At 34.9% G+C, this 144,179-nt stretch overlaps 1 protein-coding gene and 1 long non-coding RNA gene across 5 annotated transcripts; one reads left to right on the top strand and one right to left on the bottom strand.

The window, feature by feature from the left end:
* Positions 1 to 28,669: 28,669 nt before the first annotated feature.
* On the bottom strand, positions 28,670 to 100,541 carry LOC123647627 (platelet glycoprotein 4). 4 transcript variants are annotated; one of them, XM_045565234.1, is made up of 15 exons: positions 100,342 to 100,541; positions 57,736 to 57,829; positions 57,055 to 57,248; positions 46,967 to 47,127; positions 42,792 to 42,939; positions 42,175 to 42,354; positions 40,824 to 40,915; positions 38,830 to 38,876; positions 35,377 to 35,446; positions 34,238 to 34,425; positions 33,499 to 33,617; positions 32,815 to 32,888; positions 32,353 to 32,407; positions 31,653 to 31,817; positions 28,670 to 29,560 (listed from the first exon to the last, which is right to left on the bottom strand). In XM_045565234.1, exons 3-14 carry the CDS (start codon positions 57,172 to 57,174, stop codon positions 31,653 to 31,655), a joined length of 1,419 nt encoding a protein of 472 aa, XP_045421190.1. In that variant the 5' UTR covers positions 57,175 to 57,248; positions 57,736 to 57,829; positions 100,342 to 100,541; the 3' UTR covers positions 28,670 to 29,560. The 4 variants fall into 4 exon arrangements, with proteins under 4 accessions (XP_045421190.1, XP_045421191.1, XP_045421189.1 ...); XM_045565235.1 differs by lacking the exon at positions 100,342 to 100,541 and adding an exon at positions 80,013 to 80,083; XM_045565233.1 differs by lacking the exon at positions 100,342 to 100,541 and adding an exon at positions 64,737 to 65,054.
* LOC123647629 lies at positions 67,069 to 70,254 on the top strand. The gene is made up of 2 exons (XR_006738299.1): positions 67,069 to 67,153; positions 70,045 to 70,254. It is a non-coding gene; the product is annotated as an uncharacterized LOC123647629 (long non-coding RNA).
* Positions 100,542 to 144,179: the final 43,638 nt, after the last annotated feature.

The following is a 144,179-nucleotide window of genomic DNA, read 5'->3' as shown; positions in this document are numbered from 1 at the left end:
CTGAGTGAAAAGTGAGGACAGGTGAAAAGACCTGGGCGTCCCCAGAGCTGTCACACACAACCATTATACAGAGGATAAAGCTGAGACATATAAAAAAGTCACACATTTTTTTTAACAAAGCAGATTCACATAAGTGACCCAGAGATAGTTGTGTAGTGCAGAAAAGTTCACAAAAGACCAAAATATTATTATTTTTGGCTGTCACCATCAAAAACGTAAGAGCTTGAATTTCTGGGATTCCATTTCATGCCTGGCTGCCGTTCAATTGCACTGTCTAACTAGACCAGATTTTTTGGGTCAGTCTCATTTGGCTTTGCTCACTACACATGGCCTCAGTGTGAAGCAGGGCCAAAACGAAAGGAGAATATTCTTTGCCTCAGTCCACATTTTCAACTTGGTGAAACAATGAAGAGCTTCACCCTCAGGGATTACAATGATCACTTTCTCCAAATTTCTCAGCAGAAGTTGAGAATTATCTTGTCAGTATCACTGTCTGTTTTAACAAGTGCTGGGAGACAGCCAGCCACGAGTGTAGAGGATAGAAACGCCTTCTAACAAAATCATTTAAAAAACTCAAGTTTGTCCTTTGTTGTGCCTCTTCTTTGTGGAGAAGCTAGAGGGCCTGATAACAGAATGGATGTCCCTCTGGCCTAACCCAGCAATTATCTTACTGTCCAAGTCTCTTCTCCCCCTAGCTCCCTCTTGTGCCTGTCTGCTCAATTCCAGTGCTTCTCCAAAAGATTCTCATTCAGTAGGTCTGGGGTCGAGCTGGAAGTTCTGCATTTCTGACAAGCTCCTGGAACGTGGCCAGGCTGCTGTTCTGCAGGACACATTTCAGTTATCAGGCTCTATTTTACTTTATAATTGATGACTGAGAGGGGGAGGTAGATTTTTGGAGGAAGAGAATCTCTTTCTGCTTTTCTCCCTATCCTTCATAGTGAAACCAGTGTTTCTTTTCTCTTCAGTTGGGACAGTAATAGTCTTCAATTGGGGCAGCTGAGGCAGATTTTCAGAATATACACTTTACCTTTGTGTAAAAGTACCTGTCTTGTTTGAAGTAATATATGGGGAAGAGTTCTCCAAGAAATCTAATTTTGCATACTTTTTATAGCAATCACTCATTGAATTAAAATGACTTTTTGGTGTAGTTACTTAAAGAAAAACAAAGTAAAATAATTTTTTACCAAGACAACTTGAATTCAATTAGGATACGATTAAGCCAAGTGGTGAGCTGAACAGTCTCTCCAGAATGAGGAGGGAAAAAAGCCTTGATGTGTAGCATTTGCCCATTTCCATGGTGTAAATGTAGGACTACCATCAGGGCCAAGTTCAACCTACCCAACATGAGGTCTCTGAATAAAAAACTGGGAAAAGAGTCACACAATGGGTCTTTAGAACTGGCAGAAGGAACAACAAAAAGACTCATCACAAAGAGATAGTTGAAGCTACAAGGAAGGATAACATAACCCAAGAAAAATTACAAAGGAGAGAAAATGTTGAGTACCCTATCTTATAAAACTTTGTATCTATATTAAGTCTTCTATTTTTTTTAGTGGGTATAAGATTTTATTTGGTACATAAAGACAGTTTAAAAAAAAAAAAAAAGCAAATGCTGCCCAGGATAAGGCTTCTATTTCATTTATCTTTTTCTCCCACAGTTAATTTTGGATTTGTTCCCCAGATGTTAGATCAGAAGTCTGTTCTAAATGTCTTTGGTCCTTTATATGTGTAGTAAATAATATCTAAAAATAGGTGTTGAATTACAAATAGAGGGGGCATAAACATTGACTCCATTAAAACTACTGTTGAAAAAGGCAGCACAAATGTATCTTTTTAATGAAAAATAAGAGGACTGATAGAGTAAATATCTATGGTGATCATTTATAATTTTTTAAAAAGACAATATTTCATAACAAACATTCTGAGCAAATTCCTCTATTTCTAAAGTAACTTTGTCTAAAGTTGTGAAAGAGTTATAAATCAGCCTTTGAGATTTGGGTTGGAAGAAAGATGAACAGTAGAATCCTGAGAGAGGCAACAGGTAGTGAGTGTCTGCTTATAAAAGGAGATTAAATCTATCCAATGAAGAAGAGAACTGAGATCATGGAACTTCCCTGGGGCTTAAGAAGATAGTCATGTAAGGATTTCTCTTCGTATAATTGAAGTTTGTGGACAACTAAAGAACAGAGTGGCTGTGAAGGAGAAGTATTGAACAAAGTTGCATTTAATTATAACACTCTAAGGCACTCATCCCTGAAAACAGCACGAATAGGAAGCTGCTGGGTAAAACAATTTTAAAACTAAGGAACAAAGTTGTCTGTTAAACTCTTTTATTGAACTGTAGACCCGTCAATGGTCTGTCTGTTTCTAGGCTTCCTACCTGTACACTCACACACACTCTAAGGCTTCATGATGTTAAGTGGCTTCCCCAGGGTGTTGGGATTTGGGTGATTTAACACAAAGGATAACTGGAAGTGTAAAAGAGCGAGGCTATGCTCTATTAGATGGTAACCCTGATTGTTTTGTCATAACTTCCTGGCACCAACATAAGCAGGTGTTATTATTTTAGGATGATAAAGCACAGCTTTGAATGATCCGTGATCTCCCATATTCTATATCTTATGGGCCAGCACAGGAAACAAGTGGAAAAAGTAAGGTGCATGCTACTGCTTGGAAACAGGATTATTGGCTCTGCTATCATCACTGTGCTGTACTTGCAAACATATAGATTCGTGTATCTCACATCTGCTTCTCCAATAACAGTAACCCAGAGGTGTGGGCTTAGATCTTTCTTGAGATAAGCAAATAAAATATTTTCTTAACTAATGGGTGGATAGCAGCACCATCAGTTTTATCACTTTTGCAAATTCATCTTTGGACATCATATTCAGATTACCTTCAATTGTGCATTTAAGTATCAGATACCATCTAAATGTTAGAAGGAGAAAAATTAGACTGATCTTGGCAGTCTGGAAGAAAGATGTCAAAGGTCATCAACAAGTCTGACAAAACAGTGCTCATTAACAGTGTCTGTCAGCACCTCCATTTGGAAGTAATTTGGATATTTGCAGTGACCCGTCAGTTGTGATTGGCTGGGCAGTGACCTTGACCAGGGTGAAACCTGTTCAGCGTAGCTCAGACAATGCACTGTAGGTGGAATCCAGAATGACAGATGGCAGTGGGGTCGGCAAAGAGGAACTTGTCCATCACTGCTATTGAAGATGAAGCTACTCAACAGGATAATCCAACGGACACAGGAGTTGTGATTTGCATAAACCACTAGAGAATTGTTCAAGTTCCTTTATTTTTAAAGAAATATTATATAGTCTTATGATCTGAGTTCACAAGATTGATGAATACACAGAAGAAAAAGCATGGCTGTTGGACTTTAACAATAGACTGGACATTTCAAAACTTGTCTTTGACACAAAAGCCAAAGTCTGAAAAGCCATGTGGGCTGTGTCTGTAACATGAATAAATTCCTTATCAAAAACTAGTTCTTTTGATATTTTTCTTCATTCTTACAAACTGGGTGAGTTTCCTGGAGGTGTAATTACCTTATTCTTCTGGTAGATACATCACTTCCTTTTCTCTCGCTCACATACCACAGGTTAAATTTGAAATATAACTATGATCATAGAGTGTATTATACTTTATAAGTGGTATATTAATAAAACTATAAAAGCAATTATAAATTCTGTGAATAATTAACCTTTAATGAAACAGCCTGGATCTGTTTTTGCCGTTTCAGAAGCACCTTTTAAATTTAAAATAGGAATTAATAGGATATTGAATGACTTAGCACAGTGTTTTGATTGTGGGCTCTGAGTCTCAGTAGTTCAGAAAAAACATAAGACAAATTAATTGGCCAAGGACCTAATGGCAATGTGTGTAAGTGCTAGTGGTAATATGTGTTAAATGATGAATCAATAAGAAAATATGCACAACTTTCAATTACTCATGGAATGTTCAACAATCTTAGAATCTCTAAAAATGGGAGACCACTCCTCCTCATTGACTGCTCGAGCCCAGGAATTTCTCACAAATGTTCATCTTTGGCTTCCTTGAAACGTTTTTGGACCAAACAGGAGGGGAAAAGAAGAGGAAAGGAGAAGAGGGGAAAAAAAATTATAAACCAGCTAATCAGCTTCAATTAAAAGTGAATAAAAAATAAGCAAATTGATTTCAAATAATAAACTATTAAAAATAGAGAACTGATAGATGATGTAGCTAAATTGGTTTGCTGACTTGTGATTACACATTTCCCATATCTAGCATTAAGATATGCCTTAGATGTTTAGGACAAGGTAGGAGTCCTTAATAAGGACCCACCAAACTCTGCTTAGTAATTAGACATCATAATTCATCCCTATCTTACTTTAAAAAGGAGTCTTTCTGCAAAGCAAAATATTACCCTGCTTATCTAGACTCCAACATAGACACTTATGGATTAGTTACTAACTTAATTTTCTCATTTGGTCATTTCATCCATAACAAATAACATCATCCAAAAGGCTTCGAGGATAATGCATCATTTTCAGTGAAACACTTTGCCTAACTGAATCTGAGACACCTCCCATTTGGGTAGAGCAGCTTTTATAAAAATTGCCTCAGCCAGACTCATTCCAGCTATGTTTACACCACCTGTTTCAGTGTGCATATTGTCATGACCCACAGAGACTGCATTAAGTCATTAAGAGACTGACCACACTGTGTCATTTGCTGTAACTGAATCTGTGTATTCAATCAATAACCCAGTCAAAGTGCCCAGGGCTGCAGGATTAGGGCACAGCCTGCTGAGTCAAGGGGGGAGGTGCAAGTGGGCCAAGCATGGGGGTGGAGGGGGTTGTCCAAATGGGAGCATATTAATTTGGGACACCATGCTATAATTTTCAGTTCCATTTTAATTAGTCATAAAACATAGCATAAGCCACGTTAGCAAAACCATCCAAAACAAAGTCTTCTTTTCCTCAGCAAAGATTTAAAATAGATCTAAAGATGAAAGCAAATAGCCAGTTGAGCAGGAAAAGATACTGAACTTTCCAAGTCTTTCCAAACCATGGTTTATCTTCTAAAATTGAGCTGAATCCTGTGATTGCAGCAGGCTTTCTTATTTTCTGCAGACTAAAAGAAATAGCCATTTTTTGAAGTGCTAATATCCCTATAAACAAAATTTATTTTATGAGTTTTTATAGTTCCACTGGTGAAAGTCCTATGCAGCTGTTGTTTGCCGAATTGTCTTTTGTTGGGTTAAAAGTTCGTCCTACACATCCAGGGTATGGTCACAACTCAGGAATCAAATGACCACACCAGAGCTACATACTATGTGGATCATATAATTTGTTTTGGATCCGTTTCCTTCCAGATGCTAAAATCTGGTGTATTTATTAAGAGTTGGCTAAAGCCCTAATTTACTCTGGAGTTCAACAAAAAAGATTAATTAAATGGGACCCATCCCAACACATATGTCTTCTTGAAGCTGAAAATGATTTAAGGGCTTTAATGGCAGTTAGTGACCATTGGGTCGATTTGTACTCGTTCTAGGCAGTTAGCCTGCAGCCGTGTTTCCATCTTAGAAAAAAAACTTAAGGTGAATATTTCCCAGATGGCTTTTTCAGATAGAGGTGTCTTACAAAAGACGAAAAGAACACTTTAACAAAATCCAAAGAACAGCTCATGTTGAAGATGGTTTTTTAAGGGACAAATTCAGAGGCCTTTTCAAACTCTACAGGGGGCTTGAGGAATATGTTTGGAAAGTAAACATACAGTTGACTTGCCCAGCTGCCACCTGGCTTAGAGGGTGACCTTTCATAGAATTTCCACATTTTAAATCGAAAAGAAATCTTGGTGATCCTTGGGGTCAGACTGTCCTTTCCTATGCAGAAAAGAAAAATGGGACTAAGGTAAGTTAAGTGATGCACTCACATGAACCTGATTTCCATCCAAGCCTCCGTGTTCCCTCCCATTCCAGAGGGCGCCCTGGCCTCTGCAGCGCAGGTGCAACTCAGCAGAAAGTCTTTTATTGGGGACATTCTTACTTCTATGTTCATTTCTTCTCTCTCAGTTCTGCTTCTTTCTCTCTCTCTCTTTTTTTTTTCCTGCATTTACTGCTCTCCCACTTCTGCTGTCTCTTTTTAGAAGCATCTCCCAACTCTAGCTCTGAAGTTTAATTGTAGTGGCAAGGATAGCTTGCTGGGGCCTACTGAATAATTCCCTGCATGATCTCTGATTCCTCTTAAGTTCCATCTGAGAGTGTTTATTGTCTATAACATTTATCTGAAAAATGTGCTATTTGAGTTTTTATTCTATAGTTAATCTTATTTTTTATGTGTATAGAAAATACATCAGGCTATTTTGAATCCCTCATAGTACCTACTGTGGTGCCAGGCTACTTGAATATTTAAAGAGTTTGATTTCCAATCTCCATCTTTTAAATCAGTTTTAATTTATAAAATGTCTAATTGATCAAAGGGTTGCTTAATTTGGGAGGGGAAGAAAAATCACTTCTAAAATGTAGACTTACATACCTTGAATCAGGCAGGAATTTGAATGCCCCACTTCACACCAAGGTGAGCTAAATCAGGTATTTTAATAAGGCTTTTTAAAGTATTTATCTGACAACTTTAGGGAGATAAAACTTCTGAAGTGAGAAGTTGACACAAATCTTTCATTATTTGCTTCCACTGTACACAAACACATACACATACACTTGCACTCACACATTCCGTATCTGCAGTGCAAATGTGCAAAAGAAATAAGCCTATTTTCTGTTCTGTTCCATTGGTCTGTGTCCCTGCACTTATGCCAATACCAAGCAATTTTAATAATCACAGCTTTGTGTAGTATAGTTTGAAGTCTGGTAAATTAATACCTCCCATTTTGTTTTTGTTGCTTAAAATTGCTTTTCCTAAATGGGGTCTTCTCTGGTTCCACACAAAGCGTAGAATTATTCTTTCTATATCTGTGAAAAATGATGTTGGTAATTTAATAGGGATTGCATTGAATCTTTAGATAACTTTGGGCAGTATAGTCATTTTAACAATGTTGATTCTTCTGATCCACGAGCATGGTATGGTTTTCCACCTATTTACATGTTCTGCAATTTCCTTCCTCAGTGTTTCGTAGTTCTCCCTATAGAGGTCCTTTACCTCCTTAGTTAAATATATTCCTAGGTATTTTATTTTCTTTGTTGCTATTTTGAAGGGTATTGAGTCCTTAATTTGGTTCTCCGTTTGACTGTTATTGACATGTATGAATGCCTCTGATTTGTGTGTATTGATTTTGTATCCCGAGATTTTACTGAATTCATTGATCAATTCCAGGAGTCTCTTGGTTGAATCCTTGGGGTTTTCTAGATATAACATCATATCATCAGCAAAGAGTGAGAGTTTGATCTCTTCTGTCCCTATTTGGACTCCCTTGATTCTGCTCTCCTGCCTAAAAAAAAAAAAGAAAAAGAAAAAAGAAATAAGCCTATTTTAATAAAAGTTTATTAACTTAATCTCCAGTCTTAAGCGTCCAGAATTTGTGTGGTGCCACAAGAAAATAAGGGTTGGAAATACTATGTTAAAATCACAGAAATGTGTTGTAATCCTAATCATCAACCATAATGAAGTGTATAAGGAAATGAAAGTAACCCGGGACAGTGAAAGACCTTGTGAGAGAGCAGCAGGAAATATTCACTGTAAGACCCAGGTGGGGAAATGTGTCATGTGGAATCAAGTTTAACAGAAGGCCCAGTGGTCCAGATGAGACTGACGAGAGAGCAATGCAGAGGCCAGTGGGAAGGGGCACAGAGTACACTGGTGTGAGGCGCAATGGCTCATGCTGATGGACCGACTGAGAGACACAGAAAAGGAGCAGATTGAGCAGCCTTAATCCATCGCCACTGCTGACTACTGTGGGTCATGGGAATGTGAAAGGTCATTCAGTGGCAAACTGGGTGGCATCTTTCTACACAATCACAGAATTATTGGGAGTGAACTGTTAGAAAGTGGGTCCAAATATGGCAGGATAAATTAGATATTGATTTTGCTCTCACTCTTTTCTCTCCTCCTCCCAGGCTGTGGTGCTCTCTTGCCCCTGGGGAGTTTGGCATAGTTTGATTAAAAAGGAAATTGCTTTGGAAAAGTTGGCTCTGGGATTTAGTTTTCTAGTGTCTGAACTCTTTCAGGGGACCATTCTGTGGCATCAGAAGACAGTGATGGCTGGGAGGAAGGAAGAAGGAGGAAAAATTTTTAGAGGCTGGGAAGGGAAGGAGGTCTTCTGGCCCTAGAGCAGCAGGGAACCTTGCTGGCTTCTGAGGGGGTAGCAGAAACTAAGAAGGTGACAATGGAAGGGCTCTCAAACAGTGAAGGACTCTGGATGCACTGAGCACAGGATCAATAGAAGCACCTTATTTTGAGAGTCCCCCAGGCTTAGAAAATGAGGTTATCCACAGTGACCCTTACCTGAGTGGCACTCAGATTCTTGTGAAGTCACAATAAGAGTGACAACTGCAAGACTGGTGTCCTGAAAATTGTCCTTCTTAAATTATTTTTAAAATACCTTTGTATTACTGAACTATAGACAATTTTGTTGTTGTGATAACAAGTTATTTCGAAATTTTGGAATTTCACTCTTATGCCTTGGAGTCAACAGTTAATGAGTTTCTTACTCCATTTTTACTTCCTTGACTCTAGCCTGCTGTCCTAGGCAGATCTGCATTTGTGTGAATCATAGCACGCTATCACACTGAGTTGCCTGCAATATGAGGGAAAGAAAAATACCTGTAATTTAGACTTTAAATTTTCCAAATCAGGATTTCAACATGACAGGAACTGTTTCAGGTAGTTCTGCATCAGATGGTTCATGAACCAAAAAATATGAAGACAAACTGGAAAGTGTACTTTGAAAGGAAATACGTCTCTTGCTAATAAAAGATTGCAATCCTTTTAAAACATAGAATGGTCTACCCTGCGTTATCAAAGGAGAGTTAGAATTATTTGAAGATTAAAGGGGTAGAGGAAAATATTTGGAGTTAGTTTAAAATATCTCAAAATTCTTCCTTCGATTGATATAGAAACATAAATATGTTTTAATTAGCACATTAAAAAATCTCATAAAATATTCTTAGGACTCAAAGACTATTGGGGTGTGTGTCTATATACCTTTATTCAGTTATAATTCACATATCTTCCAATTCACCTATTTAGATGTACATTCAATAGATTTTAGATATTCAGAATTGTGCAACCATCACCATAATTTATTTTTATGACTCCGAAAAGAAACCCTGTACCAGGTAGTAGGCACATCTCATCCTTTTTCCCTCTCCTTCACCAAGCAGCTACTAATTGATGTGTTCTGTATGGATTTACTCATTTGGGATTTCAGATAAATAGAATTATACAATATGTAGTCATTTGTGATGGTTTCTTGAACTCAGCATAATGTTCTCAGTATTCATACATGTCATAGCCCACGAGTATTTCTTTTTTATTGTTTAACAATTTTTAATTATATGGACATATCACCTTTAGTTTATCCACTTCTCAGTTGATGGACATTTGAGTTATTTCTACTTTTTAATTATTATGAACACTTGATATATATTTCTTGAGCTTGAACTTCTTTACAGTGATCAAATAGTATTTTATTTTCACTATTTATGGTTCATTACAAGGTCATGTTGTTATATTAATTTCATTTCCTAAATATTAGAAAGTATGATTAAAATTTATATTTCTACTAATTGCATTTCATTCATTCTATTAGAAATATTTTAGAGAATAAACATACTAAAATTTTCTATACTGATTTGTATGTTATATGAGACATGTGGTATGTTTATATATGAATTCTATCAAAGTAAATTAATATTTAGTACACAGCTCACAATACACACATTTTTGCTTCAGTGAATTGTCTGGACAATGAGACCATCCTCAGTGATTGCTGAGTCTGCACTCTCAGTCATCATCTCTCATGTATTTCATGAGCATATACAGGCTTGGCACTGTAATAGGAGCTGGAGCTTATGTCAATATACAGAAAAGACCGAAGTGGCCATCATCTTTGAGATGTAGTAAGGAAGAAAACAATCTCTCTCCTTCCCTCCTACCTGCCTCTCCTTTCTGCTCCCTCTCTCTCTCTGTATATGTACACATATGCATAATTCTTATCTGTATATGAACTTTATATATAGCATATAAGTGGGAGATAAGTACAAGGAGAAGAAAAAAGCAGAAAAGGGGCCCTGAGGGTGGAAAGCAAATTTAAGAGGGTGATTAGGGATGACCTCATGGGAAAGTTCTTTTTAAGCATAAAAGTTGAATGGGGTGAAGGAGAAAGCCATGAAAATACATGGGAATGTAGATACTCCCCCAGGCAGAGGGAGCAGCAAACACAAAGACCAGGTAGTGACAGTGTGCCTGGCATGTGTGGGGATGGACAGGTTGATCAGGGAGCCTAGAACTGAGTGATGTATGAGAACAGGAAGAGAAGATAAAATCAGAGTTAAAGGTGGAAGGTAGACCAAGCACCCTGGGTCTTGAAAGAAATTACGAACATTGGCTTATGCTCTGAGGGCTTTAGACAGATGAGTAACAGGGAACAACATTTTAACAGGGACACTGACTGCCGGGTTGAGAATAGACTGGAGTTCAAGGTGGGGAGGGTGGCAATGATGGAAGCATCCTTTCCAGTTAAGAAAGATAGTGGTGGTTTTGACTACTGGCCCAGAATATTGAAGTAGCAAAGCAATGTTTGTTTTAGTTTATTTAAAGACAGGAAATACTTTAGCATACTCATATGCTCAGGTGTAAAAGTTAACCTTAGATAAGAAAAGATAATACTTCCTGCACTGATAGAGAAATGAGGAGACGTAGATGGCAGTAGGTGAAAATGAGCGTGCTGGTGGATAAAAAGCAATCTGTGAAACTGCTGATATGGCTGCCTGTTTGTGAATTAGGGGGTAAAGGTGGGGCTCCCTGAGTAGGCCATGGCAGGATGAGAGCTATCCCCCAGTTTCTCACCAGCGACCTTAACGAATGTGAGCAGAATATGCCAAGGTTCGACTTACCAGAAGCCCCTTCTACACTGCTTTAGACTCTGCTATACCCTCCAGTATTTGCAAAGTATTTCCCTAATCAGAGCTTGATAGTAGCATTGTAGTAGACAAGGTCATTATACGTATCTACATATATGTACTATCTGGCCTCCTTGCCACTCCTCAATCTACATGAATGATTCTGCTGCCATTCATTCTGGAGTTCAAGTGAAAAACTGTTTAGTAACCTATGAACACTTGGATTTTCAATGATCTGTTCTTGCCACTGTCAATTTATAGTCTTTCTATTAAAAACATGGTTTGTTTTCTCTACATGGAATATTCTAAGTTGCATTGGACACTGTGCCCAGTTGGAAGTTACATGGGTCTATATTTTTACCCCAGGTGCCCCTCCTATGAAGCCTGGTCACTTTAATCTTTGAGATGTTCTCCTACAGCCATTTAAATTCAACACATACTCAGGTACCTATGTTTCAGATCAATGTACACTATATTTGTATAAAGAAAAGATGCTAGGAGACCTTAATCTTCTGGGGGGGATTTTTAGGGGATTAGAAGCCATTGAAATCTCTATCATTCTTCTGCTTCATCCCATTCTGATTCCTTTAAAATGCGGAAAGCTTTAAAAGAAGTCACTCTTTCATTCTAAACTTAATAGGTGTTTATGCTTCAGTGTAAATTCAAGTTCAGGAGGTCCAATGCAGAGGCACTACTAGGAAATTGGAAATGGCATGTTACAAGAGACAAATCTCAGTAGATCCAATTCACCTCTTCAAAAATGAGGGTAAGCATGTCTTGATGATAATGTTAACAGTTAAGGAACTTAAGTTTCATTGTGAAAAATTACTAGCAAAAAACAGGGAAAGTTTCAACAATAGAACACATCTAACAGCCTGTGAGAGGCAGATAAGTGTTTTGGGTATTTTTTTACGTAGAGTTCATCAAAGACACTCACTTCGTATGAAATGGCCGGATCAACCTCTGATTAATCACTCAACCAACATTCCCAAATAATAAGACCTGGCTACAACCTTTGAGAAACATTCAACTTATTCTGCTAAGCAGCTACATAGCTGACAAGTCACATTCCATTGCCCCTCAAATATGGATAGCACACGTTGTCTTCAAGTGTTACCTGCTACGGTAGAGTTTTGAGTCATATTCTTTATAACCTCAAACAGCAGTAAGTAATTTGAATCTTAAACTAAACATTATTGTTGTGATATGGTTTGCAATATCTTTCCTAATAAAGGGAGAGTTGGGGCTGTTGCTGAGTCTCTGAAATAATGGAGTTTAAATAGTACCAGGAGAGAGGAATAAAGTTAACATAAAAAATCCTAGGAAGCCAACGAGAAGTGTGAAGGGACAAGTAGGGCACTGTCTGGCTTCTGTCACATAGATTTGAGAGGTAAGTGACTCCAGTAATGTGACTCTGAAGAAATTTCCCATTTCTCCCTCCTGAGAGTCAAGTGAGGCTTTAACTTACAGAGGGAACAAGAGTCCTTGTGTCAGGCAGTCATTGAACCAGCAGACTGTGTCACCTGGAGGAGGGAAATATGCAGATGTTCAAAGGAATCTGGACGCCAAATATTGACAGCAGCCAAAATCAGTGAAAGATGTTGATTGTTGGGGGTTGAAGGGACCAGGTGGGGTTACCAGAATGGAGTCTGGTGAAGGGAAGGGCCTTACTCATTTGAGGCTCCCAATCTCATCGTCTCAGACAAGAAAGGGGAGAAAAGCCTTTGAAATAATAACAGTAATGAACTCTTGTGTACTGTTTTATAGTTTACAAAGCAATTTTCCAAATAAACCCACATACCCTACAAATTAGTAGTGTGTTATCGATTACCTACATTTTCTGGTGGAGAAGATGAGATTCAGAGAATTTAAATAACTTACTCAAGATTGCTTCTTTATTTAGTGTCAAAACTATAACCAGGACTTAAAGGTTTTTTTAATGCTTACTTCACTATACCAAGTAATTCCCCCTTTGTATATGTAGTCATGTCATTAGTTCAATTTAAAAAAAAAGTATAGGGTGTGTATATACCCATCCCCTCCTCCCCACTCCCGTCTGCCCAAAACCCGATGAATGTTACTACTATATGTTATACACACCTAATGGGTGCGGTGCGCACTGTCTCCGGGATGGACACGCTTGAAGCTCTGACTCGGGTGGGGCAAGGGCAATATACGTAGCCTAAACATTTGTACCCCCATAATATGCTGAAAGAAAAAAGAAAAAAAAAGTATAAGAAATGTTTCATAGGAAACATATCTATATATTAAATCAGTGATAGGAGTTATGTTAATAAATCGAATAAATATGTGAAAGTCAGAGACTTAGTCTTTCAATATAGAAATAACTTGCTTCCATTTTTCCTCTTTTTATACTCTTGTATTTAACATTAGATGTCGTCTGCCATCTAGTGGAATTTTGACAAATCACACATAAAAAATCATGTCATTCCCTCCATTAGGTTGTACAAAGTCTTTATCTTCATCTTATTTTTTTTAAGCACTTTTATGTGCAGAATTTTTCTTATCTCAAAAAGTAGTGTTCTGTCATCCTGAATTTTGGTACAACCTAGTTCTTTTTTTTTTTTGAATCTCCATTTCTTCTTCCACAAAATAAATGAGGTAAGAGTCACTTTCAGCTATGGAATTGTGCGACTCTACTATATCTTTGCTTAGTGACAGTAAAAGTTGCTGATTTTTAATTGATATTCTCCCTCTATTCCTACTTATTTTCCCCTCTAAGTCCTACTTATTTTTGTTGTTGCTATATTTGCCTTTGGGGTCTTAGTCATAAATTCTTTGCTGAGGCCAATATCTAGAAGAGATTTTCTTATGTTTTCTTCTAAAATTTTTATGGTTTTGGGTATTATATTTAAGTCTTCAATCCATCGTGAGTTAATTTTTGTATATGACAAGAGATAGGGATCCTGTTTCATTCTTTGGCATGTGGCTATCCAATTTTCAGCACAAATTATTGAATAAGGCATCATTTCCCCAATATGTGTTTTGTATGGTTTGTCAAAAATCAGATGATTGTAGCTATACGGTTTTATTTCTGGGTTTTCTATTCTGTTCAATTGTTCTACATATTTACCTTTATACCAGTACCATACTACTTTGGTTACTATAGTCTTGTAGTATAATTTGAAGTCAGGTAATGTGATGCCTCCTAATTTGTTATTTCTGTTTAGGATTGCTTTGGACGTTCAGGCTCTTTTTTGGTTCCATATGAAGTTTAGGATTATTTTTCCTAGATCTGTGAAATATATTGATATTTTGATGGAAATTGCTTTGAATCTGTAAATCACTTTGGGCAGAATGTACATTTTAACAATGTTGATTCTTCTGATTCATGAGCATAAGATGTTTTCCTTTTATCTATGTCATCTATAATTTCTTCTGTCAGTGATTCTTCTATCACCTATAATTTCTTCTGTCAGTTCCAAATCTATAATTTCTTCTATCAGTTTCCTTTGTAGAGATCTTTTACCTCTTTGGTTAAGTACGTTTCTGGTTTTTTTCTTTGCATCTATTGTAAATGGTATTGAGTTCTTAATTTGGCTCTCAGCTTGACTGTTATTAGTATATAAATATGCTACTGATTTGTGTACATTGATATTTTAATCTGAGACTTTACTGAATTTATTTGTCAATTTGTCAGGAGTCTTTTGATGAAGTCTTTAGGATTTTCTAGATACAACATTGTATCTTCTGCAAACAGTAATAGTTTAACCTCTGTCCTGACTTGGATGTCCTCTATTTCTTTCTCTTGCCTGATTGTTCTGGGTAGGATTCCCAATACTATGTTCAACAGAAGTGGTGACAGTGGGCACCCTTGTCTTGTTCCAGTTCTTAGAGGAAATGCTTTCAACTTTCCCTGTTCAGGATGTGTTGGTTGTGGGTTTGTTATGTATGGCTTTTATGATTTTGATGTATGTTCCTTCTGTGCCTAGTTTGTTGAAGGTTTTCATCATGAAAGAGTGCTGGAGTTTATCAGATGCTTTTTCTGCATCTATTGAGATCATTTTTTGATCTTTGTTTTTACTTCTGTTTATGTGGTGAATAACATTTCCTGATTTGTGTATATTGTACCATTCTTGCATCCCTGGGATGAAACCTACTGGATCATGGAGGATTATCTTTTTGATGTGCTGTAGAATTCAGTTTGCTAGTATTTTGTGAGAATGTTTGCATTTGTGTTCTTGAAGGATATTGGTTTGTAGTTTTCCTTTTTTGTTGTGTCCTTTCCTGGCTTTGATATCTAGGTGATGCTGGCTTTGTAGAATATGTTGGGGAGACTTCTCTCCTTCTCAATATTATAGAAAAATTTCAGTAGAATAGGTGCCAGTTCATCTTTGTATGCCTGGTAGAATTAGGTTGTTAATTGGTCTGGTCTGCAGACTTTTTGTTAGGAGATTTTTTTATTACTATTTCAATCTCACTACTCATTATTTGTTCAGAATGTCTATTTCTTCCTGATTCAGGCTTGAGAGGTTGAGAATTTATCCATTTCTTCTGGGTTTTCCAGTTTGTGTGTGTATAGGTTGTCATAGTAGTCTCAGATGATATTTTATATTTCTGTAGTATCAGTTGTAATGTCTCCTTTTGCTCTTATGATTGAGCTTGTTTGAATCCTTTCTGTATTTCTGTTAACCTAGCTAGTCATCTTTTGATTTTGTTTATCTTGTCAAAGAACCAACTTTTTGTTTCATCTATCCTTTGCTATTTTTTGGTTTCCATTTCATTTAGTTCTGCTCTGAGCTTTGTTGTCTCTTTTCTTCTGCTAGTTTTAAGTTTAGTTCTCTTTCTAGCTCCTTGAAGTATGATTTTAGGGCATCAATTTGTGATATTTCTTTCTTTTTGATGAAAGCATTTAAGGCTAGGAAACTTCCCCTTATCACTGCTTTTGCTTGCTCAAATTTTGGAAGATTTCTGTATCCTTTATTACTCAATACAAAAAAATTTTTAATTTCCATCTTCATTATTAACCCAAGGATCATGCAGGTACAGATTATTTAGTTTTCATGTATTTGTATAGTTTGAGAGTTCTTGGAACTGAGTTCTAGTTTTATAACACTGTGGTCTGAGAAGATACATGGTATGATTTTGATTTTTCTAAGTTTGCTGAGACTTGTTTTGTAGCTTAACATATGATCTGTCTTGGAAACTGTCCCATGTGCTGACCAGAAATATGCATATTCTACAATTTTTTGGTAGAATTTTTTGCAAACATCTGTTAGGTTCATTTGTTTTAGAGTTCCATATAAGTCCAGTGTTTCGTTTTTGGTCATTTGCCTACATGATCTCTCTGCTTCTGTCAGTAGAGTGTTGAATTCCCTGACTATTATGATATCACTATTTGTTTTATTAGATGTAGTAGAATTTGTTTTATGAATCCTGGAGCTCCTATGTTAGGTGCATTTATATTTAGGATTTTTATATCTTCTTGTTGAATTGATCCCCTTATGATTAGGTAATGACCATCTTTGTCTTTTTCTATTCTTGTTAATGTAAAGTCAGTTTTATCTGATATGAGAATAGCTGCTCCTGGTCAAGTCTGGTTTCCATTTGCATGAAATATATTTTTACACCTGCTTACCTTGAGTCTATGAGAGTCTTTCCTGTTAATTGGGTTTCTTAGAGATAGTATATATTTGGGTTGTTTTTTTACCCATTCAGCCACTCTACATCTTTTAAGGGGGACATTAAGACCATTCACATTCAATGTTAGTATTGATATGTGAGATACTGTTCTGGTAATCATGTTGATTGTTACCTAGTTGTTTTGTGTTCTTCCTTGTGTTACTGTTTTAGAAGAGCTGTGAGTTTTAACTTCTGGGTGGTATCAATATTCTGAGTGTGGCCTGGGCATGGTGGCTCATGCCTGTAATCCTAGCACTCTGGGAAGCCAAGGTGGGTGGATCATTTGAGCTCAGGAGTTTGAGACCAGACTGAGCAAGAGCGAGACTCTGTCTCTACTAAAAACAACAGAAAGAAATTAGATGGACAACTAAAAACTATATAGAAAAAAATAGCTGGACGTGGTGGCACATGTCTATAGTTCCAGCTACTCGGGAGGCTGAGGCAGTAAGATTGCTAGAGCCCAGGAGTTTGAGGTTGCTGTGAACTAGGCTAATGCCATGGCACTCTAGCCCGGGCAAGAGAGTGAAAAAAAAAATAAAAAGTCTCAAAAAAATAAAAAATAAGAAAATATTCTGGGTGGTATTCTATGCTGGTCGGTATCAATAGTTGTGTTCCATGAATAGAGCACTTTTAAACATTTCTGGAAAGGGTAGGTCTGATGATGAGAATTTCTCCTAGAATATCCCTGTCTGGGAAAGTTTTATTTCTCTTTCATTTATGAAACTTAGTTGTGTAGGATACAAAATTTTGGGTAGCCATTATTCTGTTTTAGGAGACTAAAGATAGGACCTCATTCCTTTTCAGATTTTATGGTTTCTGTTGAGATGTCTGCTGTTATTCTGATGGGTTTTCCTTTGTAAGTTACTAGATGTTTTTGCCTCATGGCTTGTAGGAGTTCCTCCTTCATGTTAACTTTGGCTAGTCTGATGATTGCGTGCCTTAAGGATGCCCTGTTTACAATAAATCTTCCAGGTGTTCATTGAGTTTCTTGTATCTGTATGTCTAAAACTCTAGCAAGACCAAGGAAATTTTCCTCAGTTATTCCCTCAAATGGGTTTTTTAGGTGTTTTTCTTTTTCTTCCTTACCCTCAGGGATACCTATGATTCTTATGTTTGGCTGTTTTACATAATCCCACATTTCTCATAGACTTTGTTCATTTGCCTTCATTCTTTGTCCTTTACTTTTCAAGGGGTTAATTCATAGGATTTCTCTTCAGGCTCTGAAATATTTTCTGTTGCTTGGTCTAGTGTATTCTTAAAAGTTTCTACTGAGTTTTGTATTTCCCTAATGGAATTTTTCAAGTCCAGAACTTCTGTTTGTTTGTTTTTTAAAATATATCTATGTCATTAGTTAAATTTGAACTCATGTCCTAAGTTATTTTTCAGGTTTATTTGATTTGTTTTCCATTTTTGTTTGGATTTCATTGAGTTTCTTTACAATCCATATTTGGAATTCATTATCTGTCATTTCAATATTTCCATTTTGGTTGGGACCCATTGATAGAAAGCTGGTGTGATCACTTGTAGAGGGTCCTTTCATCCTGAGTTTGCATACTTCTGAAGTTCTTTCACTGATTTCTTCTCATCTGGGGCAGCTGTTGCCTTTTGGCTTTGGATTTTTCTTCTGTTTAGATGGGACTTTCCCCACCTCCATAAGAGTGTGGCTGTATGTTGGGTAAGGACCTTTGGCTTTGCTTGTGGATACTGTAAGAGAGGGGTCTAGATTCTGGATGGATACCTTGGTTAAAGATACCCTTAGTGTGGTGGATTTCTCAATTGCTAGTTATTTGTATGCTGTAGCAGTTGTGTACTATGTGTGTGGGCAAATGCCCTGCCTCTTGTCAACAAGAGGAGATACAGGTCTTTGAAATCTTTTCTTTAACCTCATAAAATATGTTTGGAAGTTTTCCCTCTAGCTCTGTTTTTGGAAGAGTTTAAGGAGCATTGGGTTCAATTATTCTTTGAATGTTTCATAGAATTGTGAATCCATCTGGTCTTTCTGGGCTTTATTGTTGCTTTTTTGGGGAGGCTTTTAATTACTTATTCATTCTCTGTGTTATTGGTCTGCTCAGGCTTTCTATTTCTTCCTAACTTGGTAGGTTATATTTTTTCTAGGTATTTATCAATTTTCTCTAGAATATCCAATTTCTTAGCATATAAAATCTCATATCAGTCCTTTATGATCTTTATTATTGCTGTTGTTTTTTCTTAGAGTATCTAAGCGTATGTCAGTTTTGTTTATTTAAAACTTTGTTTTATTGAATCTATGTGTTTTTGTTCCTATTTATTTTTATTCTTATTTTTATTTCTAAATTTTGTAAATTTGGGGTTTAATTTGTTCCTTTTCTAGTTCCTTGAGGTGTAATGTTAGAATATTTATTTGAGATCTTTGTTTTTGATGTAGATGTTTAGTACTATAAACTTCCCTCTCTATCTAAAACTGTTTTTGCCGCATCCCATAGGTTTTGGTATGTTGTCTTTCTATTGTTATTTGTCCCAAGATATTTTTAAATTTCCCTTTGGATTTTTCTTTCTTTTTCTTCCTTTCTTTTCTTTCTTTTTCTTAATTTCTATTATTTTTCTTTTCTTTCTTTCAAGGCAGGATCTGGCCTTGTCACCCAGTCTGGAATGCAGGGGCCTGAGCGTACCTCACTATAACCTTGAATTTTGGGCTTCAAGTGATCCTCCTGCCTCAGCCTCCTGAGTAGCTGGAACTACAGGTGTGCACCACCATGCCCAGCTAATTTAAAAAAAATTTTTTTGGAGAGATGGGGTCTCATTGTGTTGCCCAGGCTGGTCTCAAACTTCTGGCCTAAAGTTATCCTCCCACCTTTGCCTCCCAAAGTGCTGGGACAGGAATGAGTCAGCATGCCTGGCCTCCCTTTTGATTTCTCCTTTGACTCACTGATCAAAGAAGCATGTTGTTTAATTTCCACATATTTGAATTTCCCAATTTCTAATGTTATTGATTTCTAGTTCCATGCCATTGTGGTCTGGAAGGATAATAGATAAGATTTCAGTCTTATTACTAATAAATTTTGTCTTATAGACTTATGTGCTAACACATAGTGTATTTTAAAGAATGTTCCATGTGCACTGCAGAAAAATGTTTATTCTGATTCTGTTGAATGAAAAGTTCTGTATATATGTATGTTAGGTCCATTTGTTCAAAAGTGGGCTCAAGTCTAGTGTTCCCTTATTATTTTTCTGTCTTGTTGATTTATCCATTTAGTAAATATTGCTACAAGATATTTTAATTGCCAAATATTGGGATCTACAAGGTTTTAAAATTAGCACAGGTTTTACATAGAATGTTGGTGGCTTCAAAAACAACTTGAAAACCTTTCACTTTTGGGGGAATGATTTATTCAAATTATGATAAAACAAACTTTTTACCATAGTGTAACTTAAAATATTCATGGCATAATATGACAACAGTTTCACATCCCTCAAACTTGAGAGCCTAGGGGTTTACTCTGCGTAGTCACTTAGGAATCCAAACTTATGGCACTCACCACCTCTTCTATATTGTTGTTAGTTGTAGCATCAGTTGGCAAAGATGTGGAAGCTCTTCAATGCTTCTGAGATTTGTTGCCTGACACTTCCATTCACACAAAATTGGCCAAAATTTGTTGCATTATTCCTCCTAACTGTAGAGATCAGAAAGGAGCAAAGGGGCAGACAAAACATTTAGTGATCACTAGTCAGTCTGCCACAGCTAACAAAGCTCTTTCTTTTTATAAACAAAGTTTTCATGGCATTTAACTGATTTATAACACCTCTAAGTAATGATAGATTAATCAAAAATTATAAGATGGGGCATAAGGTTTGGTAAAGAATTAAGTATTTAATATAAAGGAAAATTGAATGATTAGTAATATATCTGATATGTAAGAGTGACAGAAGAGTTTCAGACAGTTATGGCAGGCAATTAAGGGACTGTTTGGCATTCTCCATACAAATGGGAGCTACATAGCCCAGGAATGTGTCATGTGGTACACAAATGTAAAACAGTGCACTTACCACCATGATCAGATGATAGAGGTAAACATGTCAGTGAAAGCCACAGAATAGGGGACACAATTAGCATTTCAAATATTGAGTATATGTACCCCTTACTGTCCTAGGTACTTTATAATCATGTATAGAATAAATATATGACTATCTTATGGTGATTAAAAAGAAAAGTTAGGAAATAAATTATGGGAAGCAAGCAAAATAGCAACAGCCAAGACTTTTTTTGAGGATGTATTCTGCATTCCTAAACAATTATTCTTAAATGAAAGCATTCCATGGTCATAAAACTTTGGTAAACATTGAACAGTAATTTTTCCTTTTATAGATTTATAGAACATTAAAGGCTCTGGGAAAACTTCTGAGAATAAATCAGTTTAATGTTATTTACTGAATTCACCAAACTTTGTATCACAGGCCTGGAAAGATAAAAACAAAACAAAACAAACAAAAAAAACACAACCTATAACAAACTATCCAGCCTGAAGTACTATTGAAAGTGGCAGTCATCCTTGGGCTTATTTTCCTACATGTCTTACTGGGTGTGCCAAGAGATGAAGGCCCTAACTGTTCCCTACCTGGGCCTTTTCTTAGGTATGTGTTTGTAGTAGGCTGGTACAATCTTAGTGTTACAGGAAACTTTCAGATTAACCAAGTCATTCAAGTAATTATCCATCATATCACAATCTACAAAGTTTAAGCAACTTCAGTTCTAGGGATCAGCGAACTGTGGACTATGTGCCAATTCCAGCCCATCTTGTGTATTTGTAAACACAGCCATAACCATTTATTTTTTATTGTCTGTGGCTGTTTTGGGGCTGCAGTGACAGAGTTGTGTAATTCCTGCAGAGCCCATATGGCCTACAAAGCCTAAAATATTTTAATCTGTTCCTTTACAGAAATTTTTCTGATTTCTGTTTTAGTAGCTGAAGCACATTTTCATCAATAACTAACTATTCAGCATATATAGAAAACTGAGTCAAATGTAGTCTTAATATTTACTATTGATATACATTGAACTTTGAGAGTTTTTTTGTAATATTTCTACACTTTGGCAATGAATTAAAATAGCTGACTATAAAAGTTTATCCCATTTAACATTTTCAATGATTACACCCTCAAGTCAATTTGCCCACTTTATAGTTACCTTTAGAGACCTTCCCTTCTCCTAAGGATCCCAAGATTTTTTCTTGCATTTCCCAAATGTAACTTGCTAACTCCTCATGGCTTTGTGTCCACACAGATCTTATGTTCATCTACATATCATTGTCAACCAATCCAAGTCTTTGTGAACCAAATGATTTTAGACAACTACTATCAGATGATTGCTAAAATATGCTTATTTGCATTATGGGCCTTATACCGCATATGATATTTATAATGTGTCAATTTAGCAAGCCTATTGAACACTTCGTACATATTTTTCATGTGCAGTTATCCAAAACAAACTTGTTTTTAATCCCCATATAAAAACCATAGTGTTGTATAGGAAGTTACTTTGATGCAACAGTATCCTCCAAGTATACTGCCAGGCATCCCAGAGATCGTGGAACAGGAAATCTCAGAGAACTACTCAAGATGTTCAAATAGCATAATTTATTAATCAACTTCCAATACATAGTGAGAAGCTAGGGCAAAGAGAAGGAGCAGCTTTACAAACCTAGGTCAGGGTAACAAGCAGGGTGAAAGTCCCACTATATCTATATCCTAAATTACATGATATTTGTATGCCCTATCTTTCTCTCTGTGTTGCATCAGCCTTCTCTTTTAATGGTGAGGTTATTAAGACCAGATTTGGGCTATGAGCAAGGGAGTTCAAACTATGGAAGGTGCCTGGTGTCAAAATTCACCCTTGCTATGTTGGAGAGACAGAGGGGCAAGCTCACCTGGCCACAGCTGTAGAGAACCTGTGACCTGCTGTAGAGCCACGTTTGTTTCCTGCATGTTGTCAGAAGGCGTACAAGTGGGATAGCTTTGTGGCCCCTATAAATGTAGTGTATTACACACATTTAGTCACTCATGTATACTTGATAATTCCATCCCTTCCTAATTTCAGCAAGTGCTCTACTTCACATCTAACATGTTATACTAACTCTTTCATTCCATACTTAGCTTCATCTGTCCTTATTATTTGTTTCCTTTATTAGCAGGGCTGAATGTTCTTAAATAATAAGGAAAACATAAATAATGCAGCAAAGTAACACATTCTAGCATGAGGTTACCTGAGGGGGAAATTTCTGGATCCAAATGACCATTGCTCCACTGATGCCCCTGTGCTGACTCATACTTCCCCTAAACAAGCTGAATGTATGCTTTTGGCAGGACTAATGTGGAAAGGCCCAAGGGAATGGATAAAGTGAAACTCCTAAATTAGTAGCAAGCATAGACAAAGTTTCACAAACTTATAGGACTGTTTGTAAATAATTATTCAGATATCTATGAGGAAATATGCAACATTAGCATACGTTATTTCAAACAGGTTCCAGAAAGGAGAAAGTTTGCATAGTCTGGCTCCCTAGTCTATATCCAAAGACAGAAATATTTAAGCCTTTCATGTAATGTGAATTTCTATTCTGAGATGATTCCAAAGAAGTCTCCAATAATTGAATTTTTAAATTCTTAGGAAGTGTGGAGTATGTGAATCTACCCACCACTTACTTCCCACCCTTCTCTGTTATGTAGACCCATCTTTCTACAAATGCTGTAGTCCTCAACTGTGTGGACTGAAGATGGTAATGGGGCTGAACAATAATTGTCAACATGGCACTTTGAACCTATATAGTTCCAAGTTCAACTTTCATCCACAGTAGCCTCATTCATTCATCTGATTGTGTAGTCATTCTCCATCATAGACAAACTGTTTGTATTATTCTTCTTCCTCTCCTCCTTTTCCCCTGCTCTCTACTCCACTATAGACATGCAGCAAGCAATTAATCTGACCCAGGTTTTTGCCCAGAGTAAAACTATGTTGCTATTATTATATTCATCATAATTATATAATATTTAAGAGTACTGGATACTGAAGAGTCCTTTTATTCTGATGGTTAATTTCCATCTCAGTTAAATTCTAGCAGATATCTCCAATTTTAGTATCTCTTACCTGTCCCTCACCTATTCCCTACTTTACATACAGTAAATGTGAATATTTGTCATGAATATTGTCAAGTACATCAAATAACAGATTTCTAACAAATCCAGGGTATATAAAGTTAGTACAACATTCCACTCTACCATATAGATTAGATTTATTACCATGTGAAAATATCATTGCTATTTACAAGGTCATGTCAGTATGCTTGTATAGTTTTGATTTCTTATGTCCTTCTGTGAGTAAATCAAACTAATATCAGCAACAGGTCAAATAAAACTTTTACAGCTGCTAGTCAAACTTCAATATGACTTAAATTGGGACATTTCACTTAAAGAGCCCGTTAAACTATAGATTCTGATTCAGTAGGTCTGAGGTAGGACCTCAGAGTCTGCAGTTTTAGCAAGTTCCCAGGTGATGCTGAGGCTATTGTTTCCAGGTTTTAGCTAACTATAGAAGGAAGATTTAAAAATATTTACATTTGTCCTAGCTATGTCATAGTCCCCTTCATGAATATGTATTAATGGAATGGAACATGTTTGCAATGTGTAGACATAAGCTACTAGCATCTGAGAATAGTTGAGTAAAGAAAACAGGAGTGATATGTAAATAACTCATGAATAGATAACAACTGATATGAAAGTATAGTGGTAATAGCAAACATGAAAGTTCAATACATTCAAAAATAAAAAGCCCAATTGTTTTCCTGACAGAAGTATTTATTTTCACAAATGTTTAAAAACACAGCTACCTTGAGCCACAAAAGGAAAAAGCAGAATGTTCCTCTAGCTGGCACAAACATAAAACATAACTCATTTTTAGTTCATTAGCTCAGCTCTATGAAAATAACTCAGGAAAATCAGTCGTAGGTAATGGTGTTGGTATATACAGAAAACCATAATGGACAATATTATTTGAGTGCAAAATCCACTTAGAATGGTGGATAGGCCAAAAGAGGCAAGTGTAGTGAAGAGCCACAGTGTCACCAATAAATTGGACTCAGAAAAACTGAACTGCCAATTGGAACACACTTAAAACAAACTCCAACAAGAAAGGTAATGATTATGCATCTCAGCCCTCGATAACAGGTTAAAAGATTGACAGATTATTGCTCATGTACAAATCTTAATGCAAACATTCAGCATTTTGCCGGAGTGAATTTTCAGAGATAATATGTACATAGCTGTATTTTCCTGAAATGATACCCCCTTTATCCCTTTTTGTCAGAAATGAAAGCTATACAGCTTATTCTAATTCTTTATGTAATTGTAAAGAACAATATGCATTAACCTATTTATAGATGCTGTCAATTCTTTGTTAACCCACTTGCAGATACTATGGATTTTCAAACTTATGTTATAAATAACCGCTATAAGTTTTGTGGTTAGTAACCACAATTTGGAATGAAAATATGCCTCTCTACAAGATAGTACAATTTTTCTATGGATAAAGTACACTAATTCATCCAAGAATATTTGCAGTGTTCAACCATTTACCTCTCTGACCACCATATGCTTTCGCCAGGGTAAAACAATGTCCCACTCCACCACAACAAATATGTATATGCACATACATTCAAACTCCAATTTTTTTCATATAAAAATCTCCCATTCCTTAAAGAATTATGTTTCTACTGGATATTAATATAATCTTCATATCTTTGTGTATGAATTGTCTTTCCCATCGTATATATTTTATAGAATGAGAAAGGAAGTTTTGAGTAATAATTAAAATTGTAATATATATTTAGTTATACAATATTAAAGACAAACACAGGTCAGAATATTTTCTGATACCTAAATGCCATGAGATCATTCCTGTATGAAGATGTTAAGATCTCAGTCATAACAAGTCGGGACTACATGATTACAGTCATGGTATACAGGAGGTCAATATGTATTTTCTCATCCATTTTTTTTCATTTCTTTCAAACTATTATGGGGGTACAAATGTTTTCAGTTAAAAGGATTGCTTTTTGTGATGCTTGAGTCAGAGTTATAAGTGTGCCTATTACCTAGATAGTGTTCGCTGTACTTATTAGATAGGTTTTTGTCCATCCCCTCCTCCAGTCTCCCGACTCATTTCCATTGGGTTATATTTCCCTCTGTGCACGTGTGCTTACCAGTTAGTTCCAATTTAATAGTGAGTACATGTGGTGTTTATTTTTTCATTCTTTAGATATTTCACTTAGGATAATGGTTTCCAGTTCCATTTATATTTTTGCAAAAGGCATTGAGCCATTCTTCTTCTTGGCTGAGTAGTAGTCCATGGCATACATATACCACATTTTATTAATCCACTCATGAATTTGATGGGTACTTTGTTTGATTCCACATCTTTGTAATTGTGAATTGTGCTGCAATAAACATCTATTTCTTTAAGAGTTTCAACTTTATATAGCTCAGTCTTCCATATCTCAAGAATTAAAGAACTATCCTTAATATTTGTCTTAGACAGATGTGTTTACAAATGTCCTGATACAAAGAGAATGGACTTTAAAATGTCTGGAGTATTTTTTTAAATTTTTATTTCAGCATATTATGGGGTTCAAGTGTCTAAGTTATGTATATTGCCCTTGCCCCACCCAAGTCAGAGCTTCAAGCATGTCCATCCCCCAGATGGTGCGCACCACACACATTAGATGTGTATGTACCCATCCCCTTGCCCCCATCTGCCCAAAACCCAATGAATGTTATTACTATGTGTGCACTTAAGTGTTGATCAGTTAATACCAATTTGAGGGTGAGTACATGTGATGCTTGTTTTTCCACTCTTGTGATACTTCACTTAGTAAAATAGGCTCCAGCTCTACCCAGGATAATACAAGAGGTGCTAGATCACCATTGTTTTTGTGGCTGAGTAGAACTCCATGGTATACATATACCACATTTTATTAATCCGCTCATGTATTGATGGGCACCTGGGTTGCTTCCACATCTTTGCAATTGTGACTTGTACTGCTATGAACATTCTAGTGCAGATGTCTTTTTTATAGAATGTCTTTTGTTCTTTTGAGTAGATGCCCAGTAATGGGATTGTTGGATCAAATGGTAGTTATACTTGTAGCTCTTTGAAGTATCTCCATATTACTTTCCACAGAGATTGTACTGGTTTGCAGCAGTGTAGGAGTGTCCGTGTCTTTCTGTATCCATGCCAACATTTATTGTTTTGGGACTTTTTGATAAAAGGCTATTTTCACTGGAGATAAGTGATATCTCATTGTGGTTTTGATTTGCATTTCCCTGATGATTAGAGATGTTGAGCATTTTTCATATGTTTGTTGGTCATTAGTCTATCTTCTTTTGAAAAGTTTCTGTTCATGTCCTTTGCCCACTTTTTGATAGGGTTGTTTGACTTTTTTCTTGCTGATTTTCTTGAGTTCTATATAGATTCTAGTTATCATCCCTTTATCGGATGTGTAACATGCAAATATTTTCTCCCATTCTGTAGGTTGTCTGTCTGCTCTCATGATACTTTCCTTGGCTGTGCAGAAGTTTTTTAAGTTGATCAGGTCCCATTTATTTCTTTTTGCTGTTGCTGTGATTGCCTTTGGGGTCTTCTTCATAAATTCTCTACGTAGGCCAATGTCTATAAGAGTTTTTCCAACATTTTCTTCTAGAATTCTTATAGTTTCATGCCTTAGGTTTAAGTCTGTTATCTACTATAAGTTGACTTTTGTGAGAGGTGAAAGGTGTAATCTTAAGCAAAAAGAACAAATTGGGAGGCATCAATTTACCAGACTTCAAGCTATCCTACAAGGCTATAGCAACCAAAACAGCATGGTACTGGCACAAGAACAGAGACCTAGACCAATGGAACAGAACTGAGAACCCAGCTATAAAACCATTCTCATATAGCCATCTAATCTTTGACAAAGCAGGCAAAAACATACACTGGGGAAAAGAATCCTTATTCAGTAGGTGGTGCTGGGAAAATTGGATAGCCACATGTAGAAGACTGGAGTCTTATTTTAAATGTCAGTATCTTACAGGGATACTTTGTTGCCTCCCAGTTGAAAGGAGAGGCATTAATCAGTATGTTTCAAGTATCTTCAGAGATCCAACAGATCCATCCAGCCAGGCAGTATCTTGGTTTATGATTTTCAACGGGAATTTTCAAGTTGCCCAGGTGGCTACCATAAGGAGGCCAAGTTATTTTAATTTTTGTATCCAAACAGTCCAGTTATTACTTTTTTGTACTGTATTCTTCTGTGTGTTTAACACATAAGACAAAATGTAGGTTGTTTTCTTTTTTCTATTCCAGAGACTTTTAGGAGGACTAGTGCTCTCTACAATAAGTAAGACCCTACAAAAGAAGGCAGGATTACCCATTAATGTTTCTCCTTCAGTCTTGAACTCATGTTTTGCTGTTGCAAAGGATGATACCTAATATCTTTTTTGTTCTTCCTCCAATCAGCTTTAAAAATTAGCTTAGAATAATGTGGTCAAAATTGAATTTAGAAAGAATATTTCAGAAAGAACAATGGATTTTAAAGAAATATGAATTCAGTGAAATACCTCATAAAATTAGGGTATTTTGTGGCACAATAGGAACTAGATAAAGCATAGGAATTTAAGCAAGAACATCTATCAAAGCGGGCTTTACCCAACCTATGGATCATTGTATGATCATTTCATTATATGTTACAATGTAATAATAATAGAAATAAAGTGCACAATACATTTAATACGATTGAATCATCTGGAAACCACACCCCCACTCCCATCTGTGGAAAAATTGTCTTCCATGAAATCTGTCCCTGGTGCCAAAAAGGTAGGGGACTGCTGTTTTAAAGGTCAAAACCAGTCTTTCTGAGGTGACTATGAGAGCAAAAAAAACAACTATTACCCTTTGTAATGGTTCACACAATAATTCCTTTATTATCATTTACATCTCTTAATGCTAGAACAGCATTCTGAGGTTGCCAAGCATAAATTGCAACTGAGTAGAGACATCAAAATCTACTCAGATTTCCAGAAGAGCTGCAGAATGTGGAAAATGACAGTCTTTAAAGGATAAAGTGTGCTAAAAATGATGTCCATTTGCATGATCAATGACAAAATATAAGCCCATATTTTTATAAAGAAAATGGTTATGATGCCTGCTGTTGCTGTGCAAAGTATTCCATAGAGAAAGAAACTTACGATATAATAAATGGTTACAAAACAATCATTTTTCATTCTTAAATTGTCCTTCGATATAATAAATGGTTACAAAGCAATCATTTTTCATTCTTAAATTGTCCTTCAAAGTATTTGGTGCTCATAAAGTGCACTGTACTGACAGTCCTGGGGACGGACTGTTGCAACTGAACAGGGGACTACTAGGGCGATGATGCTTTCCCCCTGCTGAGGAAGACAGGCGTGTGGAGCTTACAATTTGTTTAGAACATCTACTCCTCTGCTAGATTTGCCATCATGGAACCGATTAGTGATTTGGAACCAAAAAAAAAAAAAATTGGTTCATGCTTGAGCAAGTCTGCAGAAACTGAAATCAATTCAGTTGTAGAAATGATGCAGTTTAAAAGTTTCTGGGTTTTAGTCAAAGTATAAATTTTAATGATCTCTTGCTAATCCTTTTGAAATGTGCTGCTTAGAGCAAAAACAAAAAATAGTGCCACCATTTCTTCAACTAAAAGAGAAGGTGTGATTTGTAAAATTGAAGCACATTAAATCTTCATTTTGTGCATTGGTATCACCAAAGGTCCCGACGTAGCTGGTACATATGTATAAAGACTCATTTGTTGCCTGTAAAGTAGAAGACATGTTATTACTTATCAGAAAGCTGTGCAATAATAGATGATACTAAAATCATACGTATCCAAGATATCATACTTTTTATTTTTCAGCCCAGTTTCTCAAGCTGCACAGAGAAGTTCTCAGACTTCACCAATAAGGCAATGCATATTCCCACTCAAAGACCATACGTAGAGGGCTGCTTCCCCACTCTCAAGAGCAGCACGTACCACACAAGGAATGGTAGCTAACTGAATCTGCTCTGGACCAGCACTTCCACGTCCTTCAGACCACCTTCCATTTAAAGGTATACCTTCTACTTTCAAAAGGAGAATTGGCTTAGCTTCCTTGTGATGCGTGGAGTAAAACCACACATTAGCTCCACCACCTTCTACACCTGTCTCCTTACTTGTTTCAATTGTTCACAAATCTGCCCAAAGATATAATCTAGTAAACCAAGAAAAGTTTTCTTCTCTATTTGTAAAAAGAAAAAAAAAACGCAGTAATTTGTCCTCATAAAGACAAATGTGTAAGCAACTCTAACATTTGTTGACAAGGACACTCTAGCGAGCTTTCAATTCTTCTAAGACCCAAGGAATCTGATAGCCAGGGATCATTAAGCAGTAGTGAAATTTATCATTTAACTTTAATACATAATACTTTTATATCTTCCTTTTTAAAAGTATGTTTTCCCAATAGAACACTTTATTTTGTACTTTTCAGTAGATAATCCTTTTTCTTGATTAAACAAAGATACTTACAAGACCATTTATATAATCATAACTTGTTATTGGGCAGGCATTAAAGGTAGTGAAATATTTCCTTTATTTATTATAATGTGAAAATATTAGCTTAGTATTTTGAAAACATTCTGTGCAAATAAATTGTAGGTAGAAGTATTCAGTCTTTTCAGAAAACAAGTAGTTTGTGTCTGGGGAGGCAAACCAATTTTCTGTTCTCATTATTTCTGCCACTAACAGGAATTTTTAATCCCAAAATTACTTTTTAAAATCATCAATTTAACTAATTTATACTGTGGTCATATGAATGTTAAAATGAATATTAAAATGAATGTCTCCAGAAGATAGAGTGGATGCTGATGAATCCAGACTATTGGAAACTCATGACATTGTATTAGGGATAAAATGAGATCATTCATGAAAAATGTTTAGCATGATTCTGGCACATAGCAAAAGCTCAAAAACCATGAGTATCAGCAGCAGCAGCTCCTGAATTTCTATACAAAGCAGCTTAAGGTCACTAGTCTGGAAGTATAGAAAAAAGCTGTTGTGAACTTGTAGCAAGTATTCTGCTTTTATTTACATTGTGTATTTTTTTTTCAGAAGTCTGGAAAGAGAGTGCTCGAGAAAGCAAAAAAACCTCTCCCTCACCGATGGCATCCATGATATCTAAAGAAAAGCCTTCAGGAGGTCAGGTATTTAGTCCTGTTTATGTACAGGGGAGAAAGGGCACTAATAACCAAAGCAGAGACCTGAACCACTTTTATGAAAATCTTGTTTACTTGTTTTTTCTTCTAAACTCTGAGTAATTTCACTTTACTGCGTTAAACACCATTTTCCCCTTTTCTTGTACTGTTATATTCAAATTTTGGGCAAAGTCTTTTAATTGTTCATCAGGTCTTCACATTAGACATCCAAGGCACACATCCTGGATTTATGCAACAATCCTGTTTTCATTTCAGTATTCTCTTAAATAGCTTACTTTTATTTTAGGTCTCATGAATTTCTAGCTTATTTCCCTTTTCAATTTCAATATCTATATTTATACAACTTTTCCTAGTCAGTGGTTTATTATTTGATTTTGAAATACATATAATTGGGAAATGAACAAGTTAAAATTTTTGACAAAAGTTATTTGTGGCAACTTTACAATGGTCACAATTAAATCCTTTATTTCCATTCTCCCCCAGAACTAAAGATGTTATTTAGTGATCTGCTTGACATCCATAGGTCTTATTTACTCATCCAAAAGTCCGGAAATGTTTATGGAATAATGTAAAACAACTGTTGGATAAAATGAAAACAAGTCATATATAAGCTATTGCATTATTTGAGCAATATATATATTCTTTGTGTTTACTTACCTATTTCACTGTTTTTGATCTGCATGCACAATATGAAATCATAAAAGCAACAAACATCACCACACCAACACTGAGTAATATCATTTCTACAAGGCCAAGGAGGTTTATTTTTCCAGTCACTTGTTTTCTGAACATTTCCGCCTTCTCATCACCAATGGTCCCAGTCTGTAAGCAAATTAACAATTACCATTATTTGGTCAGAGTAACACTCCAACCCTCCAATTATATGTATTACCCTTTTCTCTAACACCTGTATGGGCCTTTGTCAGTTGTATTATAAGTCAATGGAATTCCTCATGCATGTCAAAGAAGCCAATAAGTGCCACATAGAATATTTACAGAGTGAAAGATAATCCCTCCGCCTTTATATGCATAGTTGGCTTTTATTAGTGCTATAATATTGAGTCTTAATTTACTTTCAGTTGCATGCATGTGCCTCTTCCCTAAGACAAGCATTATAACCAGAAAAAATGTTTTCTTGAAGATAATCCTAAATGATAGGCAGTGCTTTAAAAAAGGAAAACTGAAACCAAGGTCCTATTTCTATATGATTAGTTTCTCTCAAATAGGTGTAATTTGTAAACTTATCCATATGAACAATGGAAATACATACAACTTCAAATACTATACATTCTTTTGAAATATTAAGTTTTTTTATATACAAAGAAGTTTGTTTTAATGACTCGATTAAAATACTAACCTCATTAAGCCACAGAATAGGCACAAGATAGTTCCTCTTCAGACTCTTTAGTGCTCTGCAAGACATTGAAAATTATGAAAATATAAATACATTTATACATATATTATAAACATTTTAATTACCAGTATAAATAAATATTCAGAATTGCCTAACTTTTTTGAGTTTGTTCCCTGTTATGAATCATTTAAATTTTAGTCTGTTTCTCACATTTCTTTTGCTTATAAATCTTTCTAACACAGATTTCTAATTACTTATTGTTAGCTAACTAAATATTTCTATAACAGTAAATTTCTGTGCTCAGAAAAAAATGAGAGATGCTATCAAATGCTCACATTTCATTACAGATGAAAGTTATCATAAGCATTTAATAATGATTGTTTAGCGATCTTGATTTGATAGACTTACATTCTAACAAGGAAATACTACAAATCATATAAAGATAACCTTATTCAAGAGACTCACTCAATTTTTCTTGCTGGCTTGACCAACATGTTGACCTGCAGCCGTTTGGCAAATCGTAAAGTGAATCCAGTTATCTAAAAAGAGAACAACTAAAATAACTACAAACTTCTTTTTAAAACATAATACCTAAAACTTGTTACAGCAGAAGAGAAAGTAAGTTAACTGGACTGATTATTATGTACATATCTATGCATACACACACAATTTCTTTGCCCAACTTAATATTTGTGATTTACCTGAAATGGCTTTAGAGATCAGGTAGTTAATTCCTGAACTATATATGATCCAAATACATAATCAGTCAGAACCCATGTATTGTTAGTTGTAATTATTATTATAAGTTAACACTTGTAACTCTCATTTAAACTGAAACATTCTAGAATTGCATTTAACTTTTGAAAAGAAAAATATTAAAGAATAAAACTATTGTGCTATAACAAAGTATAACAGATCATGCCCCAAATTCCTATAAAATCTTTTAGTCCCATATATGATGACTTCTCATATAAGCAATATCTGTAAACATAGAATAGTAACATAAAATTACAATTTTTATTTATGAAAAAGGCTTATGGAATTCCATATGTAAAATTAAAATTTAATTAGGAAGAAATCATGTTATTTTCACTGACACAAAATGTGATTCAATATCAACCAAAACAGATCAATAATATATTTGCTTACAGGTTCAATATCCAAGTACGTCCTATGTTCTTCTTCATTTGGATGTAAGCCTTCAATAGGTTCTGAAACATCAGGACTTGCATGTAGAAAATGGGGAAGTGAAATGTACACAGGTTTTCCTGGAGATAAATTTTAAGGGTTAACTGGGATACATAACTTTGCTTATTTCACAAATCACTCAAAAAACGTTTTCTTGAAAATAAAGCTTTTTCCATAAAAATATACATAGCTGGTCTTAGACACTGGTTGGGGATAACGATGGGAGAGAAGTGTAACATCAGGTCACTATTTTATAAAAATAAAACTCTACATCCTACTAATAAGTTAGTTGATGTCAATTTTCAATATGTAAACTTTAGCTACTGAACAGAAAGTTGCAACTAAATATGTTCATGTTTCAGCAGCAATATATATATATGGACTAAGAATTTCTTTAAGAATTTTCATCAACACTCCCTTCATGATGAATGTGAGCAACATAACACAGACTCCAAATTTTGTGTGTTAAGTCAATTCTTGTTGTAGAAGCATACTGAAAATATTTATTTTCTAGGGGAAAAGGTTAGAGCAATAGCAAATGGATCCTTTGGGATGCTCAAATTCTAGAAATTATTCTCATTTTACCCTAAATTGCCCTGATTGCTTGCTTGCTTTAAATTTTGCTTTCTGGGTAAAGGTTCCATTTTAAGGAATATGGCAAATTATGTCATGGACTGTGCTACTGTGAATATTTACTCACCGTCTTTGCATTTGCTGATGTCTAGCACACCATAGGATGTACAATTTTTTGAGATAACTTTTTCTGTGCAGAAGCAATGGTTGTCTGGGTTTTGAACAGGAGATGCAAAGGCCTTGGATGGAAGAACAAATCTATACACAGGGATTCCTTTCAGATTAATGTCGGATTCAAATACAGCATAGATTGACCTAGACACAGATAAAATTTTTTAAAAAAGCTGTATTACAGGATTCTGAACTATTAATGCATTCTGGAGGTTCATATTTTTCTTATATTCTTCGTTTAACTTAGAATTTTAAGTCTTATTCAATTCTCAGGAAAAAAAGTTCTTGTGAAATTTAAACACATACCAGAACTCATACCTGAGTATGAACTGTTCTTATAAAACCATCTAAGCTTATGAACTACCATGGAGTATTCACACTGAAGTCACTTCTCATAGTTAATTTCTGCTACAGATTATGACATTCCTCAAATCATTTGTGCCCAGTTTAAATGAAATAAAAATAAAGTTTCTGTCTTTAATGATTTAATCTTGGAGAGGAAATCCATTTGCTTGCTGGGGTGTGTGCATGCTTGATATATACCTTGTTCACCTCCATCATTTAGCAGGTGTCTACTGTAACCTATGCAATGTGCTAGGGCTCAAGACACATGTCTTCTAATCCCCAGATACCACTATATGAAGACATACCGCTCTCTTCAATTTCTCAGGTAAGGAAAAGATTTAGAGAAGTTAAATGCTTGCCAACAGTTATAGTGTTTAGGGATACAGCTAATACACCCAATACATTTGTGGTATCTACTGCCACCACCACGGCCAATTTCATTAGAGCATGTCAGTTAACACAGTTCTGTCACATTTTCATCATCTTCTCTGGACATCTTTAGAAGGACTTGGCATGCCCTTATTAAATAGACTACTAGTTTATTAAAAGAAGGGCAAACTGGCTCTTGCTTAGAAATGGCAAAGAAAATGATTTGCATTATAAAAAGATTGAAGGATGTAGGAGAATTGTTTGCAAAAAGTTAATAAACATTATGAATTCTATATATTTATTCTTAAGATATCAAGAAATTTCCCTAATCAGCACTGGGAAGAAAGAGGTCTGGTTCACCCACATACCTGCAGGTCTTACCTGCAAATGTCCGAGGAAAAGAATTGCAATACCCGGGTCTTCTCAACAAAAGGTGGAAATGAGGCTGCATCTGTTTAAAAGCAAGCCAGTAGCAAGTTATTAGATGTGTTCTAGAAAAATCTAGAAATCTCTATTCCAGCATGGGCAATACAAATATAAGGCAAACTGCCTAAATAAATAGTAGCCTCATTTTTTACATTATCAAAATCCAGTTTGTGTTTTATACTTAGAGTGCATTTCAAATCATACTAGCCACATGTCGAGTGCCTTACAGCTACATGTGTCTACCATATTCAACAACATCTGTACACTATACACATTCACCAGTAAGTACAAATAAACTGATTAATAAATAAACAAAACTGTGATTTTTTTAAATACCCCACCCCATAAGTAGAGTGGTATTATTCTTACCACAAACTTCATTTAAAACTCCTGCCATATCCACATTGTTCTTATTTTTAATAGTGATTCATTTATCTGCCCTAAGGGCTGATTAATATTTTTAAAACTACTTACTAAAATTATTTCTCTCACTAAAAAATTTCCTGTAAATTCTTTGAAAACATACTCATCAAATTCAAAGAGTCATTTACTGACTTTGGCTATATAAAGAAATAACTACAAATAGCGATGGCAACACTTATAACTTTGACTCAAACTGTACAAAAGCAATTCCTGTAGCCAAACCATTTGTACCCCGGTAATATTCTGAAATATTAACAAAGACTCAATAAAGACAACATGAGACAGAAAAAATCTAGTTAGTTAACTCCTCCATTCACTCCTCAAATGAGTATCACCGATTGATAATGTTCAGGTATTTTTATGAGTTACTACTGAATGTGTTTGCTTAGAATGATGCATTCTAGGTTCTTTTTCTGGCAAGTGTTTCTACCTTCTGACTTTATCTTCATCTACACTCTTGTGAGAAGTGAAACATAACACAACAACAGTGATTTCGTGATCCCTTTTTGATCCTGCTATTGAGACATTATAGTCCAGCTTAAATTTCCCATATAGTCCCTGTATGGGCATTGCCTACAACTGTCTTCCTGTTACCTTAACAATTAAAGAAAAATACATTGAAAAACTTTTTAAAAATCATCTGAAATATCATTGAAGAGTATGTCATAATTCTACCCAGCAAGTATCACAGGCAATGACCATGGGATAGCTGATGTTAGCAAGGCATTCTTCCCCACAAAAGAAACATTCTAAATGTATATCAATACTTTCATGTAATGTCTTTTCAAACTTATTACAAGTAAAGAATGCACTTCTAAATCATGATGAAAACACACAGGAACACTGCATTACTCTTTTCCCTAGTGCTGTAACCAAGACTGTCTCACAGGACACATCCCCTTCCTGTCCAACCTCCTCTGCTCCTATTTTGTTTTACTTCTATTTTCCCTTTAGGTATTTTTACCTTCATGCCCAATTCACATGTATTTATATTATTGTCATTAATTAAGCCTCTTATTAAACCTATCTACTTAGCTTTGGGCAAAATTGTTTAATGATTTTTTTTCCCCTAACCCCATAAAGAATCCTTTACTATTTAGGAGCAGCATAGTATATTTCTGTCTGTATCTAAGGACTAAGTATTTTATGCTTGTGCAACTATACTAGAGTCAGTAAGACTGAGGACTTGACAATTTATTTCCAGCAATGCTTTACCGAGAAAGGAATTTCTTCATCTACCCTACAGTGGCTCAAAACCCTGCAAAGCAAAACCAGCAATGCTTTTGCTGTTTTTCTCTATAAGGTAGTGATAGAATTAAATAAGCATGCAAATCTCAATCATGCCTTTGGAAAAGTAAACATTTTCTGTGCTTCCTTTTTATGGAATTTTCTTCATCTTTATTTTATCCATATAGGTTATTCTCTGACCAACTTTGTAAACTTCATGCTACTGTTTCTTAGTAGTTGAAAGTGCACTTTTAATTGTAATTCCCTCATGGTATTTGATTCCCATTGCTTTTAAAATTTTAATTCTTAAACATCATAGGCATATGTATATGTTCCTTTTCTTCAAGGAGAATAATAAACCAGATCTAACCATACCCTAAATCTAAGTTTACAGTTTTTTTCCCTGATTCTAATTCAGAATGCTCATTTTCATCTACATTTTATGCGGTTAATAAACATCTAGTCTTCTTTGATTCTGTCTCATTCTGACAATCTTATCCAAGATAGATGGTTCTGTCTTATAACTTCACTGATTCTACCTTGGCTTTAAACTTCACTTAAGAAATATTGTAACTGGCTCTATGAACAAATTTCAATGATCCCTGTATTTTTTTTAAAACCTCCTTCCTCTCATGTTTTAGATTCTCTGTCCTGTAGAGCTTGATAACCAGAACCCTGTAACTATTTTAACCTTTTTGTGTTGTTTCCCCCAAATTATAGAATTTCTGCAAGACAAGACAGTTGAGATTCTGAAGTCTCCTGCACAGACTTTCTGATGCCTAGACTCACCACCCCTTCACTAACCTGCCCCAAAAGCATGAAGTCCCTTTGTTAAAAAAACCTGTTCTCTCCCGTAGTCAGGAGATGGATTTGAGGCTGCTTCTCCCTCACCTTCTCCTGATATTTTTTGCATTACAAATTCCTTTCTTCCTCAGCAATACTTGTTGACTCAGTAATTGGGTTTCTATGCAGCGGGTAACCAGACCCAGGCCAGACCCTTTCTACATTGGTATCAATGTGTTTTCTCTTTTGTAATTATCTTAATTTTTTATTCTTTCAATTTTAAGTTATACCTAAAATATTTACAAAAGATTTGAATAGTAACTACTTTGAGGGTTTTTTTTTTTTTTTGGAGACAGAATGTCACTTTGTTGCCCGGGCTAGAGTGAGTGCCGTGGCGTCAGCCTAGCTCACAGCAACCTCAAACTCCTGGGCTTCAGTGATCCTTCTACCTCAGCCTCCCGAGTAGCTGGGACTACAGGCATGCACCACCATGCCCAGCTAATTTTTTCTATATATATTTTAGTCAGCCAGATAATTTTTCTCTATTTTTAGTAGAGATGGGGTCTCGCTCTTGCTCAGGCTGGTCTCGAACTCCTGACCTCGAGCAATCCACCCGCCTCGGCCTCCCAGAGTGCTAGGATTACAGGCGTGAGCCACCGCGCCCGGCCGGGTTTTTCTTTTTTTAACCATTACTTCTGTTGCCAGGATGGCAGTTCATTAACTAAAGATTTTACAAAGCAAACATTTCCCTAGTGACGCAATACGAACTACTTCTTTATGGTTAATCTTCAGAAATCCCATCACATTAAATATTTACTAAAGCCTATATAAAACTAGACTCTGAATTCTGTTGTGGAGCTATAAACACAGGTAAACACATACCCTCAACTTTCAGAGCACTATAGGTATGACAGTGAATTTGTGAGAGATGAGGTAGGTTCATTGTGACTATTACCATAAAACAAATGTCCTTACCTGTACCATTAATCATGTCACAATAACTTGGCCAATAGGAGAGATTCCTTAGGAATAAAGAGAGAGAAAATTCTCATTTCAAGAGCACCTTTCTCACATTACTTTTTATATTATGATTCAGTATTTCTACTAATGTAAGAAGATTAGATGTGGCAAGTGCTAAGTTTAAGAAATGTTCTCTAATTCACTCAGATTCATGCTTTGTTTGAACCTTTTCTCTTATTGCAATAAATTAAGTGCCTGATATTACATGGCTAGGTCATAAAATAAAAACTGCCAAGTGTTAAGGTAATTAGAAACAACTTGGGATAAAAAAAGAAGTTTAAGAACATTTATAAGAAATTTAGATCTCTATTTAGGAGAGAGTGGTTTTCTCCCCCAATGGGAGAAATGAATCATTCATTAGTATGAGACTAGAAGGAAAGTGTTAAGTGGGTTGATGTAAGCTCAGTATAAGGTTGAACAAGGAAGTAGGAAGGAAGGAAGCAGCAGAAATTTGGATCAATTCAGATTCAAAACATGTTGATAATCAACAAATATATATTTTCTCCCTTTAAATTCTTGCATGCGCTGGCATTAAAGTAAAACAGATTTTATTAGTTATGCTCTGATATATAAATAAGCTGTATATATCTAGAAGTGAAAAAAAAAAACAGTAAATGTTTTCCCTGAATCTTCAGCCACTTTTTATGATGGGGGAAAAACCTTTTTCCACTTCTACCATTATCCAGTGCAATGTCAACACAAGCTGCTCATTATGTTTTAAACAGATTAACCTGTTAATCATGCTAAGTCTTGCCATGATGATTGAAACCTACCTTATTGCAATTTTATAGCCATGTGAAATTCTTACTCTAATTAGAAGTGCTTAGTAACTCCCCTTAAAACCTCTATAGTATTGAAATGCTCCTTGTTCCTCAATATAAAAAACTGATGTGATTTCCTTTGAAATAAACATTTAGAACTGTTTATTTTCCTCCACTTGACTTTTCTATAAAAATAAGTAACTATGGACTCTTTAGCACAAAAAGTACTCCACTGGTTAATATTTAACTCTTACAGGCAATTGTTAAAGACTCAAAAAAAAAAAAAAAAACAAAAACAAAACTCAGTTTGAGGCAGTGGTTACTTATATTAATAAAAACATTTCCTTTCCTTTTTCAGGAAACAACTGTTCTAAAGCACAGTTATTAACTTTAAAGAAAAGACTTTCTCCCCTGATATTTATCAGGGTCCTTCCTATTTTACACATGTAAATTATTAATACTTCAGATCAACAGGCAGAACTAGGAAAGAAAGCAAATAATGGCTTTATGAAGCTATCGTGTGCTTTCACCAATTTAAAGGTGGCATGTTTTTATTTCCACATTTCATATGTAAATTTTAGAACTTAACTTGAAATCCTAATTCCATTTTTGCATTAATAAATGTTAAAACGGCATTATCAATATAGAAAATTATTTTAAGACCGTTTGCAGGGAGAAGTCATGAAAGCATTCACATGGAGTCATTAAACTTCCACCTTTATAGGCACATTTAGGTCATGTCACTGGAATATACAATGTTATTTGATATACTCAATTACAAAAGTAAAGAAACCAAATATGTTTCTGTCTCCTAGACAGTCAGTTGATGTGTTGATTTTCTTCCTTTTTATTTGTGGTTATCTAATTGCACAGCTATACTGTGATGTTGGATATGCAGCAAGGATGAAAATAGTCCGTTTGGATTTGTCATAAAGCTAAACCAAACCCTAAACTGGGGCTGATAGTCAGCAGCTGTGCACTGGTGTGAACATGCCAGTTGGCACAACTAAAGGATTGATGCCTTTCAGAACAGGAGTTTCCAGGGCTGAGATATATATAGCAACTCTGTTCCATAGGTTGATGCCTGTGCTTTACCTGTTGTGAAACAAATACCACTCTTGCCTTAGAGTATGCTAGTAACACGCACACAGATACACACAAACACACATGCTATACCCAGATACTTACCTTTTACCTTTGTAAGTGTCAATTATGGCAACTTTGCTTATGTTATCTTTTCCATTGAAAACTTTATAAACTCCATCTACAGTGTTGTTGTACTGAAAAGATAGGTTCAAGAAAAAATTGCTTGTAAAACAAGTCATATTTTTCAAGTTATAAAATATGTAATTAACTCACTTTCCCATTTCCCAAACACTGGTTATTCATAATTATTTTATATAACTTGAAATATATATGCAGTAAGGTTTTTAAATTATTGGCCTTTACAATGTTTTAAAGGATAGAGTATAAAAGGGTTCCTAGAAGTGCGTGCTAAATGCTGAAATAAACATCAGAAGTTGACATGATCCAAACTCCAGCACTTTTGGTCATAATTAAGCCAATAAGGACATTTTAATCATGACTCCTGTTATATCTAGGTGAGAGTAAATGGAACAAAACCTAGAATAACAATGATTTGTAAAGTTATTCTAAATGTTGCAATCTGTAACTGGTTACAAAAATGATAGAAATTAGGCATACAAAATTAAAATTTAGTCAAGGAAAAAGTTATGAGTACTGAGTTAAAATAATCACTGAATCTCTGATTCCTGAAGGCTTTCTACATTTATACTGATATATAACCTTGCAATTCTAAACATTATCTAAAAGTAAAATAATAACAATGAACTGGAGAATATAATATTTATGTACAGTGCCAAATGAAATCATAGTAAAAATTCCCATTCAATAGTCAATTTATTCCATTTGTAATTCAAAACTTTAAGCTGTAAATAAGTGAACCATCAAGTTCACATTTTCATTAATCTTCAAATTGCCATTTCATGACATTTCTGGACTACCGGAAATTCTTATTTACAATCCTATTAAAATGAGGCTTATTGACTGATCAGTCTCACTGAGATGTGCAAATTTAGGCTAACATTTTAATATAAACCAAGACAGATTTGTAAAAGGTCTGGAGAAGAAGAAATGATAGGATGGATACATTTAACACACACACAAAAAATATGGTATTTAACTTGATTTATGCAAAAAGATAAAACCAAAAATAGTGTTCAAAGATTTACATACTAGCTTATGATTTTAGACAAATTATATATTTATAAAAGAGTAGAAACCTGATTATATCTCAGTTTTTAAGTTTTAATTGTTTAATTCAGATGAGTTTTCCAACTAGGAAAGGTTAAGCCATATGAGAGAGGGACTTTTTTAAAAATGTAGGATATATATCAGATATATATCTCCAAATCAGCAGTAGGGCTAATACACTAAATTATGAAATTATGCCTTGCCAATGCCATTCTATTTATCTAATTAGAAGACAACATTATTGACATTCATATTTGGTACTTACAGGATAAAACACACCAACTGTGGTAGGAACAGGGTATGGAACCAAAGTCAAAAATGGATCCTTATAGCCCCATAACAGTTCTTTCAAAGTTCTGGTTTGGAACATAGAAGATTTTGACTTTTTGATAAGTGAATTGAGTACCGCCTGAACAAATGCATTTGGATAGAGATGGGCTGAAGCCTACAAAAACAAAATCACTGTTTAGGACACCAGTACAATATTAGATTTTAACAAATAAATGTATTAAATAGTAAAATTGAGTTTAATAAAAATTTTGCAACAAAATCTTTTAAATTATTGCTAAATCCTGCCAAACTAAAAGTGTAATTTGTCTAATCCCTACATGATTACATTTGTCTGCCTCAATGGCCAACCACAAGAAGACATTCCAAGTCCTATTTTTTTATTGATACACTTTAACTGGTCTTCAAACTGAATTGACTGTTGTGATTTTGCCATCTATCCAAATGCCTATTAACTCCATTCAAAATATGACACAGGAACACATTTTTATAAAAATGGCCAAATAAAGCCTACAAATGATTCTAATGATGAGATTAATTATAGTGGATTCCAGAGTATTTTAAAACAAGTAACTTTGTGGTTTGTCTACTCACAGCTACAGCCAGGTTGAGAACTGTGAAAGTGTCATTCTCTGTTCCAACTGATAGTGAAGGTTCAAAGATGGCACCATTGGGCTGCACAAAAGAGACTGTGTGGTCTTCAGGGTCCTGGGTTATGTTTTCCTTGGCTAGATAACGAACTCTGGAAAAAACAGAAATAAACAAAAGTCAAAACATTTGGCTTATGTAGATATTAGATCTCAAATGCCATTCATTAATTCAACAAATATTTGAACACATCGACTACGCCAGATACTATGCTAAACAATGGGGTTAAATAAGCCAGTGTTAGCATACTCATTAAAAGGGGTCTTAAACTAGCAAAAAGAAAATTAAAATAGCAGAGGAGAAGTGATATGTGTTAAAATGGGAGTTTACACAGACTCCAAGGGAAAGCACAGAATGGATACGAATCCAGGTTTGGGGTGATCATGGTGAAGATCAGAGCCAAGACACAATTTGTAGCCATTCCACTTAAGTGGTCTAAATAACAAAGAGAAGTTAATTCGGTAAAGTAAGGCAGACAGTGTCACGTGTAAGATAAGAACTTTTGTCATGTGTAAGATAAGAAGAACATTATATATTTTAGGGAATGCAACTGTTTGAGTGTGGTTGGATCACTGAGTGAGAAGGAGAGTGGTGGAAAATAAAGATCTCAAACATGAAAAGGTTGTATTGCATACTCAAATGACGGACTTTATCCTGAGGGTAAGGAGGAAAGAGTGCAGAGGCTTAAGCAGGGCAATATTAAGAGCACATTTTCTTATATGAGAAAAAATCCCTCAAAGTACATAGGCTATCCAGTGCTGGTTCTTCTACCTTTATCAGTACTTTACTGAGAATTAGAATATAATTTTATTTTTAAGGGCTAAAGACAACCCCCCTCCTCCCCACATATTGAACACATACTAGATCTAAGCTCCTGGCTCTGACATCTCCATGCTGCAAAGGACCAACTACATTTTAAGAATGTGGTAAATGGCGATTATTACGGGGAAAAATACCTTGCAAGTACAAGATATTCACTTGGAAGTAATGAGGTATACATCATCATCGTGCTAGCATATATTTGGATGTCAGTTATACGAGGTGAATAGCTAAGGTAAACACTAAAAAAAGGGACTGAAATTTAAAGAAAACCATTTTATTCAACTATAGTAAAAATGTAAATTACTCGAAGGTGAGGATTATCAGTGTTTTGTATCTCTACGCACAGTACCTTAGACACAGTGAGTTCTCAATATTTTTCAGAAATAAATGCATTAGTGGCTGATTCTTTAAAAATGTTATTCAAAATTAGGTATAAATATATTTCATTTTTAATATAATTACATTAAAATATCATCATTTATTCTCATTGGCGTACTGTAGACATACAAAGAATACAAAAATCTGAAAGAGCACCCAGGATAATTAATTAAAGCAATGCTTTTCCTCTCAAATAACTATTTAAAAATTGGAGTACATATTGTTAACATTTGAAATTGAAGAATTTTAATTTTCAGGAATATTTATGTGTATATATTAAAATAATAGCAAAATAATTATGACCCAAATTCTAGAGCTTACCTACAGTATGCTTACAACATTGAACCAGTAGATGGCGCTCACTAAGAGAAAATCCTTAAACCTAAGCCCTACCTTTAGATTGCACTTTTAAAAAGAACATAATTACTAATTTTTTTGTTGTTTAAAAATTACATTGTATACAAGTTTGGGGAAGTGTTGGTTAGTAACGTCAAGGAAAGTAATTTTTCCTAGAGTTTTCCCAAGGTCACTTTCTTTGTGTTCCTTCCAAAGCAAAGTAACTTAAAAATGATTTCTATCTGAGAATATTTTGAAGGCATCACAATGTCTTCATAAAGATGGTGTAGGTTAGATATGTAAGATCTCAATCCAGCTATGAATTTGATAGCTTGTCGCATGTCATATCTTCTCAGTTTTATCAAACTCACTTTAGCAGCCATCGGCCAAATAAAGCCTGAGATCCTGTTTGAGGGGGGACATCTCCTAATTCTTAATGTCAACTGGGTTTAGGGTATAATTAACTATGAGGAAGCATGTTTACCTCAATACATAGAAGGCTATTGAAATATTAACTTTTTTCTGAAAGCTAACCAGTTTTCACATTATTTAAGACATTCAGACAAAAAATCGACTCCATTTGATGACGACATGGGACAAGATGACTTCTAGTTGGTTAGGAATCTCTTTCAAATTGTTATATAAAGAAGAATCCATTGTTTATAAAATGCAGCTGTAAATGCAACTCCTCTTCTCTCACCCTCCTTCCAACTCCTCCCCAAGCAAATCAAGTATATCTAACGAACCCCCTTTTGTCCCTTAGGTAGGTTAAAGGCTCTAAGAATAAAATAGATATGAGTTGTCAACTATCAGAGGAGAACTAGGTTAATTTTATGTTTATATTTCCTCATATCCCAAATAATATCCTTAAAATAGAAAACATGACCTCCCCAAAACAAATTTTAAAAGCCCAGAAAACATGAGTCCTCAAATTCTAAAAGCCATTTCTTCCTCATACTTATTCATTCAGATTCTACTTTTTAAACAATTATGCTTAGATTCTCATTAGCTCATGTGAATTCTAGATTTCCGTAAGTACATTCTTTTGAAACAAAATATCTGCATAGGTTTTTGCTACGAACACAAGAACTCTAAGTCCATGAAAAAAAACATTTTCCAAAGTAAGACTTTTCTTGTAACAATGAAAACCAAGTCTTCTTTGACAAAGTTCTGAATAGTCTCACACATGGGCAAAGGGACAGGAAACTTGGGGAAAATTGCTAAGGCAGGATAGGCACACCAAGGCCCTCTGCAGCTTTTATATCCTATGCTATGGTAGGAGGCTCTACCTTCACATGACTACTGTTATGTCATTATATTTGGAGTGTGAGTTGTCAATCTATTGATGCCTTGGAGGGGAAGGAAAATTACACAATCATAGAATATCCAAAAGAGATAAGACACTAAAACTATGAATTATAATAAATCATTACAAATATAAAATTTTGTGATAATAATTAATCATGGTATGTAACTAGTTGTAATGAATTATCCTTGAAGGAAAACCTAAATTTGTATAACAAATGAGATAGCAGCACTTAACTAGGTTCCATAAAGATATCATAAATATATCTATAATCCTCGGTTAAGTTAGTGTTTTTAGCAACTTAATCTCCCTTTTACTTTAATAACTGGAAAATACATAGTCTGTAATTTAAATAGAAAATGTATACAAAAATCCAAGAGGTACCATTTCCTACATTTGTGTGAGCATGAAGAAGTCAACTTATATCCAATAGTATAAGGCATTATTTATTTACAAAATGAAAGATTCTGGCTAATCATTTCTTCTAGTTCTAATAGTCTAAGATTCTGTTCAAGAAAGTGTTAAACTATTAGGTAGTGTAAACTAAAGGTAGCAAATAGTCTCAGTACTAGAGAAAATATAAGAATGACACTATTAGATATATGTACACATCTATATGATCTGGATATTAGTTTGGATATAAATCCATACCATAGTTATGTAAAAATAAGTTTAGCGCCATAGTTTTCAAGACTGAGTATGTATTGGAATCACCCAGAGGGTTTTAAAACTAATTAGTGAGCCCCAACTTAGGAGTCTCCGATTCATTTGGTCTGGGGTGGGGCCTGAGACTTTTCATGTCTACCAAGTTCCCTGGTGAGGCTGATGCTGCTGGTCCAGGAGACACACTTTAAGAACCACCAATGTAATGTATACATTTAATTTTAAGATGTTAAAGACTGAAATTTTTTTTCCCTGTTCAACATGCACATTTCAGAGAATATATGCCACAAGTGCCAAACACTTGTATAATAACTTCATAAACATACAGATGTTATTTGATGCTGGTAAATTTATTAAAAATCTGTATTTGTTTTCTATCTATTGTCTAATAAATATCTGGGTAATGTATATGTCTATCAAAAATAAATATCTTCTAATCATTAAATCCTTAGATTAAGACTCTACACAGGTAGGAAATATATTTCAAGGTATATTACTGGCAAGACAATAAGAAATGCATTTCAGTGCAACAGCATTCATCAAGTGGAAGCCTTCTCAGAAATACGTATGTTCAAAGTCACTTATGTTCAATCTGCCACTTATCTGTGGGACTCACCTGTACGTGTAAGGACCTCTTTGCTTCACTTTAATGTTGCTGCTGTTCACCATCACTTCCTGTGGATTTTGCACCTCATAGATCCAAAACTGTCTGTAAACTTCCGTGCCTGTTTTAACCCAATTTTTAAAAGCAATTGTACCTTCTTCAAGGACAACTTCCTATGAAAAGAAAACATGTTAGGGTTATTTCTTTGTAGTAAATACAGGCACTTAGAGTTTGTTTATAATCTTTAGACAGCCAGAATAAAGGACCAAGCTCAAGTACCTCATTCACGAAACCTTTCCAACCTTGTCCCACACTTGCATAAGTGTTCTCAGCATATTTTTATAGCAACCTCTTTTAGTTTCCCTTTTACAAAGAGAATCAGTGTGTAATACTGAAGACATGACTGTTTATTTTGAGACAAACCACTGGCAAGCTTTAGAGTGCTCTTTTGGTAATGTTATATAACAGTCAGTAACACAAGTTATTAAGCAAATTTTATTAAAGCCGTTACAAAACATTCTTATCAGGTTGAACATTAACTTCTCTTCTGCTTCTAAGTGAGTTGCATTGATGAAACAAAACAGAAAAATTGAGAGAAAAATCTAGAGGTATTAGAAACTTCCCTTTTCTTCAGGAGTTGGACACTTCAGAAGATAATGGCATTTACTACATGAAAAAAATAAATGTGTCTGAATGACAAACACAAATTTGACTTCTTGCCTTCAAAACCCTGCTCCATATGGCTTCCCTAACTCTCAATATATTTGCAACAACCCATTAGTAACATGTTTCCAAATATTATAACAACCTAATCCATAATTTTGGGTTACTACTTTCTAAAGAAAAGGACAAGATAAGGAAGCTGCCCTGTTATTCCTTTAAGAAATCCATTAACAACACTGATGCCCCTTGTACTGAAAGGATACCAATGACAGAATTAAAAACCCTATATAAGGAATCTGATTCCTCGCTTTAGGACCAAGTGGAAAGTCACCAAACCCCTCAGGGTCGATTTCATGATCTGTAACATGAGGGAGTTACCATAGATGTTCTCCCAGTTTCCTTCCATGGCTCTCATTCTGAGTTGGAAGACTATGGAGCTATAGTAACTAGTGCAAACAAAGGTGACTTTGTGGCAGGTAATATTTCCAAATAAGTGCCTTGGGAGGAATGACAAGGTTTAAAGAGCTCCAACTTAACTTTAGTGTGTTAGAGGAAGAAGAAGAAAGCCAGTTTCACAGAAAATGAGCTTTCAGAGAGCCATGACTATGGGAACAATGTGACCTATTTATTTTCTTCACCTGAAAGCATCATTTCACAGAATGGTGGATCAGGAAAGGACATAGAATATTGTGACATTTTCTAGTAAAGCACGCTGAGGCTCTGAGAAACCAGGTGGCTATCCGAAGGGTAGCCTAGGCAAACAGTAGTGGAATCATAATGAAAATCCTTGTCTCTGACCCTTAGACTAGTGCTCTTTGACACCATGCTATTACTGTCTCTTTTTTTCCCTATTACCCTCTACATTTAGTTGGTAGAAGTCAAATTAAGTTTTGTATTTTCAGGATATTTTACCTATTGCTTAATGCAGAGAATAAGGGAATTCCTTAGAGAAGAACTCGGACTAAGTAAAAATGGAATTACAAAACCTTGTGCTGTTGCAATCCACTTACACAGGGTACACTGGACCTGCTAGACTGATGTTGGAACCTCTTTTTGCAAAAAAATTTTCCTCAAAAGACTTTTTATTTGCTCCCCAAAGGCCTTATTTCCACACTAACAATTTGGCATTAAGAAAAAATTGCTTAAAGTATTATGGCTCTTAAGTATAAAAGTGTTTGATGACGATGTTGAAACTGAAAGCTATATAGTAGCTGAAAACTGATAATTTACCCATTCCAACAGACTTTATGAAAGGAAAACAGATACACACATGTTAAGATTCTTATACTGTGAGAATAAGTATCAATGCAGTATCTTTATTAATAAAGTGCCTCTCACAGTACATATTTTATTTCAGTTCTTAATGAAAGGAACTCAATAAATTCTTATAGAATTGAAAGCGGTCTATGATAGTATACGCTTGACAGGACAGAATGCTTCACTAATGTATATGCACCTAAATACCAAAAGACATAGTAAGTGTATTATGCCTTTATTCTAAACCCTTAAGTCACTTTTTTTTTTTTTTTTTTTTTGAGACAGAGTGTCGCTTTGTTGCCCTGGCTAGAGTGAGTGCCGTGGCGTCAACCTAGCTCACAGCAACCTCAAACTCCTGGGCTTAAGCGATCCTCCTGCCTCAGCCTCCCGAGTAGCTGGGACTACAGGCATGCGCCACCATGCCCGGCTAATTTTTTCTATATAGATTTTTAGTTGGCCGGATAATTTATTTCTATTTTTAGTAGAGACGGGGGTCTCACTCAAGCTGGTCTCGAACTCCTGACCTCGAGCGATCCACCCGCCTTGGCCTCCCAGAGGGCTGGGATTACAGGTGTGAGCCACCGTGCCTGGCCTCACTTTTTCATTTAAACAAATATCTATAGAAACAAATAAGGCAAAGTTGCAACACAAAGAGTTGAAATGAATGCATTGCATTATTAATTGTTAGAATCTGGACAGTCTAACCCCATCCACTTTTTCAGAGGTAGAAAATAGGTTCTTGAGAAAAAGACATGTCTGAGTCAATGTTACATGACAAATTTCACTAGGAAATAATGGGGAGATCAGGTCTTCTCACTTTAATTTTCTGTAATTTCCATAACACCGTGATTAGTTCAGAGACAAAGAGATAAGGAGTATTAAAGAAGTCAAAATAGGAATGCAGTTCTTCTGATATTAACACTATGGTTTGTATTAGAAAACTGTATAATCACTCCTTGAGTACCAAAGACTAAACATATTGCAAGTTCCTCTAATTTTAAAAGAAGCAAAAGATTTTTATGTCCTTTTGGAATTTAAAAGGGCTTGAATCTACAAAGACTCAAGTGAATCAGCAAGAAAATATAAAAAAATAAAATTAAAAAGTGGGCAAAAAACATTAACAGAAGTGGCCAATATGCATATGAAAAAAATGCTCCACGTTTCTAATCATCAGGGAAATGCAATTCAAAACCACAAGGAGATATCACCTAACTCCAATGAGAATGGCTTTTCTCAAAAAGTCCCAGAACAACAGATGCTGGCGTGTATGGGGAGAGAAAGGAACACTTATACACTGTTGGTGGGACTGCAAACTAGTACAACCATAGGGAAAGTAGCCAGGAGATAGCTCAAAGAACTGAAAATAGACCTACAATTTGATCAAGCAATCCCATTATTGGGTATTTACCCAAAGGAAACAAAGACATTTTATAAAAAGACACCTGCACTCAAATGTTTATAGCAGCACAATTCAGAATCTCAAGGTTGTGGAAACAACCCATGTGCCCATCAATACATAAGTGTATTAATAAAACGTGGTATATGTATACCATGGAGTATTACTCAGCCATAAAAAGAAATGGTGAACTAATGCCTTTTGTAGCAACCTGGATGGAACTGGTTTCCCATCCTTTTAAGTGAAGTATCACTAGAATGGAAAAATGAACACCACATGAACTCAATACTAAATTAGAACTAATGCATCAACATACATGTGCACATATGGTAGTAAAATTCAACAGAAATCAAGCCGGTGGGGAGGGAGAGATGATATGGATGAATTCATACCTAACAGGTACAATGTGCACTATCTAGGTGATGGACACACTTATATCTTTGACTCAATCTGTACAAAAGTAATTCATGTATCCAAAACATTTGTACCCCTGTAATATTCTGAAATTTAAAAAATAAAAGGGCTTGATTTTAAATTGGACTTGGACTATCTAGCCTATTTTGCAAATATGTCAGTAAGTTTGAAGTACAATGCTGATAATTATGTGTACAGAAAAAGAGATGTAATTTAAGATCCTCTCACTTGATTAATCTATAAGTCAGTATTTATCCCTGACATTAAATATGCAGACTATCTAGCCTCGGTAACAGCTGGATTCCAACCCAGTGACTCTCATATAGCATGGTCTACAGCTGGGTTGGAAGCCACTGACCTTGAAACTTCTGTTATGTTAATTTGATAAAAAGATGTTTACGACAGTAATATCTTCTATATAGACTCATACTCTCTTGATTATTACTGTGCATGAAAACAGTAGTTATCTACATGACTGGCAACTTAAGTGTAATTATTAAAAATGCCCTCGATATCTTCTTGTACATGGAGTAGGTAGAGTACAAATGTAGAAAACATACTGTCTCATTTCTCAAGGACCTTACAAAGTACCACCAAGAGACAGAATCATGCTTAGCAGATTTAATCTATGAGTCATATTCTCTTACCTTATCCCCACCCTAACAAATTGTAGTGGCTTCTTCCCTAAAGCACAGAATGAAGTAGTTACCAATGAAATTTAATGCTATCAGTTTGATCTCCAGTTTGGTCACTTAATAATCATTTAGGTTTGAACAGGTTATTTAATTTCTTTGTACCACAGTTTCTTTATCTGTGAAATGAGGATAATAATAGTAATATAAACTCGGTATTTTTGAAAGTCAAAAATAGTTTAATTTTAGCATTTTTCATAAAGTTGAAATATTTGTCCTGATAGGTTATGAGGATTAATAAATGTGAGCAATTAGAACAGTGTTAGCACAAAGAAGACATTCAATAAATGTCAGCTATTAGTGTTTCGTAAAGCCTATTCATGCTTTTTCAAGTTATTTTGTTCCACCCTCTAAAAGGAAGAACTCTAATATCATTTACTCTGCACATTCCTTTCACTGCTCAGTTCATAGCATTTACTGTCTACGCCAGTCATGTGCCAAAAGGTACTGTAATTTCCTGTGATATTTCTTTTTCTGCTATTTAAAATCATTTTTGTATTTATTCTCTCCCCAGTAAAATAAAAACTTCTTTAAAAAGCAGAAGCATACTGAAAATAGCCTCCATCATTTCCACCCACTCTTACAATTTGCTTGTAACTGGTCCCAAAGAGAACAATTTCCCCATCTTTAAAATAATTTCCTCCATCTTTAGGCATTATGTACAAGTGTAAGTTCAGAAGAAGAGAATTAATTAGAATATTAGTGAGTTTTGCTGAGAATCAGAAAATAGCTTTAGTCTCAGATTATCATCATTGCTAAAACCCAGAATAAACTTTGGTGAAATGTATTGGGGAAGGAAGCTTTAATAGGTTTCTTAAACCCAGAAATTGGACAACAAGAATTTATGCAAAAATCTAAAATGGGAAATTTTGCATTTGGCAAGAAAAGTAAACTAAGCTGATACGAAATTGGGCTAGAGGGAAAAAGTTACAAATGCTTACCTGCTATTTCTTGAAACATTGTTTTTTACCTATCATTTGTTACTGGAGTTATATGCAAATAAATGTAGTGTTTAGTACATTTTTATACTGTTATTTTAATTTTAAATTTTTGGATAGTTTCTTATTCTCATGCCATTAAATATAAAACAAATTTTATCATCTTTAACAACCAAAACTTCAGGCATTTATTTTTTATCTTTTTAGATACTATGAAAAACTACAAATTATTTTATCATATCTGGAAATATAAGTATGTATTATAAAGTTAATATAAGCATAATTTAAATTATTAAAATATTGACTCTTGATTCAGTAGTATAGTCATTTTAATAAAGTTATTATTTAAATGTATTTTCTCTGAAAACATTTCTTACAAGCTACTAAGGGATCATTTTTTCCAAGATTCGGGGAAGTGATTGATGGTATAATTGAATATTAGTCTTTTAACAGGAAAAAAACCTTTAAATCCCTTGTACTATTGTTACTATCATAGGAAAATTAAAATTTACTTAAGATTTCCTGTTATACAATATTCACTAAACTTTTTATCAAGTTATATTAACAATATCAAGTGACAAATTATCTTTTGCAAATGGTGGCAGAACTCTGACTCTTTGGCAAGGTGCTCTAGTAGTTTCTACATTCATGGTAGCTTGTGCTGTTGACTTTTAATCTATCTAGAAAGATTGCATAAACTTGCTGGCCTCACACAAATCTATTAGGAATCATGGTCAAAAATACTAGTAAGAAAGATTTCAGCTATAATCGCTAAAAAGCATGAAGTCCCCAGAAAACATCCTTCAGAAATAGAGAGCAAAAATAAAATATATCATTAAGTAAGATTTCTGAACTATTTTAGACCATTCCAAATGATATTAATAGTGCCAGTGTGTCATCTTTTAGAATTAGAAGGCATCATAGAACTCTGACTCTATAAATGAGAAAACAGTATAAGATGATATTCTGATCTTTTTCAATTAAGCATTTTAATTCTATTTCAAAATATCACTTGTACACAAGTAATAACTTCCTGAATTTGCTATTAGTTAATTAAAGAAAGTAATATTCAATGAGTTTCAATGATAAACAAGAATTCCCCAGTAACAAACTCATATGTTTGTAAAATAACAGCATTATCCTAAGTGTTTCTGATTCAGAAATAAGACAATTGGCTCTCTAGGCTAAGACATAATTCAGAGATTTGACTCCTAATATATGCCAAAGATATACACATGCGAATACTATTTTCAAAATAGCTTTGTAAACTAAAAACAACAGCCTTATGTAAATAAAGAAAAAGTTCTCGCATCATTATATGACTAAAATTTATAAGGTCAACATGGTTATATAGAAATCTGAGAGCAAAATCAGGCTAAGCCTTACATGGACTCTAGACCTTGACCATTGTAGGGATTCTAATGTGTCTCAGTCTATCGATTTGTATTGGGCATACAATGCAAACTATCATTTAACAATCTCCACAAATTTCAGTTTTGTGCCTCCTCCTCCTCCTGGAGTCTGAATCCATACTGCTCCCTTTTGTCTTGTAAAAAATTGCACAGATAAACCTCATTTCAAAAACAAGAAGGAAAAACACTCTATTTCTTTATTTCATTTCCCCTATTTACCTACTTACCTTAAATTATACCTTCAAAATCATTAGTGACCATGTTGTAACCATTATTTCCTTAATTTTCATCTGCCTGAGAACATTTCATTCTCTCTTTCCTTGAGTTCTGGCCTCCTATTAACTTCCAGGAAATGAGACTCTTTTGTTTCTATTTTTCCATTTAAGACCATTCTTTTCCTTTTCTACTTTTGTCTTCCTGCCCTTGAATTATGTACAAATGCTATAGTAATCTTTCTGTTCTTTCCCCTCTACATTCAAACTCTCTAAAAGCAAATCTAATATGTAGCTCTATTTATAATCTCTATGGAAATGGTCAAATGTATTTGAGAACTGACCTTTGAAATACAGACTCTTGTACCTATCAAACTACTTATAAAACCTCTCTTTTATTTTCTAAGGTGCACATTTCAATCTGTAACTCAACTGGACATCTTGAGTTTACTATTTTTACTCCCCTCTCTCCTAATTTAGTCCCCCTATCTAAACTTCAATTGCACGCCTCACCCATCAGTTTTTCATACCTCCTCCACCATGGAAAGATCTTTCTACGAGGGAACCTTAAATTGTTCTTGAAACTGGTCATGTCTTACATAGTTTTTTTCTTGTTTTCCTGTCTTTGGTCTCCTCACTTCCCAACCCTTTCTACTGCAGAAGCATAGTGTATAAGGCTGTGTGTCATTCAGGCTCTCGCTTTAGATTGCCTGTGCTTGGAAACTGACTGCTTTTCTTCTCAGCTAGGCAAGTTGGCAAGTTGATTTAGGTACTTGTGCCTGTAAAATGGGTAAAATAATAGGATCTTCTCATAGATATTTCGGACAAACCAATTACATAGGAATATAGGAAGCTCTTAGTAAGCACTAAATAAATGCTAGACATTTGATGATATCAATCTCTAAATGCAGGTTTTATTATGTAACATACCAACTAGTTTTGTGTATCACAGCATCAATTAAATATTCTTCTGCCTGATGTTCAAAGCTTCTAAATGTTGCCTTCTAAACATTTCTCTTGTTAGTCCAGTATTCTTGGCACATTCTCTACTTCCTTCCATCCCTCTTCACTGCATTTAATTTCATTTCCACAGTCTTTCCAGACAATTCATTAGTCCTTTGACACCTTTACTGCAGTTCTTTTTGGACTTTCCAAATTTTATACTTCTTTAAAATTCAACTCAAGTCCCACCTCCTTCCTGAAGTTTCTTGAATATTCAGAGAGATTTCTCTTTCTAAATAACATTTATTTTTCAAATTCAGTTCTAGAGTCTCACAATGTATTTTTTTAATTACAATATACTTTTCCCTGGTTATATCTTACACTTGTTGAGATAATTTATTTGATTCTCTTAGTCACTATACAAAAGCACATCTTGATGTCTCAATACTCTTTCTCATGATTAACTATTATAAGAATAGATAAATATTAAAGAACTTAAAATAGATCCTAGCATCTCACATGGCACCCCAAAGAGTCCATACGTACTGATTTTGTTGCATGACAAAGAAAAAAATTAAATGATCAATACTCAGCTATTGATCATGAATTATGTATCAGGATAAATAGTCTAAATTTCTGTGCACTGTGAGATTACTGTGACTTTTTAATTTGGAAATGAAAAGATAAGTTATAGTCTATGTGTTAACACAGACCCGGATCCTGTGCTTCCTCGGCAGCAGGTCCGTGTGGGAAGCACAGTCACAGAGCAGGCAGGATGCTGGAGCAGTGGCAATTCCACCTCACTGTTAGAGGAGCCCTGCCTCCCCATCGCAGTCTCTCTCCGCTGGCCTACGTAAAAATACTCTCAAGAAAACGCGGAATTCCAAGGCAGGGATAACATTCAATTTTTATATATATATTTTCAGTTACATATATGAGGTAAAGATCTACAATATGTTAGCAATAAAAGAGATGGAAATCATTCTACAGTCAGCCCTCTGTACCTGCGGTTTCCACATCCACAAATTCAACCAACCATAGATCAAATATATTAAAAAAGAACACAACAATAAAAAGTGTAATAAAATTGTTGTTCTCCGTCATGCACTACCCTTAATAACTCTTCCTCTAGGTCACTGCCATCCTAACCAGGTGGAGAGCTGAAGGCAGCACTCGGATATGTTTTATTTGGCCAGCATTATGTTTCAAAAAATGATTGTGCATGCCTTCAGGCAGGACACACAGCTTATTTGTTCCCGGATCTTCATTTTATCTTGTTCTTGACACCTTAAGTTCTGTTTAACCCCTGTCTCCAAACTCCTGAAGCCATCTGAATTTGCCATTCCTGGTTTAGGACTTCAGCAGATGCACTTCGCCTATATTCTCTGGTTCCCTCTATCAATTAAAGTTTCTGATGAGCGAATGTATAGCTAATTACAATGAACTAGGGTGGGAGAGGAATTCTAGATTGTTGTGCAAAGCTTGTCTATTGAATCATTCTATTATTTTAAACTGCAATCAATTTCTCATATACTGAGATATGTCTTACATATTTCTGAAAATATTTTCTAAGAGTCAAATACAAAACTTCATAATTTATGAAACAATCAGATCATTACACACATTATATAAAGCAGTGGATTATCAAACCAAAAAACAAAGTTTTCCAAACAGTTTACTCAAGATTTCTTTTGCAATATCAAATACAATGTTTTATACACACACACACACACACACACACACACACACACACACACACGTACCCGTATATTTTGTTTTACTTTTCTCGGTATTAACTAAAATGCCACTACATTTATAAATATTCCATCACAAAATACATTCACTATTTCTTATTCAAAAGCATACCAACATACTATTTGGACATATTTAAAAATATTTTTATTTCTACTACCTTGCATACCTATAGACAGCTGTTATCACAATGTGGATATTTATATAAGATAGCAACATACTCATGTTAAATATACATTATACTTGTAACATCTCACACATGGTCACTTCTCTATCATGTAGAATTGCAGTGGTTCATAATTATCTTAGCGTCAAAGACACAAAATTGCCAGTTATCATGAAATATAAAGCTTGTACCCAAAGCAAAAAGAGAAGATAGAACAAATCAGAATGAAAAGAACTGTTCTTAAAACTACTTGTACCTTTTTAATTGTCTTCTCAATAAGCATGTCTCCAACTGGCATTAGGATACCTCCAAACACAGCCAGAACTGCACCAATGACAGCCCCAGCGATGAGCCCACAGTTTCGATCACAGCCCATTTTTCTTGTTCAGGGGATGAATTAATGTTTCACACTCCAAGATATGATTAAAGTAGTTTCTACGAGGTGTGGTTCTATCATGAGAAAGAAGTCATAAAACAGAAGCTTAAATAATCAGTATGAAAAGATCAAAGTATAAAGACAACGTGCAACTGAAACAGATCATTTTGCCAGTATTAAATAAACAAATGCTTTTCTTTTGGTTTTACCAAATGGATTTCCTAGGTCTTTTCCCCCTTTTTTTTGCTTCTAATTATCTACCACTGGCAGAAGTAATAGTGTCATATTTGAATTTCCTCAAAGTTCTATTTTAAATTTTCTTTCTAGGAATGATTAACATATTGAAATCTTATCCAAGGAGAACTCTCATCCTCCTCTCTCTTCCCTCAGCCTTGGACACTTGGACACTTACTTGCATCCTCATCCTCTAACTGGCTTCTCCACCCAAACACTACCATCCACACCCTACCTGGAGTCTCCTCCAAACAGATGTGGATGAACTGATGTCTTTTGCATCGAAATGCTAAGCAAGTATAGTAACTGATGTTTTCTTTATCATACCTTGTTCGTGAATAAACAGTAAGACATGAATTTTACAGGAAATGAACTGATGAGTCTCAGAAAGGATCAATTCCTCTAATCATTCGAGCGCAAGCTGTTAGAACAAAAAAACATGGGTAAATGGAAACAATCTATTCAGAAGATTAATACTAGGATACTCTCTAATATCACCATAATTATAACGACTGTTAAAAAAAAATTTCATACTGAGTTCACACCTGAATTGTTTGTCCTATAAACAGTGTTTAAAACACTGAATTATTTTAAAGAAGTATGCTTTATTTTCAATTTTATTGCTAATGACTTTTGGGTATAATATAGATGCAAAGAATTTGAAGAAAATATATAATGTAAAGGATGTCTTGTGTTAACAATACACATTGCTTTCTTACCAATCTCAAAAGTTTTTTTTACCATATACAACTTATATTTTTTTGTCATGCAGAGTTGATTTTCTGACAATTCTGTTAAAAATCAACTAGTTTGGGCTAGTATGTATTTCAGTCAATCTTATTTTTGGTATCTTTGTATGGTATGTAGTTATTATATAAAGATTGGAAGCATATAATGTATGATATGATTGGATCCAATTGTAATGAAATTAATATGAATTTATTGCTTATAACTAATATTTGAAAACACATTAATTTGAGCTATTTAATCATAATGGCATTTTTTAAAATAATGGGGTTGACCTGTCACTGATAGTCAGAATGTGCTTTGTGACTCATAAACAAAAGAAAACATACATGCCAACAGAAAAGAGGGCTACAGATGAAAGAGAGGCACACACAGAATATTCTTGTTATTGTAAGTTAAATAATAAAACTTATAGTTCGTTATGGTTTCAGGTTTTGCCTCTATAGCTTTGTTGCAATAGAAGTATCACTTTTAGGATTTTATGAGTATTTATTTTCACTTGAAAAACTAAATGGTTCACTTAAGGAACCATTTAGTTTTTCAAAACTATTACTTGCATAGCTAAGAAAATGAGATTGTTTCCCAAAAATGGAGAAAGACAAATGTTACAAAATTTTTCCTTGGCAATTTTATTTATTTACTTATATGCTCTTTTTTACCCTTTAGGATTTCTCTTTACCTACCTTCCTTATACCTGGGGCATTTCTACTGTAAATCACAGGATGCAGCAAACTTATTCACACTAATGCCTTTGTGATGTGGCAGCTTGAGTATTTCATTAGTGTTATGTTCTTTCCAATGTAAAAGGAAAACACATAACCCTAAACAAGTGATTTATTTCTCCTGTGGAAGTTCATGTCTCACTGAGCAAGTGGGGCTGAACTGACATTTTATTAACTGCTTGAAGGTGGAGTAGGAAGAATAGCTTTCCCTTCCCCCTTGAATCATGTAACATGCTACCTCCTATGGTTTGACCAGGGTTGTCATAATAACAATGGAACAAGTTATTTAAGGCTGATGATAAGGGCTGGATATTATCAAATGGAATTTTCTGTGCAAAGTATAATAGTAAAGCACCTTAAACTTTTCTTGAAACACACTCTTTTAAGCAACCATAGTAACTGCTAAATAGAGAATACCATTCTGGTGTTCTGCATGCTGTGAACTGATAATCATATTCAGGGTAGCTTATTAAGTTCATAACACCTTACTGAATGCCCATTTCATAGATCATCCCCCAACTCTTATTTACTAGTTATACTTAAGGAAGCAATCAAAATGCAGGGATCTAACCTGGTGCAATTGAGATTAGGAGTCTAGAGATTAGACCAAAGATTGATTTACCACTCTCTTGCTAGGTGACAGTGGATAAGCCACTCTATACCTCAATTTCCTCATGTATAAAATGACATGCTAAGGTGATACTAGCAGTTTTTAATTTAAGCAGCTGACCTGGTTCCTCACTTCAATTCTTGCATCGAAGACCAATAGGCAAAAATGACTGCGATTATACAGCTGAGACTCATTCCTAACTCAGTCTCCCTACTCCTGCCTCACACTCCCCTTCCCCACTTTTAGGAAGCTCTAGGAAAACTTCTCTAGAATCCTGTGGTTTTGAGAGCCCATTAAAAAATACAGCAGGAAACACCCTGTTAAATTCGTTTTGTGAATATACTATGAATCTATTTAACTCAAAGATTAAGTTCTTTCTTTTGGAAAGTTAGTTTATCATGTCCTATATAAACTTCACTAATAATTATTGATTCAATTTTGATGTCATTTTCAACTCTGACAGATGGAATATAAAATGATTTTAAGATTATAAATCTATTGCTGTTAAGATAGATACATCAGCATCCATTTGCCCTTTCCAGATTCTATGCCACAACCTCATTGTGAATCTATCTGGCCTTTTCCAGAATCATTCTTCAAGTAGTCTCATGCATTACAAGGAAGAGTTATTACCAGGGACAGAGAGTTCCCAGAGTGCCCACTGGAGAACCCAGGGAACAGCACATGTTCTCCGATGCCTCCCTCTCTAGACCTGAAAACTCCGACGTCTATGGATTCTGAGCCCAGATATTTTGAGAAATGGATAGGCATGGGTACTGCCTACCTCTGTCTGCTTAAACTTAAAACTGAAGTGAAATAGTGTACACATCCCACTGCTGTTGAGTCAACTTCATTAGAAAACAGAAGTGTCAATTAATTTATTCTGTTGAATCATGTGGTTAGACAGGTTAGACAGTTATTAGTCTAACATTGGTCTGGATATGACTGGAACCAATATAAGCAAAGGTGCAAGTATTAGTCTAACATCATTACTTCCATGCACTAAGATATTAAAAGAGAGAGAGATTTTCAACTGATTGATTCACTTTTACTACCTTGCTGCACGTTTCTACTTTTTTCCTAAGAATAGGCAAGATAATTGATTCATTTATTAGTGAATGCCATTGACACCATGAATAATGAAATATTTTATTATAATCATAATTTATTGTTATGCTGCATAACATCTTCAGAGAGAAAGGGTAGCTTGTCCACTCTTCCAGCATATTTAGCTCTTTAGAGCATGCAAAATTTGGGTCTTCTATATTCAGTTCTCTTAATAAACAATTTTTTATATATTAAAATAGATAATTTCATTTGCTTACTTTGGGTTAAATTTTATTTTTTACTAATTATTTGTTGTTTATAAGAAAGATAAGACACTGGTACTATATCTGTAATAATTTATGATTGAAGTACTTAAATTTAAAAATAATAAAAAATAATCTCAGATACAGAAAACTAATTATTGAGACTTGTGTAAATAAGGGAAGATAAAAAGACATGTTTTAAGATGCCACTAATTACATACCTTTCTTGATTCTAAAGCTACATCAGCTGTCTCCTATCCAGTTTATATACTACAAATACTACTCATTTTGTAGAATTCACTAGTGGATCCTATTCCTCTGGCTGTCTTTGAAAGAGGGAGGAACAATAGAACATCCTTTTCTTTGGGAGGGGTTTGTTAAATTAGCAGAGTGTTTCTATAATGAACTTTTAGGCAAAATACCCTTTCACGATGCTGGGAACCTAAGCTAAACAGAGATTGAGCTTTTCTAAAACTTTTTAAAATTTTTTCATTATTATTACCAAACCCTGCAGCAGGCTGAGCTATGAGAAGCCTCTCCAGTACACAGACCAGAACATTAAAGCAAGTCCCCAGAGAATCTATAATTATTCCCATGCGTGGATAAAGCTGTTCCCTGGGAAACTCTACCCAGAAAAGGCATAACCCAGAGGTAACATTTGCTGGGATGTGAACCTACAAAATTTAAAAAACTTTGGATTTCCAGAGTACATGTACCATGAATGAGTGATAGACCCAAATGACATTTTCTTACTGACCAGTGGATGTCTAAAATTTTCTACTATATCTATAAGCCTTCCTTCCACTTTTTCCTAGGACAGAAAACTAGACCACATACCTCTGGTTTTCACTGCCATTCACTGAATACACAAAGTCTTTTCTCAGTAAAAAATACAGCATCTTCCCTTAAAACACAGTTTTTGCAGTTATTAGGGGGGTCTAATTCAATAATAGGTTAAATATGAGTATGGAAGTTAGCTTTCAAAATTAATTATTTTTTCAAATTCTCACCCTACGGCTTAAATATGTGTGTTAACAAAGCCATGGTTCTGTGGACATGAGTCATATGTAGATTCAAATCCAAGACAGTAAAAATGGGTGCAAATCAATCATTTAAATCTGATTATGTTTCATCATGTGGAAACAGGTCATTAGGTCAATCTTTATAAACTTCTGTTTGGAGATAGAATTCTCCTTTCAAGTTAAATTTTACAGAAAATATCAATATATAAAGACAGTTTAAAAAGGGGTGGGCGGGAATATAGACAGGCATGGTGGCTCACACCTGTAATCCTAGCACTTTGGGAGGGTGAGGTAGGAGAATCACCTTGGCCAACTTCTGAGGCCAGAAGTTGTAGACCAGCCTCAGCTACATAGTGAGACCTCCATTTCTACAAAAATAATAAAAATGAATTAAAAATTTAAAAAGAAAAGGCAGGAATTGCCTCTTTCCCCTTCCAGTCATACCTCAGTGGGGCTCTGAGTCGTCTCCAAAGAACCTAAGGGCTCTGCAGATCATTTTTAAATCACTGAATTAGGAGATCATCAGCATCTTATTTACACTGTCACCGGTGCATTTACATCCTATCAGAATGTATGAAGGTAAAAAATAACATAGAAAAAATTTTATAGACATCTGTAATATAACATACTTTAGTAAAGTATATTGCAGTTTAAAACTTGTTTTGATGGTAGTCTCAGAAATTTAATACAATAAATACACTGGGCTTCATATGTTATACTCAGGATCCTTCCAGACATAAGCCCATCTTTTAGAGACTTATGAGCCAGGGATTACTACAGGTTTGAAATGATCCTCTTAGAATTATATTGACTTACCCGGGGTGGGGGTGGGGGGATGGTTGTATACCTACATAATGAGTGCAATACACACTGTCTGGGGAATGGACACGCTTGAAGCTCTGACTCGAGGTGGGGGGCATGGGCAATATACATAACCTAAACTTTTGTACTCCCATAATAAGCTGAAGTAAAATAATAAAAAAAAGACAATTGTCCAGAGCCATTCTTAATCTTTGAACCTTAGACAACAGAAAGGCTATCTTTTTTTCCCAACACTCAAAATTCTTCCACAAACAGAAAGATATTATAAGGTTTGCAGTGGTTAAGATTCTGGGCATTGTAGTCAGGAAATGTAGATTCAATTCTGAGTCTGAGTATTGAAGTTTGACTGTGATTCCATTTCATGTAAAATTAGTTTATTCTATATCAAATTAGCTTGCAAGTACTAAATAAAACTAAATAAGATAATGTATAAAAATTCCTATCATGTAAAATGTTATTTTGAAATGCTATCATAAAATGTTATTTTAAATAATCATAACATTAAGATGTTATTTCATAGTGGTCAAGTATTATTTTTTAAAAATATAATGAATGTATTTTATACAAATGGTGGTGATTTACAAAACAGATTATAATAAAACTGATGATATATATATAAAATTAAAATATGAAATGGCAAGGCAGCTACTAGTTAGAACAATGCTACTTGAAAGTTTTAGCTGCATCTTGGGCCAGTGAAGTAAAACATCTTGTGATTAAATCAGAAAATAGTCACAGAATTAGTTCTTTCAGGAAACACACACACACACACACACACATACACAATTCAAATGTATTTGAGTGAACTTGGCCAAAATATTTTTATAAAAAACAAGGGCAGCAACTATAACTTCCGAAGTAAATTCCAAAAATTTCAGTACACTCTGTGCAAGTACCTCTCTAATTGTAATCACATTTCTCCCAGCCTAACCTGTTATCTGATAGTTCTCTATTTGGTTTATTGTTCTGATTCATTAACAATTGCAGTAAATTAATAAAATTTTTCTACATTTTTTCTTTTATAAACTCCAAAGGACCACCAAATACTACATAATAAAATTTTTTTAGTATTTCCTTTTGGTCTCCTTGCGAACCAATATTTAAAGCAATGTTTTCTTAGCCTCAAAATATATTACTAACCTAAGGAAAGGACTGAAAAGTACATGTAAATCTTATGAAACATTTTTAAATATGCTACTTGGTGATTCCAGAAAATGAGATTTACTCTAGAAAATTTATGCCATTTACACTTATTTATAAATTTACTTAATAGAAGTAAATTGAGCATTTTAATTAATTTCTCCAGAATGATTTATCCTCTACTTAAACTTGGTCTTATCATTTAAGACAATAATTCAGTAATATTTGTAATAAGCTAACTGAATTGCCAAAAGTATTAATTTTGGTTTATTCTTACTCTAACAATTGACGCTAATTAAATTTCAGATTACTATTTAAAATATACTTTAAACATTTCCATTAACAATAAAATATCTTTGTTCATTAAAGAAAATTACTTAATAAGCACATATCCAAAATATACATTGTATTTAACCATGTAGACAAAGTCAGGTTAAACAAAAATTATGTAATTCAGATTGAAAATTAAACAAGATAATGACATGTAAAGTAATAAGTAGTTAATAATTGCATAAGAGAGAACATGTTGACCTGAGAGGCAAGTCATTTATAACAACTAATCTCGTTATATTGATCTTCATTCATAATGACCTTCTTCATAATTTAAACTTAAGTAAAATACCCTAAATATGATGGTTTTTTCATAATTCAAATTGGACTATAAATCATTTAAATAAATGTTTAAAGACAAGAATAAGACATTAAACATTGAGAAGTGACATGTCATTGGCCATTGACCATAGTTTTCTTTTTAAATATAAAATATAGGAAGATTGATAACTTGGAAAGCAACAGAAACCTGATTTTTAAATAAAGCCAAGTGACTTTAAGAAAACAATTACTACTTCTTGTGCTAGTTTCTTAGGAGTGTCTATATAGTAGTGTCATCTCCAGCTATTTGGGAGATGGGAAATCCCTTGATCTTTTTTATTTAAAGAGAAATCATATGACTTACCTTTAAAAAGGCTAAGAAGGATTTTTCAATCAAATGCTCCAACATTTGACAGACAATTCTTAATAAGACCCAATGTTATTCTGCAGAAAAATCCTCATTACATAAGTGTGTGAGAGTTTAAATATGCTTTAGGAAAAAAAAAAAAAAAAACCTACAACGTCAGATCCCAGTGTATGGTTTGCTGCCAGAGCCATTGAAAAAAAGAAAGAAAGAAACCCACACAGAGCACACTACTAGTGTGGCTCATAAGGTTCTATTTTTATGGTCTGTCTGGCGAAGACCCATTACCTATATCTGAGACATTCAGCAGTACTTTTTTTTTTTTGGCCATTTTCCCATCCAAGTAAGCCAGAGGCCAGAGGAAAAAAAAGGAACTGACTTGCTGAGCTGCCCCTAATATATTGTTTTAGCTCACAATCATTATTTCGCGTGCAAAAGGGTAAATTGAGAAGTATAATCACATTCTCACTTCCCTGTCATGACTAAGCTTACAAAATTTACCTCATTAAGTATAAATAAAATGTACTTTTCTATACAGCATAGATCTGAAATACTTTGAAACTAGTAAGTCTGAAAACAAATGGAAACTGCCAATCAGCAAGGATGACAAACAGATTTAAGAAAGGAAATAGCCCATTGTTCTGGCTGGAAGTTCTTAGCTGTTTATCATTTTCTGTTAGTTTTACAGAAGCTTCATGAGTACAGCACAGTCCTCCTACAAAAAATAAATCCTTTAAACTTTTTCAGCCAAATCTTGACTATTAATAACATTTACATAGAATTATTATTGATGAGGATCTTTAAATGTAAAAAAGTATATACTTAAGTCACTTTCAAAACAAGCATTATTTTTATATTGAATCAAAGTAGGACACCTTGCACTTTGGGGAAAGAAGGACCTACTATATTTGGACCCCATTCTTACAAAAAAGAAATTCTCAAAATCATGCAGGAAAAATCTTCAGAAGGGTACACTAGCATATATCCAATAGATAGCTGGATAAATGCCTTCAATCAACCTCGAAATAAAGCAAGCTAAGAATAACAGGCAGAAATATATTTAGTCCACCAGATCATATTTAAGCTAGTCTTTATCATTAGATTGTTCGTGCTGTCTTTTCTGGGCATATGAGTCATACAATGAATCCTTTCATTTGCAGGCAGTTCGATACAATTGGAAGGGAACCCAAAACACTCTTTTCTCCTCAAGCATTCCTTTCTGTTTTCAGAGTATTTTTTATGACACTTATTTAAAAATTAGTAAGAAGTCATAAAATATTTTAAGTATTTTAAGAATTTTTTCTCAAATTTTAGAGCACTTAATTAGGATAAAGTAGAAATGGCCTTGTGCAATCTCATTATGATTTTCATTTAAAAGAATAACTTACAGAGAAGTAAGGAAACTTTAAAAGGTAATTCCCTTAAATAACTATGACCTTTTATCTTGGTTGTATGATATAAACAGGTAGTATAAAGGCTAGTACATATTTTGATTAAGAATTATCTATTTTGCAGATATCTATTTTGTTTTTAAGCCACTTTGATCTATTTTCTTCTCAACTATAATTCCCACACATACAAACACCAATATGACAATTTAGAAATAGCTTACCAATACAAGAGTTCAGATAAGACCTGTTTTAAATATATTTTAAACATACTGAATGAATAGCTAAATCATAATGAAAATATGAACACTATTAGAGAAAGATATTTCAGAAAAGATGCAAAATAGATGCCTAAGTTCACACTGAACTTACTTGAAAACATTATTTAGTCAGTAGCCTAATGCCATCCAAATCTTCTGTCACTGGAGAGGAAAATGTCACACAGTCCCATGAGCAGTCCAAAGAATCAAATTTACATTCCCAGAAGCAGCTAGTAAGTGTTCAGTCTCATAGACAACAGTTCCTGCGTAGCTTAGCACACTAGTCCCAGAAAGCAAACAGCTGAATCAAATCTGCAACCATGGATTTTGAGGAACAATAAGACAGCAAAATGCTGTACCCATTTTAGAGTAAAGAATGCTGGTTAGGGTTTTCATTTTTGAAAGAATATACATCCACCAAATTTTGAAGGGATTTTATATAAGAGTATACCTTGCCTTGTGTAAATCCATTACGGTACTAGATAAATGTGTTAGAATGACAGGAGAAAATCTTCAATATAATTAAGTCAGTTCAGGCACAATTCTTTGGAAGTTTTTTTTGTGAGAGAACACACAGGGTTAGAAATCAGACATAAAATTGAATCCTGACCATAGCAGGCACTAGTTATATTGACTTGGGATTAGAAGTTAAATAACTGCTCATTCCTTTTTCTTCCCCCAGCTTTATGGAGATACAAATCAACAAATAAAAATTCAAGTTGTACGTGTTTTGATTACACATACGTTGTAAAAATGATCCACAATCAAGGTAATTAACATATCCATTGCTCTTATTTTCTTTTCTTTCTTTTTTTTTTTTTTTGAGACAGAGTCTCGCTCTTTTGCCCTGGCTAGAGTGCCATGGGGTCAGCCTAGCTCACAGCAACCTCAAACTCCTGGGCTTAAGCGATCCTCCTGCCTCAGCCTCCCGAGTAGCTGGGACTACAGGCATGCGCCACCATGCCCGGCTAATTTTTTCTATATATATTTTTAGTTGTCCAGATAATTTATTTCTATTTTTAGTAGAGACAGGGTCTCGCTCTTGCTGGTCTTGAACTCCTGACCTCAAGCGATCCACCCGCCTCGGCCTCCCAGAGGGCTAGGATTACAGGCGTGAGCCACCGTGCCCGGCCCATTGCTTTTATTTTCTTAATCAAAAAGTTGAGAAAACTAAGTAAGAGGGGAAATAAGAACTAAATGAGGTGAATAGTGTACAACATTTGACACGGGGCTGCCAACTACTAGACACTAAAACAATGCTTCCATTCTCATCACCCTCCTTCCTGCAAACCTCCTTCCCATTCTCTTTCTCTGCTTAGTTTTCCACAAGTTGCTTATCACCATCAGACAAACCATGGCATTGACTTGTTTCTGTCCTGTCTTTGCACCTGCTAGAATGGTTCACCCCTGAACCCTCAGAGTACAGAACAGGCTCACAGTTGGTAAGCAGTTGAATAAATGGACATAAAAATCTATTATAATCACAATATTTTAATAGTAGTGAGAATGAATGGAAATGAGAGGCTATTGTGCCACTTGTTCACATCATGTGTAAGTAATGGTTTGACTAGAATTAAAAACATCTGCTAAGAAAGTAAATGGACCCGAGACTGAATTTGGAATTCATCACTTCCTAAGCATACGACTTGTTGCTAACTACCGTAACTCTTAGCCACAGTGAAAATATCTCCCTTACAGAATTCTTGTAAAGATTAAGAGTGATAATATGAAGGATTTATCACAGAGCCTGATGTGTAGTTTTAGTTTAATAATGATTATCATCGGCTATTCCTAAAAATTTTAGGGAATTTATTAAATACGGGCAAGTAAAAAAATATTGAAAATTATAGAAAGGTGTGAAATGAGAAGTCTCTTTCAACTCCCAATTCTATTCCTCAGAAGTCACCAATGTTAGGTATATGTTACCCTCCCCTCCCCCAGTAACTTTATAATTTTAAACTTATGTACATAGCTATATGGGATAATACATATATTAAATCATATTTTGTGCAACTTGCCTCTCACAAGTGCCTTGGAGGTATGCCCTTATCGTGAATAGAATTAACCCTTTATCCATTATTGAAAAATACTCCATAATGATGTGTCATCTTTTAAATGTCCAGTCCCCTATTTAATGGATATCATTATTTCTAGTTCTTTGCTCTTACAAAAACAATAAAAAATATTCTTGTGCACTTAGTTTTATATACCTGTGCTAGGACACCAGTAAAAAGTGGGAAATGAAATTTCTGGGACAAAACTGTGTGCTTTTTCTTTGGTAGGGAGAATTTTCAAAACTTCTGTTCATACAAGTACACAACAATATGTCAGAATGCCTGTCTCCATACATTGCTTACACTGGTTTATGCTGAACTTTAAGTTTCTAACAACTATGTTGGGGTTGTTTTTTGTAAATATTAAGTTGACTGAAGTTTAACCAATTTTCTAAAGTATATTAGCAATTTTTATTTTAAAACTTTTCGCACAATATTATTGCCCATTTTTTCCCCACGGTTTGGTTTGTTCTTTCCTTATTAGTTAGGAAGAAAATAGTCTCTGACATTTGACAATTTTGTTTTAATTTGACAATTTATTTTTATTGTATGTTTCAATTAAGGAAGTTTTTATTTTTTATTCCATGACCTTTCAGTCATTTCCTTTTAAGGATTATTTATGCTTCAAAAGGCTCTCTCCACTTGGAGAATATGAAAAATAATAAAGTTTCTTTTAGCATTTTCAGGGTTTTAAAAAATGCTTTTAACAGTATTTTTAGATAAGCTGATTCATGGAATCTAACACAAAGTAGAAGAGGAAGTACAATAAGTTGAGTAACACAAATATTGCAACATATTTGAAAAGCAAATGACAGAAGCATTATGAGTCCTAGAAGAAGGATCATATGGCCCAATTCTGACCACAGCTTTATTAACAATAGGATTTGTGAACTAGGCAAGACATAATATTCTATTCCTGATGTCCTTTCTTGTCAAAGAGGAAAAGCACATGGAGTCTACCTACACATTCAAGCTGAATATCCAATCAGATATATTTAAACTTAAAAATGTAAAGCTATATGTAGATACAAGGTATTGGTAGTTTACAGTACTAGATAACATTTAAGTGATTTATTTTATTTTATTTTATTTTTTTACAGTTCAGCAAAGGAAATGCATTTCAGTATAACTAGCATTGTAATTCTAGATTGTACTGGCAAGCAAAGACTTGTAAATCATGAAGATGATGATGATACAATAACAGAGTTAACACATATTGGGAGCTTACTATCTGCCTGCCAGGTGTTAGGCTAAGTATTTCACATGTATTACTGTTAGGTAGACAGATGGCTAGGATCTCCAGCTCTTCTAGGGACAAGAGTGCCCTGCTTTGGTGCTGCCTTGAGCAATTGCCCCACCTGGGAAGAAGGATAAAGGCAGGCACTTTGTTTTGTTTTGGCCTCACCCTAATCCTATCCAGGGCAACTGCTACACCTGGGGAAGGAGAGGACACTTTATCAATCTGAGAATTCCCCAGTCTAGACATACTAGGATTTGGAAAGTGACCTCAAGTAGCTTAAGGCTAATTATGTCATTAGCTTAAAATCTACATTGTAATTCATCTCACCCCCTCACCCCCTCTCCCCCCACCTCCTCCCCGCTCCAGGCTTTCAGAGAAGGAGCTAGCATAGAAGATACAACCTTGAGAACACCTGTTAAGCTGTTGGTAGCATCCCACATCTCCCAAAGCCCTTCCCAGGACCAAGCCAACACAAGGAAACAACTCGAGAATTTCCAGAGAGATAGTCAATCTGTCTCTCTCCACTTGTGGAGACAGACTTGTTTCATTTTATAATAAAAAGTTACTCATGTGAAACTGCTTCCTGCTTGTGGTCACTCCGTCACACTGGTCCTGCTTGTGATTTTTTTCCCAAGGAAGAAGCCAAATAACTAGGATAACAATCTGCCAGGAGCCTGGACCTGACACTTCGGTGTGTCTAGTCATTCTTCCGCCAAGAGCACACCAAGAACTGAGAGAAGACTGCAACCCAGACATTACCTCACTGACCAATCATACCACCTAACTAGGCTCTTTAGATAACTAGCTAGTACTAGTCACCTAGCAAGTACTTGCTAGAACAAGGGGTAAAACCCAAGCACATTGATTAAAGAGCCTGTGCTCTTTTCTGGGCAAAAAAAGATAAATATGTTCTTTATAATAACCTTATATTATATATTCTTTTTCAAAATGTTTACATAAATTGGATAACAATTTTAAATGACCTGATATGACATTGAGAGAAAAATTATATCTAGACAAAACAAGCAATGAACAGTGAACACATTGTATAGGTGGCAATTAACAGATTTCAAAATAAAACAAATAGAATTTCATTCTAATGACCTGTCTACTATCTCATAACATTAGTTACCAATGTAAAACTAAGGCAACATTTGCTTTATCACTTTAATCCTTAGGAAATACTAGTCATGGAGATTTATACATACACACATTTTTGTACATATATAAGCATATGTGTGTATATAAGTATATACAAAATATATGAAAATACATTTTTTAGTTGCTAGCATGTTCATTTTTGAAGTATTAAACCAATAGTATGTTCTACCTGCTTGATGTGATTAGCAAGGACTTTACATGCAGGAATAAAACTATATATCTATACTATTTAAAAAGAATATGAAATTGCAAAGACATAAGTATAATGTAATGCCAGTGAATTGAGATACTACAATAGAGATTTCAAAGATCACCTTTAAAAATTTTCAAGGACATATTAAAGATAAAATGTAGAATATCAGAGTAATTAAAATTTAGACTTAAACTGCATGGCCTACTGAATCAAACAAGGTGAAAGCAAGCAAACATACATTGAAAATATAAAATAATCTTACCTATATGTTTAATGGAAACCATAATAGGCGCTGTATGTAAAAGAGAGATTAAAGAGAAAGCACCTCTGTATATGTGGACAGCTGTCATGTGACCATGGCCAGATCAATACATAAATTTCACAGGTCATCTAAAAATGTTGGCAGACCTGACCCTTATTTGAACAGTTTGCAAAAATAACTAAGGAGAGAGAGGAAAAAAAAAAAACAACAGGATTTAAATGATGCTAAGAAACATAAGGAAATGTTATGATCAGCATAGTTTGTCAGGTAATTTCCCATTTACTGTATAACTACAACTTATTAGGGGAAAAAACAGAAATATCCAGGTAGAAGAATAACTAGGCCTAAAAACATGGAGTGATCAAATAGCAGAGCAAAAAAATCAATAATCGATAGCCGAAACAAGCATTTATAAAATATAAAATACAAATTATAAAATAGAAAAGGCTGAGGGAAAAAAGTCAATTAAGTAGAAATTTCAAAGGGCAGAAAGATAGAAAATTCATTGTAATTGAGGTACCACAAATTTTAGTGCTGAGAAATACTGTAATATCCCTGGACTAAAGAGATGGTCCCTGAGGTGGGGTCTTAAAAATGAAGTTAATAAAATAATTTTAAGCAAGGTTAGATGAGAAATCAATTTACATTTACATTAGTTTTGGGCTTGGTCAAAATGTTTTAAAATGCTATTTTTCCTTATTTTCATTAAACACTAATAAAAAAGTTGAACAGTATCATGCATACATTAAACAGAACAATTTATATAAAGAGATCATATGGATGATGAGACTTTAAGTGATTTTGGTCCATTTCATAAACATACCAAACCACACTAACAAGTCTGTCTTTTAAAAACTTAATTACATTGACATTTGTACCCTCTGACCATCTATTACCTTAAATTTAAAGACACACACCATTTGAGCATTAGCTTCCTGAAAGACACAAACATATATATGTGCATATACATACACACATTTTCTAGGACATGAAAACATGCCTAATTAGAATTTTTTTTAAAGCAGGGGAGAAAAAGGTTTCTATGAAGTATGTTATGTAACAATATTAAAAAAAATATCACACAGGAAATAATACATCTCTGATGACTTTTTTTTTGAATGGAGAAATGTGAAATGTGATCCTTCTGCCTCGACACTTCGAAGAACCATTTGGCACCAGTTCTGCAGTTGAATGACACAACAGATTCTGCTAGTAGTTTTAAAAGACTATAAAAACAACCTATCAAACACTACAGGTAAATCAAAATATCATTTTCTAGGTTGGTTCCCACTGGGCTTAAGGGAAGATTTTGCTCTTGGACAAGCCTGAGTTCTCTGTCTTCCAAGAGACCAGCAGGTTTGGTCTGGAGCACTATTTCTCAAATAAACCCCTTGCAATAACTTGAAAGACATTCTTAAGATCTCCTAGAATCTATAGAATTAAAACTGGGAACATCTTGTGCTACGTGTATTTTTAAGTTTAGCAAAGCCTCATACAATACTTTGTAAAAAACAAATACATAAATGTGTTTTATATGTCATTCATATATGTACATATATGGTAAAACTGTCAGAAACAAATGTTTCTCTGGAAATACTATGAGTCATTTAAATCGCTTCGTTTACATCATACTTCCATGAGTATATTCTAGAAAACATTAAGATTCAGACAGAATAAAAAGTAGCAGATTACCATTCTATAATACATAAGACATATCTTAGAAATTCAAAATCATTCTCCCATCCACTAACGAGGCCCCAAAATCATTCTAACATATTGAAACCCTTCAACTCTCCTGCATGTGTTTTTGTGATAGCTGGCTATCTGCTTGAATGAAAGAAATTACAAATTTAAAGGGTAGAGTAAAACCTTCATTTAGGAATCTCCACACTTAAATTTTAAGTAATAGAGAAATTTGACTTACCAAACTTCATTTTAGCACTGACACTTTAATAATAATCCCATTAAAGTTTGTTTCACATAAGAGAGCGATGACAACGGACTTCATAAAGCACTTTACCTTGTGATTATGTAGAAAGAAATCGTTCAGCCTTCTAACTCTACTAGGTAGGTTTAAGTATCATCAATCTTGTCTTTATGAAAGCGTCCATCCTCCTCATTGTTCTCCAACAAGTAACCAAGAACTACAAATATGTTTATTGTGATCATCCTCTTTCAGATTTCTGAATGTCACCTTTCTCTTTTGTTCTGGGGATGTGCTTTAAGTAAATAATAGTAGGTATGGAATTTTAATTGTTATAGAATGTCCCCCTCAAATGACTCCATTAGTTCTGCTTTTTTCTTTTGTAGAATTCAATTAGTACACAGATCCTCAGAGACTTCTAGAACATAGCAATGTTTTTTTTGTCTTGTTATTTTGGGATTTTTGGTGGTTTTTTTTTTGTTTTTGTTTTTTGATTGTTTGGCTTTTGAAACACAAGGTCTCTCAGTTGAGGTATTTAGGTAAGCAAACTATCCTACTCCACAATGCCACCAGTCCAGTTTATCGGTAAAGATACAAACATGAATTGAGATGCTTGTGATGTCTGAATGTTTCAGTATACGTATACTCCGTGATACTCCTTTTGTTAAGCACACAGTGCTTTTGTGTTCAGAGTGAATTCTCTAGGAATATCCTTCATGTTCCCAAGCTGCATTTACAAGGCTCAGAGCAGCATCCTTAATGTATTCCAAGGACTGAAAACATTTTCTGGACATGATCCCAGATCATTGCTAGGCCTGTTTTTCCTCTCATTTTCAACAACTCCTCAGGGAAAATTGGGTAAGCACAATAGGTTAAAGGAAAGGAGAGGGCAGTGAGTAAAAATTTGAGGAGAAATAAATCCATGAAAATATGGATACCACACCATTTCTGCAGCCCCAAATTAAAAACCCTTAAGTATTTCCCATGTTATAAAGGAGCAAATCCCAAAAAGATCATTTTTATAATAAACTTTCAGTATAGACTTCTTTAATTTTTCCTTCTTTTCTTCTTTGTGAGCATACATTTTTCTGTTCTGTTGATTTTTGACTATTTGAGATCTCATTTTTATCTTGTTTCAGAATGATACCTGGTTTTAGGTATGTAAATTTGTAATTACATCTAAATTAATGCAATTTCACATCAAAACCACAAATATTCTTAAATTAGGAGATATCATAAGTTCCTTTGGTCTTCCACTCTTTTTTATAGATATGCCCACTTTATCCACTTAACACATATTTCTCTTTTAAAGACATACAGCCACCAATGGCAGTTTAACCACAATAAGTCTCCAAATAGTATCAAAAATATTTAGTCAACAGTGAACCTTATTCTGACACTTATTCTTTTCGTATATTTGCCACACTGTGTACTAGAAAATATTTTAATTCTTCAAACTATCAAAATTCAAGTAATGAAGTTGAAATTAAATTTATGCTATTTATTAAAATTTCCCTGGCTGATCTGTAATGTCATTTAGATTAGGGGGAAAAATCCTGTGGTGATTTTAAGTCTTTTGGTGCAAATTAATTATTTGAAAAACCTTTTCTTTCTGTGCTACAATGGCTATCATGGAATATGCCAGTCTTTCAGACACTTTTCATCCAAGACTAGGTGAATAACATTCAAACTCAAAATAGTCAATGTCTGTTTTAGAAAAATTCCAATATGTGAATGTTTTGAGGGCTTCCCTTTAATTTGTATAGATGAAGCACAATGAATAAGTCTGACTAAATTTAGTCATCTCAACTAACTCATAAGCTTTAAGGGATACTTTAATATGCTTAAGAGTTTCTCAGAAGAAAGACAGTAACATTTTTCAAGACTTAACATCCTGAGATCCTTATTTTATCTTGTATACTGAAGAATACCTTGTTTCCCAGAAGCCACGTGTGTTTAGATTCTAGAGATGCCCATTAACACGCTGAGTTCAGAAGGATTCAAAAGTTGTTTCCATATTTTACTGTGCAGATAATAACACGATATTGTCTCAAAAAATGTCAGTGTTCTATTTAATATTACCCTTTATTCAATTAAATAGGAAGTGTTATAAGAACATGCATTTTCCCTCAGGACTCACGAAAACTGTGCTCCTTTGTTCAACATCGGTGGGAACTGATTTTTCTATTATATCTCCTCCATCCCAGTCCCCATCCACTGTGTACAGGGATAAGGAAGCATCGAGCCATGCTCTTTGGGACTCTCTCATAACCTCAAGGAAAGTCAGCTTGGGTCAAACCCAACATCCAAATAAAGAACAGAGAAAGTTAAGAAGAGAGATTAAGCAGTTTCGTCCAACTGTGCCTGAAGAGTGCTAACACTAGAGTTTTTAGCTACATGGGCCAAGAAATCCTTGTATTGTTTCAGTTAGTTTAGGTTGAAAGTAGCCAAACTTATACCTTGAGATTCTATGTAGAAAATGAAACTTAGATCACATGTATCACAACTAAAACGTCTATCAAATTTCTAGCCTATTAAGTGTGGTCAAAAAAATAGCTTAACAAGTAGGTCACTTTAAAAAAAATAGTGAAGGAAAATTATTCTTGTAATATGGTTTTCTACACTATATGCAACAAATACAGTCATATAACAAAGCTCACGTTAAGATACCATGTGACTATATTTTGTTCATCTATACATCCCCAGAACACTTGAGTGTCCCACTCATAGAAAATATTCCTAAGCATCTCAATTTATCATTTATAAGTTTATTCATGAATAGGAAGGGAGTAGGTCACAATGAAACTCCCTATAATGTTTTTATTCAAAACTATGCAGATAGTGGTTACCATTATATCCCAGAGTTTAAAATAGTGCCTGATGCATAAAAGGTGCTCAAATATTCACTGAATGGATGCTTAATAAACTATACTATAGATATCATAGCATAGGTTAAAAAAAGGACATGAGTACTTTAAATACATTGGTAGGAGAGGAGGTATCTTTACTTATCCAAGTTATCTGATACCAAGTTTAAAAGGACTGGCAATTTTCCAAATGTGTGTTTTTCATGTTTAAACATTGTATGTTTAGACACCATGCATGTAATAGAATGAAGAACAAATGTAGTATGCTTTAAGCAAAAATCTCAATGTATTAAACAGGTAGTTTGATTATTCCATGGTAGAAAATATACTTATGTAAGGCTTTAATTCTTTCATTCCACAGATATTTATTGAGTAACTATAATGCAAGGATGAATGACATACTTTTACACCATAAGCTTTTCTTAAGCATAAATGATTCAATGTACCAATTATGTTTACATACCCATTGGCAGAAATAGACATATTGACTAAAATGAAATCTTCTAAAATTAGTTTAATCATACCAAAAAGCATGATTAAATATTGAGTTTAGATCATTAAATAAGTAGTTGTTCATGTGATTATAGAGGCTTAGGGAAAAAAAGAAAAAAAATAAGTAGTTGTATTGTTTTGTTTTTGTCTATTAAAAATCCTCTCCAAGTCTCTCAAATATTTATGTTCTACCATCTAATTTTTTACAAGCTACTCTACTATTTTCTTATAGACTAACATACATGATCACTTGATAAGAGTTTGATTCCTTTGGGTGTTTAGTGTTCTGGACTGCTCATTTGTTTTGTTTAAAAACAGTGGGCCTCTGGTCCAACTACATAATGCACCTCTGTAGAGGGAGGTGATGAGTATAGCCCACTCATTGGACCCTTAAATATGGTCCCCTGGGAATTGCCACTTTGGTCCAACGGCCATTAATTCCAGGTAATGTCTTTGTACTTGTTTCCATCTGTGAGATATTATCATCCTCCACAGGGGCATTGCCTGACTGAATTGTTGTACTAGAGAATTTTAGAATATTGATCATTTGTAGAATTATGTGGAAATGAATAAAACAAAAATAAAATTGTCAGTATCAATAAATATAGCATTGTCCAGAGAAAATCTGAGTCAAACTGACTCTTTCTATCTCAAGAGAACCTTTACTATGATGAATTCTTAAACATCAAAACAAAATGCATAAATGTCAAAACCCAGGAGAAAAGGACAGTAAATAGAGCCTTGAAGTAGTCTGTCTCAGGGGACTCTGCAGGCTCTACCTCTGCTATTGACTGTGATAAACACAAAAGTTGGAATCAATAGGAAGATAAGATAAATACAACACTTCCATGTGAAGAGGTGCAGAGAAGATTACAGTTTATATATAGCACTAATATGCAAAACAATAGAAGCTGTTATTAAACGCTAAAAGCATGCCTAAAACCAGAAAAAGCAAAATTATTGTAAATGTCCTACAGTGAGCAAATAATCAGAGTAAGAATGAGATTATGTTTCCTAATGTCCTTCCTATGATTGCAAAAATGTGCTTTTCAAGTAAATTAGTTTCCAATACATTTGTATGTCAGAGTACATGGTATAAGATTTTAAAGAGAAATAATAATGGTAACCTCTCTTATATGACCTATGCATAAGGAGTTAGTAATGAAAAATGAAAATATTATTAAAATCACTATATATACATATATAGATTTAGAAATTTGGACAGAACTATAGTTCAAATTTGCAGAGACTCTTCCTTAACATATAAATAATATACTGTACCAATTTTGCTTTCTTATGCCTTTGATTTAGTGCAAATCATATACTGTACATAAAAACTTAGGCAATGGGACAGTAACCACTAGACATTAGAAATTTGAAATAACTAAAAGTACATACTGAATTTAAGCTTAATTTTCATGTAGTTGTAATCTATTATAAATTACAATTTATTATTTCCAAAATTTTAAAAAATATATTATTTTGTTCAGCTGTTAAAATACAGGTATGGTAGAAGAACTTATGTGAATATTCTTACCAGCAATATATGGAGATTTGCCACAACAGCAGCTAAGTTACTCTTGCATTCACTGATAAATTAGGTTGCCATAGCAAGCCTGTAGTCACTGAGTTTCTAAGCAACCTGAGACTCCACAGGCTGCAGATACTTAGGAGTCCACTGATCTTTCATCATCCTTAATGAAGAAATAGGAAAACTTGTACTGAACTCAGTAGAGGATCCCCTGATTATCCAGTAGAGCAGTGACCTCCATAAAACACCTCTTATACTGATAATTCACTTCATTTATTAAACAATATTTATACTTGGACATTAATGATTATTTAGAGCTAAGCGGGTGAAATTAGCTATAGAAAATGGTCAACATCTGGTGTGTATTGGGCAGACAACATTTTTGTTGAATGAATGAATAAGATGCAATACATAACCCCACTCCACAAAGTCATTTACATAACGCTAGCATTCATAAATTGCTTGCCTTTTAATATAAAAATGTATCTTTTAGTAATGTTACAGGTGTCACTTCAATTTATTTCTATTTATCATACACTTAGGTAACATAGGTAATTGTAAATCAGCAATTCCTTGAGATTTTGTGTTGAAATATGTAATCATGGCTTGTCCAGAATACCTGAGTAACAATAATAGCTACCCCAATGACAAGAGAATTGCATTGAACTGAAGTGCAAACAAGCTTATGCTTTTTTGAATGAGCATGTATTAGCAGTTCCTGTTCCTGTCTATAAACACTTTTTTCAGTCCCCTACCTTCACACAACACCCACTGAGGCAAACCATTGCCTCCTGCACTCTTTTAATTCACCAGCCTCAGCTTCCAATTATTTAAGATAATCACAATCAATAAAGTAAGGTATAAAAATATTGTTTATTCCTACAGAACACTATATCAGAATGCAAATCATGTCATTTATAGAAATGATCATATGTGACCAGTAATACCATTATGTCTGCAATCTGCAAGATTTTACTTACTTCCACTACCTGTTTTTCTATACTTCCCATTATCATTCTATGTAGCTAATTCCTACTAGGAAAAACATCTTAGGAATTATTTATAAATTAAAAACTGGCTTTAATTTAACACTTAATTTTGTAGCACTACTTTGTATATCCTATTGGCTAGTGCAAAGATTCAGTAGCCCAAGTGAATAAAACATAATGACTGAGTTCTCTAACCTGAGAGTAAAAGTTGCAAAGTCACCTCTCCAAGTCACAGTAGTCACCTGTGTCTAGAGCCATCCTAGGAATGCCAGCAGTAGAGACAGCCTGTGACCTCTACTTATTATTGGTGACCATCAGAAACAGAGGAGGATAAATTCTTCTTTCTCCAAGACTTAGAAGACAACCACTGTCTTACAATCTTAATATAAGAGACTCAAATTTTCCATAATGATATTCATTATAATTGCATCTTTGGGTAACAAGTGACCATCTGCAATTTAACAGTCTTCCTGAGACATATAAATTCTTAAGAATAAAGAACACATGAATTTTCCCTTTTAGTATGTTGCTCTATTAAGATAAACCTCCGTTGTTGTAAGCATATAAGCGTATGTGTGTTGGAGGGTTTCTATAATTTCAAATATTTTTTGAATGTTCTTTTATCACTTAGTAATGTAATCATTACTGACAAACTGTAATAAAACTACTACACCTTACCAACTCCCTCTTCTTTTAGATACAACTTGTTATCTAAAAGTCTGAGACAGAGTGCTTGAATGCCTGCAATACTTTACATATTCTGCTCCCTGAGAGAGAGAGAAGTATTATCTTAAGCTAGACAAGAACAAAGCAAAACTCAAACCAAAGTAAGAGATTTTAGTATTATAAGCATCAGTCTGGAATCTCACATCTTTAGGCTAGGTAACTTTACAGTGATTACACAGGCATAATTACCAGTTAGAAGTCCGATGAAAGAGTGTAAGGCCACCAATGTTAACGCACTTTCAAAATGCTGGTTAGAAGACCACAGAATTAACACTGATGACTCTGGTTGTGTTTGCTCCAAGTACTGGGTCAAATCACTGCTGTACATCAGTCAGCCCCACCTCCAAGTGTCCAAGAATGGCTGTGGAATTTTGACTGACACTCGAGTGAGGCTGTGGGATTCCTAAACCAAAGTAAACTCTGCAGCCAGTGTGTGTTAACCTCTCTAGCTTAAAAATGAGCTGCTCTTCACTCTGATTCTTTCCTTTTAAAAAAAGAAACAATTACTCTGTGACGTTTAAAAGAACACAGAAGCAGTTCCCTCTCCAGGGATATCCCTACTTACTTTCTCATAGCAATTCCCTTGACACTTTTTGTCTTCTGTCTCTGTTATAGGACTTTACAGACCTCCTAAGAATCACATAACAGCAAGTACACTGATCTTTGGGATAAGAAACAAAGCATGGATGAACATTCTGCTTTGTGAAAAGCTTGAGTTGAGGACATTAGGCAGGGCCTGGAAACAGTAACAACTTCTGGCTTATTCCTTTGCCATATGAGACAGCAGTATGTGGTGGGCATAATATTATATGTGCAACATACAACCATCAAATAAATTAAAACAAAAATAAAGGCCCCCTAAAAAAAAAAGGCCACATGCTAAAAGAGGCTGCAAATGCATATTTTCCCAGATCATTTAAGGCAGTAATTCTCTCATGATTAATGTTAATGACAGACACCCTCATACACACTCACATACTAAAAGGATATTTATCACAAGCCCACTATATACACAGAACTCTGCCACAAAGAGGGAGAAATCATGATCCCTGTGAGGTTTTCTATAATTTACTTCAAATACTTTAATAAAATTTGATACTTTCAATCTATTTTCTTAAAGTGGGCAGTTACCCTAGCTGAGAAAATTTATTCTAGAGCTGGTTACCTACCATTTAATAAAAGTCCACAATTTATTAATAGTTATCTTTATCTCCTCAGAACAGGAGATTGGTATAATAAATATTTACAATGAAGTTTTCACTAGAGAAATTAATAGTACTAAAGACTTATAGGCCGGGTGCGGTGGCTCACGCCTGTAATCCTAGCCCTCTGGGAGGCCGAGGCGGGCGGATCCTTTGAGCTCAGGAGTTCGAGACCAGCCTGAGCAAGAGCGAGACCCCGTCTCTACTAAAAATAGAAAGAAATTATACGGACAGCTAAAAATATATATAGAAAAATTAGCTGGGCATGGTGGCGCATGCCTGTAGTCCCAGCTACTTGGGAGGCTGAGGCAGGAGGATCACTTGAGCCCAGGAGTTTGAGGTTGCTGTGAGCTAGGCTGACGCCACGGCACTCTAGCCCGGGCAACAGAGTGAGACTCTGTCTCAAAAAAAAAAAAAATAAAAAAAATAAAGACTTATGAATTGGCTAGAAATATTAGTGGCTAATTCCCAACTCTTACATAACAGGGTAAAAAAGTCTACCAAGGACAGTTGCCTAAAGCTCAGTTCAGAAAAGGCCCATTGTCTAGCTGTTGATTTTACAGCATTCTTGTTTGCCTGGTTAGCTCAGTTCTGTAGTTAGCATATTAAATGTGAGCCTCAGATGAACTGTTATTTATTGAAGCTACCAGTATATACCAAGACCACCCAAAAATAGTGTCTATCCAAATTGGCCAAGGTAGTTTAGAAACAATTTCAAGGACTTCACATTCTAGAAAGGCAATCTGTACACAGAAGACAATCCCACAGAAAGATTCATGGATAGAAGATCACAAAGTTTCCTGGACTCGTAGGAAATCCACAGTTGTTCAGATAAAAATAGCTGTGACTCATAGTTCAAGGAACTTTCACCTACATCTTTGTATGATCCATTTTTTTTCTTTTATGACCTTCACATTGCAGAAGTTAAGGGAACCTCAGGAATCATCTAATCCTGATCATTTAACAGATGAAGGTTCAGAGACCCAAAGATTTAGAAACACTTGTTCTAAATCCTAATGGTTATTTTAAAGAATCCTTAACTAGAAGAATATCACTTTTTCTCCTTATGTTTCCATTTTCCCCACTTGTTACCTCTTTTCTACAGCTCTTCCCTCAATTTCTGCCCTGATATTTATTTGACAAAATATTTCTTTCCTTTTTTGGGTATGTCATTATTCTTTTTTGTTTCCCTTCAGCAATCCTAGTTAACTTGATATTAAGCTCCTGGATTTCTCCATAATTGGAATAATTTATAACCCTCTTTGAGTCCTATAAACTGTTACTAGTACCTTGTTACTAGTATGAAGTTTTTAAAACTATTCTGATTCTTTTATTTCTTTTTAGTTCTTAAATTTTTAAATAATTTTTAGATTTTAAAAATATTTAAATTAAATTACTAAACATAGTATTTTTTTTCTATTTTAATTAATGTATTCTCTTTCTCCTCCCTCATGTAAGATGACTTGAAAAATCCTAGGAAAGGATAAAGAAGGGGAAAATATTCCTTCACATATTACCCTGGGTCAGGTGTCACGCTAAATGCGACCATGTGTCATTATTTGTTAGCCACACTTTTATAGATAACTGACACAGGAAAAGTTAAGAAAATCAGATAAATGTAAACATGTCCAGAATTATAGGTATATCTTGGCGATAATGTAGGTTTAGTTCCAAACCACTTTAATAAAGTGAAATAAGTGAATATTGAAATGAGTTACAACTTTTTTTGGTTTCCCAGTGTACATATATGTTATGTTTACACTAGTCTATTAGGTATGCAATACCACTGTGTCTAAAAAATGTACATACCTTAATTTAAAAATGCATTATTGCTAAAAGATACTAACAAGCATCTGAGCTTTCAGCAAGTCATCATCTTTTTGCTGGTGGGGGGGATCTTGCCTCGATGTTGATGGCTGCTGTTTGATCAGGGTGGTGGTTGCTGAATGATGGGATACTATGGCAATTTCTTAAAATAAAACAAAAATGAAGTTTGTCATATCACTTAACTCTTCCTTTCACAAGAGATTTCACTGTAGCATGCGATGCTGTTTAACAGCATTTTGCCCACAGCAGAACTTCTTTCAAAACTAGAGACAACCCTCTGAAGCCCTGCCACTGCTTTATCAACTACGTTTATGCAATATTCTAAATCCATTGTCATTTCAACAACGTTCACAGCATCTTCACCAGGTGTAGATTCCATCTCCAGAAACCACTTCTTTTGCTCATTTGTAAGAAGTAACTTCTCCTTCACTATAGTCTTATTGTGAGAATATGCCAATTCAGTCACATTTTGGTTTCTAATTTTAGTTTTGTTATTTCCACCACATCTGTCTGCAGGTACTTCCTCCGCTGAAATCTTAAACCCCTCAAAGTTATGAATTAGGGTTGAAATAAACTTCTTCCAAACTCCTGTAAATGTTGATAGTTTGACCTCCTCCTGTGCATCACAAATATTCTCAATGGCATCTAGAATGATTAATCCTTTCCAGAAGGTTTTCAATTTGTTTTGCCCAAGTCTATCAGAGGAATCACTATCTATGGCGGCTATACCCTACAAAAAGTATTTCTTACATAATAATTCTTGAAAGTAAAAATGACTCCTTGATCTCTAGGCTGCAAAATGGATGCTGCATTAGCAGGCATGAAAACAACATTAATCTCATTGTGCATCTCCATCATAGGTCTTGGTTGACTGGGTGCACTGTCAATTGTCAGTAATGTTTTGAAAGGAATCTTTTTATTCTGAGCAGTAGGTTCCAACATTGGGCTTAAAATATTCAGTAAATCAAGCTGTAAACATGTGTTGTCATCCAATCTTTGCTTTTTCATTTACAGAGCACAGGCAGAGTAGAATTAGTAGCATTCTTAAGGGCCCTAGGATTTTTGGAATGGTAAATGAGCATTGGCTTCAACTTAAAGTCACCAGCTGCGTTAGCCTCTAAAAGAGATTCAGCCTGTCTTTGAAGTTTTGAAGCCAGACATTGACTTCTCTGTAGCTGTGAAAATCCTAGGTGGCATCTTCTTCCAACAGAAGGTTGATTCATCTACATTGATAATCTGTTGTTTATCACCTTCTTCAATGATCTAGTCAAGATTTTCTGGATAACTTGCTACAGCTTCTACATCAGCACTTGCTGCTTCACCTTGCACTTCCAATGTTATGGAGATGGCTTCTTTCCTTAAACCTCATGAACCAATCCCTGCTAGCTTCAGAATTTTCTTCCACAGCTTCCTCACCTCTCTCAGCTTTCATAGAATTGAAGAAAGTTAGGGCCTTATTTTGTATTATGCTTTGGCGTAAGGGAATGCTGTTGCTGGTTCAATCTATCCAAACCACTCAAACTGTCTCCATATCAGAGTAAGTCTGTTTCACTTTCTTATCATTCACGTGTTCACTGGAGTAGCACTTTTAATTTCCTTCAAGAACTTTTCCTTTGCATTCACAGCTTGGCTAACCATTGGTACAAGAGGCCTAGATTTTGGTCTGTCTCAGCTTTTGACATGTCTTCTTCACTAAGCTTAATCATTTCTAGCTTTTTATTCAAAGTAGGAGACATGCAATTCCTCCTTTCACTTGAACATTTAGAGACCATTGTAGGGTTATTAATTGGCCTAGTTTCATTATTGTTATGTCTCAAGGAATAGGGAGGCCCCAGGAGAAGGAGAGAGATGGGGGACAGCTGGTCCATGGAGCAGTCAGAATACACAAAACATTTATCAATTAAGTTTTCCATCTTATATGGATGTACATGGTTCATGGTATTCCCAAACAATTAGAGTAGTAACAAAGACTGCCTATGCCAGATCACCATAATAGATGTAATAATGAAAGTGTTTGAAATATTGAGAGAATTACTAAACTGTGACCCAGAGACATGGAGTGGGTATGTGCTGTTGATGAAATGGTACTGATGGACCTGCTCAAACCTTCAGTTTGTAAAAATGCAGTATCTGTGAAGAGCAATAAGTTGAAGTGCAATAAAACAAGATATGCCTCTGGTGTAAAGTAGGTGACCTTGAGTTTATGTGTCCAGTTGGCCTGAAATATCAAAGATTAGTAGGAAAACATAAGGATACATGATAAAGTATAAGTATTTTTTACTTATATCTAAATCCTTGCCTTTTATCAATATAAATCTCCCAGAGTTGCATTTGTCTATCCTACTTTGATGTTTTAAAATTACCTTCATCATTTGTATATCTAGATTACCATTAAAACAATACATTTATCAACACTGACATTTAATTTAATAAACTAATCATTGAAACCAGATATTTCTGGGTCCAGTGAACATGAAAATAAAATAAAATTCTAGCTTGATGATAATAAACTTAGACATATATATAGAAAAATATATAGACTAGCACAATAGGTGGTATAATGTAAGGTTTATAGTATAACCTATAAGGAGGTGGCTTTAGAAGGAGAGAGGGGAAGCTCCACAGAGAAAATAACATTCCGGCCCTTTTCTCAAACCTCAGTCAGAGATCAGTTACCAGGCACTGGAGAGGAAGGATGAAGGCAGAGGATATTTCCCCATCCATAGAACAATTTAGCAATTTTTACCACAAGCCAGGGACTTAAAGGAAGAAAATATAAATAGTTGTTGTGGTGACTTCATAATATATGAGAAAAAAAATCATTTCAATTTAATTAAGCACCTGCTATGTTCAGGGCCTATTTGAAAAATATGAAGTTTTTACCTTATAATTCAAAAGCAATTAGTCTTAAACTGCTAAAAGTTCTAACTTTACTTGTAAAAAGCATAAATAGAAAGTAAAAATTCTACTTCAAAACACAAAAATTTTACTTGATGCTAGAAGAGATGAACATATTTGATAAGCATCTTTATTGTTACTTGGTAAGTTTAGAGCTTTAAATTTAGAAAATGAGAGCAGATATGTTGACTTGTTATTAAAAGCACACCCAGATTTAATACGAAAATAACAGATACAAAATTAAAGGCCTATATTTAACTTTGGAAGCACTTTAATGATTTTTAAATCTAAAACTATTCAAACTAAAAATATTAAAACGTGTTTATGGCCGTTACCAATTTCTTTGCTGTTTTGATAAGTAATGAAAATTTTAAAAAAGATCCTAGCATATTGGTCTTTTACTGTGGGTAAAAGCATATTGTCTTACTGTGAATGTTAAAGTTTAGAAAAAGCAAACACTCACACTCAGGCCTAAGGAAACAAGAAATCTGAGATTGTATAAATAATAATTCACAATAAAATGAAAAGTAATGCATTCTTATTTAAACAAATTAAATACAGTTGGAAATTTTTTTCCATTTGAAAGCAAATAAAATTTTCTTTGTTCTGTTTTTCACTCTAAAACATTCCTAAAATATGGATAGCCTACATTGTAGCACAACGAGAAGTTAGCTTTTTAGAAGTACTGTTTTCCTCTTTTTTTTTCTTTTTTTTAGGGATAGTCTCACTCTGTCACCCCGAGTAGAGTGCTGTGGCATCATCATAACTCACTGCAGCCTCAAACTCTGGGCTCAAGCAATCCTCCTGCCTCAACCTCCTGAGTAGCTGAGACTATAGGAGCATGCCACAATGCCCAGCTAATTTTTCTATTTTTAGTAGAGAAAGAGTCTCATTCTTCCTCGGGCTGGTCTTGAACTCCTGAGCTCAAGCAATACTCCTGCCTCAGCCTCCCAAAGCTCTACGATTACAGGCATGAGCCACTGCACCTGGCCTTACGGATTTTTTTTTTCCTCATCTTCTTTATTCCCGTTTCTTTAAAAGTCTTCCAGCAATCCTGGATCACTCATTTTAAATTCTATTCTACAGGTACCACACAAATATAACATTTTCTGGTCACATTCATTTCCAAGCTTTCCTAACTTTCCCAGGAACAGAGGCCGGTCTGAGGACAGCACACTCCCTCCATGTGTAACTTACTCCTGGCCTCCACTAGTAGTTTTTACTGTAGGCTTTCCCTCTCTATTGGTCAACTGAGTTAGACAAAAAGCAACAGAGTGTTGCTGGAACAGGACAATATTCCTTTTACCCTGAACTTAGGTGAGCTTCAATCTTTATTAAGCCCATAAATAAATTTTCAGATAGATGAGCAACCTCATAGAATGAAGTCACTGGGGAAATAATTATTTAAATCGAATTGCAATTCCACCTAAATGGTATCTTATACCCCTTTGTCCTTTGGGCTCAGTAGAACCAAGGCTGTTTCTGGTGAGTACTTTAAAAGTCATTGTGCTTTCACCAGAATCTCATTGAAGTACAGGTGACATAATTTTGTTGTGTGTTGATGGACTTTTTAAACAATCACATCACCATTTTTACTCCTTGTGAATATCACTTCATATTGAATTTGTGACATAATAGTATTTTTTTTCAGAAGCATGTTTACTGAAAAACCCAAGTTGTGTCATGTTACACTAGTGGCTAATTCAAAGAGCGCTTTCTGCAGACCAGACAGTGCTTAACCAGACACCATTCTGAAAACATTAGAGGACCATCTAAATTCATCTTCTCGACCCTTTGAATATTACTACTTTCTCAACATTATGAATGTCAGAAGTGATGCTCTGAGAGATTAGGTAACTTGCTCAAGGTCAAGCAGTGCTGAGCTAAGAGTCAAACACTAGCAGCTGCATTCAGACCCTGCTTCTTCAGCCATTATTGTATCACATTATTATTAATATCTATTACTATCCATAAAACAATGTAAAAAAGAAAAAGCATTTATGAAATTTCTCTTAACATTTTCACAAGAGAATAAGTATTATATATAACAAAAAGTAGAAATATTTACATAAATACAATAAAATTCTGCCCAAATCTAAGTAGATCTTGTAACTAATTTAGGCATGACCATGTTTTGGCACTTTAATGTCTTATCAGCCTTGCCTTTCTCCCATGACAACACCCCACATGATAACAGCACAGATAGAATTAAAGACAATATCGTATCCATTTGAGAAAAGAAAACTTCATAGTGTCCAATATATATTTGAAGATTTTATCATAGTCACAGTTTTACTTTTTAAAAATTGATTGAAGACAAATATTTCTTAATTTTCAAAAATTGAAGTCATGTAAATTGAGACAGGACCCACCCTGGCAGAAGTTACTGCCACTCCTTCCATCTGATCTCTACTAACTGATCTCTGATTTTGTATTACAGGTATTTCATGTCTATGTGATTCCAAGACCCCTCTCAAGCTTAAGGGGTTGAATATTGATTAGTCTAAGCCAATAATTCTTTGACAATAAGAGATGTATACCAAACATGTAACAAAATGCCGACCATTGAGACATAAAGGAAAGTCATCCAGAGAGCTTTAGTGACAGTTGTTTCAGTTTTAAAAGGCTGACTTCCTACTGAATCTAGCTTCTTACTGCCTTTGGACATTGTGATATAAAGACATGATGCTTGAAATTGCTGCAGCCACTTTGCACCCATGAGATAAAAGCCAAGAAAAACCAACGTAGAGGCCTAACATTGGTAGGGCCATGAATTAATCAGCTTGGAATCATCCCGTGTGTTGACTCCTTGTTGTATGAAAAAAACTAATGTTTCCTTATGATGTCAGCTACTTCTATTAAAATGGTTATCAAAATCCTATCTTGATAACACAATTATTTGCTCAAATTTTATTGTGTGCATATATACATACAGATAATCCCTGAATTATGATGGTTCAACTTTATGATGGTGCAAAAATAATATGGTCAGTAGGAACCATACTGTAATGCAATATTCAATAAATTACATGATATATTTAGCACAATTATAAAATATGTTTTATGTTAGATGATTTTGCCAATTGTAGGCTAATGTAAGTGTTCAGAGCCAATTTAAGATATAGGGTAAGCCATGATGTTCAGTAGGTTAGGTGAATTAATTGCATTTTTGACTTACATTATTTGGATATTTTCAGTTCACAACTGGTTTATTGAGATGAAACCCTATTGTCAATCAATGAATATCTGCACAATCAAATTAAAATAAAGAAGAAAGAAATGCTACAAGACTTCCTAACATCTAGAAGGGTATATTTCTTCAAAGGGACAAAACATTACATGTTTTGAAAATCAAATCAAAATTCAAAATAAAAATTAAATGCAAGTTTCTTTCACTCCAGGAATTAGAATTGTTTAACCTGACAAAGGAAATGTGATATATATATAATTAACTAATTGGAACCAAAGAAAAGCTATCATGGTAACCAGCAAAGGGCCTTCCATTTATTTTGGCAAGACTATCAGGGAAACTCTATGGGTTTTCTTGAAACTTCCTTTGATTTCCTATGATTTCTTTGCAGATATTACAAAAAATAAAGAAAAAAAGACAATTCTAAGCTTTAGGTTAAAATGAAGGAAAGGTGCTACAAAACTAACTTATTCACTCAACACTTACTGACCATGAATTATTAGTATATTCCACACCTTGAGATTGGCACTGGGTTACAAAGATGAAGAAAATGTAATCTTGAATGGATTGTGGTTTTGTTAAGAGGAGATACATTGTAAAATAATAGAAGGGGGTTCCAATGGATGAATAGACATTTTCCAATCACAGATGATAGAGAGAGCCATAGAAGCAGAAAAAGCAGCACACATAAACTCAGAGGCAGGAAGGGAGTGATACGTTCAGAAGAGTACAAAAACTCTTTAGAGAAGTGTCAAAAGCGAGGAGAGTGAGTGGAGCCCAGACCTTGAAGCTCCCTGCATGATATTCTGAGGAGCTTGAACTTTATTCTGTAAGCAGAATGGAACCTTTAAGTAATTATAACTGGGGAGAGGGATAGGATAAGAGTTTGCACTTTTAAAAGGTCACATGAAAAGCAGTAAATTGGGCTGAGAAGTCCAGCTACGTGACTAATAAAATAATGCTGGAAAGACATAGGCCCTGAACTAAAACTTGTATTCAGCTTAATGAAGAGGTGTACCCATTCTAGACAGGTTGGATTAATGGGGAATGTGCTTGCAACAATATTCTAAATGTCTGAAATATTACATTCCTTAAAGAAAAGATACTTTTTCTATGTGTGGCTTATGGAATCAAGCTTAATTATAGCTTTATCTCACTTCCTCCCCTCTTCCCCTACCTGGCACTTCCTCTACAGACTTATAAGAAGTTTCAAAGTAAATTATTAGCATGGGATGTTTTCACTCACTGAATCTATACATTACTGAAATATATTGAATATCATTCAGTCAGGAACTTGAATCACTTACTAGATGTTCTTTAACTAAAGCGTATTATGAATGTTTATTATTTATATTCTTAAAAATTGCTGAGTGGATTTATAGTGTTCTCACCACAAAAATAACTACTTGAAGTAATTCATGTTAATTAGCAAAATTTAGTCATTCCACCATATATACATACATATACACACTTCAAAACATGTTGTATGCAATATATACAATTTTATTTGTCAATGTAAAAAATAAAATTAAAAATACCAAAAAATCAACAAAAGAAAGTCTATTGTTGTATAACAGAAAAAAATCAGATTATACCATGCTTCAGGAGGTATCTGGAATATTTAAATAGAAAGTTGAGCATATATATTTAACCACATTTATATAAGTTCTACTGAGATGCATATTTTCAGAAATATGTTGATTTAAGAATTCCCAACTTTAAGGTTTTACAACTCAACATCAAGCTTTTTCTCTTTGTAGTAAGCAGAAAGACCCTTCAATTTCTTTACAGATAATCTTCACTAAGTAAATTTAAAATTATATTTCATTTTATTTCAGATCTGCCAATGGTATATATTTAAGTAACAAACTAGACTTACAGTATAAGTGCAAAAGAATGAATCAATTTCCTTAACAATTTGTGCATGTTAGTTATAGTTATTGTACACAGATTGATCTCTTGTGATTCTTATTGGTTATCAGATTGTTAGCATGATAGGATTAACATTTTGTATTACCCAATGTGTTGAGCATACCATGGGGGTTAGGGAGGAAATTACCAATGAACTTTACCAGAATCTTATCCTAGTCACCAAAGTAGTGGAAATTGGATTTCATGTATGTAGGTCTAATTACTGAAGTAACAAAGAACTTTGTCATGAGAAAGAAAAAACAGCCCAACATCCAGAAGCTAGCCTGGTACCATTAGTTAGGACTTGTTTCTAGATACTGGCCTGGCATTTACAGCTAGGCCCTGGATTTCTCCTACTGAACATAAACAATTCATAGAACGTTAAGTTCAGATAAGACCACTCTCTGACCATGATGGAACCGGACAAAACAAGCCCCCTCTATGATCATGTCTGAACACAGACCACTTATGAACATTGGCCAAGCCACAGATACCACACATTCCCTTTCCCAGCTCATATGAGTGACTGCTGCTTCTTTATCAAATACAGCTTTAGCCTCAGTCTAGTCTTCCTTCCTCCTAGATGAGATTAAGACACTCACTAGTAAAATTCCCCTTCCTCCTGACAACATCCAATCAATAGCAAACCTCTACTCCCTTCATCATCACCCTCCTCCCCCAATCAACTAACCAAAGTCCAAATTCTATAATAGACTTTTTTTCTAACACTATCTTACTGAGTCACCCTCAGTTCCCTGTGATACACTTCTCTCTCTCTTTGCAGTGAGTAACGAACTCAACTGGTCAACTACAGATGTGTCTCCAGTGGTCTTTGGCTAAAAGACATGGACAGTAATAAGTCACTTAAAAAGCATGGCTCCTAATATCAGTATTATCAGGAGGTTATGACAGATTTGGTAGCACAATCTCTCAGAATTTTTAAGAATAGAACTTTAAAGAAGGAAAATTGGAAGATGCCATCATGATGAGGAACAGAAGAGATTATTATGGGTGTGAAAAATGACATTAGACAAAGATTTTGAGGTGAGGGCAGCCCTGTCAAGAGTGGAAGAAAAGAGCAAGCCAAGATGAGGAACATGGCCAGGTTACAACAGAGGGACAGGTCATCTGCTGTCCTTCAAAACTTCTCCCACTCTTTATTTTGAGAACTGAAACCTGCATCCCTGCCTCAGGCCAATAGTAGGGAGGAGCAGGGAGAAATCTTTTTGTTCTTATCCCAGGTGACACCAGCCCCACAGGTGAAACTCCCAAGAGCTTTATTATGCATCTGATTCAAAAGATGATAGAGGAGAATTCTGAATCCATATCACCAAAACTTCACTAAAGAGAAGATATCTCAGCCACCACATTTAAGATATACTATTCTTATCTCTACAAAAGAGGACATAAGAATAGAAAAATATCATTAGGAAAATAACAACCCTCCCAGTAAATGGCTATCAAAATAATGGTAGGTGAATTTTATATAACTTCTTAGAAGGGATTAAAATACACTCTGTCTTTAGAAGGGAAGAAAACCTTGGTAATCAATGAGGTGGGAACTACAGGGTACAAATGCAGATTAGGAAAACCATAAGAGTAGTGGTGATGATGATATTACAAATAGTAATATAGCAAAAATGAATTCAGTAAAAGTAGCACTGTGAGTACCAAATTAAGCATTTTTGATTACTCTCATGCATACCAATTTTTGAGGATGACTGTGCTAAGCCTTGTCTGATTTAATCAGCTGTTAAAACTGAGCTGTGTGCTTTGACATAATACTTCTCACTCTCCAGTTTCTAACATTCACTTGCCTTGTTTTCCAAGAGAAGGAAGGACTTAAAACTAGATCAGAAGCTGAGCTTGGCTCGCCTTTCATAGTGCATGTCCTTTCCTAATCTTATCTTACCCTCAACCCTTTGCCTGCATGGCAAGCACCTGCTGGGTAATCATGTCTGTAAGCTGAACCACATTCTGATCTGGCTGCCTTTACTAGCAGACCACAGGCTAGAAGATAGGCAAAGTCTAGCCCCAGCCATTTTGCTGTTATTATCTTCTGGCTCTAATATTGTTATTATCTCTCCCATCAAGTTCTTTCTTGTTGTTGAAGTGTTCAGCTTACATTTGAAATTACTTCCCTATCATAGTTTGAATCAGTAACTTTATTTCTTTAAATTTACTTATACTTTTATTTTCCCACTGACATTAGCATATGTTTTTTTAATAAGTAGCCCTTGCAAGAGTAAGATAAGATAAATTCCGTAAGTATTCTTAGTCTGGACTTTTAATTGGAATAAAATATGAGAATCAACAAAACAACCCCCTCCCAAGTCGCTCACAGCATGTCTAGGAAGTCAGATTCACAAACAAGCGATTATGATAGATTGCCACACCTACACCCAGGGGGAGACTGAACGCTGGGGTTAGTGGAGGAAGTGATACCTTCCTTGAGGACTGTAGCATACAGGTTCAGGTAAAGAGGTTATGGGAGATCAAAGGCCTTCCCCCAAACAGAGGTCCATGAGAAAGCACACAAAAGAGGAAACATACAACTGGGGAAACATTTTGGTAAAGCTTTGGTACAGTGTAGGAGTTTTGGGAGAGCAAGACACTAGAAAGGTGGGCACAGATGACCATGATTGTGAGGCCCTAATACAACAAATAATATACCAAACTGAAGCAGGTGCCTTGAGTACCTAGAAATGTATTCCCTCAGGAATTTATCTTGAAAGCATATAGGAATACAAGGATTTTAGGGAGGGAGTACATGACAAAATTTGGGTTTAGGAGTTAGCCCTGGCATCAGCATGGAGAAAGGACTGGAGAGATGGCCGGAAGAAACCTACTGAAATAATCTAGGCAGGAAATTATATGGTTTGACTTGAAAAGAGGCTCTAGAGAGGGAGAAGTTGGGAAAGATTTCAGAAATATTTAGTGTATGTGGGGAGATATTTAGAAGGTAGCATAAATAGCTAAGCCTTGGTGAGTAATTACGTAGGCAGAGGGGAAAAATAATCAAGAACGAGTCCCAGGTTTCAGGCTTCAGTAACAAGATGAAAGGAGATATTAAATAGTATTAACCTGGAGAGGAAAGAGGTAGGACTAGATTTGGGAGTGAGGTGGGGTTAGCCCAGTCTGGGTTTAATATTAGCATTTTCACTAACTAGCTGCAAGACCTCGGGCCAGTTTTAAAATTTCTCCAAGTCTGTTTACTCATTTGTAAAATGGGGATAACACTATCTACTTAAAATTATTATAAAAATTAAATAGTTAACCCCTACATAGCATTTACCACATACAAGACATTTGCATTAAATATTTTACATGTATTAACTTGCTTATCTTGAACAATTACCCTATAAGGTAGTTACTATTATCTCTATTTTACAGATAGGAAAACAGAGGCACAAAGAGGTTTACTAACTTGCTCAAGGTCTCAAAGCTAGGAAGTGATAAGTTTCAAACCTATGCAGTCTGACAATAGTGTGCCTCAACCAATAATTTATGACTTTTCTCATTAAATAATAGGCACTTTACATAATTATCAGAGTGCTTTGCAGTTGCTGAATAGCTATTATAATTTAATCCATTCACTTATTTAAAAATAATTTGCAGTGGACACATTTTACTGAACAATAGGATAGATTCAAGCATAGTGTAAGACACACTCACTTTGGGATTATTTATAATTTAATTTTGAACATAAAGATAATACACAGCATGAATCAGAACACAGTGACAATGTCATGTATTAAAGGAGTTTAGATACTTTCAACTCAAGTAATGGAATGTCCACATCTAAAACTCAACCAGTAGTCACAGAGATAAAATGGGCGTGAAGAGTGATCGGGGTCTCTTCCACATACAGATCACAGTTGATGTCTTGAAAATGGCTAAGATCACTTAGAAAGTAGGGCATGTAGTGGAAGAGCCTAGAAAATCTGCAGAAATGGAAACTAGGAAAAACAATTGACTAGGCAAGGGTATAAAAGCTCACTTAACTTCTATTAGCCTCCAAGTTCTTCTTTGTAAAAATTAGTGGTTTAAGAGTGTGCTAATGGCCGGGTGCAGTGGCTCACACCTGTAATCCTAACACTCTGGGAGGCTGAGGCGGGTGGATCATCTGAGCTCAGGAGTTCGAGACCAGCCTGAGCAAGAGCGAGACCCCATCTCTACTAAAAAATAGAAAGAAATTATCTGCACAACTAAAAATATATAGAAAAAATTAGCCGGGCATGGTGGGGCATGCCTGTAGTCCCAGCTACTTGGAGGCTGACGCAGAAGGATTGCTTGAGCCCAGGAGTTTGAGGTTGCTGTGAGCTAGGCTGACGCCACGGCACTCTAGCCAGGGCAAAAGAGCGAGACTCTGTCTCAAAAAAAAAAAAAAAAAAAAAAAAAGAGTATGCTAAGAACTATTCCCATGTCTAATGTTTGCAGCTTTTGCTGTGAAAAAATGTAAACATTAGGAGAGCAGCCGAAAGTAGATTTCCAACCCTAAGCTTCAGGAAAAAGCCAAGCTTCATAGCTGTTGCTTTGCCATGGTAAATAATTAGTAAAAGCTTTCCTTTTTTTACAAAAGACCATTCAGATTGTTTTGACTGCTTTTATTTATTCTACAAGATTTCAGCTTCAGAAATGCTCTGCTGTTACTATGTACAGAAGTTTGCATGGGAGATCTGAAAGAACAAAATGGCACCTTTAATACTCAATAGGAATGTTAATGGGTAGAGGAGATAATGGGAATAATTATAGTAAGCTTCTTTTCTGTTTGCCTCTTAATACTAGGATTTGCTTTTTCCCTTGCTTAATCTTATATTTCCTGACTTCATCTGGTAAAACAAATAGAATGTCGTTGAACTATTGTAATAGGACTACAGTACAAGGATGCAATACACAGAAGTTTGGAAGAATAAGGGGAAGGGACTTTCAAGAGACTCTTGATGAAGTCACGAAGGAATTAACAGATGGAGAAAAAATGACTGCACCTTTACCAACAGCCGGCCACCACCTCCACCCCCGAAAAAGGGTTTGGGGGGACTGTGTGACTAGGCTAGCAAAGAAGAGCTTCTGTGCATGCTATGGTTGTTCGTACAGTGAAAAGTGGAGAAATCACAACTCCATACCTGGGGTCAAGGTTAGCAAATCTCCAAGATGACCGTTGGACCCAGTGTGGAACCAACTGGCTGAATGTTTCTCTCTGGTTTCATCCAAAACTCAATACACACAACACAGACATCTAAGAGACTGAACCCAGAAATAAGCACATCTAAGTTTTGCATGCAGATTGCCAAAAAGTTCTAAGACATCAGTGAGTTGTATTAGGTGAAACGAATGCGCTTCATGGACTGATTCACTGAGAAATTCTCAGCATCTGGGAGTCTACATACTTAGGGTAATATAAATTATAGAATATTTGTCTATTAAATTTCAGAAATAGTTTTATGAGTAGAGGATACTGGAAAAACAAACATGTTAGAAAAGGCAGGGGTAATAACATTACATAAGACTACCTGAGGATTTCACTCACAAAAAACTGCACAGACTAATATTTTATGGTATAATTTGGATACTTTTAAAAAATAGTACTAAGCATAAGAAATATGTCTTAAATTATTTTAATGATTCAAAATTCTTAAAATGTTACTCATAGTTTTTAGTCAAAGTGAACATTTTAGGTTAGGAAAGACTTAGATGTAATATTTTAAAATAAATGAATAGAATCTGTCTATTGGGTGCTTAGCATGAATCAAGCACTGGGACATTGTTGATACTAACACAAGAAGTTACAAATGACCCCTGCCTTTATGGAGTTTATGTATTACCAGGATGCTCTGATTATAAGCAATAGCGAAGGTCTATGAGCAGTGCCCTTATGACCGTATATTACCATATCTGTGTACCACTTGTACCATATTGCATCGTAATTCTGCATCTATATGTCTGATGAGATGTACTGTTGCCCAAGCAGCTCTTAAAAGGATGGGGCTTATAGAAACTAGAGGTCTCCCCAAGAGACCAAGTATAAACTTAGTGTTTGTTCCCATTTCAGACAAAACAGTTCAACAAGAAGTAAATGGAAGTTATCAAACCTAAAGCTGAGAGTTCACGCTGAATTTATGTTGTTTTATTCTTGAGGGGTTTCTATATGCTGTATGAAATTACTTAGCATTTTAAGAGTAAATCATGTATTTGAAAAGGCAATTACAAAAAGCTTAGAACAGGTAAGGAAAACAACTCTTATCTTCCTTCTACTCCTTCTGTAAATATAACTGTCACCTGTTTGGCCCATTTTTTCCCCAGAGATTGATAGCTCATTAAGGGGTCTGTTTGTGTGGGGTCGGGAAAGTGGCAAAATTCAACCTGTGCTTTCATCATTTACTAAGCAAACAGTTTGTTTTTCTTTTTAACTGTTACCAAAATATTTCATTCCATATGAACAAAATTTAGAACCACCTGTAAAATGATCCTGGATTCTTACAAAGGTTAAGCATAATATTATTTCTAATAGTGATCCCTAGAGCACAGAGGTACTCATTAAATATTTTTGAAAAAAATATGCCAATGAATAAATAAGTTGGAAAGATAGCAACTCCATTTTTTCAACCAATTTAAGTTTTTGGTGTTCTAGGATTCAATCTTAAAGTAATTGTTGAAAAGTTCTCATTTACTTACTAAAAATTTATGTCTGCTCTCAAAAGTCCCTATGTAGGGTTCTATGCCTTGGAACAACCGTACTGAATACACTAATTTTTATTACTTCATTTCTAAAACTTCCCAAAATGAGATACAAGAAGTAGACCTTACAATAGTGTTTGTTACATTTTAAACAGTCATAACGAAGTTCCAGAATAGGACAAAGTGAGCCTCCAAATGAATTTCAGTTAGACTGAAGTATTCTTATTAAGTGATACTTTAAAACAGGACATAACTACAAATATCCTTTTTGATTTCCTAAAAATTAAAATGAGCAAAGTGTAAGATTTATATTGGGAAGATTTCATGAGAAGAAACACTAAAAACCGTCCTTGTTCCACTTTTAAACTTCACAAACATTGAAGGGCAAACAATGCTTTTCCATTTGAACACACTCTGGAGTCCTTGGTAAATGTAGCCAAGCTGTCTCCTATGTCCCTTCCATAATGCATGCCAATTCTCTGTCATTTCCTCCTTCATATGATAGTGTTTGTGTGACAAAGGTCTCTGGGTGTATTTCAAAACATCTTCAACTATTTAACAGGGTGTCACCAACCATCTATCTAAAAGTGTTACTTATTCTCCACATAGCTGAATTTATCAGAAGACACAAAACTAAATCACCCCACTTTCTCCATAAAGAAATGACTAAAAAGCCTATTGTGGAACCAATGGCATACTAACTGCCCTTTGTCCAAAAAAAAAAAAAAGAAAGAAAGAAAGAAAAAAAAAAGTTTCCAGTGGCCTAGCCAATTTCTGTACTTTTACATACATAAACAAAACAGTAACACTATTTAGTATACTATATTCTTTTTACAACACTATATTCTTTTTATATTCCATGTGTACTTAGATGATTTCCTTTTTCTGATAACAGCTCATTGTTTGTGATTGAGAGAATCACTGTAGATTAGACATCACTAAGAGTTCTGGTCACTGATATGGAAACATGGCCTCATCCTGCCGCGCCCCCCCCCCCCAACGTCCCTGCTCCTCATTCTGGACCACTCCTTTTAGGTTGCAAGACAGAGGTGACACACATTACAGTTTTCATCCAAAAGGCTGAAAACATAAACATCTGACCAATACATTTCCCCTTTTCATTAATTTTATACCATTTCTTCTTAATTTCACATTTTTGTGAATATTTTCAAAGAATTTATCTGTGAAGATCTATTAGTTTATAAATATTAAGAATATATCAATGGTTTGCTCCAGAAGAAATATGAGCCAGTCACATCAACATATTATATTTCTTTGCCATGAGAGAAACATTTCTTTTATTTAACTGTCCAACTCTGCTGTTTTAAACCATCTTTGTCACTGATTTGTCAGCACTTTAAAGCCTTTTTACTTATTTTTGCCTGATAATGAGTTTTCTGAGTTCAAGAGCTTAGATTTTTTCCCAGGTGAAAATTGTTTATTGTCCTCAGGTGTTTGCTTGCTTTCTTAAATTCTGAGAACAGTTAATTACAAAGTTGTCATTGTCCTTTACAAAAGGATCAGATTCCAAATAATTAGTGTGTGTGTAGTACATCATTTGAAAATATTTTCCTTTCATCTTGTCGAGATTACAGGAATCTCATATATTGCCCCACAAATCCACTTTTATTATTTACTCAGATATACCTGAGAACAAGACAGGTTGCCTATTTCTCTTCATTTGATCCAGATCCCACTGAGTTCTGAGTTCTCTCACGGAGAGTAAGAAGTTTATGCTCTTATAAGTATCAGCCCAGAATGGTTCCCTAGAATTCAGTATAGCACCAAGGAACCATTCCCCAAAGAATAAAGGAAAATGACCTTCTTTTAAAGGTAAAGAAGCCTATTCAATTCATTTCCAGGCTTTGTAGAATAGCATGGAGAGACAGAAGGAATTGTTGTGTTGTTTTTTTTTTTTCATATCAGTATTTGTCTCTAAATAGGCATACCATTAAGTTGACTTTCTGTATAAGTCATTACTCCATTATTCCTTGCATTGTTTCCTGGTCTTGTATAGCCATATTATGAAACACATCATATAAGAAAATTCTGGTATGTAACAAAATCTCTTCCCACCCCACAAATAAGATATCTTCTCTCTACAATCAATAAAATGTCACTAATGATTAATAATTAATAAGTTTTATGTGTGGAAAGACTTTTGTTTTTCTTCTTTCTAGGAATTAAATTAAGAAGATGGGTCATTGAGATTATTTCTTAAATATATTTGTCAGTTGTGACAATAAGCCAAACACATTTTCAGAATCATGAGCAAAGTTCATCCAACTTCTGGTCTCATTTTAATGAAATATTTTTCCAAGTTGGAAGAGAAAAATCTAATTGGTCAGATTTTTAGAGTATCCTTTTGAAAAGATTAATATTCTAAAAAGCCTATAAGAAGGTAAACATAAACTCAATAAGAAATATGTCTAGATTAAGACATGCCAGATCAACTAAGAAAAATCTCAAGGGATAAAAACTTCAACTGAAAGTATACTTTTTGAAATCATGAGTTTAAGTTCTCTGACACCTTCTAAAAAAAGGTTTGAAATGTGCAATTGGAAATTTCATAGGGTGAATTTAGAGACTTACGGAAATGTAAAATTTAAGGGTTAAAAGTCAGATTTCTTCAACCATCTAGTTGAAAATTTATAAATATGTTAAAAGAAGTATCACAGACTAAATTATTATACCAGGTAGTAATTATCTTTCTAGAGGATTCAAAAATAATAATTGCTATTTACTAGATGATAATGCATGAACTACAAAGACATTTATAGCCATATTCCCAGACAAAAAGAATTCTGCTCACCAACTTCTAGCAGAGCCTGCTTTCCCAGACGTAGGACCTCAAGACTGGCTTCAGAGAGACTGTTGCAGGAGGAGACGCAGAGAGTAAACACATGATTTCCACAGCACAGCAGCTGGGAACTCAGAAATGAGGCACAGGTCTCAAGCCTTCATCTCATCTCTCCTCAAGGTTATCCTGACATCTGAAAGCCATTGACAGCCCGAGACTTCCAGCGCTTCAGATGCATGCCTAACACGAGATAAATATAGATCCCTGACACCTGAGCCAAATGAAATGAAAGTTAACTTGAAAAATCTCATTTTGTGCCTCAGTTGAGGAAAATAAAACCTTTAATCCTTTTCCTGCTAAAACCTGTTATGCCTCATAACAGATAGTTGCTGTGCTTATGAAACATGGAAATTCAAATAATCAGTCAATAATCAAATTGCTTTTCTTCATGATTACTTTTTGCTCTGATAGTATAGAGACAGGCTCAGTTTTTCCTTCCTTAAGTATAAGAGCAACACAATGAATACTGACTGTGAGTCAACAAACAGATTTTTGTTTCAGTAACTTTTACAGGTGAGTCCCTGAAATGTAAGTATCTATTTAGTAAACTCTCTTAGTACTTTTTCTCCTATATGTTTTCAGTAGTAATTTGGTCATTTTTTTCTTTGCTTCAATTAATGAGACAGAAAGTGCCATACCTTGCCAGGGTCTTTTGGTTTAAATTATTGTTTTTATAAAAAATCTTTGGAAGTAGTTGTACAATGTAGTTGATTTAGAATGAATTTTGCTTAGTACTACTGGTAAACATGAATAAGGCTCTACCCTCAGCCCAAACAGACCTTGTGATTAAAGTTGTTACTCTGAAGATATAATGACAAAATTTTTAACAATAAGTCATATATTAAGTACCTCTAATTCTATGTTAAAGTGATCAGAGAAACTAGAAAAGAGTCAAATTACTCTTGATATTTTGAAGTGTTAAGTATTTTCAATTAATATTTCTTTTATAGAATGGCATTAAAGGAAAATGATGGACTTTAGAGTTACCACTTTTTAAATAAAACTGTTCTATAACCAGCAGTACTCGCCATTCCAGATCAAAAAAATGGCTGTTTTGTCAAAATATCCAAACCTGTATTTTCATAATATTTCAATAATAGGTTCCAGGTATTGAGCACTGCCCATGTGCTTCCCACTTTGCTAAGTATCTATGATATAATTTCATTCTGTTTTCCTAATCCCAAAATAGCCTTTCAAATTAATATTTTGAGGCCCACTTTCTGGAAAAGAAACTGAGACTCAAAAGATAAGTTTTGACAATGGACAAATGGCTAATAAGTGATTCATTAGAAAGTCTAACTCACACAATTTTAACTTGAAAGCAAGTTTTATTTTCCATCCTACAATATATTTACAGGTTAAAAATGAGTTTCATCCACACTTAAACTGCATCAAATTGGCCATCCTTTGAGCAATTCCAAGGCTTCTTTTATTCTCTCTCTTTTTTTTTTTTTGTTTAAACAAAGTTAGGGAAAGCACAGAAATGGTCCCTACAGAGTATCTACAGACTATTGCTATGACACCAGGAAATCCCCAGAAGCATTATTTCCCTAACACAGGAAAAGAGAGAAGATCCATAAGCCACAACTCTAGCCAGGGAGGGTTCTCATCTCTTGCAATTATGTTTTTCAAGTTCTCCTTGCCAGTTTGTACAAGCAGACTTTGATCTTCCAGAGCCTGGAGGGGGCCAGCCCTGATGCCCACCTCTCAGCCAACTGGAGGTCTGATCCACTAAGAAGGAGAACCAGATGGCAAGGAATCAGTCGTTCAGGACAGGGGGTCCATACCAGGGAGATCTTTGCATGAAAAGTAGAGCCATATATTTGCAAATATCATAGAACATGACCTTTTACGTTATGAAAGATTATAATTCCATGTGTATAAATAATTTTTCTATTACTTGAACGAGGAACTTTTAAACAAATGATTTTATCAAAAAGTGAGAAGATGTTAAAATATCAGTGAACACATCTATGCATATTTTCTATGAAATACAATAAACATCATAGCATGTCTCTGACACTCTAAGCACTATTATCTCCAAATATGGGTTATGTACTGTAAGTAAGAATAGGAAATCCTAATTTCCTTTCCATAAATTATAAAGGCAGTATCATTAAATTTTTTACTCCCTGCTGGGCATCAGCTTGTGAGGGGTGGGTGGTGAGGGAGAGGAAAGTGCAGTGGTGGAATGAGCTAGAAAGGACTATGGCTGTGTGGTAAGCCACCCGGACAAGAACACTGACCCCTCCAACCAGGGAATCCCCAGAAATTTTCTTCACCAACTATCTTCACAATTTAACATGTCAGCAGAGAAAAATCACTGAACCTAGGACTTTTTTTTTCCCTGATCAGTTGCCTGACCTAACTTCAAGCTATTAAAATTGAAGTAACAATCCTACTGCTAGTAGCAGCTGTTCCCAGCTGTTGGTAAACTGTTCCTCACAAGACATTATCATGGAATTTCCTATTTCTGTGTGAAAATCTTTTCTCAGAACAAGCAGTTAAATTCATCTGCACATACACAAAAAGCATCATTGTGATGGTGGCAGTAGTGGCAATCATACTTTCTCCCCTACCCGACACCTCCCATGTCCTGTTTCTCTGATGTCTTTTGGATGCTTTCCTTCTTTCAGATATTTTTCTTCTCCATTCAACCACCATCAGTGTGCCTCATCCAGTGTTATTAATGACATTTACTTCATCCCTAAGCAAGGCATGGTGGAATGTATTTAGCACTTTTACATTAATAATATGATGCCTTAAAAAATCCTTTTAGAGAAATAAAAATTTTAAACCAAAGATTTGCCCCTTAGTTTTGTATCTCTGCCCATTGTGTCAGAGTTCACAGTGAACTGTTCTTGAACCTCTGGCTCCGTAACATAACCGGGAAGGAACAGTCTGTGGCCGTCTAGAGAAAATTTGGCATAAACCCCTCTGCTCGCTTGAAAACAATGAGCATTATTCACCGAGATACTTACATGTTAACCTTGATAACTTGTGTTTACAAAAAACATACTTGAAAAACACCTTTGTATAATTATCAGCTTGCCTAAAATGTAAATTCAGAATCTGGAAGACATTTGAGGGCTAATTCTATTAGCACACTCTTCTTACCAAAGTTTTCTGTTTATGTGTTTCTTTGTTAGCATGGAATATACAAATTCTCCCAGACACATCCTTCATAAGGAGCACCTTTCTACAGGAGAACTGTGACAAAGGTTTAATATTAATTTTCTCTGCTTAACTTGCATGTCTCAAATCTATGTATGTGAAATGTGCTTGTTCCAAACATCAGCTTAAGGTGATGTTTTTATTGCAATTGTCTCCATAACTAACTTCAATATATTGTTCTCTTGAAAAATGCAAAGAGAGTGGACATTAAGGATCCTCACCACACAAATGATAACTATGTGATGTATATGTTAATTAGCTAGATTTAATCAGTCCACAATGTATATATACTTTAAAACATGTTATATACAATAAAAAATATAATTTTATCTGCCAATTTAAAAACTAATATATATTTGAAAAAACTTACATTAGGGGAGAGTGCTTTTTCTGTTTGCTACTCAAAAATAATGAAGATTGATAGAAATATATACTATTAAAATAATTTAATAGCATAGTGTTCTTAAGTCTTTGAAGCATAAAATTATTGCTAAACATCATAACCTTATTTTTTTATCTCTTCTAATGTCATCTTCATTAACTGTAAAAACCTTATCAGCAATTTACATGAAACAGTATAGCCCAAAGCAACATTCTTCCCTTTGAAGGTGGATGGGTAGTCTTTTAATTATTTATTCATTCAGTACCAAGATATATTGAGCTTCTGTTTATGAGTATGTACTCATACTCATAGGAGTATGCTATTCCTTTGGGGGAAAAATAGGAAAGTGCCAAAATTTGTGCTCTCAAGCATATTACTGTTCAATGAAGAAAACAAGCAAAGTTTCTATGAGATAAGCTAAACTGAGAGATAAGAGAGACTTTCCAAATATACATATGCATATAAAATATATGTATGTTATATATGTGTGTGTAAATGTGTATATGAATATACAGCTGTGGGTATATATATTGTTTATGTATGGATATATATGGATATTATATGTATATATGGTCGTATATTGTATATATCTGAGCTAAATGAGCTAATATCTAAAATTGAGCAGGTTTTAGCTGGCAAAGAATTAGGAAAGCATTCAGGGGTAAGGGAAAAGCAACTGCAGTGAGCCTGCCATGGACGGAAGGAGCATGGTAGAGTCAAGTGACTAAAGGCAGAAAGCAGAAGGCCGATGTGGCTGGATGACAGAGGAGAGGGAAATTCAGAGGTGATGCAGGAGGGTTAAGGATAGGTCAGATGTCATAGAAATTTTTAAGGATTTATCCTAGGAACAACAAGAAGCCTTTAAAGTATTTTAATCTGGAAAGATACATAACTGGATCTGAATTACATTTAAAAGACAAAGTCTGCCAGCACTGCCAGCAGGTGGTTAATGGATTGAAGAGAGGTAAGAACTGATGTGGGAAACCAGTAAGGCCGTTTTACTGACTGTAATGATAACTGGGCCTACAATGGATACAGGAAAAGTGAAGGAAAAAACATGGATTTAAGAAATATTTAGAAGGTAAAATCAACAGGTTACAGTGGTGGTTGTGTGGAGGAAAGGAGAATGACATTAATTGAGGAAGTCTTTAAATTGAAGCTATTCTAGAAATCATTCTATACTCTAACATACACTCATTTTTCAGGTAACATATGACAACACATCTAGCTAAGTGATTGGCATGAAGAAGGTGCTGCAAAAATATTTTCTAAATGAAAGAATCAATAAATGAATGAGTGAGTGGACAGGACTGATTCCAATCTGAACACAAATGAACAGTGGTAATGCAACATCAATATATCTGTTTACTTTGGTATCATAGGCTTTCACAAGGCTATGGAAGAGACATCACAACACACCAAGTAACACCTTAGAGACTGTGAATCTGCAGAGATACTTAATTCTCACAGAGGAAAGACCAAAGAAAACTAAAAGAAATCAATACTATTTTTCCTTTGAAAAAAAGTTAAATATGATTTAGAGAAAATTTGTAAGTCTTGCACATATCTGGCAATGTGTATAGAACTTGTAATCTAATGGAAACTTGGGTCCCCCTGGACCAAGAGCAAATAATATCCACAGGACATAAAGTCCCTCTTCCAGCACAACAAAACAACAGGCTGGTAGCCAATTATGGTAGCAGCCAAGCAGATGTCCCACTGGTTTTTAAATCAGACACAGAGCCTTGGTTTGTTATAATTATTACTTCCATGTGGCAGCACTTTATGTTTATAAAAGTTTGTTTTGATGTTATCAGGTAACAGTCATCAAGAATAAAACAATTACATTAATCCACTCACGTACTGATGGGCACTGGGGTTGTTTCCACATCTTTGCAATTGTGAATTGTGCTGCTATAAACATTCTAGTGCAGATGTCTTTTTTATAGAATGTCTTTTTTTTCCTTTGGGTAGATGCCCAGTAATGAGATTGTGGTATATGTATAGCATGGAGTTCTGCTATACACCGTGCTAGATCACCTCTTATATTATCCTGGATAGAGCTGGAGGCCATTCTACTAAGTGTCACAAGAATGGAAAAACAAGCACCACGTGTACTCACCATCAAATTGGTATTAACTGATCAACACTTATGTGCACATTTAGTAGTAACATTCATAGGGTGTAGGGCAGGTGGTAGGGGGGATGAGGGGTTGGTATACTCACACCTAATGGGTGCGGTGTGCACCATCTAGGGGATGGACATGCTTGAAATTCTGACACAGGTGGGGCAAAGGCAATATATGTAACCTAAACATTTGTACCCCTGTAATATGCTGCAATAAAAATTAATTAAAAAACGAATCAAACAATTCTTATGTACTTTCTTGCTGAGCAATTGTACACAGCAGTGTCTGGTGAACTTTATGTCCATTCTCTATTCTTCGAAGGAAACATAGGAAGATTAAGGAGGACAATCCTGAGGTCGATAAAAAAGTTCTAGCAAAGCTCTAGAATGGAGACCTCCAGCCCTTATATCATACTTCACACATGATCCCTCCATTTTTGCAAATGTTTAATGTAAAGATCAGTTACTTTCTTGGCTGTCCTTTCCCTGTCTACTTTTTGGGTTCCCTTTGTTCTACCTGCATTCAAAATGTAGTTATTAATATCTTTCAAGGTCTGGGCCTATATTTTCTCTTTTCTTCCTATATCTTCTCTTCCTTGGTAAAGGATTTTTCTTTCTGGGTTTAATTTAGCACCAATGCACAATTCATTCCAAAAATCTACTTTTGAACCCCTAAATTCTATCCTAATAGTAAAATTAGTTAGCACTTTTCAGAATTTTCTATTCACTAGTATACTGTCTGCTATATCAGTTAATTTTTTAACTTGAGATGATATTAATATTTATCATTCTACAAATTTAAATATAGGTTTAAAATGTTAAGTAACTTACACCACTGTCGGTTGTAGTGCCCCATGTGGCCAGACTTGGGCCCACATTTCCATGGGTCCCGGTCTTAAACTGCTAGGCGGTTTGTGATATGACTGACTCACTGTGGTATAACTGTATGGTCAATCTTCTGTGGACATCTGTACCCAGCTGCCTTAAACACACACCTCCCCTTCCCTATCTCTAAGTCTGTGTCCTCGATCACTATAAATTTCATTACCATCCTTCTTGTCACCCAACTTAAAACTGTCACCCACACACCCAATCATCTTCCAATTCCTAACAACTCTAACTTCACCATATATTTTCTATTTGTTCTCCTGTGTTTCATTTTCACTGCCTCTACATAAGTCCGGTTATTATCACTACCCACTTTGACCATGGCCATGACTGCCTAATTGATCTTCCTGCATGTGGATTTGCTCCCCTCTCATTTATCAGGTTAATCTTCCTAAATACAAATTAGGTCTTATGATTTATTTATTTAAAATAAAACATTAATAATCCTCATAGCTGTGAGAATGGACTCTAAAGCCCTTAGACCAGTATTTAAGGCTTCCACCTATCATTTCTATTCCTGAGTCAAGTCTGTTCTTCAGTAAAATAGTCCCTGCGTTCTCACCCTGCATCTCTCACTGCTTCAAATAATTCTTATATCCAGAATTTTCAATTCTCTACCTAGATGTTACTCTCCAAATTAAATGATTCTTAACAAGGTGTGTACACCTGAAGCTTTAAAAGAAAAAAAAAAAAGAGTCTAATTCCCATCTTAGTCAAACTGAATGTGAATTAAGGGGAACTTCTGTGTTTAAAAATTACTGCTAGTGCTACCGTTAGCCCATAGGGTAACTTTGTGCAAATGAAAGGAATGATTTCTTCAAGATACCTTACTGCACTCTGCAGGAAAATTTCCATTATACATATATGCACACACATATATACAAACATACACTATATCTGTATGACATATACAATCATATGTCATGTATAATATATCATATATATTATTATCACACATAAAATGTGAATGACACCCTTTAGGATTGTGCAGTGTACAGAAGGCATTACCATATTCAGCAGCACACAGTAGTCTTACTTCATAATTCAATGAAAGCAGCTCCTCTCTGTGATGTCTTCTTCAATTCCCCTTTGCCAAGAAAAGCTCTTCCTGTAGTGACCTCCCATAGTTTTGTCTATGAGGCCTTATTTTACCTGTCAATTTAAATCTTATTTTATCATACTTAATTTCCATATTTAACCTCATTGGCAGAATTAAGGGCTTATTCATTTAATTTAATTTATAGTCCCTCTATACTAAACAATTGTTTAAAAAATGGATTCCATAAGAATATTAGTTTTAGAAAGAAAGATTCCAGGTGGGCAAATGTGGAGGTTTTATTGTTTTTTTTAATTATACCTATTCGGAAAGGTATTTGAAACAATTGTAAACAACATAAAATCAATGGAAACATAAAACAAATAACAAAGAAAATAGTCATGGAGGAGGGGAGATGGATTTACCCCAAACCTTAGCTGAGGACCATTCATTCACTGGAGCTCAAACTTGGTGTCTCCTGGCAGCCAGGACCACAAAGGAACTGAACTATGTTTCAAAGCTCTTATCAAGATAAAAGAAAACTTAGAAGTTCTACAGAAGACATCAGATTTTTTTCATGCACTAAACTCTAAGGCAACTTGACTAAGAAGATATTTATAAATGATAGACATTAAAATAGGTAGTGTCTCCCAAGCATTCTAATAAGAGGTTCAGAGGTAGAGATTATCTTCAAAGATTCAGAATCTATAAGACCTCACATGATTTGGCCCTTGATTATTTCTTTATCCTTATCTCTTACTATGTTCCATTTCCTGCACTCTGCTAAACTACACTGGCCTTTCTGGGATATGCCAAACTGCATCCCACCTCCAGAACTTTCAGTGGCCGTGCCCACCACTGTCCCCTCTTTCCTCAGACGTGTGTGTGCCCATCCTGCCTCCTCTCTCCATTCAGCTTCTCTACTCAAATGGTACCTCTCCAGAGGCCACTATTTAAAACAGTCTTTCATCAAACTGTATCGTCTAACTCCACTTTATTGCATTTATTATGCTGCCTTATTTTATCACATATTAATTTTGGGGTATTTTTTAAAGTCTTTAATACCCATCCTCCACATGAAAATGAAAACTCCTTGAGGCCAGGAGTTTTTACTGTCTTGTTTACTGCCATATCCACACTGCTTAGAAGCATACTCGGTCCTTAAAAAGCATACCAGAAATGTTTGTTGACTAGTTGAATAATCTATTTCTCATATATTTATTTATTGCATTAACTCACAACTAAAAATGTTTAGGATTTAACATTGAACCTTAATTCCAAGAAAGAATATCTGTGAGGAATGAAAAATCTATAATATAATACATAGCTTTCAAGTTATTTGTCTTGATATAGGAAATGGTAGGAATTAACAGCAAAAAAGAAAAAAAGAAAACCCTTATTTTATTAGTTTTCTATTCCTTCATGACAAATTATCACAACCAGTAGCTTAAGGCAATACCCATTTATTACCTCATAGGTCTGTGTGTCAGAAGTCTGGCATGAAGGGGCTGGATTCTCTTCTCAGTGTTTTACAAGGCTGAAATCAAAGTTTTGGCTGAGCCAAATTCTCATTTGAGGCTTAGGGTCCTCTTCTAAGTTCATGTGACCATTGACTGACTTCAGTCCCTCGGGGTTGTAGGACTCTCCTTGCTTCCTTGCTGTCTGTTGGCTCTCAGCTCCTACAGGCTGACCTCGGGGAGCTATTCCCTTCACTTTTCACTGCATGTATTTACTCATCTACTTACTGATACATCAAATTTCTGAGTAAATGTAAAGTATTAATTTATTATATTTAGTTTTTAGTTATTTTTATTAGTCAATCAACATTTCCACACATTTTCTGACCTGGGCCTGTTTTGATAGTTACATATAAATCTTTTAGTGTTTAAAAATATTATTAATTTTTAATATTATGAGATAAAGAGTTAGATTTTAATTGTATTGGTAAATTATTAAGGTTCACATAATAGAAAACTAAGTACTAAACTACTAATAAAGAAATTTTACTTTCAAATAATTAGGTAATAAAGAGCATACTTTGTTTATGCGTTAATTAAAAGTTTTAATGTGTTTCAGTACCAAATATATAGTAAAAAGTAAGCTTAACTATTTTTGTCATCAAATACAAACACTTCCTTCCTTAATTGCTCTTTGAATGTTCGCATTTCGTACTTTAAATTACATAATATTGTTTTTTATATTTCTAGTATTTAATTTCTTAATAATGGAATAAGAAAGAAGGTTGCAGGCTATTTAATGAAAATACTTCTCCATCAGTTGCACTATTGGATGTGACTTGTTTTTGTACAAATAAATGAAAGATTAAAAGAATAAATATATATGACACAACATTTTCTTTTTGATCACTGGTTTTAAAATGCTAGAAACAACTCTGCTGTATTGAAATACTAATCAACTTAATGTAATTTTCAAATCTGATAGTGTTTCCAATTTACAGATACATATATATTTTATATATATACACAAAGAGATTTCTCTACTTTCATCTATGATTTTCAATACCCTTATAATTCTCAATATCTTTAACCAATGATGTATAAAAGTTTTAAAAATAAGAAAAATGATAATTTGAAATTGAATAAAGTTTAACGCTGTCTTTATAGCTGTGTTTAGTTTTGATAAACTGAATGTGTGCTCATTTGGCAACAAATAAGAGGATCTGAAACTGTTGATTTCTTTTTTTAAACAGTTATATTCCAAATTGATTTTAAAATAGGAATTGAAACAGACATATTTACCATTTTTTATCATCCTGAATATTAGAAATGAATGGGAAAAACTGCTTTACAATAATAGATAGAAAGTTATAATATGAGGCAGCTAGTTATAAAACTGTAAGATATGCATAAATAATTTGCTTTGAGACCTTAGAGAGAGATGAGGAAATGCAGAGATAGCAGGTCACTATGTAAAGCTTTGAAAAATCAGTAGGATTTGAATATGTGGAAAAGAGAAAGAAATGGGCCTTTAGGTAGAACAGTGTGAAGAAAGACTTGGAGGCCCTTACCTATGGGATATGTATACAGGAAATAGAGAAGCATTCAAGCTGCCTGAAGCTCTGCTAATTCAAGAAGTAGAAAATAATTTTAAGTGGAGAAAAAAAGGAAAGAAAACTGGGGAAATATCACAGAAGGAGTTGAATGCTTGGCCAAGGTATTCATTCCGTAGGGATTGGCGTCATATTGAAAATTTATGAAAGATTGGTGCAATTTATTTTCTTCATGTTTGGCATATCTTGGCTCATAATTTCTCTTTGCTTTGTTATTTTCAACTCTCCTTGAAAATTGCAAGTGTCCTAGATTTGTAAAAAAGAAATTTAGAACAATATTCAAGACATCTATGCTAACTTTTGCCCTGATATTACTATTATTATTATTCTAAACTTTTGAAAGCTCTTATTGTCCATGATCTTCCATTTCCTTATTCACAAATTGGCATTAAAATACAAAATTTATGCACTTTACCTTGGAACTCTAAGCTTATAAATTGAATATCTTCCATACTATTTCTTGGGTATAATCTAGGTACCTGTAAGTAGTACTTTTATTTCAGTAAATATTTTATATTGTTTGTATCAATTTACGATTAGAGGAAGATAAGGGAAAGTAATGTCAAGTCCATGTACCTTATTACTGAGTTTAGAGTATAATGAGTGGTCATGTCCATGATACAGCAGGTGACTCAACATATAGCCAGAAATCAGTCATAAATATGAGGGTATAGGAGAAGAGATTTCATATCTATTGACATAGAAACAATTTTGGCATAAAGTATAAAGACTTAATAATAATATTATATAACAAGATGTTTTTATATTTGTGTGTGAGATAAATTTCAAATAACTTCAAAAACTCATTAGTATTGTCTCTTTTATTAGATGGTTAAGAAACCCTATATATTGGCTGTTCATACTTGCTTGATATATTATCAAAGTTAGGGACAACAGTCATAGATTCCTGAAAGAAGTAAGCTAAATTTAGTGATATTAACCTTGGCCTTTGTGTTTGTAGATATGATACAGAATTTTGATCTTTGATGGTGTTTTTATAACCAAAATTGGTATATAAACTACGTACTACTACTTGGTCTTAATTCAGGTTTATTATCCTAATTTCTTAACTGATTCATATTCTCAAACATCTTCTTCTTTTAGAAACACAATTGTAAGCTTTCTAGAAGCTCCTAAAATTAGTCTTGGGGACTTTCCCTGATAATTTTAGTTTGCTTTTCTCCTATAAGGTGCACGTTTCATTTTGTTTTATTTGCCTTTTCAAGCCCAAATAAATAAAGTAGATTGACTAAATTGTAAGTGGTATTCTAAAGACATTGTTGTCTATTATTGCTGATGGTGGGATAACTAAGCAATGATAATTCTAACTTAATGTAGGCTACTTCAAATTCTATTTGAAGGTGCACAGAATCAAATAAAAAATTTTAAGGAAACCCTGTAGAGTTATTACATGTCAGTCAGTCCAAATGAGCCAGATAAAATATAAAAGCCAAGACATAGAAGCCTGGCTAGGTCATCATTTGAACAAAGATCAAAGGTTTGAAAACTACGGATTCACTCTAGCCATATAATTTTGGAAAACTTTTTTTTACTGATATCACCTGTTTTGTTAATGTATTAATTTTAGGACTGCGCATTCAGCAGTGCATTTGACGTGTGTCACTAGTATGATTTTAACCCTGACCCTGCAACCTATCCTTAGGTAATCTTTTGTTCTGAGACACATCATGATTGTGGAACCTGAGGACATTTTTTCATTAACGTTCCTCCAAGTATTTCAACAGCTGCCAGAGAGAGTGATAATACACTGGGTGGGAGCCTATCATGCATTTTTCAGTAGAGAAAGACTCCAGAAATTATAAATGTTTTGTGATGTGCCTGGTGTAAGTGCCATAAACCTGCCAGCAGGCAGATGCCCAGAAACTGTTGAACGTGCAAGTATGTAATCGTATTCTTTCTGCTTTCGTCCATTTCAAATAGCCTGTGTGTGTGTGTGTTTGTGTGTGTGTATGTGTGATGGAGCTGAGGGTGGGAGGCCTCTGAGAGCATAGGCCATTATTTCTGATGGAAAAAAAAACAGCAGGGAGAAAAAGAACATTCCTGAATCTTTTTAACTGCTGACATTGGTTTCCATTAAGAATATGTAAGAAATCAGCCTGCATCCCCTGACCTCTGAACAGTGTTGCTCGGCTCAAAGAGCTTGTGAAACACAAATCTGCCTATGTATTTCTAACCTGTGCTCATCACATTCCTAACTCTCTCATCTAGCTTTGAACACTTCTCTGATTTTAACTTCAAGCCTCACCATGGAACTTAGTGTTCATAGGTTCTCTGTATGAAATATGGATCTTAGCTTTATCTTAGGGTCTTTGCCTAGGCCCATTCCACCAGCAATTACAGTTTCTTAGTTTCTTGAGTAGAAAATTTTCGGTGAGGTCTCAGACCTTGGAAAAATCAATCTCCTCTCAGTGGTCACTCAGGTGGTGCCCAACATGCTCACCATGTATTTAACAGTTTGGGGTTTAAAGATGAAGTCTATTTAGGCTTCTCAAATTCATTTGTCATATATGAATTTCAAAAAGACATTTTAGTATTTAAGAGTACTTTAGGAATTTATTTATATACTGTGTACATGTCTATAAAGTTACTTAATAAACTCCTTATTTTGAAGAGACTTCTAGAAAGTTGGCCTCCATTCCTAAATTATAGCATTTGTTTTTTAAAAAAAAAAAGATCCTGTCTTGTCATTTTTGTTCTTTGAAAATATGCTGGTTCTAAACCTAATGAAATCTTGACAACAAGTATAGTTTTTCAGACAAGAGCATTATATAACCACTTGCAAAGAGTTTTAGATGAAATACAGAACTCAACAATTCAAATGTTTGAAAATTAAATGACACAGTGGTTGAGATTCATGTGCATTTTGTGTAGAAGACTTTTTAAAAATGGGAAAGAGAAGTTTTTTAACATGCTATTTTTATCTTATTGTCAAAAATGTGTTTTTCATATAATAGGAGCACTTGAAAATAAAACAAGTTTGAGTCAGGAGATCTGGGTTAAGTGCTGATTCTCCCACTTCTAAGCTGCATGATCATAAACAGACCAATTAATCTCTCTAAACTGTAATTTTTTCATTTATAAAATGCATATTTTTAAATTAATAAGATCTGTTTTTTATAGTGCTAGTACAATTCTGAATGTCTTTTCTTGGTACGTATTTTCTATTTAGTCATATGGAGCAAAAATCACATCAAAAGAAGCACAGTGCATAATATTGGCAATATTTTTGTTTTTTCCCTTAAATGATACATAACAGAAAAATTTAATTATGCAAGGAGAATATTAAGCCATGTAAATACTCAGCCATATTTTAAAAGACAATTCTTAAAAGTTTATCTGAACATTAAGCTACATTTACAATGCAAATTAGAATGTTTCCCCATAATACTTTTTTTTTTCTTCTATATTAAAAATCACAGTTAAACAAATTGGAGAGTGCTGTCTATTTTTTTCTTAGGCTCATCTGGTATAGTCATACACTGTGTTTGTTGCCTTTTTTAAAAAAAATTCCACATTTTTCCCAGAGAGCTTCCTTCCTTGTCCCTGAGACATTATTGCAAACTGCCAGCTCAAGGACTCTACACTGTGATCTCCCACAAAGGACTGCATGGAAGATGTCAGTAGATACGTATTATAAGAGAAAAAAAGAGAAGCAAAGAAGAAGCTCTAACCTAGTCTAAAGGAAACATCTGGTTCAAACCGTAAGTGATGTGCTAAAAAACAAACACAGCCCTGTGGAATTTGATATTTAAGTTAACAACGGCCACAACAGAAATGGGTAAATTGAACAGATAAGATTTCAAGGTCTAACTCTTGATCAAGGTTTACATAACATTGCCCCTTCCAGGAAACTTAGAAACACAGAAGACTGAGTGTCTTTCATATAAAGACTCAACTGCATGTAAAATTCATAAAGCAAAAAAGAATTGATAATTATATTTTTTTAATGGACAGAAGAAGAACAGTTAGGGTTGCTTGATCTTTCTATAAACTTATCTCTTCCTACAAAGTTAAAAGTCAGCTTTATACTCATCTTGTTGACAATCTGAAAATCACTTTTATTATGGTTTTCTTTGTCTTTTGCCTTTGTATTATGCATAGTTTCAGAAGTGGAGATAAGGCCAGGCGTGGTGGCTCAGGCCTGTAATCCTAGCACTCTGGGAGGCCGAGGCGGGTGGATTGCTCGAGGTCAGGAGTTCGAGACCAGCCTGAGCAAGTGCAAGACCCCATCTCTACTAAAAATAGAAAGAAATTATATGGCCAACTAAAAATCTATATAGAAAAAATTAGCCGGGCATAGTGGCGCATGCCTGTAGTCCCAGCTACTCGGGAGGCTGAGGCAGTAGGATCGCTTAAGCCCAGGAGTTTGAGGTTGCTGTGAGCTAGGCTGACACCACGGCACTCATTCTAGCCTGGGCAACAAAGCGAGACTGTCTCAAAAAAAAAAGAAAAAAAAGAAGTGGAGATAAATGATAAAATGGTCCCAACTCACCATCCCCTAGCTCAATGTTCATCAACATTTGCCATTGAGACAGCAAATCACTTGCCAAAAGGCCATAATGCATAGGAAAGGAAATATGGGACACATAAAAAGTAAACAGGTATTTCAATATTGCAAGTTGGAAGCTAAAACAGAGATTAGATTAGAATTGCAAAGACCACCAAGGTCAGGAGTCACTAGGAAAAACATAGTCACTAAATGTTATGTTTGTTTTGCAATTCACAACCCAGAGAAAACTGATTGGATTTATTTAGCTATTGTATGTTAGTTGTAGTGCTAAGGTATCTGTGAGGTCAAAGAGATGATATAAATCACTGAGTCCAAAAATGTCTCCTCCATGTTTTTCAGTAATATTAATACCTCAAGTGAGAACTCTATTCCATTGCCTTAATATTAGATGGAAGCTTTGTCACATTACAACATAAATTCCCTTGGAGAGCTGGGTTAGTTATTTGCCAGTCACAATTCAGTGTTAATGAGTTTACCCTTGTTCATCACAGGATCTGCCACATTGAAGGCTTTCCATGAAATTGATTGGATGAATTGTTCAATAAGCAAGTCAATGAAATGTGTTTCCAGGTACCAGAACAGGCAACTGAGAGATAGATATGCTCAGATCTTCTATTTCTTTATAATTTAATCTTGGTAAGTTATGTGTGTCCAGTAATTTATCCATTTTGTTTAGGTTTTCAAATTCATTGGTGTGTAATTGTTCATCAAAGTTTTATATGATCCTTTGTATTTCTGTGGTGTCAGCTGTAATATCAATTTTTAATCTCTGATTTTATTTATTTAAGTCCTCTTTTGTTCTTAGTAAGACAAGCTTAAAGGTTTGTCAATTTTTTTTACCTTTTCAAATAACCACCTCTTCATTTTGTTGAGCTTTTTTGGGGGGCAGGGAGTTCTATTTCATTTATTTCCTCTGGTCTTTATGATTTCTTTCCTTCTACTAATTTTGGGATTAGTTTGTGCTTATTTTTCTAGTTCCTTGAAGTACAACATTAGGTTGTGTATGTGAAATCTTTATTCTTTTTTGATATAAATATTTACTCTCATAAACTTCTCTCTTAGATCTCCTTTTACTGTATCCCATAGGTTTTGGTATGTTGTGTTTTCATTTTCAGTTGTCTTAAGAAATTTTTAAATCTCCATTTTAATTTCTTCATTGACCCATTGGTTGTTCAGGAGTATACATGTTTAATTTCCATGTATTTGTAAAGTTTCCAAAGTTCCTCCTGTTAATGATTTCTAATTTTATACCACTGTGATCAGAAAAGATACTTAATATGATTTTGAGGTTTTTTTTTTTTTTTCTTTTTTCTTTTTTTTTGAGACAGAGTCTCACTCTGTTGTCCTGGCTAGAGTGCTGTGGCATCAGCCTAGCTCACAGCAACCTCAAACTCCTGAGCTCAAGCGATCCTACTGCCTCAGCCTCCCAAGTAGCTGGGACTACAGGCATGCCCCATCATGCCCAGCTAACTTTATATATACATATTTTTAGTTGTCCAGATAATTTCTTTCTATTTTTTAGTAGAGACGGGGTCTTGCTCTTGCTCAGGCTGGTCTCGAACTCCTGAGCTCAAACGATCCACCCGCCTCGGCCTCCCAGAGTGCTAGGATTACAGGCATGAGCCACTGCACCCGGCCATGATTTTGATTTTCTTAAATTTGTTAAGAATTGTTTTGTGGCCTAACATATGATTTATCCTGGAGAATGTCCTTTGTGAAGTTGAGAAGAATGTGTATTCTGCAGCTATTGGATGGAATGTTCCATAAATGTCCTTTCCTTTAGGTGCATTTGGTGTAGAGTGCAGTTTAAATCTGATGTTTCTTTGTTGATTTTCTGTCTGGATGAACTGTCCATTGCTGAAGGTGGGGTGTTAAAGTCCCCTACTATTATTGTATAAAAAAGAATAAAATCCTGCCATTTGCAAAAACAGAGATGAAACTGGGGATATTATGTTAAGTGAAATAATCCAGGCACAGAAAGGCAAATACTGAATAATCTCATATGTGGAATCTAAAAAAAGTTTTTTATCCACAGAAGTAGAGAGTATAAGGGTGGTTATCAGAGGGTGGGGTGGTTAGAGGGTAGGGAAGGATGGGGAGGTATCTGGCAAAGGACATATAATTACAGTTAGATAGGAGAAGCAAACTGCAAGAGATCTATTGTACAGCAAGGTGACTATAGTTAATGTTGACCTGTTACAGTCTTGAAAAATACGAAGAAAGTAGATGTTATATGCTCTCACCACAAAAATAACCATGTAAGGTAATACATTTATTAATTAGCTATATTTAACTATTCCACAATGTACATATACTTTAAAACCTCATGAACGTAATAAAAAATATAATACCTTCCAATTTCAAAAATAATAAAAAATAGACATTATAGAAGATTTTTTAAAAATGCTCAGAGAAATGGTCATTCACAACTAAAAAATAAAAAGAGAGAGAGAGGTGGTTATGCTACAATGGTGATACAGAGTCATTAAAAGGAGGGTTAGTAATTCTCTGAGGATAAGAATCACCCACTGCATTTTTGAGCCATGTAAGCAATGGACCTATGAGAGAATTACTTTAGCTTACCCAATGACAACTGCAAATCTTCCCACACACCAATGAACACCAAGTGACCCCCAAAATAAAAGGTGCATGTGACCAGTGACTCTCCATCCTCCTTTTCTCTCTACTGATGCCCACATTCCCTTCCCATCTTTGAAAATTTTTTCACACTAAACAACTAAATATGGTTTCCAGATTCCCTTCCTCCTCTTGGCCACGCTGATAATTTCACTCCCACTTTCATGAGAACAAAGTATAGAAAATAAATAAGTTGTATACCAGTCTGACCTGTAAAAAGTTTTAATATATCCTCAGGATAGTCTCAACAATGGACTCATTTGTCTTAAATAACTAAGCAACATTTAGAGCATCTCTAAGAATCCTCTAAAACTGAAAAGCATTTAGATAGGGTAAGAACTAGAAAATGTATTTATATCCCTATGTTATGTGACATATCTCAATGGATTTGAATGATTTCATGGAATTAATAGAAATTGTTGCAGTCGTCTAACTTTCCATTGATAATTCTATAAATCCACAAACTTTCTTTTGCAGTCTTTAAATAACTATTTTTAAATTTTTTATTTTTTATTATTATGTGTACATAATAGTTGTATATCTTTATAGAGTGCATGTGATGTTTTGATACAGGCATACAATGCAAATTAATCAAATCATAGTTATTGAGGTATGCATCACCTCAGGCATTTAACATTTCTTTGTGTTAGAAACATTCCATTTCCACTCTTTTAGTTAAAGTATACCCTAATTTATTTTTTGATTATAGTCACTTTGTTATGCTATCAAATTGACAAACATATGCCGTATCTTCTTTGCTATCATTGTTTCTTTTCGTGAGGGGAGAGTTAAGTTAAATATTTTGGTGGCTTAATAGAATGTTAGAATTATCTACACAACTACAATGCAAGATATTGAATCAAGACATCAAGGCAACTTCTTTTGTCCTTCATCAAGAATCTAGAGCCTAGATAAATAAACCATTACTTCATTTAGTTTATCAGCAGGATTAATATTTTTCTATTGTTCTTTGTATCTTAGAAGTTTCCTTTTTGAGAAAGTATTTTAAGGTTTACAATCATATCATAGAAACTTCTAGTAATTTTGCAGCATACCTTTAAATATATATCTGTTTTTAAACAGTATAAATTCTTAGGAAATTATATTACTAGTGTCTCCATCTATATTTGTTGCTGCTTTCAGCCATTTTATAAAACACAAAAAAAATGAATAAATTGCTTATAGCAAAAATTGAGCCAAAAGGAATTCTTTATAAACACCAGCCTATTCTCCTTGGGGAAGAAACTACATTAACTTGAGAATTTAGTAATTCATGAAAGTTTGACAGATTACTGTCGGGGAGCATAAAGATTTTATGAACTTCTCCATCCAAAGGGATGGTTTCTTTTTATAAACTCCTGAAGAATTTACTGTCAGTGATGCTCATTTGGAAATTAACAAATACTGCCTTGTGCTATTAATTATCATTATCCACTAAAGTAGAAGCTTCTGGAGGGAAGTGATTGTGACTTTGCAGTCATCACTGTTTAGAGCATAGCAGGTGCTCAATAATGATTTTGAATGCATGTACTCATGAATACTTTAATGGAATAATCAATTATCAATCATTTTATTGAATTCTGACCCCCTCTACTATCAGAATTATGAACAGTGAGTCACCATCAGGTACAAGGATTTTCTTTTGCACATCTCCAGATGTCTTGGTTCACCTTGTTGGATTGTATGTGGATAAAGATCTATACAGAGGCCATAGTTGGTTCAGAGACTAACATACAGCTCATTTTAAATGACTTTAAAAATCAAGCTAAACTATCTCTTTCTTTAGATCTCAGCATTCTCTCCAATGTCAAGCTCTTTATTGTGGCTTCTTGGGTTCAGACTCTCTAGATTAAAGCTCACTTTGGAGAAAACTTCTGATTTGTCATGATTTTGAAAATCAGAATTGCTGACACATATGCATAAAGTAGTTAATTCAAAGTGAATGCAAATTAATAGAGCTAACTCAAGTTACACATATGACAGATGAGAAAAGATAAATGATTTGCTCAAAATTCCACAGCCATTAGAGGCCAACTCCATCACTGACTCCTGGTCTTTACATTACCCTGAGTTTCTGTCTCCAAGGCATGATTTAGGGTTTGTGTTCACTCAATGTGCAGTTTATACCACTCTTGTACTACTCCTACTCCTACATTTCACCCTACAGAGCTAACACATTAACCATCTCATTTAAGCCACGTTAAATCACTCACATGAAGAACACTACAGTGCAGATTATCAACTGGATGAGAATTCTATCTTATCAACCAAGTATTATTCTCTACCCTAGCCAGACCAATTGACACTAAATTTCAATATTTAGTTGATTATAACATCCTTCCTTATCCAGTTAGCCAGTTGTATTTATTTTCACAACTTCAGTTATGAATGAAAAATAATGGATCACCTGTGAATCTATATTTTCCAAATATACTGTCACTCAGATGACTTCTCAGTACTTGGTTGCTTCAACTAAACTTTTTAAGGCCAAGAAACACATTTTCTCACCTATGAATAAGAGATGTCACAATCCTGGACCCTTGAAGATTAGACTGTATAGGTTCTAAACTTGGCCTTTGACTCATTACTACATAAATTTGAAATTGAGATGCACAAAAGGCCTGAAATCTGAATCAAAGTTTTTTACTATGCTCTGTAGATATCTGCTATCATAATATCTAGGAATAGCAGACAAAATGCAACATAGTAATAGGTATTTAGAATGTCAGAAAAATGCTTCTGCAATAAAAAAAAAAAAAAATGGGAATCCAGTAAGGGTAAAGCCTAAATGCATGAGGAAAATTAAATTGTCATGATGGATTTAGTGAGTATGACTATGTTAATTCCATCATACCTTTAAAATTTTAATAACATTAAATTTCCTTTTGATTCCATGCAATGGTTGCCCTTTATTACGTGCAACTCTCAAGCAATAAGAAATATCCTTGTCACCAGAAGGCTTCAGAGTGGTCATCCTTAGATAGTGGAGTAAAACAACATTATATATATGTTTTTCAATTTTAATTATTTCCCTAATTATGTATAAGGATCATGTTCAGAAAAAAACAAAAAGCATTAATATTTTAAAATTGAAAATTATTACTAGAACCACAATATGAAGGCTACAGTTTGAATATTTTTCCCAGGAAATACCACTTTAGGTTACCTACCAGAGTTATATTTAAATTCTTAGTTCATGTAATAGTATAAGCAATAAACATACAAATGTTTATTTACTTATGTTAGTATAAGAAATAGAACTGGCATTGTCTCACAAACAGTATTCTTTCTATTATTTTTATGACTATGTTATGAGTATTAATTCAGTTTAAAATTAGTATTCATTCAATTTTGAGGGAGTTGATTGCACAATTGATTACTTAAGAACTTATTTTAAAAAAAACATTTCAAATCATTGCCTTTATAAACTTTGTCCCCTTTTTTCCTTCTTGTACTTTCCTCTCTAAAATTGTCTACCAACTCCAGGATTTATACAGCCTTGAATAAAAACCAGTTTCAAGTCCTAAGCTTAAGAACAATTGTTTTCTACCTGGAAGATCCTGTAATGAAAGCGAATACTTTTCCTCCCTAGAGAAATCAAGCTGTGAATAAATAGAATGAGCTCATATCCTAAATTCTCCTACACCCAGAGATCTTTTATATATCCCACGCCCAGAATATTTCTTTTTGTAATACTATTTACAAAGTCTTGGGTATAAATAATGAGTAACATTAAAGTTACTAACAGCAGAATTTAAACAAGATGATTTTTTTAAATATCATAATCTTGAGGCTCTTTTATAAGCGAGGGATAGAGACATTAGTGCCTTTCTCAAGTACCCCTCACCATGATCATTTTCTAAGTTTTACTGTATATAAAATCAGAGTATACTGGTCATTCATTTTTTGCCAAATATGTAATGAAATTTGAAAATGATTGTGAAGATGAACAGAAGACAATGGTGCCTGAAATAGGAAAAATCCAGCATGGAGGGGAACTCCTTTCCTTACAAAGTTTTAAAACAAGTGACACTTCAGAGATTCCATGAAAGAACATTCTAAGAATTTTCTCAATTCTCCTATAATCGTTTGGAACAAAACCTGCAACAAATTTCAGAGAAAAGTGAGGTACAAACAATATCAGTGAGTAAACCAGATCCCTCACTACAGCTCTGTGTATCCGAAGTGCTCTAAGGAGACGCTAAGTCCAGGGTGCATGCCCTGTGTTGCAAAAGACATGTCTATGTCTTGCCTTTGATCATGGATCGAGTGGCCTAATAACTCTTCACACAATTAGATTCTGAGTTTTACTGACACCTCTTTCTAGCAGCACACTCTATTTTAACAATGTGGTTGCCTAAGAACCTACTAGCCTACTCTGCTTCTAGTGCAATGTGGTAGCTGTTCTGTGTTTTTCTCCCTTTCCCCTTGATTTTGCTCCCCCTGTTCATTTTTTGTTCTGTACCACAGTGTCTGATCACATGATCAAGGTGCTTATGCAATATGCTGGCACATCACCTGTCTTCCTTCCGGAAGTCTTGGCCAACACGCTTAGAGCAGAGATGGTCATGGAAATTTCTGACTGTATCTATGTATTTAAAATGATGGAGCGACATATGCAATAACAATGGCAAAGAGCAAAAGGTGCTTGGGAAGTAGAGGAAAGGACAGAAAAATGGTTAAGAACGATACTGTAGTAACTGAAGTGAAGAGGAAATGAGCACAGGATAGAAGAAACACGCCAATGTCTTATTAAAAATCTAATGGCTAAAATCTAAAGTAGTAGTTACGGTATTAATGAAGAGCAAAGAGGAGACCTGGATCCTTTTTCCTTTTTCATATTGTGAAATGTTTATCAATATTTTATTGTATATATTTATGGGTACAACATGATGATTTGATAATATATACATTGTGGAGTGATTAAATCAAGCTAATTAACATATCTATCAGTTCATATGCTTGTCAAATTTTGTAGTGAGAATATTTAAAATCTACTCTTTCAGCAACTTTCTAATATACATTGTTTTTACTATATTTAGCATGATCTATAATAGATTACAATAGCTCTCCCAAACTTATTCCTCATGTTTAAGTGGGCCTTTGTACCCTTGAACCAATACATCCCCAAACCCCCATCCCCTAGCCCCTAATAAGCACCATTCTACTATCTATTTCCATGAGTTCAACTTTTTTAGACTCTACATATAAATGAGATCATTCAGTATTTTTTCTTTATGTGTCTGGCTTATTTTACTTAATATAATGCTCTCCAGGTTCATCCATGTTGTCACAAATGATAAGATTTTTTTTCTTGATGCAGTTTTGTCAAGATTATCCCCAAGACCTTCAGGAAAGTCACTTGGAAAGCCTCTCTGGGCTCAGTTTTCCTTTCTGTTAAATAGAAATAACCATATTTGCCCTGCCAATCCTGTAGCCTTATCTTCACTGTGGCACATCCCAGTGCCTGTTACAAAACCTGGCACTAAGCAGAAGCTCAGAACAGCTGTGAACACCCAGGATGAAACCGTTGCAAAACTAAAACACCCAGGGTGCTTCCTACACAAAAATCTGAATTATGTGGAAGTCTATTTTGGTTTCCTGGCCTCCCATTCTTGTGAAATTCCTTTATTTTAGAATTGGCCTTTCTCATCTCCCATTGCCAAAAGCTCTTGAGTTGTTGCCATTTGCTCCCTCTTTTGAAAAAAAAATGCACTTATACTGATTATTTAATATTTATGATAGGCAGAACTTAATCATGGGCCATAAGGACATTAGTGTCTGAAGGCTTGGTTTTACTTTGAGAAAGGGTTCTTTTCATTTCATAGCTAACGCCATGTTTTACATTAGCACTGTGCTAATTAGTGCTCAAGTAGAAATAAAACAAATAGGACTAAGACCAGCTATTGACAGCAAAGAAAAGTGGTCAAAGAGGGCTATGGAGGAAGAGGCTGGTAAGATAAGATTTGAAAGCAGGAAGGTCTACAGAGCTGGGGTTCTAGTGTAGAGAAGGAAAATTGGCATAGAGAAGACACAATGTCACTGTACCCTCTGCAGTCAGGTTTTCTTAGCTTGTCTAAGATCCAAAGACTGATGCAACCCAGGCCCAAATTCAGTGAACTTTCTTTAAGGTCTGAGTGGGAAAGGAGGCAAGGCAGGAACGGGGGTAGGCTACAGGGCTACTGTAATAACAATTAGATATTTGCGTCACAGTTTTAGTAACATGTTTCAAATTACATATCCTTGATTTGAAGGGGGTAAATTAATTCTGTATTGTTTAAATTTGATTCTAACTACTTTCTGTTAACCAAGAGATTCAGTCACTCTTTGAAAGTTACACATCACTCATATTTTCTTTATTTTAACCCATACTATCCAAGACTTACATGTTTTGGAATGTTTTCTATTTGAATGGAACCTAGTTAATTCAAAAGTCTGATGCTCTTCATAGGTGACTAAATTATTCTGCTATATTTGGAAGAACTTGAAAATTATTTTTATCTGTAGGTTTATTTTGATGGGCTAAAGCCATTTTAAATAACTTTAACGTCATTATTTGATGAGGCTCTTGTAATTGCATACACTAGGGAATGGGTGTAAGTCAAAACCAAACAAGTCCTAAATAGCCTTTAATCTATCTTTTTGATGCTTATTGGCAAATCATTAGCTTTTAATTGCTGCTAAAGTCATGCTGTTCACTTAAATGGAGAAGAGTGGGTGGGACCTAGTCCTTGATATCATATTAATGTTTTTTGCTCATAATATTTGAATTTCAAGAAAAATCACAATTTTCTCATTATAACATAGAAACAAAATGCTCCTCTTTGACTTTGGCACTAGGGGTATCAGGTGGTTGCTTAATATTCCTTACATTTTGCTTGACGTTTTTCATGCTGACATTCTGAAGTGCCCAGACAATAAGTCAAACGATTTCTTAGATGTTCAGGGAACAGTGCATACAGCCAGTATTCAATTTTTCAGGATAATGGGAGAAAACCTTGACTTGGATTACTTTAAACCAGACAGATCATCAGAATAAAAAAATTGGGTGCAAAAAAAAAAAATCTTTAGATCATGTTGTATATCACTTCAATTATTATCTTTTAAACTGAACTTTTAAATGTGGTTAACTGAGATAAGTGAATACAACTAATACAATGGCAAATTCTGAAAAACAATGTTCTAAGAATTCCAGGCCCTTACAAATTATCTCCCCAGACATTTACACTAGATAAATTTAACTTCTATAAAAGTCATTTGATAGAAATGTTAGAGCATATATGAAATTCTATAATAAATAATGTAATGACTACAGGAAGATTACGAAGTTATGATCCCATCTTGTGTTGTACTTTGACTTTTACACAGCCACATTTCTTTCTATCATACAGATGTGGAATCATAGTCATCTAGTAAAATAGACAATATCTCATGTATTCATTTATTCTAGAAATACTTATAAAGTATATCCTACATTCCAAGCATAGAAGATGCAAGAATTATAATCTATATTCTTAACCCTTAAGAAGTTCACAGTCTGGTGAAAAAGGCACAGAGAGAGAGCAGCATTAACACGAAATAGCATGACAAGTGCAGGGACAGAAATACACATGGGGAGCATTAAAGATGGGAATATTCCAGTTTTAGGGGGCCCAGGAAGGCAGCCCCAACATTTCTACATTGTTGGAACACCGCTGATCTCCCCCTGCTACCACCCAGAAGGCTACAGCAGTGTGACACTAGTTGGACCCAACAAAGTATCAGGGTCCCTAGCACTCTAGTACACAGTGTCCCGCATACTGGAAAACAGGTGGTGTTGTGTACCAGAGAGACTGCCCCGAGACAAAGGGAGGCAAAACATGTGCTTTCCAGAATCTGAAACATGCATACTCATGTACAGTCTCGGGACTGGCTCTCCCCAAAGCTACCTCTTCTGCCATCACTACTGCCACCACCAAAGGCCAAAGCTAGTGTTCCCCAGAACCTGAGAGCCACCTGCCTATAGGCTACTGCCATTAACAGCAATCCTGCCTCCCCTAACAGTAGGACTGTAGCACACTTGCCTAAGCCCCGAGAACAGGCTCTCCCTATCTACTACTTCTATAGCTGCTGCCACCTAAACACTCAACTGAGAATCCTAAGGATCACCCTGCCCTCCACACCATTGCCTATGTCTACTGTACACCATGAGGGGAGCTGAGGACAAGCCCACACAGCCTGGAACCTTTCCCCCAATGCCTGAGCATGCCACCTGTAGAGGAAACACACAAATGGGGAAAAGAAAGAACTCTAATGTTACCACTGCAGAAAACCACCAAAGTGTAATGATAAAAAAGAAAAGAAAAAATAGCAAAAGATACGCAAAACAAACAAAAGCACACCACAAACTTAACTGTCCTGAGCTGAGAGCAGAGGTTTCAGATGAGAAAGAAGCAGCATAAAAACTCTGGCAACATTAAAAAAAAAAAAAAAAAGCTAGTTCAACACCCCCAAAGGATCACAATAGGTCTCCAGCAATGAACTCCAACCAAAAGAAAATTTTCAAAATGTCAGATATGGAATTCAGATTATGGATTGTAAATGTGATGGATGAAATTGATGAGAAATTTGAAAAACAGCACAAAGAAGCCCAAAGCATATGTCTGGACATGCAGGAAAATTCCCTAAAGAAACAGACAACATAACAAAAGATTTAACAGAATGTAAAAAAATGAAAGAGTCACTTAGAGAATTTCAAAATATAGCAGAAAGCTTTAACAACAGGCTATAACAAGCAGAAAAAAAGAATTTCACAGCCTGAAGACAAGGCTTTCAAATTAACCAAGTCAATCATTGGTATGTAGCATTTCTATACACTAATAACAGTCAAACTGAGAGTCAAATCAAGAGCTCAATACTATTTATTATAGCTGCAAAAAAGAAAAAATACCTAGGAATATATTTAACCAATAAGGTAAAATATCTGTACAAAGCGAACAATAAAACACTGATGAAAAAAATCGTAGATGGAACAAATAAATGAAAACACATCCCTGCTCATGGATTAGAAGAACCAACACCATTAAAATGCCTAAACTGCCCAAAGTTATTTAAAGATTCAGTGCAATTTCCATCAAAATATCAATGTCATATTTCACAGATCTAAAAAGAATCATCATAAGCTTCATATGAATCCAAAAACGAGCCCAAATAGCAAAAGCAATCTTAAGGAAAATGAACAAATCAGGAGGCATCACATTGCCTGAGTTGAAATTATCCTATTAGGCTGTAATAACCAAAATATCATGATACTGGCATAAAAAAGTAGCAATGTAGAGCAATGGAACAGAATAGATAACTCAGAAATAAAACCATATAGCTAAGAACAACTGATTTTTGCCAAAGTAAACAAAAACATACACTGGGAAAGGACACTATTCAATAAATGGTGCTGGGGAAATTGGATACCCACATGCAGAAAAATGGAACAGGATCCCTCTCTCTTGCCATATACCAAAATTAATTCAAGGCAGAGTATAGACTTAAATCTAAGGCATGAAACCATAAAAATTCTAAATGAAAATATGGGAAAACTTCTTCTAGACATTGGTTTAGGCAAAAAATTGTGACTAAATACCCAAAGGCAAATACAGCAACAGCAAAAATATTTAACAAATAAATGAGGCTTGATTAAATTAAAAAGCTTCTGCACAGCAAAAAAAATTAATCAACAGAGTAAATAGACCACCTACAGAACTGGAGAAAATATTCACAAACTATACATCTGACAGAGGACAAATATCTAGAATCTATAAATACCTCAAACACATGAGCAAGAAAAATACAAACAGCCCCATCAAAAAGTGGGCAAAAGACATGAACAGAGTTTTTTTAAAAGAATATAGTGAATTGACCAACAAATATATGAAAAAATGTTCAATGTCACAAATCATCAGCACAGTGCAAATTAAAGCCACAATGAGATACTACCAACCCCTATCAGAATGGCCATTCTTAACAAGTCAAAAAACAATAGATGCTAGCATGGATGCAGTGAAAAAGCAACACTTTTACACTGCAAATTCATAAAACCTCTATGGAAAATAATATGAAGATTCCTCAAAGAACTAAAAGTAGACTTATCATTTGATCTAGTAATCTCACTATTTGGTATCTACCCAAAGGAAAATAAGTCATTTTATCAAAAAGACACCTGCATTAGAATGTTTACCACAGCACAATTCATGATTGCAGAGATGTGGAAACAACATCTCTGAGTACCCATCAATTGATAACTGGATAAAGAAAATGTGACACACACACACACACACACACACACACACACACTGTGGAGTGCTATTCATCCATAAAATAGAATGAAATTTGCATTCTATTTGCAGCAACTTGGATGGAACTGAAGACCAGTATCCTAAGTGATGTATCTCAGGAATGGAAAAAGAAACGCTACATATCCTAACTTATAAGTGGGAGCGAAATAATGAGTCCACATAGGTACAAAGAGATGTTAAGGACATTGGAAACCATGAAGCAAGGGAGGGGGTCGGGGGTGGATGAGCCATAAAGATTTACTTATTGGGTACAGTGAACACTATTCTGGTGACAGGCACACTAAAAGCCCTGACTTCAGCATTATACAATTTACCCATGTAACAAATACTTATACATCCTTAATGTTTTGAAATAAGAAGAAAAAGAAAATGTAGTGTGTGTATGCATGTGTGTGTATACAATGGAATGTTATTTGGCTATGACAAAGAATGAAATATTGTTCTGTCATTTGCAGCAACATCAATGGAACTGGAAGTCATTCCATTAACTGAAATAAGCTGGCACAAAAAGACAAATAACTGCAGGTTCTCCCTCATATGTGGGAGCTAGAAAAATTTATCTCATGGAGGTAGAGAGAAGAATGATAGTTACCAGAGGCTGAGAAGGGTATTGGGGTGGGGACAGATAAAGAAAGTTTTTTTAATTGATATAAACATACAATTAGATAGAAGAAATAAATAAAGTAGACTAGGTAATAAAACAAGTCTACATGTACTCACCATCAAATTGGTATTAACTGACCAACACTTAAGTGCCCATATAGTAATAATATTCATCAGGTGTCGGGCACATTCGAGGGGAGGAGGGGATGGGCATATACACACCTAATGGGTGTGGTGCACACGGTCTGGGGGATGGACACGCTTGAAGCTCTGACTTGGGTGCGGCAGGGGCAATATACGTAATTTAAACATTTGTACCCCCATAATATGATGAAATAAAAAAAAAGAGAGTCTAGGGCTCAAGTCCAAAGACCTACTCTGTATTTTCTTGATCCCCAAATGCCAAGCTGGGATGGATACATTTTGCAGCTGGTAAAACCCTTATATTTGTTTCTTGCCCCATGGAGTAAGAGTTATTAGGGTGGCATAAGAAAAAAAGTGAATGTCCCTAGAATTTCTCACTCCTGAAATTTCAAATGCAAAACCATAGTACAGATATAATCACAGGGATTAGTAGCATTCTCAAAAATTTAAGAATATGGTGTGTGGTGCTTATCATGATATTCCCATTGAATTCATTTGAATGGTTCTTGCAAAACTCTATGGATGGTAATGGTCTACCATAGACTTAACCAAGTGGCCCCAATTGCAGTTGCAGTGTGGATGTGTTATTTTATTTGAATATATCGATAAATTATATCTGATACTTAGTAGAATATATATCTAAGGATCTAGAAAACATATATATTTTTTCTATCTCCATAAATAAAAGAATAAAAAAATTAGTCTGCCTTTACATGGGAAGGGCAGTAGGAAGCATTCACAGTTATGGTCCAGTCTATGTTAAACTGCTTGTTTTCTGTCTCTGTCACAGTATAATGCAGAGAATGCTTGATTATCTTCATATTCTGCAGAATGTCTCTCTGTTTCTGTAAGGAGAGACCATATGACATTATGCAAGTTGGACCAGGTAAATATAATGCAATAGTATTCTGGATGGCCTAGACATTGTGATATTGTGATTTATAATAATAAATATATATTTTGTCTTTATTCCATTTCTGGCACAGAGTTCCTAAAACTCTTGGAATTTCCTAAGTGATGATAGCAATAAAAATTAAGGGAACATTTTCTGTTATTCATAACAAGCCCTTTTAAACATACCTGAGTTTATGTTACTGAAGTGTCTTTTGGAAAACCCCTAGATAACCACAGGATAGGGCTTGTTGCCAGTGAACCAACTATGTGATTAGAGCATTGGAATGTTCAAACCTACTTCCTGCCCTCCAGGAAGAGGAAAGGGACTAGATATTCACTTAATCACCAATGGCCAATGATTTAATCAATCATGCCTATGTAATAAAGTCCACATAAAAATTCAAAAGGATTGGGTCTGGAGAGTTTCCAGGTTGGTTAATGAGAATGCCACCATGTGCCAGGAAGCATCCCCAAACTCCAGAGGTACAGAAGCTCCTATCCTTGGGACCCTTCTCTACCTTGTCCTATGTATTTTTTCATCTGGCTGCTAATTTGTATCCCTTAATACATCCTTTGTAATAAACTGGTAATCTAGTAAGTAAACTGTTTTTGTTAGTTATGTCAGCCATTCTAGCAAATGATGGAACCCACAGAGAATCATGGGAACCTCCGATCTATAGACAGTAAGAAGCACAGGTGACAACCTGAACTTGAACTTGGGTCTGAAGTGGTGGCAGTCTTGTGGAACTGAGCCCTTAACCTGTGGGTCTGACACTACCTGTCAGATAGGAGGTATGGAAGAAGAACCTAACTTTGTTAATGACATTCCTTGGACACTACACTTAGCATTTCACCGCCTTCCCACTGGCCAGAATTTTGTCACATGTTCACACATGTCTGAAAGAGAAGCTGATAAAGGTATTCTTTATTCTAGACATCCAGGGACTAGTTAAAAATTGGAAGGTGATTTACTACAGCAGAAGAAGAGAATGGGTATTGAAAGATGACTGGAGTTTCTGCTTCAATATCCAAACCAAACCCATTATCATTCTCCATGGCCAGTTTTTCCTCTTGTCATTACTAAAAGCATCATCTTTTTTCCCTTCACTAACACCCCTAATTTTCTTTTTGCATTTAAGTGAATTTAGGGAGGTAATATAGAAAAATAATAGGTTATGAAATCAGACTGCACTTGCAACATAATCTTCTACCTGCAAGTTGTTTTTTTAATTAAATTTTACTAAGCCCTTTCTTACTCAGTTTTCTCTTTGTTTAAATAGGAAAAACAATTGTATTTGAGGTTTACAAATACAACATGAAATAATTTAAATATTTAGTACAGTATTTGGCACACAGGAAGTGTTCAGTGAATATCAGCTTATTTTTTTCATTTTGCCTTTTTCTTTTCTCTCATAATTCATACCTTGTCAATTTTCATGTCCTTGAAACTTAACCTAAAGGAGTACTTGCAGCTTCTTGTCCTCCAAGCCCTGTTCTCAGCTTTATTTCATTATCACTCATGTGACTATTTTACTAGACCCTAAACTGACTTCCATGTATTCATGCTTTCTTCCCTGAAAGCCATGCAACCCAATATGCTAGAAATTCTTTCCAAAGAGAAATTCTGATTACAAAGATCTGTCACCTAAAGAAAAAGCCCTGGAGATAGGATGGACACCAAGACACAGGTAGTACATGACTTCTCCATAGAGAGGAACCAGAATAGTAGGCAGATCCACATATTTTGAACAGATCATCTAGGATAGAACACTAGGATTCACCAGGGAAGCAATGGGAAGCACCACAAGTGGATAAGGAGAGGGTTCAGGGCAACTTGCTTAGCCAGGGACTGCCTAACAGCCAGGAGAATCCCCTGGATGTGGGGAAACAGTAAGAGAGAAGCCCCTAGGGCTCTACTCTCTGACATGAGCTTTCATTAATACTATTTTGGCTACAAGAGAACCCCAACCCATGCTGTCTCGGGCCTAACATAAAGAACTGCTTAGAGATTTGCGCAGAGATGTTTCTCCAAAAACGGAAACCACATGGAATCCCATAGGCACCTGAGCCTAGAGCAACTTGAGCTGAACATCATTCTGAGACCACAGATAGTGAGAAACCATGGTCACACCTGCAGTCACTGAGTGGCTCTGAGGAGGAATAGAGGAGCCCAGGCACTCCCACACACCCTAGGAAGGTCCTCATTGCCCTAGTGTGAGATGTGAGCAGACAGCATTTTCCACAATATCTTACCCACTCAGCCTGCCTGGGTAGGGCCCCAACCTTTCCAGTTGTAGGTCTAAGCCACCATTTTAAGAGTTTGACACTGGGATGTGCCCCACCCTTGGACTGAGTCTGGGCTGATGTAGCTGCAGCCCCCACTTGTCTGGTGAGAGGCAGGGAAACCAGGCTTTCCAATATGCATCTGGGACAGTGCCACCATGCTACAGCCAACTGCTATGACTCGAGCAAATTGCATTCCCTACAGTTTCCTGCCACTTCAGCCCACCTGAGAAGGGCCTTGCCCTCTCTGGTCACAGGCCCGAGGCACAATTTTGGGAATTTAAGCCTGAGCAACGCCCCACCCCTGGGCTGAATTTGGCTGACACAGCTGCAGCTGCCACCCAGCAGAGAAGAAACAGGGAGCCCAAGCTCTCCTACATACACCTAGGACAATTCCTCCTGCCCTGCCACATGCCGTGGTGAGACAGATGGAAGTGGATGGCACTGCCCCCAGCATCTTGCCCACACTGTTTACCTACTTACCATCCTCTCTCCTCACAGGCCCATGGTACCATTTTGGGAGTTTAAAGCTGGACAGTGCACGCACTCGGGCTGAGTTTGGGCTGATGAAGCTACAGCCCTGCCCAGCTGAGGAGGGACAAGGAAGCCCAAGCTCTCCTGCACCACCTAGGATAATTCCCACTGCCCTACTATAGGCTCCTAAGAGACTGAGACACAAGCAGACAGCACCCTCCACAATTTCTTGCCCATGCCATTTGTCTGAAAGGGGCCCTACCATCCTTCACTGCAAGCCCACAACCAGCACGATTTTGAGAATTTAATGCTGGGCCATGCCCCACCCTTGGGCTGAGTCCAAGTTGACTTAGCTACAGCTGCCATTAAGCCAGAAAAGTGCAGAGGTGACCAAGCTCTCCTAAGCACACTTAAGCTCACTTAACCCACTATTGTGTTATAGGCAGCTGTGGGGCTGGGGATTAGCCTGTCCAATCCATTGCAGTTACCAGTACCACCAACATGGACCACTTGCATCCTAGTGGGTAGCTCAGCCACCACTACTGCCATGGTCCACATCACACCACCTGCTCAGGAGCCTGAGAACACCCACACACACACACCTGGCCCTCTGATCCAATTACCAGCTTCTGAAATAGCCATCTGAAGACCCAAGAATTGGCCCCCCAGGACACACTAACCCTGCTACCAAAGTAAGCTGCTCTGTGGCCTAAAATCAGGCATACTCAGCCCACTGCTTCCACCACTGGGACTCAAAGACTGTCTTGTCTGGCATTCAAGTCCCTAGAAAAGCTTCCCCACAGCATCAACTAACAACTGTTCCCTAAGCCACCGAGGATCATAGATACCACTGACTCTCTGTACTGCCTAAGAAATTATACAAAGATCATGCTACTACAGGCCCCCAAAATCAAATCCAAAGTGTTCTACTCAACCAAAAACATATATATATCTCAGTGAAAAAATTCTCCCCTTCAAAAGTAATTTCAAAAAGTTGGAACAAGAGACTGCTACATCAGATGTGCAGATCAATACAAAGACACGGGAAACATAAAAAAGCAGGAAATATGACACCACAAAAGGACCACAACAATTGTCCACCAACGTATCCCAATCAAAAAAAATTCCTCATAATGCCAAATAAAGAATTCCAAATACTGATTCTAAAGAAGCTCAACAAGATACAAGAGAAATCTGAAAACCAATACAAAGAAATCATAAAATCAGTTCAGGGTCTGAATGAGAAATTTACTGAGATAGATATTATAAATAAACACCAAACAGAAATTCTGGAGCTGACAGATTCATTGAAGGAAATACAAAACACATTCTAAAGCTTCAAGAATAGACTAGATCAGGGTTGGGAACTTGCGGCCTTAAGGCCACATGTGGCCTTCTGGGTCCTTAATTGCTGCCTTTTGACTGAATTCAAATTTTACAGATCAAATCCTTTTAGTTTTATTAATGCATCTTTGTTCATCTTTTGTATTTTTATTTTTAAAATGAATGTATTGAAAATACAAAAGAATAAATAACATTCAATGAGGTAATCCTCCCAGATTGACTGACACAATTAAAATATTAGTAAGCCATAAGGGCTAAATTGACAGCTGCTACACTCATGATTTAGTTCTAACTTCCCCCACCTGACTGGCGTCACCACCACATGAGGCTGGTTGGTGAGAGTTTATGGGGTTGCCAGTCTGTTACCAGCTTTTGACAATGGTACAGTGTTTTTGTTTGAAGTGGAATTTGTGAATAGTTGCACAGCTTGACAGTATTTTTTAATTCTGTCTGCTTAACAGCCCATAATGTCAAAGAAGACCAAGAGAATGCTGAAGGAATAACAAAATTTTTAATGAGGATTAGGAATTGCAATATTACTTGTTTCTGCTAAAGATAAGATGATTTCCCTGCTTTGTGATACTGTAATATCAACATTAAAGAAATTCAATGCTCATCAGCATTATAACACTCATAAGGACCACAAATATTTTAAGTTAGAGGGAGAGGCATGAAAGGTTGTATTGCAGAAATTAAAAGATGAAAATCTAAAACAAAGACAATTCTTTCAAGCAGTAATAAGACCTGGAAATAATGTCACTGAAGCAACTTATAAAGTAGCTTATATACTCAGGAAAAAAAGGAAGCCATTCAGTGAGGTAGAAATTTTGAAAGAAGTGCATTGTCTAATTTGTAGGATACTTAGACCCCAATTACATTTCAAAGTACAAACAATTGCCTCTTTCAAAGAGAACCATAACTGATTGGCAGCATGAATTAGCCTTGAACTTAACAGAACAACTTCATGCAATACTTAAAAAGGAAAATATATATTATTCAATTGTTTTGGATGAATCAACTGATACTACTGACTTGGCACAGGTTTTATACTTCATTCAGGTCATGACAGAAAATTTTCTTTACTACAAAGAGTTACTTGCTTTGGGTACTCTTGTGAACAGAACTCAGGGAACAGACATCTTCAACAACTTTCAAGATAAATGCCATGAAGTTGAACTGAATTTGGTAAATTTAGTGAGTGTATGTACAGAACATGCACCTTCCATGACAGGAAAACATGAAGGCTTTATTGCACAGATTTAAAAAAATATCAACAGATCCAGATGTTCTCATTTCTTTTCATTGTATTTTGTTGCATCAGCAAAATCTCTGTGCTATAGCTACTATTTTAAGTGATGCTTTGCAACAAGTTATAAGTATAGTTAATTATATTCATGAAAATGCAATACAGAATCATCAGTTTCATAACATGCTAAAGTTAAAGAATGAGGTATTCGGTGTGGATTTGCCGTATCATTCTAAAGTGCATTGGCTATAGCAGGGATGAGTATTAGCCAAAATTTTATCTCTGCAAAAATGGATAGTTAAATATTATGAAGAACAGAATCAGCAATGTGAATTATTGAAGGAAGATTTCTATAGGAATGCAGGATTTCTTTGTTTGATATAATGTCTGTGATATCACATCAAGTCAAAATGATTTGAATATTTCTTTGCAAGGTAAAACTAAGTCTATACATGATATGTGGCAAAAATCCAAGCAATTCAAAAAATAAGCTATCTTTTTTCAAGACACTTCTTCAAAAGGAAATTTCAGATAAACATTTTCCCCAGTTAGCAAAGGTCATTGATGAGCAGGATGATATATGTGAATCATCTGAGGAATATGCAGCTGTTATAGACCCATTAATTGGAGAATGCAATGAAAGTTTTGGTGACTTTGAGAATCATGACATCACACCGAAATTAGCATTTCAGCCTCACCTAGTTGATATCACCATCACCAAGGTACCTAAAGAACTACAAAGGGAATGGACTGAGCTCTCAGTAAATAATATTTTAAAGTCACTGTTTGATGCTAAGAAAGATTCAATTAAAATAAGAGAAAATGCAGTAGAATACACACGGCTTCAGCAATATGCCTGAAAATGCTTTCCTGCTTTTCAATCACTTACTGCTGTGAATCTACACTCTCCTACGTAACCCAAATCAAGATGCCCTTTAGGTCACAAATGGATTAAATGCTCCTTTGAAGAGATATAAATTGACACAATGGGTTTTTAAAAATGGTCCAACTATATACCACCATTAGAGATCCACCTTACCCATAAAGACATATATAGACTGAAAGTAAAGGGAAGGAAAGAGATATTCCATGCCAATGGCAAGTAAAAGTGAGCAGGAGTAGCTATACTTAGATACAACAAATTTTAAATCAAAAACAGTAAAAAAAAAAAAAAAGACAAGGTCTTTGTATAATGATAAAGGGATCAATTTGGCAGACAGCAACAAAATAATAGTCACTGAGACAGAAATTCAACAAACACTGTACTAAAATTGGACCTTACACCAAATGGACTGAACAGATATTTACAGAACATTCTACCCAACAACTACAGAATATACATTGTTTTGATCAGTACGTAGAACATTCTCCAAGATAGATCATATTGTAGGCCATGAAACGAGTCTTAATAAAATTTTAAAAATCGATACCATATCTAATTTATATGGAAGAAAAAGAGAGCTTGAATAGCCAAAGCAATCCTAAGAAAAGAGAACAAAACTAGAAGCATCCCATTACCTGACTTGAAATTATACTACAAGGTAATAGTAACCAAAACAGCATGATACTAGTATAAAAGTAGACATGTAGATCAGTGGAACACAATGGAGAACTCAGAAATAAAGCCATATACTGAACACCAATTAATTTTTGAGACAGCAGACAAAAACACTGAGTAAAGGACACACTATTCAATAAATGGGTACTGGGAAAATTGAATACTATATGCAGAAGAAAGAAACTGGATCCCTATATCTCACTATATGCAAAAATTAATTCAAGGTGGATTAAAGACTTAGGTTTTAAGACCTCAAATTATAAAAATATTGAAAGAAACCCTAAGAAAAACTGTCCTGGAAATTGGTCTAACCAAAGAATTTATGACTAACATCCCAAAAGTAAATGCAATAAAAACAAAAACAGACGAATGAGACTTAGTTAAAACCTTAGTTAAAAACCTTCTGCACAGCAAAAGAAATAATAAAATAGTTAAACAGACAATCTACAGAATGGGAAAAAATATTTGCACAGTATGTGTCTGACAAAGGGCTAATGTCCATAATCTACAAGGAACTCAAACAACTCAGTAAGAAAAAAAAATCCCATTAAAAAGTGGGCAAATGACATGAACAGGCATTTTTCATAAGAACATATACAAATGGCCAAATATATTTTTAAAAAGCTCAATGTCACTAAGAATCAGATAAATGCAAATTAAGACCACAATGAGAAACCATCTTGCTTCAATTAGAATGGCCATTACTAAAAAGTCACAAAACAATAGATGTTGGCACAGATACAGTGTAAAGGGAACACTTTTACACTGTTGATGGGAATGTAAATTAGTAAACCTCTATGGAGATCAGTATAGATTTAGTTCTTCTCAAAGAACTAAAAGTAGATGTACCATTCAATCCTGCAATTCCACTACTGAGTCCACCCAGAAGAAAAGAAATCCTTATGTCCAAATGAAAATTGCACTCATATGTTTATTATAGCCCAATTCACAATTGCAAAGATATGGAATCAAACCAAGTGTCCATCAACTGATGGGTGGGTTAAGAAAATGTGGTGTATATATACATATATATTCCATGGATTACTACTTAACAATAAGAAAGAAGGAAATGATGTATTTTGCAGCAACTTGGATTGAACTGGAGGCCATTATCCTAAGTGAAGTATTTCAGGAACAGAAAAAAAAAATGCCACATGTTCTCACTTATAATTGGGAGCTAAATGATGGCTTCATAAAGATACACAGAGTGGTATAATGGACATTGGAGACATTGGAGGGTAGGAGGGCTTAGAAATGAACAAGTACCTAGAGGGTACAGTGTATACTATTTGGGTGATGGGTACACCAAAAGCCCAATCTCCACCACTATACAATATATACGTGTAAAAGAATTCAATTTGTACCCTAAATCTATTAAAATTTTAAAAAAGGAAAAAAAAAGAAAAGTTCCAAAATATCTTATATGAAATAAGATAGCTGAGAGCAGGATGCAGCACAGTGATTTACACAAAAGAAGTTAGATTTCTTCTATCCCCACCATTCCTTTATGTACACACATTCTTGAGCTTGATGTTTATATGATCCACACACCAGCTATAAAATAACCTCGGTTTCTGTTTTGCCGCTATCCTCCTAAATGTCTTGTTCTTTCACAGTCCCTGAATATCCTTATCCTGATATTTTTCCTTATAAAGTTGCTTTTAACTGAATGCCCACCCCAAATTTTTCACCACCAACATCCCATTTTTTTCAAAACAATTATGGCAAAATGTTAATAATAGCTAAATATGAGGGGTTGGGTATATGTGGTTCACTCTACTTTCTGACTTTATGTATTGGTCAAATTTTAATAATAAATGTTAAATATATTTTTAAAGAAATACAATTTGTTCCTTAAGGATAAAATAATTTCCCAAGGTGAAAATCTTTCTTTCTTCTGCTTCTTTTTTTTTCACATGGCAAATGGGATGTAACTCACCTTCCACCTCTGAGTTTTTTGACTTGTATTATTAGCTAGTTGTAGTATATGTACTGATTTCTGCTTACTAGATTGCAAGCACTACATGGGCTGGGATTAGTACATGCCTCATTCATCTATGTAAACAATATAACCAACACACCAGAAAAAGGCCTTCAGCTAATAAACTCTAAAAACTTGCATATTTAATTGAATTTAAAAAAGAGATACTCATCTAGCACATGTTGTCTATGAGTGGAATAGGCATCATAAAGAATTAGTGAAGATAAATAAAAACAATAATAAACAATAGCAAAAGCAAAAATGAAACACCATAAGGAAATATTTTTCAGCATGAGAAACTAGTGAAAAATTTGGAAAGGAAAATGAAAGTTTTCCATAAGTAATTGACAATTTTCTAGAGAAATGAAAAAACATTGGTGCTTATTATTCCCTAGTAGATTACTTTTTATGTCCAAAAATTATCCTTGAGACTTGAATCTGAGCTTTCAGCCAAGTGAAATCAACACTCATTTACCCCCAAAACTCAATAGTCACACTGATCACATGCTTAAACATGTGCATGTCATAGGACTCTTGAGTCATACATGGAGAATTGAAGGTCATAAAATTTGGTAAATTGAACAAAATAAAAAGTGTTTACTGGAGATAAAACTGGCTGAACAGAAGAGATGTGGATGCATGGGAAAAGAAATGTTTAGATGAATTACTAAGTTATAGAATAATATATTTGGTCTTATAAATAAAAGTTATCACTGAGAGTTGAGCACCTGAAAGTTGAATTAGAACTTTCTTCATGGTATTTTGGTATGAAAGAAAAATAATCCTAAGTTAATTCTATAAATTTCTTATTTCAAACAAAGTGTTCAGTCATCTGAACAAATAATTGACCTCTTCAATTATTTCTAGGTTAGTCACGTTATATCAACTTGACTTGATGAATTCATTCAAGGATTTGTGGCACAGAGTTGGTAAAAGCAAAAAAGAGACATCTTACTGTATTATAGAACCATACTGATTTCTAGATATATTATACATTATATATGTTATATGTCCTGATAGATTGCTTACCACATTTAAAACATTGAACTATTCAAAGTAATCATTTTAGAGTAGTATCTTGAGAAATATCAATATAAGCAGCCCCTATTTCTACAGCAAATTGGTCTCTGCAGGAGAAAGTATTATTAATTTATTCTCACTAGAGAAACTTATTATCACAAAAGGTTATCTCTGGGCCAGTGGGATGGAGGCTAATTCTGAGTGAACAGGAAGAGAACAGAAAGTCTGCCTATATTCCTGTTTGAAAGGCAGGAAGTAGCAGGGTGACTTTTCCTCTTGATTTTTATCCCAGTAATTACATGTTTACAACTTGTTAATTAAAGAGGCAAAAAAGTCTGTCGACTTAGATAAGCAGGTATTTTCTATTCTATCAAAAATGAAAATTAGTGCTCAAAAGAAATTTTCTCAAAATTTTTTCCCTGATACATAGGTTTTTTGCCTACAGGTTACTCCTTTCTGCCTTGTTTTACTTTTACAAAGTTTATGCAATGCAAGAAGAAATGAAATGAAATACTTTTCCGCTAGCCGTCGTGTGGAAGGATGAGCCTTTTCTCATCACAGGAATCATGTGTTATTTGGTTCTGAGCACCAGATTCACTAAAAATAGCTTTGGTGTCTAATTTCTTCAACATAAGTTTACCCAGTTGCTTAAGAAAGTCTATCTTAATCTTCTAAGACTCATTTGAGATAGTCTGAACCTTCCTTAAAATTGCAAACTAAAAGTAACAAAGAGTTTTGAGAGGAAATGAAGCAAGCCATGCCTACTGACTACTGAGAATTTGTTGGGGAGTACTTTCTGGTTTTCACCATGAGAGACAGGATAGCTTTATTTTAAAAGAGTCACCTTCCTCCTCTAAACTTGCAGATGAAAGACACAATAGTGGGGAGATTAAAGCAGGAAAGGCAGAAAGCAACAAACCTTAAACAGAAATGGGACTTAAAAAGAGGAGTAGCCTCCATTAAACAAAATAGAATGAAAGATCCCATGTGTAAAGTGTAATTCAGGCAAGTGCTTCTCCGGCAAGCAGCATGCACATAAACTTGCATGTGATTTAAGGTGCTGTGTTTCCGTCACATTTTATGTTGTACATGCCGGGAGGCACAATGTGGGTTGAGGAACACTGGAGCAATAGGAGGGGCAGATTTTAAATTTAGGGTTTTGGCATAAAAGAGACATGAATTCTGATTTTGGCTTCTCTACTCACTTTGTGAAATTGAACAAGTTACTTAAAACGCCTAACCTTCAATTTCCTCAATATTTAAATGTTAAAAGAATTACATACCTTATAGAACAATTCTATTAAGTAATATATTAACGTATTATATTAAGTACTAGTTAATGCCTAGAAATTACTATGTGGCCAGTGGCCACTGTTCAAAGTGTTTTAATTCACCAACTCTTTACTTCAAACAACAAAACAAGGACGTAAATACCATTATAAGTTGAAGGAGGTATATACAAAGTTCCTAGCACAATCCCTCATATACAAGTGGAGCTCACTAAATAAGAACAATTGCTACTTAAAATAGTACCCATGTATTGTATATTGTGGAGGGAAAAAAATTTCTTTAACTGATGAAGTGATCTAATTGCTGCAGCTATCTGGAAGGAGAATGCAGGCAGTGACAAAAATATTGGAAATATCTTAACAAATAATAAAGGAAAAACAATAATTATGTCTGCCTTAAGACTTGTTGAACTAGAAATTGATATAAATTTGTCAAGTCTTCCTTGAAAAAAGAAAAAAAAGAGAAAGAGACTCAATTACTCATCAAAAGAATAGAATCACTGAAAGGTAAAACTTCCTTCTTTTAAAATTAGAATACTTTTCTCTAATGTTAAAGTAAAAAAGCTTTTGTTTTTAATTCTGATGTCAATTAAAATGTAGAACCATTAAGTGTGAACAATATAGGGAGTAAATATCTGTCTAGACAATTGTACTTTTCACACATCAGGATGGAACAATTGATATTTAATGATTTTTGATGTTTCTTACTTAATGAACCCCCCCAAAAATGGGTCAAATTCTTCGGAACTATGGCTTTTTGTAAGTACTTTATTCTTTCTTTTTTTCCATGAATCAGTAGAAACAGCTCAGAAAAAGCAATGAGTTTCTAATAATTCTGTTTATTTCTTTCTAATTTTACATCTTCATAATTATTCCGAAAACATTCTGAAGCACAATTCTCAGTTTACATAGCTATATAAAGCTCTATTAATCCTAAGTCTTCCTCTCATAACTATTTTTCCCCTCTGGGTTAAATTGCAGGTGAAATGTCAAATAGTTCTTTGATGCAAGCTATTGTACTCTGAAGTTGAATTGTAAATCCTACGATTAGTCTTAGAGCAATACTTGGCTTTTTGGCTCTATGTTAGAAACAGTTTTCCTCTGCTTAGTAAAAATATTTCCCAAGCTGCTCTTAGTAGTCAACCTGATTTAAATTTTACACTTAAAGACAAAATTTAATCTATCTGAAATCTATCACTGGGGAAATGGAAGAGGATATCACTCCCACTGTACAATGAAGACAAAAAAATGTTTATTTCCTCTCATGCTGATTAAATTTTAAAGGGAGAGGTTAATATGGAGAATATGAAAAACAGGACTTTGGTCCCATATGTTCCCATTGCCTTCTCCTTAAAATTGATAGCACTGTGTGAACTGCAGCTTCCAAGACCTCCAATAGCAGGAACTGAAACAATCTAAAATTAGATTTAATGGGGAAAGTCTCTAGGGTCATTCAAAAATGTTCTTTTGTTTGTTGTCTTTTGTGTCATTAAGTAAATGTTGTAAATTATAGGTCAAAGGTTCTGGGTTGCTTCCAAAAGACAACTCCCTTTTATACTGAGCACAAATTCCAAGAGAATTATGGAAATCTAATAGAAATTCACTATGAAGGAGAAGGACAGTCACACTAGTTGTGATAAAGAAAAATATAAAAAAAGACAAAACTACCAAGTGAGATAAAAATTGAGCTCTTGAACAATAAGGTATAGATAGTAACAAACCATGACAGTTGAAAAGTTAATGAAATAAAGACATTTATCACATGCTCCATTTTGAGAGTAAGAACAGAGAGAGAAAGAGACAAAGAGAACTAAAACTAAGAACCTCAGTCAGTACTTGCCTATGGACAAAATCTCTAGCCTTCGATCATAAATTCAACCCTGACTTGCCACCAATTCAGTAAAGCTTTTCCTAAAACTATCCCTCACCCCAGGAGAACAGTAACTCTACCCTCTGCAGTTGCTCTGCATGGAATATGGGTTATCTGTTGCATATTTAGATTATTTGGCTTCACATTATAGGAAAGCAGACACATGTCATTCAATTATGGAAATTAAAAATATTTATCAATTACATTCTATTTACCAGAAAAGTGTACCAGGGTCTTGATAAATGCCAATGAATGGCCCTGCCACTGGGGATTTTACTAGCTAGTGGGGGAGACAGATAATAAATAATTAAATAAACCTATGAAGAAAGGGCTTATAAGTATTAATTTGACAAAATGGTGCAGCATTTCAGATAGAGATGGCAAAGACAAGGAGATTTAAGGATGCATAATGTATGCTTGAAACTGGAGGGAAGAAAGGGGGCCTGATGAGGAGATAGTGTTGGACACAGAAGCTATGATTTAATACAAAGGGCTTTGAATGCCAGGCCGAGTTAGACTTGATTTTCCAGGCTGGAATCCCAGTTGGTAGGGACTCAAAAGTCTCTTTTAACAAGCTCCTAGCATGATCCTTATGTTAAACCATCTAGCCTAATCAGATAAAATAAAACCCTTTTGCCATTATCAGAGATCATTAGCATAGCTGATAGATTATTTTTTCAACATAATATAGGATTATTATTTTAAGATTCTTAGAATTATTATTGAAGTTATGTCTGATTTTTAAATTGAGACATGAAATTGCCATTTTTATAGGTCAAAATGTTCAGTTATCAGTAGTTAATATGTGTTTTAATATAGCTAATAAAAATTCATAAGTATTTAAAGAAAATAACATCACATTTTATAGGGCTTTCATACCTTGGATCTTAATTATTTATTATGTGTGCTT

The sequence above is a fragment of the Lemur catta genome, chromosome 11 (genome assembly GCF_020740605.2).
Source record: "Lemur catta isolate mLemCat1 chromosome 11, mLemCat1.pri, whole genome shotgun sequence".
NCBI classification, from domain to species: Eukaryota; Metazoa; Chordata; class Mammalia; order Primates; family Lemuridae; genus Lemur; species Lemur catta.
This window is presented reverse-complemented; position numbering and strand designations above follow the sequence as displayed.

What these genes read in the sequence shown, in the direction of transcription:
- LOC123647627 (XM_045565234.1), bottom strand. Translation starts at nt 57,174, where the DNA reads ATGGGCTGTGATCGAAACTGTGGGCTCATCGCTGGGGCTGTCATTGGT. An exon ending in TTCTCAACCTGGCTGTAGCT is followed by an intron (nt 42,355 to 42,791) that starts GTGAGTAGACAA and finishes TTGTTTTTGTAG; the next exon opens with GCTTCAGCCCATCTCTATCC. An exon ending in GACACTTACAAAGGTAAAAG is followed by an intron (nt 38,877 to 40,823) that starts GTAAGTATCTGG and finishes TTTATTCCTAAG; the next exon opens with GAATCTCTCCTATTGGCCAA.